Consider the following 144,179-nt stretch of genomic DNA (forward strand, 5'->3'; position numbering starts at 1 on the left):
GGCCTTCCCTGATGACCCTTCCAGAAACACAGCTCCCCACATACACCCACACCTACATCCACACACATTTGTCTTTCTCCCTCCTTTATTTTTTCCTTAATACATATTACTGTTTAATAGACCACATGTACTGTTTATGATCTGGCTGCCCTCATAGCTGAGAGCTGAGCTGGTGCAGGGATTGTTGTCTGTCCCCAGTGCCTATAACACTGTCCAGTTTACTGTACGTCCTCCATAAAGATGTCTCGGATGAATGCATGAATGTTAAGGATGCAAAATTAATAGTACCTTAAAAATGCCTGACACAGGCCTTTGTGATCCGACTCCACTTTATAAACCTGCCTCTAAAATTTACCACTAGTTTATATAGCAAATATACGGGTCCTTAGAATCCACACCTTTTGTTTCATCTTGATTTTCTTCTAAGTTCTCTGTTTTTTAACTTTTATTCCTATTATTATGTCCTCCTTCTACACTGCTTCAAAGACTTCATGAAATTAATATAAGTAAATGAAAGTAAGTAAGTAAATAGTGTTAGTGTTCTCCTAAACTCAAAATAGGTGATTAAAACCATCCCTGGTTCAGTACATTAGAGAATTGTAAACTTTTTAAGGAATAAAGATCTAATTTTTTGTGAACCCTATTTTTAAAAGTTAGCAAAAGGTAATAGTTTATTTTTCATTGAGGTAAACTTTATTGTGAAATAGTTTACATGAAAAATAAACTTTGGATCAGGACAGGGACATTTATTTTTAACATTTTGCCTCAATTCTCAGTATCACAGCGTATTTTTTCTAATGTCAGGTTATTCTTGGAACATATCGTTTGCTTTCGGGATATAATAAAACTCTTCTTGAAAATTATTTTCGATAAACTGATTCCTTCTTTTCCAAAGAACCCAGGAAGAGTTCTTTTAAAGACTACAGTGAATGATTACACTATCTAGTGAACAAACAGGTTTTTTTCTGCCTTCACACAATTCATAATTTCTCATTATGTATAGAATCCTCGAATTTGGGAGCAGGAGAACACACCCAGTAGGATCCTATGCGAACATTTAGCAACTACCGGAGGGAGGGAGAGTAGACTAGATTTTGGAAAGCCCTTACAGCCATACTTACCCCAAAGAGCCCTAAAATGATAAACATCTGCTCAATGATCAAAATGGGAAATAGTTGGTTTTGCTTCTAAAGGAAAGAATAAAATAGTACTTCTCAGGATATGTTTCACTTCCTAAGTACTTCTCTTATTTAGTGAATGGTTGAAAAAGACAATCAAATTAAATATATATATATATAGGTATATACCTTACCATATTTATGTGATTGATAAATTTACCTGGCTGAGGAAATAGTGTAATTGCCATAAAATAATCACAAACTTAACACTTTTGTAGATTTTTTTACATTTACTTTTGTATTGAAGTATAGTTGATTTACGTTTCAGATATACAGAAAAGTAATTCATTATATATATATGTGTATATATATATATATATATATATATACACACATATATATATATACACACACATATCTGTATATATTCTTTTTCAGATTCTTTTCCATTATAGGGTATTACAAGATACTTAATATATTTCCCTGTGCTATACAGAAGGTCCTTGTCATTTATCTATTATATATATAGTAGTGTGTATCTGTTAATCCCAAACTCCTAATTTATCCCTCCCCCCTCCAACTTTATTTTTTAGAACAGCTCTAGGTTTACAGAAAAATTAAGCAGATAGGACAGAGTTCCCATATACCCTGTCTCTCCTCTCTCGCAGTTCCCGTTAATAATATCTTGCATTAGTGTGGTACCTTTGATACAATGGATGAACCAATACTGAAACATTTTTATGAGCTAAACTCTGTAGTTTTCTTGTAATGCCTTTATCTGGTTTTATTATTAGGATAGTGCTGGCCTCATAGAATGAGTTAAGAAGTGTTTTTTTGTTTCTTTTTTCTGCAAGAGTATAGATAATTGGTATACATTTCTTGCCTAAATGTTGGTAGAATTCACCTGTGAACTTATCAAGGCCTGGTGCTTTCTGTTTTGAAAGCTTATTAATTTTTGATTCAATTTATTTAATATAAGCCTATGCAGACTGTGTGCTCCTCTTTAGATGACTTTTGTCACATTGTGTCTTTTTAGGGATTGGTCCATTTCATCTAGTTTATCAAGTGTGTGAGCATAGAGCTGTTTATAATATTCCTTTATTACCCTTTCAACATCCGTGGGATAAGTAGTGATGGCCTCGCTTTCATTTCTAATAATAGTAATTTGTACCTTTTTTTCTTCAGTTAGCCTAGCTAGAGATTTAGACATTTTATTGATCTTTTCAAATAAACAGCTGTTTCCTTTATTTTCTCTATTGTTCTGCTGTTTTCAATTTCATTGATTTCTACTCTAACTTTTTCTTTCTTCTGCTTACTTTGCATTTAATTTGCTCTTCTGTTTCTAGTCTCCTATAATGGGAAAATAGATTACTGATTTTAGATCTTTCTTTTCTAGTATATGTATTAAATACTATAAATTTCCTTCTATGCACTGTTTTCACTGCATCCTATAAGCTTGATAAGCAGTATTTTCATTTTCATTTTAGCTCAATATAAATTTTATTTTGAAAACTCTTCTTTGATCCCTTAGTTATTTAGAGGAGTGTCGTGTAATTTCCAATATTTGGGGATTTTCCAGCTATCTTTCTGTTATTTATTTCTAGTTTAATTCCATTGTGGTCTGAGAGCATACTTTGGGTGACACATATTCTTTTAAATGTGTTAAGATGTGTTGTACAGCCTAGAATGTGGCCTATTCTGGTTAACGTTTTATTTGAGCTTACTGAGCTTCTATGTGAGGTTAGTGTTTTATGTGTTGTCTCTTGTGATTGGATGAAATACACAACTGTCTTTTAGATCCAGATGATAATGGCGCTATTCAATTCAACTATATCCTCACTGATTTCATGCCTGCTGGATCTGTCCATTACCAATAGAGGGGTGCTGAAACTGCAAGTGTAATAGTGCATTTATGTCTCTTTCTCCCTGCAGTTTTATCTGGTTTTGCCTCATGTACTTTGATGCTCGGTTGTGAGGTTCGGACACAGGATTGTCGTGTCTTCCTGGTGAGTTGACCCTTTATCATTATGGATCCCTGAAAATTTCCTTGTTCTGAAGTCTTCTTTGTCTGAAATTAAAATGGCCATTCCAGCTTTCTTCTAATTAGTGTTAGCACTGTGTATCTTTCTCCGTTTTTAATCTGTGTTTTTATAATTAAAGTGGGTTTCTTGTAAGCAACATGTAATTGGGTCCTATATTTTATTCACTCTGTCAGTCTTTATCTTTTAATTGGTGTATTTAGATAATTCACATCTAAAGTGATTATTGATAGAGGTGGATTAATACGTACCATATACTTGTTTCTATTTGTTGCCCTTCTGCTTTGTTTTCTTTTTTTGTCTTCCCTCCCTTTTTCTGGTTTTCATCAGGGATTTATATGATTCTATTTTCTCTCCTCTCTTAGCCTATTAATTATACTTTTTAAAAGATTTTAAGGGTTGCCCTAGAATATGCAGTAAACATTTATAACTATTCTAAATCCACTTTCAAATAACACTGTACCTCTTCACAGGTAATGCAGGTTCTTTATAATAAACTATTCCCAGTTCCTCCCTCCCGTCCCTTATAACATTGCTGTCATTCATTTCACTTACCCATAAGCTATAATCACCCAACTTATGGTTGCTATTATTATTTTGAAGTTATCTATTAGATGAATTAAGAATAAAAAATAAGGTCTTATTTTTAATTTCATTTATTCCTTTTCTCATGTTCTTCCTTTCTTCATGTAGATCCAAGTTCCTGACTATATCATTTTTCTTCTCTATGAAGAACTTCTTTTAACGTTTCTTCCAAGGCAGGTCTACTCATGAAAAATCTCCTCAGTTTTTGTTGTCTGAGAAAGTCTATTTCCTCTCCACTTACAAAGGATAATTACACTGGATACAGAATTCTACATTGGTGGATTTTTCTTTCAGCACTATAAATACTTCATTCCACTCTTTTTGTTTGCATGGTTTCTGAAGAGAGAAGTCTGATGTAATTCTATTCTTGCTTTGCCATAGGTAAGGTATATTTTTTCTTCCACCTTCTTTCAATATTTTTTTTTTTGTCTGATATTCTGCAACTTGAATATGATACACCTACATGTAGATATTTTTGTATTTATCCTGTTTGGTGTTTTCTGAGCTTCTTGAGTCTCTGGTTTGGTACCTCCCATCAATTCTGGAAAATTCTCAGCCACTATTACTTCAAATAATTCTTCTCCTTCCTCTCTTTACTGTCTGGTATTCCCATTACTTATATTTTACACTTTTTTGTAATTTTTTCATAGTTCTCGAATATTGTTCCTTTTTCCAAAAAAAATCTTTTTTCTCTTTACACTTAAATTTGAGAAGTTTCTATTGACATATCTTCAAGCTCATGGGTTACTTCTCAGCTATGAAAAGCATTCTCCATTTTGCATTGTTTTTGTTTTCCAGCAGCTTCTTCTGATTCTTAGAGTTTTCATGTCTCTGCTTATATTACACATCTGTTCTTGCAAGTTGTAAACTTTCTCGAGTAGAGCTCTTATCATGTTAATTATTTTAAATACTTTAAATTCCCGGTCTGATCATTCCAAAACCTCTACCATATCAGAGTCTGGTTCTGATGCTTGCTTAATCTCTTCAGACTGTGTTTTTTCTTGCCTTTTAGCAGGCATTCTAATTCTTTACAAGCCACACATGATGTATCAGATAATAGGAGCTGAGGTAAGCAGGTCTTTAGTGTGAGGTTTTATGTTAACATGGCCAGGAGTCGGGCTGTGTTTACTGTTTGCTGTGTCAGAGGTTTCACTTTCCTTTAACATCCCTTGTTCTGTCTGCTCTCGTGTCTTTGGGTTTACTTAGAAACTCCTTTCTGAATGGTGTCTGTGTCCTGCAGCTCTCTCAGTTGTAATCCACTGTTACTGTACTGGAGAACTTTTAATACGATCGTAAGGTATTGGGAAGGAGAGGCATTCTATAATCTTATGATTAAATCTCCCTTTTTATCCGGCCGGAATCCCCAGGCTATGTCCTTCAGAATAGTTGTTCAGGCTTTTTCTTGTTGTGATGACAGGCATGACAACTTCCAGCACCTTCAAATGTCCAAGTGGGAACCAGCGGTTCTTTTTTCCCTCATGTGAGACAGGCTAGAAGAGGCACAAGTTATCTAATTGTTCTCCCTGGAGGTCAGATGGAGCTCTGATATTGAAGTTTCCCTTGCGGGCTAGCCTTTGTTTCAGGAAAAGGAAGCTTTGGGTATATTTCAGCATGAGTGCTTTTTCCCTCCCCTTGCCAGAGGCGAGAGAGAATTTTTCTCTGATCTTCACAGGAGAGCCTGTGGGGCTCCTGAAGGTAAAACTCCTGAAAGGGTGAGTGCTCCCCTGAGGCTGGGTCCTGCTCCCCCAGAGATTTCCATTCTCAATTAAGTCCACACTCCGTCTCCAGCTACTCAGATTCCTGCTTAAGTGTCCCCACCCATTACTGGCTCTTGTTCCTAGTCAGCTGGGATTGTCTGCATTCACCTATTTCTTCAGTCTTCAGGGAGGTGATTTGTCCTGAATTCTCTGGTAGATGTAAGTAGAATTGTTGATTTTCAGTTGGTTCAGCTTTTTTCTTGTTGTGATGGCAGCAGTGACAGTTTCTAAGATCTTCATACGTCAGAGTGGAAACCTGAAGTCCTAATAATAATATTTTATATCCATTATATCTTTTGACGACATGAAACGGTGCCAATGAAAAATTAGTCGATCCGAGAAAGAAATGGAAAATTTTATTCAAGCCAATTCTGAGGATTATAACTCAGAAAGAGCATCTCAGAAAGCTCTAAGAACTATTGTGCCCATTAGAAGTCAAGGCACAGTTATATAAGTTTCTTGAGACAGAGGGCTGTACATCAAATGACATGTTACTGGCAGTTTACATGATCCAGATCTAATCGGCATCGTGGGGGGTCCTGTGATCCCCTACAAGATCAGGAAGGAATGTTGTCTTTTAAGGAGTTGTCTTGTTAATGCTGGGAGAATGTTGCTCGTTGTGGTTGAGCAGGTATTCCTACAAATGGGGAAGGTCTGGTCGATGCATAAGGCAGATACACAATGCATAGTGCCGGGGAGAGGGGGCCAAAGGTCAGAGAAGGCTTTTTTATGTTTAAATTTTTCTTGTCTTGCCATTAAATACAAATTTTTATTTCACAAGTTACACAGATCTTATTATTGGCATTTAACCTACAAGAAAACTGAGGCTGAAGGAGATTAAATAACTTTCCCAAAGACAAAGGGCCAGTAGGTGAAGCTAATCCACATCTTCTAGACCCTGCCAAGACTCCTCCAACACAGACGTGTATGTTCAGTCATTAATGCACCTGAAACAGTGTGAAAGGAAAACTTCCGTGTAAGAGAGGATCGCCCACATTTCAGTTGTCTCTGTGGCCTGATTATAAAAAGCCCTGCCCTGGGATATTCTATAATAAATGTCCTCAAGCCTGGCTCAGACCCCAGCTCCCATTTAGATTTTAGGGGATTCACAACAGTGGGAGTCTCAGTTTCTCAGTATGAATCTGGAGCAAGAACTAACCACGTGATCATTCATTGAGGTCTCTTGCAATCACAAATGAAGCAGCACTAGGTTGTATTTAGGCTCCATATTTTTGGAAGAGAGAGTTTGTATATGTGTGTTATCTGTGGGTCTGTGGGTATGGATATGTGAAAGAGGAAGTTATGTCTTTACAACTTTTCTGAACTGCTAAATTAAGCCTCTCCCTTAAGTGAAAAGCCTTAGCTTCTTTAATTCTTTACATGATATGACACTTTACCTTCCCACCTGCTTAAATACACTATAGCTTATGAATGTGAATAATATTTAAAGCAGGACTTCCTTCCGGGATTTCCTTTGCCTTTGGATTGTCCTTATGTTTTCTCGTGGTAACTCCACAACCATTACCAACAGCTGAAATGTCTCAGTGTGCAATGTCACTTCCTCAGAGAGGCCTTCCTTGAACTCTTGGACAGGACAGAACCCAGTACTTCCTCTTTCTGAACCTACGTGTTCATATCTTTGTCCCTTGCTATTCTGGAATCTTCATGAGGGTGGATTCTGCATAAGTCACAGCTGCACCCCCAGGGCTGACAGTCTAGGATGGTGCTGTCCACTAGACCTTTCTGCAGGATAGAGATGTTCTATCATCTGCAAGTGATTGCTGAGCACTTGAGAAGTACAGGTGAACTACTGAATTTTTAATCCAAACTTAAATTTAAATAGCTGCTAGTGGCCACATATCAGACAGTGGAGGCCTAGAGCAACGTGTCTCAAAATCTAAATCAAGATGTCAGGAGTCTGCTTCTTGACCCATTCTCCAGGTAATTCTTACCAGCAGTAAAATGTCACAACTGTTGGTCTAGAATGGGATTCTCAATCCTGGCTGCATATTAGACTCACCTGGAGGAGGTGTTAAAAGAGAACGTGTCCCAGCCACGCCCCTAGAGATTCTATTTCAATTGGTCTGGTGTGGGGTGCAGGTATTAGTATTTAAAAAACGAAACAAGACAGAAACTCTCCCCTGGGGACTGTTACAGGCAGTCAGGCTTGAGCCTCTAGAAGATCTGTTCTCGGCCCTCAGAATAGACCAAATAAATATACAGATAAATGGTCTGGGGGAGTTTATAAAGGATTAGTGATTACAAGTGAAATCTGGTGATGTCGCAAGAGATAATTAGGGACATTAGTGGTTCAGATGAATTTCTTGACGTTCCATGAAAAAAAAAAAATTCAGCTTTAGATAATCTCTAACGACTGTGTGAAATTCCTTGTCCTTTTATCCATAAACGGTACAAATCATACCAAGCTCTGCGACATCTGGAGAGGGTGACACGCTCAGAGTTCCCTAAGCAATCATCTCTTAAGATACACAAAAGCCTCTCTAGTTTGCTGGTTGATTGACAGAGGGCCTGGTGACTTCACATGGAGTCACGTGACCGTCCGCTGCCCAGCATCTGGAAGAAGGTGTTTTCCAACCTGCCGCTCCGGGCAGGTCCCGGGTCTCCTTTGCTAAGCCCTCCCCCCTCCTCCCCCCCCGCCAGGTGCGTCGGTCACCGTCTCGGCGGTAAGGAACGGCGCCCGGACTAGCGCGGGGACGTGGGTGCCGGAGTCCCGCCCTCCCCTCCGGCAGGTGCACAGGTAAGGGTCCCGCAGGAAGTCCAGGCTGGCCGGGTGCCCGGCGCAGAGGCAATCAGGCGGGTGCAGGCTGGGCGCCGGCGTGGGGGAGGCGGCCGCGCGGGTGCAGAGCCCAGGGAATTTCAGCCCCGGCCCCGGGCGCGGCGAGGACCGCAACTCAAGGAAACCCGAGCAGCTTTGCAGGGGAGTGTCTGATAAATTTTCAAAACGTGCTCCTGATTCAAAAGAAAAAAAAAAAAAAAAAAAAAATCACGGCTCAGAATAAGTAGTTTCAAGCACTGCTAATTTTAGCCAAGACACCGGAGGAGCTTGCCAGGGGATTTGAGGAAATTAACACGAAACTAAAACCGAATCTTCGGTGAAGTGGAGCAAGGAATATTGATCAGCACATACTAAATGCTAACAAAAGGTCTCCAGAGAGAGCGGTTCACAGGAAAAAGCTTAAACTACTACGAGAGATTTAAGGGAGAAGTACTATTCAATGAAACAAAAGTACTAGAACAAAAATAAATGAATATAGTTTAACAATATATCAGCATATACTTAAACATGTGAAAACTACTTTAGTCTAAAGTATATTAAGTTAATTTAAATATTATTCAAAAGTAGTCTGAGCCTTGTTAACTCAACAGGTTTGCATTTTAAAAAACTGGGTCTAGAGTGTGCTGGAGTGATATTTTTTTCCTTTCCACAGAATTTCATTGATTTAGAATGAGGTAGATTCTTCCTTCAAGATAGTAAACATTGCCAACCCACAGTGAAATTAGATCACATGCTTTCTGAAATGTACCAGAGGGGCATGCAATAAACTTCATTTATCTGCAGGTAATAACTAAGTAACACTGGTTAATGTTCACTCAGCAGTCAAAATGCAGTGTATGCGCCGTGATTAGCACGCCAGATTATTCTTTCAAGGAAACCTGAGAGGTTTAGGGTTGTCAGTATTCTTCAGTAGACACATCGTTTTGCTCATGTTGCTATTTTTTTAAGGGTAGGCATTCTCTTCGCAATGTGCTTATAAAGGGAATTTTTCGCTTAGCTGATTTTAGTTAAAATGGAAACAAAATTAGTTTCTTAGCTGAACTTAATCATGTGTCCTCAGTCGTGTGATATCCTTCCTGGATACCTCCTGCTCCTCTGACCTATTGCAGCTCTGGTATTTTAGCAACAATCCACCAGCTTGACCCTTGAGCAAAACCCATGGAAGCCATTGATGGAAGCCACAGGGCTGAAACTTTCTTTGCATCTAATAGTAAGACTATTATTATTTTTATTGAAGTAGTGTTACTGTGTCAGTGTTTAAATGTCTTAGCATCTCTTCCTCAACTATGGTCCCATGGAGGATATTGTCTTAACAGCATTTTGTCTTATTTTAAGAAAACACACAAAATTTTAAATAGATATCTTTTTTGCTAAAATTTATTCATCAATTTGAAGTTATTCCTGTTTTGGGTTAAACTATGTTTAATAATACCAAAGAAGATATATTGTAGGTAGTTGTATATTTGATAATTCTCTGCAAAGAACACATAAGGAACAATACGTGAAAAAAAAAAATGAAACACCTTAAATGTAAAAATTTATCATTGTAAAATAAAATAATAAGGAAAGGTAATTTCAGATGTACTTTGTTCAATACATATCCACAAGAGGTTATCACTATAATATTAAATTTGGGGGAAAAAAACCACTGGATTATTTTAAATTCCATTCCAGAAGATTTATATAGAGAAGTGAATGAATCAAAAGGTCAATGTGCAAAATGATTTCAAAATGGTATTGTGGCATGACTCTGGTTACCTCCTGTGTTAAAAATGACTGTTATTTTTTTCTCATGTAGCTTGTACAACTAAAAAAGTGAATTATGTTCAACACCCTTTTCCAAATGTTATCTTATGAAAAATGTCTGGTTCTTAGCTATTTGGGTTTTGGTCCTTTAGGAAACTAGAACTTTTTAATAAGCTTAGCAGTGTTGCCCAGTAGAATTTTCTGCAATGATAGGCATGTTCTACATATAATCTGCTCTGTCCAGTATGGTAGCTGCTGATTATATGTGGCCATTGAGCACTTGAAATGTAGTTAACTTAGCTAAAGAACTGAGTTTTTTTCTTTTACTAAATTTTAATTGATTTTAATGAAAATTTAGTTACCCATATATGACCAGTGGCTACCGGATTGCACAGATATCTGACTAGCTGCTCGCCTTTGTTCTGCTAGCTGGTTGATAGTATTGCGCAAGACAGCTGCTGACCTTGTACTGTCGGGGAGTCCTGAAGGTATTTTTCAAGAGCCTTAATCTGGAAGGGATTTAAGAGATATGTTTTTTTCATTTCATTTATTGATGACATTTATTGCTTTGTTTTCATATTACGAGCAATACATGTTCACTGCAGACTACCAGAAGCACATAAAAGCATAACGTAAAAAATTTGCAATCTCCCATAATCGCCACCCTCCAGAGATAACTATTTTAGCATTTTGACACATTTCCTTCCAGTGTCTACCTATTTTTTTTTTCAATTGAGGTATAGTTGACCTACATCACTCTGTTATTTCCAGGTGCACAATACAGTGACTCGATATTTCTATGCATTACAAAATGATCCCTGTGATAAGTCTAGTTACCATCTGTCACCATACAAAGTTACTACAATATAATTAACAATTTTCCCCATACTGTACATTTCATCTTTATCCCTGGGACTCATTTATTTTGTAACTGGAAGTTTGTCCCTCTTAACTCCCTCACCTATTTCACTCACCCCCAGACCGTGTTCCCCTCTGGTGACCACCTATTTGTTCTCTGTATCTATGAGTCTGTTCTTTGTTATGTTTGTTCCTTTGTTTTGTTTTTCAGAGTCCACATATTAATGAAATTATACAGTATTTATTTTTCTCCATATGATTTATGTCACTTAGCATAGTACCTTCTAGGTCCATCCATGTTTTCACAAATGGCAAGATTTCCTTATTTTTATGGCTGAGTAGTATTCTATGTTGTGTGTGTGTGTGTATGTGTGTGTGTGTATGTATATATATATATATATATATATATATATATATATATATATATATATATATATCACATCTTCTTTATCCATTCATCTGTTGCTGGGCACTTAGGATGCTTCCATATCTTGACTGTTGTAAATAATGTAATGAATAGAGGTGTGCATATATCATTTTGAATCAGTGTTTCAGTTTTTCTTCAGAATGATACCAAGAAGTGGATTTTCTGGATGGTACGGCAGTTCTATCTTTAGTTTTTTTGAGAAACCTCCATACTGTTCTCCATAGTGGCTGCACCAATTTACATTCGCACCAACTGTGTAGGAGAGTTCCCTTTCTCCATACCCTCTCCAGCATTTGTGATTTGTAGACTTTTTGATGATGGCCGTTCTGACAGGTGTGAGGTGATATATCATTGTGGTTTGATTTGCATTTCTCTGATGATTAGTGCTGTTGAGAATCTTTCCATGTATCTGTTGGGCAAGGGTGTGTTTTTTGGAAAAATATCTATTCACATCCTCTGCCCATTTTTTAATTAGGTTATTTGTTTTTTGATATTGAGTTTTATGAGTCCTTTGTATATTTTGGATATTAACCTATTATGAGGTATATCATTTGCAAATATCTTCTCTGATTTAGTAGGCAGCCTTTTCATTTGATTGGTAGTTCCCATGCTGTGCAAAAGCTTCTAAGTTAGAGTAGTCCCATTTGTTTTTGTTTTTTAAAGATTATTTATTTATCTATTTATTTGTGGCTGCATTGGGTCTTCGTTGCTGTGCGCAGGCTTTCTCTTTTTGCGGCGAGCAGGGGCTATTCTTCGTTGTGGTGTGCAGGCTTCTCATTGAGGTGGTTTCTCTTGTTATGGAGCACGGGCTCTAGGTGCACAGGCTTCAGTAGTTGTGGCTCGTGGGTTCTAGAGCGCAGGCTCAGTAGTTGTGGCGCACGGGCTTAGTTGCTCCGCGGCATGTGGGATCTTCCCGGACCAGGGCTCGAACCTCTGTCCCCTATGTTAACAGGCGGATTCTTAACCACTGCACCACCAGGGAAGTCCACCATTTGTTTTTTAATTTTGCTTTTGTTTCCCTTGTCTGCAGAGACAGATTCAAAAAAATATTGCTGAGGCCAGTGTCAAAGAGTGAACAGCCTATGTTTTCTTCTAGGAATCTTATGGTTTCAGGCCTCACATTTAAGTCCTTAATCCATTTTGAGTTTGTTTTTGTACGTGGTGTGAGAAAGCAGTCCAGTTTGACTCTTTTTCATGGAGCTGTCCAGTTTACCCAACACCGTTTATCAAAGAGGCTTTTTCCCCATTGCATATTCTTGCTTCCTTTGTCATAGATTGATTGACCATATGTGTGTAGGTTTATTTCTGGGCTCTCTATTCTTTTCCATTGATCTATGTTTCTGTTTTTGTGCCAGTACCATATTGTTTTGACTACTGTAGCTTAGAAGTATGCAATCAGGGAGCATGGTAACTCAAGCTTTTTTCTTCTTTCTCAAGATTGTTTTGTCTATTTGGGGTCTTTTGAGTTTCCATACAAATTTTAGAATTATTTGTTCTAGTTCTGTGAAAAATGCCATTGCTGTTTTGATGGGAATTGCAGGAAACCTGTAGATTGCCTTGGGTAGTATGGTCATTTTAACGATATTAATTCTTTTGATCTATGAGCATGGTATAGTTTTCCACTTGTTTGTATCATCTTCAATTTCATCAGTGTCTTGTTTTCCAAGTTCAGGTCTTTTACCTCCTTGGTTAGATTTATTCCTAGATATTTTATTCTTTTTGATGCTATTGTAAATGGGATTGTCTTATTAATTTCTCTCTCTGATAGTTCATTCTTAGTGTACAGAAATACAACAGATTTTGTATATTAATTTTGTATCCTGCAACGTCACTGAATTCATTTACTAGTTCTAATGATTTTTTGATTCATTTTTAGGATTTTCTATATATAGTATCCTGGCATCTGCAAACAGTGACAGTTTTACTTCTTTCTTTCCTATTTGAATTCTTCTTATTTCTTTTTTTGTCCACATTGCCATGGCTAGGACTTCCAATACTGTGTTCAGTAAGAGTGATGAGAGTGGACATCCTTGTCTTGTTCCTGATCTTAGAGGAAATGCTTTCAGCTTTTCACCATTGCGTATGATTTTTGCTGTGGGTTTGTCATCTATGGCCTTTATTATGTTGAGGTAGGTTCCCTCTCTATCCACTTTGTTGAGAGTTTTTACCATAAATGGATATTAAATTTTGTCAGAAGTTTTTTCTGCATCTGTTGAGATGATTATATGGTTTTTATTTTTCAATTTGTTATGTGGTGTATCACACTGATTGATATGCAGATATTGAAATATCCCTGCATCCCTGGAATAAATCCTACTTGATCAGGGTATGTGATCCTTTTAACGTGTTGTTGAATTCGGTTTGCTAATATTTTGTTGAGTATTTTTGCATCTGTGTTCATCAGGGATGTTAGCCTCTAATTTTCTTTTTTTGTGGTGTCTTTGTCTGGTTTTGAAATCAAAGTGATGCTGACCTCGTAGAAAGAGTATAGAGCATTCCTTGTTCTGCAATTTTTTGGAATAGTTTGAGAAGGATAAGCATTAATTCTTTTTAAATGTTTGGTAGAATTCACCTGTGAAGCCATCTGGTCCTGGATTTTTGTTTGTTGGAATTTTTTTTTAACTGAGTAAATTTCATTTTCATAATTGGTCTGTTCATATTTTCTATTTCTTTTTGATTCAATCTTGGGATATTGTACATTTCTAGAAATTTGTCTATTTCTTCTAATTTGTTTATTTTATTGGTATATAATTGCTTGTAGTAATATCTTATGATCCTTTGTATTTCTGTGGTATCAGTTATAACTACTGTTTCATTTCTGATTAATTTATTTGGACCTTTTTTTCGTGATGAATCTGACTAAAGGTTTATCGATTTTGTTTATCTTTTCAAAGAACAAGCTCTTAGTTTCAGTGATCAAATCTTAGTTTGATTGTTTTTTTTTTTTAGTCTCTGTTTCATTTATTTCTGCTCTGATATTTATGATTTCTTTCCTTATACTAACTTGGGGTTTTGTTTTTTATTCTTTTTCTAGTTCCCTTAGGTTTAAGGTTAGGTTGTTTATTTGAGATTTTTCTTGTTTCCTGAGGTAAGTTTGTATTGCTATAAACTTCCCTTTTAGACCTGCTTTTGCTATATCCCATAGATTTTGGATCTGTGTGTTTTAATTTTCACTGGTCTCCAGGTATGTTTTGATTTCCTCTTAATTTCTTCAGTGACCTATTCGTTGTTTAGTAACATATTGTTTAGCTTCCAGGTGTTAGTGTTTTTTGCAATTTTTTACTTGTAGTTGATTTCTACAATCTCAGAGCATTGTGGTTGGAAAAGATACTTGATATGATTTTAGTTTTTTAAATTTAATGTGATTTATTTTGTGGCCCAGCATGTGATCTATCCTGGAGAATGCTCCATTGCACACTTGAAAAGAATGTGTATTCTGCTGCTTTTGGATGGAATGGTCTATAAACATCTCTCCATTTATCTATTTATCTAAATCCATCTTACCTAATGTGCCATTTAAAGCTTGTGTTTCCTCATTGATTTTCTGTCTGGATGATCTGCTGATTGATGTAAGTGGAGTGTTAAAGTCCCTTCCCATGTATTTAGGTGCTCCTGTGTTGGATGCATATGTATTTACACCCAATATCTTCTTGTTGTATTGACCCATTTATCAATCTGTAATGTCTGTCTTTGTCTCTTGTTACAGTCTTTATTTTAAAGCCTATTGTATCTGATTTGAGTATTGCTACTCCAGCTTTCTTTTGACCTCCATTTGCATGGAATTCCTTTTTCCATCCCCTCACATTCAGTCTGGGTGTGGCTTAAGATCAGAAGTGAGTTTTTAGTAGACAGCATATAGATGGGTCTTGTTTTTTTAATCCATTCAGCCACTCTGTGTCTTTTGATTGGAGCATTTAGTCCATTTACATTTAAAGTAATTGATGATTAGGTATGTACTTATTACCATTTTAAAAATTGTTTTGGGATTGTTTTTCAGTTCTTTTTTGCTCCTTTTTTTTTTCTTTTGCTCTCTTCCCTTGTGATTTGATGACTACCTTTAGTATTATGTTTAAATTCCTTTCTATTTTTTTTTGTGTGTGCATCTATTATAGATTTTTGGTTTGTGGTAACCATGAAATTTATATATAGCAACATATATATATATATATATATATATATATATATATATATATATGTGTGATTTTTTTAAGTTGATGATCTCTCAACTTTGAATACATTTTAATAACCCTGCATTTTAATCCCCACCAGATGTTTAATGTTTTTGACATCATCAAGCTTTTTCTGCATCTTTTGAGATGATCATATGGTTTTTATTCTTCAGTTTGTTAGTATGGTGTATCAGCTATTATTTTTTTAAATATGTTTTCTGCCCCTTTTCTCTCCTTCTCATTCCTACACCCCTTCATGTGAATGCTAGTATGTTTGATGTTGTGCCAGGGGTCTCTTAAGCTATCCTTATTTTTTTTAATTCTTTTTTCTGTTTGGCTTGGGTGATTCCCACTCTTTTGTCTTCCAGTTTGATGATCCCTTCCTCTATATCATCTAATCTACTGTTATTTTTTTCTAGTGTTTTTTTTTATTTCAGTTACTGTGTTCTTCACCTCTCTTTTGTTCTTCTTTGTATTTTCTAACTCATTGTTAAAATTCTCACTGTTTCATCCATTCTTTCCCCAAGTTCGTTGAGCATCTCTCTGATCATTACCTAAACTCTTTATTGGGTAAATTGCTTATCTTCACTTCACTTAGCATTTCTTGTGGAGTTTTATCTTGTTTTTTCATTTTGAAAATATTCCTTTGTCACCTCATTTTTCTGGTTCTTTGTTTTTGTTCTTCTCTGTATTAGATAGGCTGGTTATATCTTCTGATCTTGGAGAAGTGGCCTTAAGTAGTAGACATCCTATTCATCCCAGCAGCACACTCCCCCCTGGTCACCAGAGATGTATTCTCTAGGGGTGCTTCTTGTATGGGCTGCATGAGCCCTTTTGCTGTGTTAGGGCCAACTACTGTGGGTACACTGGTAGGTGTGCCTGGCCCTCAGCCCAGTTGATTGCCAGACCCTGCCTAGTGCAGAGGCTGCTGGCCACTGGTGGAAGGGACCAAGTCCCAGCATGGCTGGCTGTGGGGACCATGTTGTCCCAAGGCTGGTGCCCACTCACTGGTTGGTGAGGCCAGCTCCTGAGGCAGCTGGCTGAAGTGCACCAGGGGGTCATGTGTCTAGTGCCAGCCCAGTGTGGAAACAGAGACTCCACTCTTAAAGAGAGAATGCAAAATCTCACATGCTGTACTAGTGGTCTAGCACTAGTTCCATGACCCCCTAACGCAGAATCAAGTCCTGCAAGCCAGGGGTTCCTGGAGCTAGTCTTGGCCTGCTGATAGGCAGGACCAGGTTCTGAGCATACTGGGGACTAGTGGGGGGCTACCTATGGCTTCTGCTGGCTTGCTAGTGGGTTGGGCTAGTCTCTGCATTGCTGGCTGCTTAGCCTTGGGCATCACAGGACTGATGACAACTGGCCTTTGGGCGAGGCCAGATTCCAGTGCCAATAGGCTAGTGGGAGGACTTCAAAATGGTGCTTGCTAGCACCAGTGTCCTAGTGGCAGCATGAGCTCCTGAAAATGGCTGTTGCCAACATCTGTGACCCCAGGGTGAGAATTGCTTGCCTCCTGCCTCTCCAGGCAACTCTCTAAGATCAGCAAGGGGTCTGACCCAGGCTCCTTTCATATTACTGCCTCTGCCCTGGGTCTTGGAGCATGTGAGATTTTGTGTGCACCCTCTAAGAGCAGAGGCTCTGTTTCCTACAGCCCTCTGGTTTTCCCAAATGCAAGTCTCGCTGGCCTTCAAAGCTAGAAGTTCTGGGGACTCATCTCTGTGCAGGATCCCCGGTCTGGGGAGCCCAATGTGGGGCTTAGACCCCTTGCTCCTTGGGGAAATCTCTGCAATTGTGATTATCCTACTGTTTGTGGTCACCTACCCATGGGTGTGGGTCTCGACTCTACTGTGTCTTCACCCCTCCTCCCATCCCCTTGTGGTTCCTTCTTTATATCTTTAGTTGTAGAAGATCTTTTCTGCTAGCCTTCAGGTCATTTTCACCAATAGTTTCTTTGTAAATAGTTGTGATTTTGGAAGGAGGTGGGCTCTGGGTCTTCCTTCTCCACCATCTTGGCCACCTTCAAGAGATTGTTAAAGAGATCTTTAGGAGATTCTTCTATCTGTTCAGTTTTTTAAAAAGTCACAAATATAATTTCATGAACTATTTAAACTAATACACACCGAGGTGGTGCTACTGTTGAAGAAAAGGGCCTTTAGCTCTAGGGGATCCTGAGTATGTAGCAACAATACAATTAAATGTGCCCTTAAGCTCGTGTTAAATAGTAGAACAGCTTGTGCGCAGAAGGCACTGATAGTTCGCAAAGTCTTCACCCGTGCTCTGTCATTTACTTGTCACAACAACCAATTGAACTGAACAGGATCCTGGTACACAAATCTTCATTATACAATCTACATACACAGAAGAATTTCTTTACAATATCATACAAATTGTATCCAGGTCTTGGAAGAAGTTAGGTTTTCAAGCTCTGAAGACAAATTTTGCTTGTTTTTCTGTTTGTTTTGTAGGTCAGTGATCAAAAAATATTTGTTGACAAAACAAATGAAAAAATGAATGAATGAACATGGGGTGTGAATGTAATACATCATTTCATAATGTCCTAACTTTTTATCTGGAAGAAGGACTCTTACCATACTTTTCAAAAACTCAATAAGTATCATGTATTGATCACAGTTTGCTCACAGATTCACAACTTTTTAATTGTTTCATTTTTATTCCTTTCATTTCAGAAGCTCTTGAAAAGTACAACAAGTTGAAAGTGAACCAGCTTGCTCTCGGGCAGGACCAGAGCCATGAGCAATAACGGAACAGACCTCACCACTGGTTTCATCTCCTCTATTGCAGCCATCCTTTTGTTTGGCTCAAACTTTGTACCACTTAAAAAATATGAGACTGGCGATGGTAGTTATGTTTCCTTCATTGTTAGTCTTAAATTAATTTTAAATGTGAAGTTCACTTTTTCGGTCTTTTATAAATGATGGCTATAAAAATGAATTTTGCTGTACCTGAAGCCAAACGAATAGAGCTTAAAAAAAATCATCTGACAATGCCTATGCCACAGGTTATCTGACTGCTAGTCAGTATAGGATAACCTTAAGATTGTGTTTCATCATAAAGCCAGGATGGGGAAAGCTTTTTAGCCATGTCTGTTATGTTTAGAAAAGAAGGACGTTAGCTCTACTGATAACACTTGTTTTGCAAACACAAATTGCCAACACAATTGATATAATAGAAAACAATTTGCACATCACACGAAATTTGTGTTTGCCTATGAGCAATTTTGACTCTGACAAACATTAGGTGAACACAGAAAACTGCACCCAGATGAACAAAGATGCACAGTAATGCACAAAATATGCTCACACACACCCCTTCACACAACCACCAGGTCTGTTACACCACACCCATACACATCTGGTGTTCAAACCCTCATTCACCACCTTCCCAATAATTCACAAGCTACAACACTTCTGACATCCATTTGCATAAGCCAACTTCAGATCTTTGTTAAGGTAAAGTTCCATATTTATTGCAGCATTTGTGAATGTCTTAACCACTTAACCAGTGTAAAACTGCACTACCAGTTTTTTAGGCTCCTATCTTTTCTTAAAAAGTTGTTGATGAAGTTTCTGAGTGTTGTGTCCTTAGCCCCATTTTCCCCCTAAGCTCTGCAGGTTTTATCACATGACTTTACACAGTGCGGTGATGTTTAGGAACACACGTCGCATTATGGTAGAACTGACTGTAATGTGAATTTTAGGGAAGGAGAAGCAGTAGTTGTTTTTATCTACCTGCCTTTCCTGTTAAAGCCAGGAGGAGGAATTGGGGTTGTTATGGTGAAAGCCTGGTGGGAAGCATTGTGTTTTCACTCCAATTATGTCTTTTTTTTTTCAACTTTATCTCAGGCTTTTTTCTTATGTCTTTATACCACTAAGACAATAGAGTTACAAATCTTTTCCCTCCAGAGCCTTTCTTCTTCTTCCCTTTGGAGTTAGAACAGGAATGAAAAGTACTAAAAAAATAATAAAAAACATACTAAGGGGTAGAGGACCTGACTTTTGAGTGTTCTACAAGAACTGTGTGATCCCAGACAAACCTTATCTGCACTTTTGTTCTGTTTCTCATTTGTAAAATGAAGTTCCCTTTCATCTCTGTGTTCTTACTTTTTTTGTCTTAGAGGTTAACAACCTTTTTTTCTCTCCTCCACCGTGAGATTGAATAGAAATAGTCAAAATTTTCCAATAGAGTCAAAAGTGCTACCCTGAGTTATAACTACCTTAGTATTTTTTCCAATGTCGATGTTTTCTGTATCCTTTTAATCCCTAAACCCTCTTTCTAAGCCTCAGAAAAGTACAGATCCACCTCTATCACCATGTGACCTTCATATAACTGGCAGATGGTAGCCCAGAGCATAGGAAGGGGAGTAGCCCTGACCTAGAAGGCTAATTCTCAGGTCTGGAATGTCTGACTCATTGCAGACACTCAACTCCAAGTGCATGAGACCTACATATGGCCATAAAGGACTTTATGTTTATCCCAAAGTGGCGCATATGATCCCCAAAGGTTTAAATTACTATCATGCTATTGTGAAGTTCTTAATGCCATGTCTTTGGTGAGGAATGGCACTAAGTATAGCATCTGAATAAAAATATATGGTCTTGGTCTTGCCAACATTCTTTGGTAGAAAACTTTTGATCCCTGTTAAGCAGGAATGCACAGTGTAGAGCAAGTTTGGAGTCAAGTTAAGTTTAAATTCCAATTTTACAAACTGTTAGCTATTTGGACAAGTTGCTTCATCTCAGATTCATTTTCTCTCTTTGAATTAGCGTTAATTATGATGCATAGTAGTTACAAGAAATATAATAAACATGTAAAGTGCCTGGCATATAGGCATGCAATAAATTGTGACCATTACTGTAATAATTCATTGATATTCCTAAGCACTAATTTGATCAGTTTGAACCAATGACACCAATTTTTTTTTATTTCCAGGAATGTTTCTCCAGTGGGTACTTTGTGCTGCCATATGGTTGGTTGCCTTGGTGGTCAATCTGATATTACATTGCCCTAAGTTTTGGCCTTTTGCAATGGTTGGGGGCTGCATTTGGGCAACAGGTAATATTTGATATAATTTATTCTTTAATCATTTTGTGCTATGATCAAAATAAATCTGGTACATAATAGAAGGAAACTAAATGAACAGTTTAGTTTCTTTCATTTATATGCTCCATAAATATTTTTGGTACGTTTCCTGACTCTTTCCTTTTAATGATTTCTTTCTTAGTTCCTGGTAGATAATTGTGATAGTAAAATTATTACTATATATTATATATATAATTATATAAAATTATTATAGGAAAAATGTTTCTCTATCTGTTCAAGCATAACTCATATATAAGTTTAAGTGTTCTGGTCTTTCTTTCTTTCTTTCCCATTATGTTTGTCAGAAAATATTTATTAAACAGTCATTTCTACTACTATCACTTTTAGGACTTGTTCTTAAAAGTAGACAAACACAGACACGTTATCATTTCAAAAGCACCGGCAGAAAAACAAAAGCAAATAAAAATCTTCCCTCTGTTGCCTTCTCACTGTTGCCTGAAGTTATATAACTAGAATTTACACCTTTGCTTGGCCAATCAGGAATGGTTTTCTTCTATTAGTATAAATACACCCCAGGAGAGTTTTCTTTTCTTTAGCAAAGAGAATCCCAAGTATCAAGGCTCTCTAGAGGCCATTTGATTAAAAGCAAATAAATTTTTAAATGTTAAAAATGTATTGGGTAGCTACTTAATTTGAATCTCTACAGAATTAAGTGATTTAGTGAAGATGATGAGTTGGAGGACAAAAGAGTTAACTTTTAAATTTCCACTGGAGTTGTAATTACTATAGCTCACTTATACCTTAGTATGCTTATGGTTGCCATGTCTAATGGGAGAGGGTAACAGAGAAAGCAGCCATTCATCCTGCGGATCTTGACAACCGCCATAGTATCTACCTTCACCCAGCAGGTCCCACTGGGAGTCGGTGGGTTAGAGTCTAGTTTGAGAACTGCTGCAGACGGGGATGCTGTAGGTTACAGTAGCTGATTGGATGTGGGGAGCAGAGGAAAGGGAGGAGCCAATGGTGATGTAGGGATTTTATCATTAAGTGATTAGGAGAGTGATGGTGTCATTGACTTGGATGAGGAAAACAGGGAAAAGAACGTGTCTGAAAGGGAAAATAATGAGTTCATTTGGGACCTTTTGAGCTGAAAGTTCCTGGTGTTGGAAATTTCTTATTGGCACTAAGACTCTGGAGAAGGTCCAGGCTAGCACTGGGAGCATGTGACTCTAGCTGATAGCTGAAACCATGACACTAGTCAAGTACGCAAAGAAGCATACAGCAAGAGGTGGGGTGTGTTCTAGGGAAAATATTCAGAGGGCATCTAAATCCGGAAGGTGTGATGAGAAAGAGCAGCCAGAGAAAGAGAGAAACAGGAGGGAACTGGGAGATGGAGAGATCTTGGAAACCAAGAGAGGGAACCTTTCCAGAGGAGATTGACTGAGACCAGACAGCCAATCAAGAACTGGAAAGAGCAACCATGAATTTAGTCCAGAGCACGAAGCACTGGGTGCAGGAATCCAGAAGACAAGTTGGTGAGCACGGGAGAGCAAAGTCTGGGGCCGCACTGGCACAGGGACATCTGCCCGTGGTTGGCCCTGGTTCAAGTCGGAGGGGATGGTCACTACTGATTTTATCATTGACCGGCTTCTGCAAAAAGACACAAAACAGAGACCTACACTAAAGATGAAGAGCATTGGTGCAGTTAGGCAAGGAGCTAATTCAACATTTTCTCTGTAGGACTTTGCCCTAAGCCTGGCTCTTTTAGCAGTCATAATCATGAGTTTAAATGCCAAAACATGTGGCTGTTTTATTTTTAAAATGATGAATTATGCTTTACTAAGTTTGCCCAAATCCCATAAGCTTTTTTTTTCATTTTTATTAAATCTTTACTTTGTTTTATTTTTTTAAATTTGTATTGGGGTGTAGTTGATTTACAATGTTTAGTTTCTGCTGTACAGCAAAATGAATCAGTTATATGTATACATATAACCACTCTTTTTTAAGATTCTTTTCCCATATAGGTCATTACAGAGTATTGAGTAGAGTTCCCTGTGCTATACAGTATGTCCTTATTAGTTATCTATTTTATATATAGTAGTGTGTATGTGTCAATCCCAATCTTCCAATTTATCCCTCCACCCCCCTTACCCCCTGATAACCATATATTTATTTTCTACATATGTAACTCTATTTCTGTTTTGCAGATAAGTTTATTTGTAGCCTTCTTTTAGATTCCACATGTAAGCAATATCATATGATATTTGTCTTTGTCTGACTTACTTCACTTAGTATGATCATCTCTAGGCCCATCCACGTTGGTGCAAATGGCATTATTTCATTCCTTTTTATGGCAAAGTAATAGTCCATTGTATATATGTACCACATCTTCTTTATCCATTCCTTTGCTGATGGACATTTAGATTACTTCCATGGCTATTGTAAATGCAAATCAAAACTACAATGAGGTATCACCTCACACCGGTCAGAATGGCCATCATCAAAAAACCTGCAAACAATAAATGCTGGCGAAGATGTGGAGAAAAGGGAACCCTCCCATGAGCTTCAGTTGAAATTAAAATAAAAATTAATTCAATTGATATACATGTTTTCTGTATTGGAAATAACACCTTTCTTCTGTATATTTCATCTACAGGAAACATTGCAGTTGTCCCAATTATCAAAACCATTGGTTTGGGCCTTGGAATCTTAATCTGGGGATCATTTAATACCTTAATCGGCTGGGCAAGCTCAAGGTAACACAAAGCAAAGTGTTTCAACTATGATTCTCTGCACTCACACTCTGTGTAAGGCCAGTGCTAAGAATGGGACTAGCTGAGAGGAATAATGCTTGGTTCCTACCCTCACAGAGGTCACCACTGATAAGGCATACACATAACATATGCTACCTTGAATTACCATTTCCCTTAAGTTCTAAAGAAGTGATCTAACACTCTGATCAAGATAAAGTAAAGAATTGTCTCTAGGGAACAAAGTAGGGAGAGAGAAAGGACACTGATATTTATGCTCCCTTTCTATGTGTGGCAATTTGCTGGACATATTATATACATTATTCCCATCTCATTTTCACAACTATATGAGGTAAGTGCTATCTTATAAGAAAACTGACACACAAAGAAGATGAGGAACTTGCTGAAGTTCACAGAGCTACTCTGCCAGATTCAAACCCAGGCCTGCTGGTTCTAAAGCCCACATTCTTCCCTCCAGGGTCTGAGCCAATGTCAGCAAACCCTGGTCCAGCTTCCCAGCCATTTTTGTAAATAAAGTGATATTGGAACACAGCCAAACACATCCGTTTAAGGAGTGTCTGTGACTGCTTGTTCCCTATAATGGTAGAGGTGAGTAGTTGCAAGAGACCACCCAGCCCGCAAAGTCTAAAATATTTACCCTCCGGCCCTTTAAGGGAAAGTTTGCCAACCCCCAGCTCTAGAGCTGAGCTCTCCAGATAGGGTCACCGCAAGCCACATGTGGCCATGTGTATTTAAATTTAAATTAATTAAAATGTGATAAAGTTAAGCATCGAGTTCCTCGGCTGCACTGGCCACGTGTCAAGTGCTCCATCGCCGTATCTGGCGGAAGCTGCCCTGTTGTCCGGTGCAGCCTGGGAACAGCCTTATCATCTGAGAAGATCCTTTTGGACTGCACCACCCTCACTCAGCATTAAGATGAACATTCAAGTTGAGTTTGGGAAACTAAATAGAAAGGGGGCTTTTGCTCTAACCTAGCTTTCTGGGCTCCTCTTCCCGCTCAAAGCGCTACAACAACCTCAGTTATAACAAAGCCAACTGACTTCCAGTACATTCTTTCCTGTCCTTTCCTCATCCCCGCCCTGCTTTTTACAAGTGCTGTTTTCTTTTTCCTGTCCTTGCCTCCTTTCTCTGGCCCTGGGTGGTTCACAGTGATCATCGGTGATAATCACTACAACCTCAAGGCATGGGAAAAAAAAAAAAAAGAATTTAAAGGGATGCCAAAGAGCAGGGATCTTTAACCAAGCAGTTATTGAAGTCTATTTCAAGTATTATACAAAGTGGCAGTCAACTCATCAGCATTCGATTATCCACTTAATCTATTTTTTCTTCCTTCTTCCTTAGTCTTAATGAGAAAGGGACTTTTCTTTTAGACAAGTACTTTTACATATACTAGCTCATTTAACCTTAAGAAACCTGTACGTGAGGTATAATTATAGGTATAATTGTCCCAGCTTTAATCATGGGAAGTTGAGGCACAATAAAGATAGTTAACTTATCCAAGTCGCAGGTAGTAGGTAAGAGACCTAGGATTTCAATCCAGGAATCTGACCCCGAGTCCGTGGCCTTAAACACTGTGATGAACACATATTCAACAATATCTACTTTGATATGACTCTTTCAATTTCCAGGTTTGGCTGGTTTGGAATGGATGCAGAAGAGGTGTCAAAACCACTGCTCAATTACATCGGAGCTGGGCTGTCAGTAGTAAGGTACGTGGCCATTTCTTATGATTTAACTCTTCTTCCCAACATTCAGAACACTTGTTAAAGATCCTGATGTGTTTACATTGCTTGACACCCACGTCTCATCAGTCAACATGATTTTTTCTCAGATTCTTCATTTACATTGACAGGCATGGCTTCAGAGGACAGAAAGTATTGGCTCTGGGGTTAGGGGCCCCAGCCTCAGTGGTCAAAAGCTCTTGAGACCCTGGGAAACCTTTTAGCTGCTGTGAAGCTCATTTTCATTATCTGTAATATTCAGAAAAATCATAAGACATAGCTCATAAATGAGGATCAAATGGAATTAAAGTATTTTGTGAACTAGAAAATGCTATAAGTCAATGTTATTCTGGCTTCCTGATGCTCTGAAATAGCCACTGATTCTCTCTTATTACTCATGTATTCTTTGCCACTCACTTTCCACTTTCCTGTCACGTCACTCAGCTCTTCTCAACCCGCTCAGATAACCACTCTCTCACCTGTGACAACACACACTCATGTAAATACCTGTTTGGGGATGTCTAGTTATATTCACTGTATGAATGAGGATTAAAATGACTTTGAATCTCTGAATGGCAGTGTTCAGTCCATAAAACCATCACAGAATTAGGTCACCTTAGATTCGGTCCCTTTTCCTCTCTAGACTCCATCTGTATTTCCCATCAGCACCTCTCGTAATGGATAGTATTGCCTGCGAAGATTTTAGTACTTTTTTATTCTTCAGGGAAAGAACACTATATTTCCCTTCCTCCTGCGGTTGATGGCTTTTCTCCAGCCACATTCAGGAACAATCTCTTTGTCGTTGAAACATTGCCTTAGAGAGTTCTTCCAGGCCAATCGGAGAGGAAATAACATTGATTATTCTAAAATAGCAGATTCTTGACATTTTTGGTGAGAGGCAATTTTGTATATTTTGTACAATTCACATAGCATTCGAGCTTTGAAGAGCTCTCTCAAAAAACATTTCTTTACACCCCAAAATTGGAATGTAGAATGCCTTAGTCTTGACTTAATGATAATTTGAGGCCAATTTATCCAGTCCATCAGGCTTTGTTTTTCTCCATATTCCTTCTTCCTTTAGAAAGTGTACATTCTCTAAAATTACAAGTTATTCACGTTCTATCACTTCTACTTGTGTGACCTTGGGCAAATCACTTAACTTCTCTAAACCTTGGTTTCTTCATCTGGTGATAAGGTGGGGATAATAATTGCACCAGCCTCATAGGATATTTTGAGGATTAAATAAATATGTTCAGTGCTATGTACAGTGCTAGACACATGGCTAACGCTCTATATGGTGGGTAATTTTTTTTTTTTTTTTCTTTTTCTTTTTTTTTTTTTTTTTTTAAATGACTTATTTATTTATTTATGGCTGCGCTGGGTCCTCGCCCCCGCGCAAGGGCCCTCCCCAGTTGCGGCAAGTGGGGGCCACTCTTCATCGCGGTGCGCGGGCCTCTCACTATCGCGACCTCTCCTGTTGCAGAGCACAGGCTCCAGACGCGCAGGCTCAGTAGTTGTGGCTCACGGGCCTAGTTGCTCCGCGGCATGTGGGATCTTCCCAGACCAGGGCTCTTCCCAGACCAGGGCTCGAACCCGTGTCCCCTGCATTGGCAGGCAGACTCTCCACCACTGCGCCACCAGGGAAGCCCTATATGGTGGGTAATTTTAATTACAATAGTCACTCTTCTAATTAATAACTATTTCACGTTCGGTTACTGTTACCCCTTTGGGCCTACGTTGTCCATCTCAACAGTTAACTAGCCAGCGTGTCTGGGAGTCACCCGACTTAGTCTGGCTCTTGGTCTGAGGCAGGAAAATGCAGTGATCTCTTCTGTGCTGCATCCTGGCTCTCTTCTAAGTTTCTTTTGTTGACCTGAAACAAATAGACGGCCAGATTGTCCCCAGCAAAAATGGGTTTATTCAGCATCAGCAGAGAATTGCAGTTTGGGGTCTGCAACCACGGCGAGCCAGTACAAGTCCCTCACATCAAGGGAAGGAGAACGCTTTTATAGAGGACACAAGGAAGTTGGGAGGGTTATAGCAAACAAGGAGTCCATGGCTGTCGACTGGCTGAGGCCTGGCCAGGAAGGAAGAGGGGTCTTTCTCTTTCCTGTTGGGCTCTGCTATGATCACAGGGCATGTGAGCTCCCCATTCTGGTCTCTCGACTCGATTTAACTGAGGTTTCTGTTTGTTAATATTTTTTACCTTTTACTAAAAGGAATTTCTAGAACCTTTCCATTTTAACTCCGTTAAATCAGTTTGTTCTTAAGGGAATTCATTGAAATGACTTGGAGTTTCATAGCCACTATAAGGAAACTTGGAATCTGGTTACATTGGTTTAGGATGTTACTTTTCTTTTTAAAATGGAAACAATTGCTCCCATCCTCTGTACAGTCAATTGTAAAGCGTTGCTAAGGTCATGTCTAGCCTTACGTCTTCCCTACGTGTTATCCGGGGTAAGTATCAGTCAGTCTCCATATCCAAGACCACCCCAGGCGTCTTAAACAGCAGAGGGTTTAGCACAGGGAATTGTTGACAAAAAGTGTTATAAAGCCCAAAAGAGCAAAGGGAGAAGGTGGCATCACCCAGAGCTCCAGGGCACCCACCCCAGCTGGCACTGGGGGGAGAAATGTGTCTGCCCCGAGCTGCTGACACGCTTGCAGCCAGCCAAGGCAAGATGATGCCCGACTCCCCCCCCCGCCCACCGCTGGCAAAGCCGAGATGAAGCACAGTTTGGGCAAATGTAGTTGTCAGTCTTCTAGTTCCCATGGCTCAGGGTGGAAGTGGAGCGGATACCAAGAAACAAAGTGCAGGACACTCTCTTAGACACGCTTCAGTGAACATCCAGGAGTCGGAGTTCACAAGAAGACAGATTTCCTTTTCTATTAAAGAAAGGCTTTGAGGACTTCCCTGGTGGCGCAGTGGTTAAGAATCCGCCTGCCAATGCAGGGGACACGGGTTCAAGCCCTGGTCCGGGAAGATCCCACATGCCACGGAGCAACTAAGCCCGTGCACCACAACTACTGAGCCCGTGCGCCGCAACTACTGAAGCCTGTGCGCCTAGAGCCTGTGCTCTGCAACAAGAGAAGCCACCGCAATGAGAAGCCCACGCACCACAATGAAGAGTAGCCCCCACTCGCCGCAACTAGAGAAAGCCCGCGTGCAGCAATGAAGACCCAACGCAGCCAAAAATAAATAAATTAAAATTAAAAAAAAAAAAGGCTTTGAATTATCCTTGAATCTACTCTCCATTCTTTTCTCTACTTCCTTAACTTGCTTCCTCTGTAGAGTTGCGTTGTGAGGAAACCCAGATCTTTGGTTCTAGCGGTTAGCTTTCTTCAGAGCCACAGCCCTTACGTAGAACTGCAGACCAGGCTGAAAATCTCGACGTGCATGCCCCCCGGGTGCCTCCTACTCCATCTCAGGTGGGGCCACCTGTGGAAGGGGACCCTGCCAGGTCAGGCACAAGGTCAGCCCTGCACAAACCCTGGGCTGGTGGTTCCTTTCTATCTGCCTTCAACATTTCCCAATCAGAATTACTTTTCTTACTTTAGCCTTCCCTGAAAACTGGTCCCTCTTCCTGCGTTCCTTCTCTCCGTAGAAAGTATTAGCCACAGTCATTCAAATTCAGAACCTCAGGCATCTTAAATTTTTTTCCTTTGTACCTGACTCCAGATCAAATCCTGTAAAATTCTTTCTGAATTTTTCACAGGTTCCTCCTCTCCTTTCCCTCAGTCCCATACTACCTACCCACCTGTATACAGCTGTAAAAATCTCACATCTCATTTCCCTAGTTCCATTCTTTCCTGTTGCCAGTATGACTTGCTTGTATCTACTCTCAAATCAGGACATCACTCTTCTATTTAGGAACCCCTGAAGGCTCCCCACTGGATTCAGAATAAATCTGTCTCCTTAATCCAGCATGTCCTCCACAGTTAGAGATTCAACACTTCTTCCTAGCACAGTTTCGCCCTGGGTTGTCAGTTCACTGACCCAGAGTTACTTATCATACCTGACACTTCCCTCAGCCCCAAAAGCCCTTTCCTCTGCCTCCCTGAAATATCAGTTAAGATTTCCCATTCTGTATGATGTTTTCTTGATTTTCTTCTTCCTAATTATCAATAGAATGAGTCGCCCCTAAACTCCCATTGTATTTTGCACTTCTTCTATTACCCACATTCTCAGGGTCTGTGTTGTATTATTCAGACAACCCTCTCTATCCTTAAACTATGAGATCCTGAAGGACAAAGTCTGTTATTTTCTTTGTGCACCATTTCTCCCACCATCACTATCAGACTTCGCTGCACAGTGTTTGACATATAATAGATGCTTGTTGAAATCAGTTGTCAGTGTAAACACACACGTGAGTTTTACTAATAGTAATGTGTGCAGGGTTGCAAATCTAGGGAAATTGGAAAGGTTGAAAGTATAGAGAAGTACCCTTGCGTATAACATATTGATTTATTTTTAAAGTTTCCCATGCTTTTGAAAGCATTCACAGACTCGATCATGGAACTTTGTGTTTGACACACTGTACCAAGTTCTTCAAGTCTGTAGCCCAGAAGACCTTGTGATCTATTTGGCTTTATGTTCATATCCATAAGATACATCTCATTACCTTGTCCTAACTCAGCACCACCAGATCCCCTCTTGACCTAATTGAGCTGGATTCTTCTTTCTGGCTCACCCATTTTGTGTCTAGTACACAGGCTCAGACCACTGATTCCTTGGTCTTCATTCCTTCCTCGTGCTCAGCACCCCATCTCCCATCCAATTTGCAGTTAAACTTCTCAACTGACTAACACATTTTGAGATTTTATCTCAAAAATACCAAAAAGTGCCAAAAAGTACCCTGAGAATTTTGTAGCCATTATTATTTAATTCTCATCACAGTTCTGTAAAGTGAGTATATCTCCTTTTTTTATTTTATTTATTTATTTATTTTTATGTATTTAAAAAAATTTTTTGGCCACATTGGGTCTTCGTTGCTGCGCACGGGCTTTCTCTAGTTGCGGCAAGCAGGGGCTACTCTTCACTGTGGTGCGCGGGCTTCTCGTTGTGGTGGCTTCTCTTGTTGCAGAGCACGGGCTCTAGGCGTGTGGGCTTCAGTAGTTGTGGCTCGGGGGCTCAGTAGTTGTGGTGCACGGGCTTAGTTGCTCTGTGGCATGTGGGATCTTTCCAGACCAAGGCTTGAACCCGTGTCCCCTGCATTGGCGGGCAGATTCTCAACCACTGCGCCACCAGGGAAGTCCCTCCCCATTTTTTAGATGAAAAAAGTTGAGGGTCAGAGAGGTTAAGTGATTTGTTGGAGGGTCACACAGGTGTTTGAAGAAACACTCTAGGGCTTTTCTCTGTGTCCTTCAAGTATATTTCTAACATATCATCCTCTATTGAAAAACAGACGGGTCTATACAAAGTAGAGGGTTTTCATGGTAACTTTGAGAAGAAAATGCAGTTGCAGTGTCTAATGTTAGCTTTGCAAATTAACATATATATGAGCGTACACACATGTCTATTTAACAATTAAGATAGACACATATAATCAGGTTTTATGCATTCAATCTTACTGAGTGTCAGGTACTTCGAGGACCTTGAAGCAGATGGAAAATGTGGTTCCTGTCTTCTATTGAATTGGAAAGTCTTTAGAGAAAAAAGATTACATGGACCTGTGGCAGATGGTCTGGACCGTGTGATGACGATTCTCAGTGTTTTGGGAATTCAGAGAAGAGGAAGATAGGGGAGAACCGGCCCGGGGTGGGGCTCCCTTCTGACAGTCAGCACTTCACGTCTTCTCTAGTTTGGGTAAGAGGTGAGGACACGGTGTGTCCAGCTAAGGAAGGCTCACAAACAGGACACACAAGCTTGGAGCAGGGACTGGTCGGGGAAGGAAGTCCATGGGGGGATTATGTTGAGAAAGGTTGAATGGGGCATGAAGCAGAGAGCAGTAAAAATCAAAGTGAAACTTGAATTTCCTATGGAAGGGAATATGGAACCATTCAAGTTTATAAAGCAGCCAAGAGACTGAACTAAGGAAGTTCACTCAACATTTTTAATTTTTGTACAAAAGATAGCATATCTGGGTTCACTAGTCTGCACTCAGCTACCTATACTATTTCAGTCTCATGTGTGCTTTGAAAACTTATTATATTGCTTTAACTTTTGAACCATGTAAATGTTTTTAAAAAGGAATATCAAAAGTATACCAAAGTTGTTAGTTTCCTTAAGTTAATATTTTAACACATTTTAGCATTTTTGCGTGGTTCAAAAGTCAAGGTCAGTGAGGCATTTGTTACAAAGATACTGGACATGAATAGTCAGTGCCTTAGGAGAGAGAGGTATTAGGCTTAAGCGTGTGTTTTTAGCTCTTAAAATATACTCTGGAGGTCTTTCCATGTCAGAGCACAGAGGGCATCCTCATTCCTTTTTTATGGCTGTGCCATATTCCACTGGACGATCATGAGGGTCGGCTCACCTGAGTGTGGCCGTACTTGTGTTAGAGGTCCTGGAGCAGGACCGGTAGGATTATGAGTGGACACACCTGTGCCTTTGGTCCATGGCCCCAGGGTCTCCTCTGTAGGGGGTCGCACAGTTCTGCACTCACACCAGTGGTACTTACCTCCTCAAGTTTGTCCAATTGAGGATGTTAAGCTTTGGGGGGGGTTTGTCAATAGAACAGGTGAGATATATTATTTCAAGGTGTTTCCATTTGTGTTTTTTACCATGTGATTCCAGGGTTAAGCATGAATAAACAGAAAGATGGGGCCATTGACTAAAACAAGAAAATCAGGAGAAAGATCTGATTTGGGAGGGAAGCTTATGAGTCTAGCTTTTAAGCTGTTGTAATTAAGGACAAGGAGAGATGTCAAAGAGAACGGCAGCGCTGGAGAAATGGCAGGACCCCCGAAGAGGCAGTTTGGAAGTAATCATCGTATCATTAAGACTTAATTTAAGCTGTGTTTTCCCTTAAAATTCAGTGAACTTAATGTGAACCAGGGTTATGATAAATGTCACTAAAATTTATTTTCTTTGCAGTGCTTTCATATTTTTGTTCATCAAAAGCAAAATACCAAATAACACATATTCTGTGGACACCACACCATTAATAACAGAACATGTGAGTAGAGAATGAGAACCACCTTGATCTGAAACATATAATTAAGATAAAAGGAAAATGCACGGATTTGAACGCAGATAAGAGGGTAATGGGGTATTTTTTTAAATCAGAGCTATCTGAAATATTTTAGCATATTTATTATGGCTGGGTCTATGTAGCAATCCATATTTCCACAGTAAAGATGCTCAACAAACACAGAGGTCTACTTATTTTTATTAACGGTAGATCCCTACTAGGAGGTGTGCACACAAGCCCATATTCTGGAACAACTTAAGGATTTCCGCAGTACGGGAACGCTAAATACTGAAGAGGAACATGAAAGTGACTTTAGAAAGGGAGAGGAAGGAGGCTTTAAAGTAGGATTGGGGGAGGGCAAGGACCACAGATAAGACAAAGCCAGTGAAAGGGTAAATCAAGTCACACGAAAGTGGGAATTAGACTTGACTTTTTTCTATTTCTCTTTTCTGCGGTATCCCATTCCACTCAAGGGTGAAGACGGGAAATATGTAAGGAGTCACTGTTTTGACCCTGAAGAACATAAATTAGTCTGGAATAGCAAGTCTAGGTTAAACAGGGGCAACCTTTACAAGACAGCCCGCAGCACTAGCGCCAGTGGCTCCGTATACAGATGTGGTTCCAGGGCAAACGGCCACGGCTGTGAGCACAGACTCCGGCGCCTCGGATGCTGAGTGCACCTGCCCAGGGCCCAGTGCTGGCTGCCGCCCTTGAAATCCCACCTCCCACCCACACACTGAGGCGCTGCCTCTACTCCTTACTTCAGAATGAATCGTTTCTTCCCCTTCCTTCTTCCCCTATCAAAACTCTTATCAACTAAGGTGACAGAAACCTTAGTTAAATCGACACTAAAGTCAAATAATAAGTAGCTTAGGTGTAAGAGGAAAGAGATGTATTGATCCGTAGGCCTCTCTGATCAGGGAGATGTTTCAGAGAGAATGAAGGAGTGAGACGGGGAGAAGGTGTCTGGTGTTCCTTGCCCACTTTAGGGACCCAGATACCTCCTAACCAACTTCCCTGCACACAAAGGGGGAAGAAAGGAAAATAAATGCAACTTGGTAAAAGCTACAGAGTAAGCTAATGGCCTTAGATTTTTCCATCAAGATGGAAGTATGTAAGCAAACTGAAGTTTAAGGATACATAAAAAGTATTGGTTACGATGTTGCCATACATCACGGGCTGCTCGTGGGGTGAGACAGCATGATTGCCAAAGGAAAGCTTGATTTAGCACATAACGTAGAAGTCAAATGTACAATAGTTTCTCATCTCTTACGACAGCATTAGGAGTATGGCATCAAGGAAACTTCAGCTAAGAGACAAAGATGATTACATTCAATAGTAGAAATATTATGAATTTGCTTATAACTTTTCCTGACTTAGAATATTAGCTAATCTTAAAACAAGGCTGGAAATGTTTCGTTAACTAATTTAGTTTAAAAATCTGGATAAAAATATGCCTGTTGATCTTAGGTATTCCATAGTGGAAGAGTCTAAGTTCTAATTTCTTTACAAGTTATTAAAATTTGCAGGTAAAATGAAAGCATTAATAAGTTTTGTTAGCTTTGACAGGTGTATCAAAATAGCCATTTAATAAGCTGTGAAAAACATTTAAACAGAGAAGTTGCCCACTGCCAGACCATTCTGAGTGAAAGAAAAACAGAATCAGAAACATTTGAGTCTAGAGATGCCCACAGAATCAGAATGCAGGGTGACATGGTCATATTTTAAAGTGTGTTTGAGAGAGAAGAGAAAAACACTGAAAATCTTCTTGTCACCAGTGTGGTTATCAATTGAACGCTGTTTTCCTTTTGATTTTTGCCAATGTTTTCAACAGGTGATTAACAAAACTCAAGATCCCGATCCTGATTATTCCTGGGTGGATAAACTTTCTACAGTGCAAAACCGCTTAGTGTAAGAAGAGGTTCTCTTATTCTGTTTCATATTTGGTTAAAGCAAGAGTGAAGTAATATTCATCTGAGTTCAAGACGAAAATGGTAACACAAGCTTTGACTTCCTAGCTCCATGGTAGAGAGACTTTCAGGTCGCTTGCTGAATTTTAAGGTACAGAGGGCCTTGGTCTCAGTGCTCCAAGGAATTTCTAAGCCACTGCAGTGTCTCTGGCCAATAAATAGCTGACAAAAGCAATCTCATTTTGCAGGACTTTCGTGCCTAAAGTAAAGTTAAAAAAAAAAAAAGCAAAGTAAAGTAAAAACTATAGGCCACAGAGTATAATGGCCAGTATGCTCCCAGCAATCACAATCGAATTAGGTCCGCGTCTCCATTACATTACCCAGGATGCTCTCCACTGGAAATCCCTCCGCTTATGTGTCAGACAGTTTTATAATCCCAAGATATTGATTGTCAAATATAGTAGAATATTTTGTGTCCATGTAGGTCCTAGCACCCACCCCCAATTCTTTGTATCAAGACCAGGAGAGTTAAGCTCAATGACAGCCCTTATATTTTAGGGTTTTGGGGGCTGGCAAAGAAATATGAGAATGCTTATGTTTTATGTATGAAAATGTTGTATATTTTATATAAGAAATATGAATGTGTAATAGTATGTAGCTTGCATTTTTCAGTTGGGGGCTGTTTTAGATTTTCTGTGGTGACACCTCAAGGATAGAAGGCATGTCCTCTGTTAGTATATACAATGATCTCACAGTGGGAAAGAGGCAGTACTGGGCACATAATAGATGCTCAATAAATACTTGAAAAAATGGAATGAATGAAAGAATGAACTAACCCACACGCTTTGGAAGAAATAAATATGTTGTTATTTTTGCTTTGGAATAAAATAGATCTATCAAACAAAACATTTTTCACAAAGCATTGCCTTTGTTAAGGGAATATTTGTTAAGAAGAACGTTTTCAGTTGTCTCATTGGCCAGCCTAGTCTATTAGTCTGGTCTGCGTTTGGGACCCTCCTCCAGGACCACGTGGTCTAGGCCTCCCCAGGATGCAGGGGTTTCCATCATGAACAGAGCTCACTGGCCATGTGAGTGCCTACAGTCTCATATTCCTTAAAACACCACTAAAATAGACTTCTTTTTTTTTTTTTTTGGCCGCACCCCGCGGCATGTGGGATCTTAGTTCCCCAACCAGGGATCGAACCCATGCCCCCTACAGTGGAAGCGTGGAGTCGTAACCACTGGACCATCAGGGAAGTCCCTAAGCATTTGTTTTCGAGCTTGGAAAGGTATGGTTTTTGCCTAAAACTCTTTCCTGTTTCATGCCATTGTCCTTTGTATTAAGCCAAAGGGATTGTTCCAGAATATTAATCACCTCCCTTCCAAAACCACTGGAAACGCTTGCTTCATGCACATATGGCCCAAGTCTGAGGGATCAACGTGACCCTAGTGCTTAAGGCAAAACATTTTCTTCTTACAGAAAGTAATGTTTTACCTGAAATATTCAAATTATTTTGTTAGGGAATTCCCTGGCAGTCCAGGGTTAGGACTTGGTGCTTTCACTGCAGGGGGCCCGGGTTCAATCCCTGGTCCGGGAACTACGATCCCACAGGTCGTCAGCATGGCAAAAAAAAAATAAAGGTTTCTTAAATTATGTTATTAAATCAGCACTTCCCCTTGACCATGCCTAAGACCTAGGCGAGTCTGTGGATCTCAGTAGTTGTTTTGAACAAACGTGTGTTTGGTCCTTAGTCTATTCTAGTCGTTATTATTATCTGTGCTCTTGTCACAGAGGGTTTAAAAAAGAAGCATCGGGCCCGGTGTCAGTCCCCAAATACTGCATAATTTAATGAGAGAGCCAGGTTTACTTATGTCGCCTGTAGAGTATGATGGCAATATTCTCACCTATGTAATGACAGTTTATCGTGATAATCCATTGCAGCGTCTGTAAATCATGTCCTTCCACCATTAGACGGTGGAGGACTGAAGCTGCATCACAGCAAGGTGGCATCAGGTACCTTGACCCTGCCGGGCGCTCCTGGGACTTTTGCTTGTCACCCCACTTGAGATAGATGGGTGATTGCTACATAATGCCTTGTGATTTCCACTTTGAAGCATGCTTTTGATATGATTCCTTGTGTGCGTTTGGCAGAAACATTGCTTTGGGCCCAGATGAATAGTGATTTATTTGTTTTTAAGGGGCTGCAGTCTCGCGGTAATATCTGGAATACTCTATGGATCTACATTTGTTCCAATCATTTACATCAAGGACCACAGCAAGAGAAATGATAGCATATATGCAGGGGCAAGTCAGAACGGTGAGAGGAAAAAGTTATTTTACTTTATAAATAAACTCAATACCCATGTTTCTAGTTAAGACTATAAAAAGAATGGGACTGGGGTAGATATTGGTACATAGATTTGTCGATGAAAATTCAATGAACAGTCAAGTTCAGAAGCGAAAAAAGGGAATTTTATCTGAGCCAAACTGAGGATTATAACCCAGGAGACAGACCCTCAGAAAGCTCTGAGAACTGTTCCGCCTGTTAAAAGGCAAACGCACTGTCATATACTTTTTCGAGACAAAGGATCGTACATCAAAATGACATACTGGTATTTTACATAAAGTTCACCAAGGATACATAGTCCAGGTAAGCAGCTACAAACCTCTGTAGCAGGTCACCATGACCCGCTACAGAGCTGGGAAAGAACACTCTTCTTTTAAGAAGTTATTATACATTGGTAGCATCAGAAGCAAAAAAGAAATTGATCTTTACAGTCAAGCAAGCACTCCCATTTTGAGAAGCTCCAGTAAAAGTGTAATGCAGATGCACACCTCACATTAGGGAGGAAGGAAGCGCAGACAGACACAGAGGGAATTTTATGTTTAGATTTTCTCGTCGCGCCTTAAAATAAAATTTCATTTCATCAGATTGGATCTTACTTTGTCATTGCAAGTGGTGAGTTAGAAGGGCAAGGGAAACTAAAAAAAAAAAATAAAGGACTGTTTGAATATTTTCATGGAATCTTTAACATACAAATAGAATCAATTTTAGTCAGGATTCATTTCAGCTACTTGGATCTTAACACATGGTTCCTGGCTTTACTGCAAGATTTGGAGATTATTTTCCAGTTTGATGATCTCTAGGAAAATATGTATTCTTCTCCTCTTTAAAAAAAAAAACAAAAAAAACTGAAGTGTAGCACATAGTACTTTAAAATCAAATAAAGGTCAAAATATAGCCTGCTTAGTATATTATTTTTCAAGCACAGAGTAACGCATTGAAAGGCCCAATGTAATGCTGCCAAATTATCTCAGTTTCTAGCGCTAGAATTAATCTCTCAAGACGTCACTTCCACATAGTGTGCAACAGACTTCTGCAGGCTCTGAAGGAGGTGAGAGTGTCTAATTCAGGATCCTGTGATTATACTGAAACGTGGCTTACACCCACGAAACGATAAAAGAATGATGTCGTGGTTAAGACAGTTCTACATCCATGGCACAGGAAATGAATGTCATCTGTGATCAGATAAGGGAGACTTCTGGAGGGCAACTCATGAGGGAAAGATTGATGGAGAAGCTGGGATTTGAACTCTAAATGAGCAGATAGACTTTGAGTGACTACCATGATCTGTTTCTTCCTTTTTATATTCAGCCCCACGAACAGTACTCAAACTTTTATTAATTTCTGTCTTTTTTTAAAGATTTTATACAAATACCTTTTGTATTTTTATTCTTTTCATTTTAAAGGATCAAAACTAATAAAAATAGAATAACATAGGATAAATTAAGAGAGAAGGAAAAAAGAGTGACAAAATAAAACAGAGCCATGAATGAGTCGAAAAACTGTGCTACCCTTGTACACTTGCTAGTAATGAGTCATAATTTGGCTCTAAGATTCCTTACAGCCACAAAGGAAATCAGATCAGCCCCAGAATTCAGCAAACACAAGATAAAAACAACTAATTGTTCAGGAGTACAGTTGTTCTTGGTACTGGGACATAATAAACAAGGTCCTCAACAATCTCTTCCTGTAAATAGTACAATCAGTTCTTAGGGATCTTTCTTATGACAACTCAAATGTCGTCTGATAGAGATACACTTTATTCCAATTTATTCAAAAATAATTCAAGGGGGGAATATTTTTTTAATCTCACTTATTTAACAATCACATAAATAGTATATGCTCTGTGCTGGCCAGTGTTCTAGTTACAGTAATAACTCAAGTGACCCTCCTAGCAACCTTACTGGTTGGATACCATTATTATTCCGGTTTTACAATTGAGAATATTAAGACAGAGAGAGAGTAGGTAACTTACCCAAGTCTCCAAGTTAGCAAGTGGCGAATTGATGAGTCCCACCAGGTTGTCAGTGTTTTAATCGCTAGATTATGCTGCCTTTTCTGGTGGTCTTTGGGTGCATGTGTTGTTGTGATATGACTCAGAAGTAGGATTTAAGATTTTAGAAGAGACAAACCCTTTGACTTTCAAGATTTTCTGGCTAAACAGGGCCACTCATCTTTCTCCAAATTTAGTTGAGAGAAACAATGAGCCCAGTGTGACCTTCCCAGCCAAGAACCTGCATTACACCCATCTGTTTGGCCAAAGGACCCTCTGCTTTAAATAGTCAGTGGAGTTGGGTTTCTCAGATATTGGGCCACCATCTGTGTTATTAACTCCCCCCGTGTAGTTAGGTTTATAGAAAACAAATAAAATCCTCTTTGGAATAACTTCCTGAATATCCTTCTGTATAGCTGCCGGGGTAGCTGCCATCTGCAACATGGAAGCTGGTCTCCAGACTGATCAATACACCATATAAAATTAGCACTTCTAGAATTTTTTTACACACCATCCCCCAACTACAGTCTACTTGGAGATTTGCTACAATGGCTATAGCCATCAGTAATATTAGGTCTGATACCTGTTCTTAAAAAAGGAGATATTAATGTGATATTCACATAATGTTTGTTGTTTCTTATTTAGTTTTCCAAGATAATCATAAAAGCCAGTCTTTCAGATTTGATTATAGTAACTAACTTCTTACTATTTTAAATATGTTTGTTAAAATTCTATATAAATAACATGTAGATGATAAAATAGAATTAATGCTTCCTTTACATTTAAGGTTGATTTGAGTGAGTTGGTTTTATTCTTAGAACTCTAGATGTATTTGAAATAACTAAACTGATATGCTTGAGAGTTTTCTAACCTGTATTTCCAGATTTAGACTACGTTTTTGCACACTTCAGCGGCATCTTCCTCACAAGTACGGTCTACTTTCTGGCCTACTGTATAGCCATGAAAAATAATCCTAAACTATATCCCAAAGCAGTCTTGCCAGGTAAGAATATTAACGACAGAAGCTCTTCTTACTCCGTGAAAGTATCATGCCCTATTCATTTAGCTTGAATAATCGTCTTCTGGAAACCAAGCCATTCTCTGTGTGTGTCCGTTTTTGTGTGTCTGTGTGCATATGTGTTCATTCCCTCAGTGACTTTGGCCCAGTTCACCACCAAATATGAAGGATTTAGAAACCATGAAACTGGGTTTGAAATGCCAAGTCATTATTACAGAACCTAGAACTTGAACAATGAATCTAAGATTGTTTCCTGTGCTGAAACATCTTGTGTATTGAGAGTCAGACTTTAGTATTCCTTCTTCACCAACTAAGGATGTATATTAAAAGCCAGAGCCCTGGGGCTCTCTCTATATTTTTATCTATCATCTATCTATCTATCTATCTATCTATCTATCTATCTATCTATCTATCTATTTATTTATGGCTGTGTTGGGACTTTGATGCTGCCCTCGGGCTCTCTCTGTTTGCAGTGATCGGGGGCTACTCTTCGTTGGGTGCATGGGCTTCTCATTTTGGTGGCTTTTCTTGTTGCAGAGCACAGGTTCTAGGCACGTGGGCTTCAGTAGTTGTGGCTCGTGGGCTCAGTAGTTGTGGCGCACAGGCTTAGTTGCTCCGCAGCATGTGGGATCTTCCTGGACCAGGGATCAAACCCATGTCCCCTGCATTGGCAGGCGAATTCTTAACCACTGCACCACCAGGGAAGTCCTGTATATATTTTTAAAGTGTCAACAAATACGAATCTCCAGTCACTTGGGAAAATAAACATTTTCTCCAAAAATTTAGGGGAAATTATTTTAAAGTTTTAAAAAGTTATGTTAAATGCACATGCTTTTGGATTTAATCAGTTAGGCATTGGTTTAAAAAAAAAGTGTATATATAATGAAAAGTTATAATTTCTCATTTAAGAGTTTGCTATAATTCGATATGGAATATAGATCCACAAGTAAAATTTTTTAAAGAACAAAATAAAGCATATGTCAGAGATTCACTTTGAGTGCCTGACTCATTTAAGCCAAAGTGTGCCACTGTACCACTATACCGTTTTAGAAAATGGTAGAATATTTACTGAATGTCTAGCTAAAGCATCCTGAAAATTTTAACTGCTATTTTTATTCAAATTCCAGGAGGTTTTTCTTTTCCCCCCCTTACCTAAGCATCATCCTGAATTTCACATATTTTTTATATTGTCACTAGGGAAAACATTTTCTCCAAACAGTTAGGAGAAATTATTTTTGAGTTTAAAAATGGCATGTTAAATGTACATGCTTTTGAATTTAATCCACTAGGCATTGATGGTAATATATGTGTGTGTGTGTGCATATATATACATACACACACACATATATATAATGAGAAATTATATGTATTATAAATATAATGAGAAATTATAATTTCTCACTTATTTAAAAGTTTGCTATAATTCAATCTGGAATATAGGTCCACAAGTAAAGTTTTTTAAAGAACAAAATAAAACATATGTCAGAGATTCACTTTGAGTGCCTAATTCATTGAAGCCAAAGTGTGCCACTGTACCACTATACCATTTTAGAAAATGGTAGAATATTTACTGAATGCCTAGCTAAAGTATCAAACATTTTAGTTGATATTTTTATTCAGATTCTAGGAGTCTTTTTCCCCTTAGCTAAGCATCATGCTGAATTTCCCAGATTTTTATGGTCATGGTTTAGTGTAAATGGTGTTTGCAGAATATGTTCAGACCCAGTATCTTCCCTGGGCCCCCCTCCACTACCCAATCTTTACCTCAACTACTATTTTGGGTACTTGATTTCATGTCAATAAGGTAAAAGGTGATCTTTATACCTACAGCAGTCAAGAAAAGAGAAATCATTTGATTTCCAAAATGGTCCTAAAACATGACTAAAAATCCCATGTTGGCCGTCAGTGTTGATAGGAGTGTGTTGATCTGAGCACTTTAACATTCCTGCTCTACCTGGAGTGTGGATTTTTCAGGAGGGGAGGTGGTTGGTAAAAGTGTGGTGTCTGTGTGTTTCAGGATTCCTGTCTGGAGTACTCTGGGCCATTGCTACCTGCTGTTGGTTCATAGCGAACCACTCCCTCAGTGCTGTGGTCAGTTTTCCAATCATCACTGCTGTAAGTAGCTGAACTGCTTTTCCAAATTTTTGTTTTTCAAACGTAAATCTAATTTTTCTCAAGCATTCTTAGTGAATCACTGAAGCCTGTCATGGAGTTTGATTTTTCAGGAGTATAATTAGTATAACAGATTCATGTAGATAAACTGATACCCTCTAATCTCATGTCCTTGATCTGTAGGGGAATATTGCTAACCTCATTTTAGCAGGTTTGTTAATCTTTGATACCCTTGCAGTTTTTGTTTGGTCGTTTTACCTAATTTCGTTTGGGATACATTGTAATTTGCTATTGATAACAATATCCATCTGTATATAACAGTTTATAGATGTAAAAAATGCTTTTGTGTGTATTATCACACTTGAATCTCATGACAGCCTTGTGAGACAGAAAGTATTTCAGCCCTTGTTCATAGGGCTCGTCAATATTTTAAGGAAGGCTTTCAGAAAGTGCTGAAGCAAAGTATTGTCTCTGGATGGTGCCATTTATCATGCATTCATAATGCAGTTTGCTTCATCTGATTTTTTTAGGTGCCAATCATGTAGCGCATAGGTAGCAGAAAAACAAAAATGTTTCTTTTGACATAGGCAGGACAGGTATTTTCAGGCTTGTCCCCATTTTGAAGACGAGAAAATTGAGGCAATAGCTGACAGAGTCGTCTGAAAGAACATGGCTACGTGGATATCTCAGGACTTCTCAGGAGAGAGTTTCTTGTATGCAGGGCTACCTTTTGCCTTTAGTATAGAATCCAATTTAGAATGTTTCAGGTTCCTTATGGTACTAGGACCGAGACACACACACACACACACACACACACACACACACACACACACACACGAATTAATTGCTTTAACGTTGGGGTCTTATTTCTACTCTAGTATCTTAGATTGTTAAGTTGTTTACCTGCCTCCCTGCTTCCTAAATCATCATCATAAACAAAATTTGCCTAAAACATTTTAGCAGCACACCTGTGCAAGCCTACAAAACTGATATTTTTAAACACATTGTCTGGTCTAAAATACAATTGCATAAAAGTTTGAAACATCCTTAAATTTTAATTTAAATTCTGGGTTTTAAACAACATATTTTGACAGTTCTGTGTTCATAAAACTGTTGGCTTTATTTTTAATTTGAATTTAGTGGTACACTAAAGTGAACTATTTTAATAGGTTAGGGTTTTTTTAATTTAAAGGGCTCACATTTTGACATTCTTAATTTCTATTGAGGGAAAATGTTATCAAAATTGAGCAAGTTATAAGGAATATTTTTAAGTTTAAGTCCTCATCATTGGAATGGCAAAAGACCCACATTTTTTCACAGAAAGGGTTTGTTTCTCATTATTTCAAATATATTTAATGCTAGAAGTGACCATATAACAGGAAAATGTAATGGGCAACGGGATATATCACTTACCAGTGAAATGCTTAAAAGTAAATTTGTAGAGCAAAGTATACATTATGATATGCACCTCAACTAGGGATGCAAATGTTATTTGACAGTCATATCCCACTATATAAGGAGGAATGACACATTAAAATAGATGCAGTCATTAATTACATCAAATTTAAATGTTGTCACATGATAGTGATTTTGTCTTTCAATGAAGTTATATTCTTGAACAAATGTGGATTCTTCAAAACGAGTTTGAAGCAACTTCATGTATAAAATACACAGATAGAATTAAGTCACACAAGACAAACAAATACAAACACAAATAGAAAATGAAAACTATGATAAAAGTGAGAAAGTAAGCAAATAACACAGAGGGTAAATAGTTATGTGATTAAACATTGTTTTGCTTTTGCTTGCAAAAGGGGGTGAGACAATGTGATAACTAATTCTTTTTAACTGGTAACATTATTTCCTCAGAAAAGACAAGTTATTTTCTAACACTAATTTTTTTTTTGCTTTTGTTTTTTAAACACTAAATTCTTAATGGAATTTATCCTATGGGACCTTATACAGGGGACGTGGAACAATAATAAATAATATTCTTCACAAAAATTTTATAGTAGATAGAGATATGGTTTTCCTCCTACTGTTTCTTGTATTAAGTTATGGTAAAGACTTAGGACAAGACATTAAAGCCTAATTCAGTGGAAATAAATGGCTGAGGCAGGTGGGGTGTAGGCGAAGGGCCGGTGGAAGTGGTCACTGTGGCATTTGGAGACTCGCCCATCAGAAGGATGATTCTCAAACACTGTGATGAAATTAGGCGTCTCACCCACCAAGTGTGGCTTCCTCTGGCCCCTGAGGATTGTTTCCAGGAGGGACAGGTATTTCTGGGAGGTGAGGGCCTAGGTCTTTATTGCTACTGGGCTCTTGCTTGGTTTCACTGTCGTTAGTTCAAAGACAGCCTTATCTGTATGCAGAAAAGATTCGGCCCTGCCCTTCAGGATCTTACCTTCTTCTTTATTTTATTTTCATGGCAGAGCTAGATTGGTTTTAATTTTAACTTTTTTTGCTGGAAAATTTCAAAGACACCCATCACCCAGCTTTAACAATTATGAATACGGTCAGTCTTGTTTCATCAAGAGTACATTTTTCATATCCCAGCAGCATACCCTTCTTCCCTAGGACATGTATTTCCATTCTTAGGACCCATTGGTGACTAGACCGAGAGTTCCGTGAAAGCAGCACCTACATTGTTTATTGGCAAATGTCCAATTAAAAAGGAAAAAAGAAAAGGAAAAGAGAAAGAAAGAAGAAAAGCCCACGTAGCAGGACAGAGGGCTGGGTACCTCTGCTCCCAGTCTTCCTCAAGGAATTGAACGGCCGAATCAGCTTCTCAGGAAGGTGAAGCCTCTCCAGATGGCTCAAGCTCACCTTCTTTTCCAAGGCTGATTTATAAATGTGTAATTTGTACTCACTTACAATAGAAAAATACGCAATCCCAGTGCCAAAACAGTTGTGACTCTTTTTTAAGATGCCCTTCTTCGTTGACTGTCCTTTGCCAAACCAGGGTCCGTACACACTTTGACTTCTGCTTGGGTTACATCTAGCAAAGCACCGCTTCCAGTAACCACAGTGCTCCTTGCAATAACTCTGAGGCCATATCTAAACTCATATTTAGAAAGTCATCAGCCAAAAAGCTTCAGAGGTCAGTGGTACCTCTTGGTATTGTCTTCTCCCATGTACTCTGAAGGGAGTAAAGAGGATAAAATTTTGAGCGATTGGCATGATAGCATTAATATTTACACCCTATTCTATCATTTCCTCCCATCCTGCCCCAAGTCACTATGAAACTGCTAAAGGGCCCAGGTGCTTCTTGTTCGGTTTGGATTTTTGAGGCTTAGGACCATACGTCATTGGTAGAAGACAGTTCCTTTGACCTATTTCTCTGGCTCTTTTGATCTTGACTTTTCCAGATCCCAATAAACAGAGAGTAATGTGTTCCTATTGCTTTGCTCACCTGCCAGGAGTGAAGTCCAGCTTTGCTGAACCAGTCATGTAGACAGTTGGAGTGGTGGAGGGGAAAACAGGCTGGGATGGTTTATTTGAAACTCTTCCAGAGTGTGTGCAGGGTTTGAAAAGAATTGTCAAAATGCTGATACAGTACGCCTTCTACACAAAGACTGCAATTAATCTAAATTCCAACGTTTTCCTTTCTCAACGAAAAAAATTAATAAACTTTAATAGCTTAAAGTTTTCAGATTGCAGAATCATCCTGTTTCCATCTCATTTCTTCTCTTTTGTGCTATATTATCTCATTCCTGTCTTTGTCTCCTGCTGACTAACCCGTTGTTTATTTTTCCTTACACGGTTTTTCCATCTTCCCATAATACTATCTGTAGCATTCACTAGAGCATAATGTGAGACATAGCTGATTACTGTGCAGTAATATCAGCTAAAGAGAACTTTAAAGTACATGCTGCTCCCATATGCACATTATTTTTCAGGTCCAAAAGAACATACTAAAATTTCTTTAGTTATGATATTATCTAATGCCAAAGGAAGTTATAAGTTTATTCATACACTTTTTCCTCTTAAGCCCATTTCTAGAATCCTAAGGAAGTAGTTCACTAGAAAAAATAAACTACTTGCTTATTAAAATATTTTATTATAAATCACATTAAAGAAACACATTGTATGGCATAAAATATTATAACATCATCAAAATAATAAAAATGAAAACCATAAAGAAAAAAAAGGAAAGAAGTCTTCATTTTTTCACCTAATGCTACTTAGTTTAACTCAATGTTGAGCTCAGATTGAGATCATGAACAGTTTTTCCTGACAATATTGTTATATTGTTTTTACAATAGAAATTTATTTGAGGAAAGTGTCAGGTCAGCTCTCCACCTCACTGTATTTGTGTAGAGTACAGTCACAGAAAAATAACCAATTTAAATAAAGTTCTTATTTTTATTTAAGGGTCCAGGATTTATAGCTGCAATGTGGGGTGTCTTCATGTTTAAGGAAATACAGGTATGTACACGAAAGGTGTAGGTCCAGTTGAGAAGGGTATTTAATACTATGTGTTATTTTCTGAAAATTGCATGCAACACGAATTAATTTGACAGGTCAGATGTTCAAAGTGCTATTATCTCTAACTAGGAAAGAAAATATTAATGATATGACAATTATTATGAACATGTTTTTCTCCACCCCAACTTCAGGGAAAAATGCTTTAGTTGACTTTATTTTCCTGTAAGAGATTTTGGTTAAATAATCCAATAAAATATGGTAGAGGGGAAATTTTATCTAGTGTAAAATATGGTAGATAAACAAGATGAAAGATTTTTTATCCCAAAGATTAAAATATCCCTGAGGGGAATTTGGGAATAGATTTTCTGTTGACTCTCATGCCTCCCAAGGTCCTCCATATCCAACGACCAACTTTACAGGAAAACAGTGTGGTAGCAGGTGACAACTACCTCTTCCCTCTCGAGTGTAAATGGTGTTGACATTTTTTTTTTTTTAATTTATTGGGCTGTGTTGGGTCTTTGTTGCTGTGCACGGGCTTTCTCTAGTTGTGGCAAGCGGGGGCTACTCTTCGTGGTGGTGTGTGGGCTTCTCATTGTGGTGGCTTCTCTTGTTGTGGAGCACAGGCTCTAGGTGCACAGGCTTCAGTAGTTGTGGCACAGGGGCTCAGTAGTTATGGCACACGGGCTTAATTGCTCTGTGGCATGTGGGATCTTCCCGGACCAGGGCTTGAACCCATGTCCCCTGCATTGGCAGGCGGATTCCTAACCACTGCACCACCAGGGAAGCCCCCAATGGTGCGGACTTAAAACTGCATTTATTGGGGCTTCCCTGGTGGCGCAGTGGTTGAGAAACTGCCTGCCAATGCAGGGGACACGGGTTCGAGCCCTGGTCTGGGAAGATCCCACGTGCCGCGGAGCGACTGGGCCCGTGAGCCACACTACTGAGCCTGCGCGTCTGCAGCCTGTGCTCCGCAACAAGAGAGGCCATGATACTGAGAGGCCCGCGCACCGCGATGAAGAGTGGCCCCCGCTTGCCGCAACTATAGAAAGCCCTAGCACAGAAACGAAGACCCAACATAGCAATCAATCAATCAATCAATAAAATAAATCTTTAAAAAAAAAAACTGCATTTATCAAATAGTTCTAGGATGTTTGTGTGTATTCTCATTAAAAATTGTTTTAGGATTTTTCCCCTTTACCTTTATTTGTGGAAAAAGTCTTCAGTTGAGCAATCTATGTGAATAGTATTTTGTAATAGTTTTTACTAAAAAAATATATAAACTAGAGACACTGTCAAGGCATCATAGGTATAATACTTTTTGTCTTAATAAACAGCAAATAATTCCTATTTCTAAGAAGATCTGATGTTGCTCATCTCTGCGAGCCATAAAGTGAACATGTCACTGGATAATTCTTAAAATGATTATTCAGTTTTACATTTAAAACATCATTTTATTCATTCCAAATGAAATGTTTGACTTAGAAAGCCATAAGATGTTAATACAAGTAAGGTTTTCAGATTGAAGAAGTAATAAATTTGTTTAGAAGATATTTGGATCACGATCTTAATTTTTGTGTTTTTAAATTTACAAGACAATTTAAAACATTTATAGACCTATAAGTTACTTTTGTGCACATGTTTCTTACTTATTTTAGTTAGGGTTGCTTTCCACAGAAAGTAATTCTATGCCAAAGGCACACTGTAAATCTCTTTGCAAATATTTCATCTGCCTCGTGAAGGATAATGATTTCTATTTAAGAATTGGGTATTATCCAGCATAACACTCTGAAGCCTTAGAAAAGAACAAGTAAGTAACCATAGCTTATTTACAACTATAGATATAAATAAGCACAAACTAAGAATAGATTTATTATGAAGCATTTAAAAATTATTTTAGTCACTACCACAGTAATAACGATACTGAATTTAAAATCTTCTTCCCTAGATACAAGAACGCCCTTGAGAGAGAGAATCCCTAACCATTGGGCCTCATGTTAATTCTTCAGAGTCCTCTAAAAAGACACTAAGCACATTCAAAGAAATGTTCTTTTAAGACAACTTTTAAAAAAACAGCTCAGACCAAATAGAGGAGGAACTTTTAAAAATGATAAAACATGACCAAGTAGGGTTTAATTCAGGAATGCAAGGATGGTTCATAATATGCAAGTTAATTAATGTAATTTATTATACTATTAGATAAACAGAAAGAAACTCTGTGACAATATATATTCAAAAGGCATTTACTAAAATTAAAAACCAGTTTTTAATTAAGAAAACAACCTCTTACAATAGTAGAAACCTCTTACAAATAGGAGGAAGCTTTAGTTGATACAAGATGTCTATCAAAAAACAATAGCAAGTACGTAACTAAAGTGAAACATAAGAGTTCTCTGTCAATTCTATCTCAATAGAACTGAAACAATGAGAGTTTTCTGTAAGTTGGAAGTCATAGATTTTCCATCATTGCTATTATTCAGTATTTTCTGGAGATCCTAGCCAGTGTGATAAGATAAAATTAAGAAATAAGAGGACTAGGTATAGGAGAGAAAATTGTCATTTGCATATAACATTCTCTTCTTTAAAAATTTAAGAGTATCAGCTGAAAATCTTGAGACCCACTAAGATCATTTACTAAGGCACTGAAATATAGGATAAATATTAAATCAGTAACTTTCCAATATGCTACTAAGGACCAATTAAAAAGAGGAAAATAAATGCTATTAATACCTACAAAAATTATAAAAATAAAAGAAAATAATTAACAAGAAATGTGCTGGATTTATAAAATCTTTTCCTTTACTGCAGAAGTTTACTACAAAACATAAAAGACTATCAGAATAGATCGGAGACTCATATATCCCTGATGGAAGAGCTCACTATAGCTTAGGCAGCACCTCCAATTACATTCAGTGTAATTCGGATAAAATCCCATTGTGTTTGATCTGCAGATTTGAGAGTGAGTGCAAAAGTTTGGCCAAGTATGTAAGTAAAAATAGAGAGAGGGCAAAGCTGAAAGCACAGTGAGTTTTGCTGACCTTTTAACTCTAGTTTAAAAAGCCTTACAAATCTGTCTACAAACAGAACTTAAGGTGTGTCCAGCGATACTTATTCAATGCAGATACTGAGTTGCCTCTTGACAGCAACTTAAAAGGAAAGTTTTAAATACTTCCCATGCCAAGGAGTTTAAGAAAGAGTTAGCAACTAGACAGTGATACCAAAATCCTATTTGAATTTTAAAAATTATTTTTCTTAAAAAGAAGATAAAACCCTAGAGGAAAACAAAACCAAAACGTTTATCTTTATGACTCATAGGTCCTATCAGCTATGTCTTGAAGCCGTCCTAAAAGACACATATTTAAAAGTCTACAACCTGGAGCAATAAGGACTTAATCGGAGATCCAAGCACTTTTTGTGTGAAAGAGTTTACCGATTTTATTTCATTTTAATGACATCAGTGCTCTGGTTTGTCTGCTTTGCCCTTGAGACATTCTTTTATATCTGATATCTGTTCTTCTTTGGGAAGTTTGTTTTAGAATCTTATATTTAGCTATTTTAAACTAGACAGACATTATATTTTTAGCAACACATTTTAGTCAGTGTGTCCACAGTAATCCCAATGCAGGGGATTGTTACCACAGCAATTGACAGGTCCGTAGCAACACCCAGATAAAGAATGAGATGATTTGTCATTTTAGTAGCTGTCTCAGAAATCCAAGTTAAACACTTTTTTTGCTTTGGGAAGGAATGTTAGCATGATCTTTCTAAGAGTCAACATTCACCTTTGACAAAGGAAAACTATTTTGCTCAAATATAATCGTTCTTTTTATCTAGGACACTAGGCAGTTTGGACAGATTCTTAACCTTAAAAGGGAAAAAATTTTACCCCCTAAGAACATTGTTCTCTGTCTACATAGACAATAAAATAGAGGGCTTATGAAGTATTCACATTATTAGGTGGTACAGTGCTGATAAGTGAGGCCCCATATATTGTTTTGTCTTATTTCAGTGATTGCATCAATTGGCTAATTCACAAAGCACATTTGGAAATTGCCCTAGTGTATTGATTCTTTGAACAAATATTTATTGAGCGCCCACTCTGCACCAGTACTGGTATCTAGGCAAAGGCTGCAATCTTTAAGACTAAGAAAAAGATGTCAGGGACCCTTAACGCCCTCATGCAGGAGTGTGTGTGTGTGTGTGTGTGTGTGTGTGTGTGTAAATAGGCTGCCCTGTGCCTGGCAAGGATCTGTGCTGTCTTTCACTTGTAGAACTTGAATTAGAGTGACTTCTGGTAGAGTCGGTGCTGACAGTGAATCAGGTAATTCAACCAGCCCAACCCGACTTGCAAAGACCACTGTGGTCATCAAACAGACGCAAAATCACCCACTTTAACCCAACTGTTTATTAAGATGAAAAAAAAAGGGGATATACATTTTTGACTATATATTGTCATTAATCTTTAAAAAAGCTGGTAATAGTATCATATGATTTGACAATCAGGAGATCTCAGTGTAATTGAGATCCTATATTACTTGCCTCAGAGTATTGGAGCTATATTTAAGGAGCTATATAGACAGCCTGGCAATCATTCAGAAGGGAACATCCAGGACCGTGCGGGAGCTTGAAACCGGTCCATTTGAAAGATAGTCAAAGGAGCTAAAATATTGACCAGGGAAAAAGATGCTTCAGGGATAAAAGACATTTATTTTTCAATGTTTGAGGGTTTATCTTGTGGAAGAGAGATTAGAATTGATCTATCTGTACCCCTAGAGATGGAGCTTATGAGAAATACAATATTTCTACCGCGCACAGGACGGTATTTCTTTGTTAAGGTACAGATGGAGTGGCTGCGGTGGGAGGTGGTCCTCCGTGCTTCCATCTTTAAGACAACATAGCTGGGCGAGTAAACTCCATCTCTGTTTCTCCCTTGCCCTTTAGACTGGTCTCTTTCTCTCCATCTGCACTTCATCCTTTCTGCCCAGGAAGACTGCGATCACCTTCTCATTGGTCCCCTTGCATCCATTCTGGCCCCCTCCGATCTGTTCACCATCTGCAAAAGCGTGGGCTTTACAAAATGCAAATCCCGTCTTTTCGCCACACCCAGCTCTGGCCATTCCTCTGATGTTTTCCCACTGCTTGGAAAAATAAAACCAAAAGTAGAGCATGGCCTCTAAGATGCCTGTGTGCTCAGGCCCATAGCTTCCAACCTCATCGAGCTCCACCTAACTCACTGCTGTAGCCTGTTGGACCTTCCTTTAATCCTCTCGGACGTTCTCTTAATCCCTGGCGAGTACCATGTTTCTCTTGCAGCAGAGCTCTGCACACACATTCCTTCTACCCAGGATCTCTACCTGCTGCCCTCCTTCCCTGCTCAGTTCATTGACACTTAGAAGCTCAACTCAACCTCAAACCTCCCTCCTTAAGATTCCTTGGTAACACACAAACAGCCTTGGGTGTTTGCTTATTAGCCTCTCTCTGGCTTTTAACATGCCTTTCTGTAATGATTTTATTCATTCCTGTCTCCCATATTATGTGAGTAGCTGAATAGGGGCACGTTTCTTTTCACCATTTTAACCCCAGCAAGTGTGGATGCATAGTGGGCGTGCACGTGTGTTTACTGAATGGTTAAATGATGGAGGATCTCCGGGGTTTCCAGAGAGTCAGGGAGATCAGGCAGAGGGGTGGCGAAAAACATACAGGAGGTAGACCAGATGGTTAGTAAGGTCCGCAGCAATGTTGAGAGTCTGTGCTTTTTGCATATTTGGTTCAGGTTTTCTTAATGACAGTTATTCATTTTTATTACTTAGGGTCGACAAAACTACCTGCTGATGATACTTGCATTTTGCATCATCTTGGCTGGAGCCTTATGCACAGCTTTTTCTAAAATCTAACGACCACAAGGCCAGCAGATGGCAGCAGTGCTTGAGAACACGCGTCTCCTGGACACAGAGACTGTGCTGAGAACAGGGTTCACGTTCATATGGCAAATGGACCTCCATCCATCCCGGATTAGGGTAGATGATTTTTTTTCCCCACAAATGTGAGAATGAAGGAAAACACTTTCAGTCGAGCATAAAAATGAGAAATTCTTCTAATGAACTTATTTATGAAGCATTACATCTAAGGATGCTGCTTTAACCACAATATGTATTTACTGGTGCATAATCTAGAAAACAGTGTGGATTTCGTATGCAAAGAACTTGGTATATGTCCAAATTTCCAACATATGAACCTCATTAGTGAAGATAGGCATAAAAATGTTTGGGGGGGGGGAGGAGTGGGAAGAAGACTTATAGTGGCATTAGAATCCAAAGATATCTGGGGCCTTTGCGAGAAAAAGTAAATGTCAGAGTTGGTAACAGAATGTGAAAAGGGCCATTTCATTATTTTTAGCCCAGACTTATTTTTACCTCAGATTAATGTTGCCCACTTCTCCATCACCCACCTGACTTAGCTCAAAATGCCTTTTGATTATCTCCAGATAAAATCCATCCTCAGAGAACAAAAACTTCCACCATTGAGAATATGTGTGTAACACATATACATACATAAACAAGTACACACATGAATACACATGCATATATGTATGTACTGCTCCAAATTGGGGGGAGATTCTAGAATTGGTGAAGTGAGATTCTAGCTTATCGGAGTGAGAATTTTAAGGGACCAACACACTCCTTTAGATGTACAATTTAATTTTTTTTTCTGAAATATACTTTTCTAAAATCCCTCTTGTAACCGGTGGTTTTCTTCCTGTTTTAACTGGCGGTTTCCACTAGGTAAAAGAAAATCACAGAAAATGATAGTGTTCTTTAAGAAAACTGAAATGGAGTTGCTAGTATAATGTTTATCACAGTGGTTCCCAAACTCTCAAAATAATCGAATTAAAAAACCTGGAAGAGTGCAGTGTCAATTTCACCCACTCCCTCTCCTAGAAGCACTTTACTTTGCTGCTAGGACAGGCAGAAAGTGTGACTCCCAAGCTAATCTGTATGGGTTCAAATCCCGCCTCTGCTTCACCTTAACTGTGTGACTTTGGATAAAGGTCCTGCACCCCCTGTATCAGATTCCCCATCTGTAAACTGGAGATAATGGTAACATCCATCTCACATGGTTACTGGGAAGTTCAAATTAGTGAAAATCTGTAAAGTATTTTCATGAGTGTCTGGCGCTTGGCAAATATATAATTCTTTTTTTTTTAATTCATTTTTGGCTGCATTGGGTCTTCGTTGCTGCACGTGGGCTTTTCTCTAGCTGCGGCGAGCGGGGGCTACTCTTCATTGCAGTGCACAGGCCTCATTGCGGTGGCTTCTCTTGTTGCGGAGCACGGGCTCTAGGCACGCGGGCTCAGTAGTTGTGGCTCGCGGGCTCTAGAGCAGAGGCTCAGTAGTTGTGGTGCACGGGCTTAGTTGCTCTGCGGCATGTGGGATCTTCCCGGGCCAGGGCTCGAACCCGTGTCCCCTGCACTGGCAGGCGGATTCCTAACCACTGCGCCACCAGGGAAGTCCCTCTAATTCTTAGCTATTATAATATGTCCTGTTTGAGAAAGAAAGCCTGTGTTTGTAGATTGGAGAATACTTTGTAAGAGCTACTCCTCTCACCACCACCCACACTCAAACAACTCCTTATGCCTCTCTATTCAGTTCAATTTAAAAATGATACTGGAGTCCCTGTTTAATTGTTGAAGTGTGAATATAAATAAATATTTGATTGCAACATCTTCCAAAAATTCATTTTAATTTTAACCTAAAATGTTGATATCTTTGAATCAATTGACATGATACGAAGCTATTTTTCTTGTTTAAATATATTTAAAAATGTTATATTAATGGCATTGAATTATTCTTTAGCTGAGGTTGCCAGTTTGTATGCAAAATTTTAAATGTGAAGTAAAGCAATTGCAGAGGAAAAATGAAAAACAAATCTTATTACCACTCTACAGTTTCTGCTACCAGGTAGTGGCTATAATGTTAGTACAGTAGTGTGGGAGAGAACAAGCTTTTTCAAAATGCTTACCAAACAAACAACTTTTTATGTAGAGGTTAGTCTAAATGGGCAATTTCCAAATCTCCACTCCCTTCGCTTACCTTAGGAAGTTAATGCCCACGGTTCTTAAAGTTTGGGGGTTTCCTTTTTCCTTGTCTAATATGGTCAGATTCTTGTGTTTGCATTAATTTTGGCTTGGCTTTCTGTCTCTGTGTTCAGAGGGCAGTACCTTAGAAGGGCATAGCCCCCAATGAAGCTGGCATCCAGATTATGGTAATTTTCTACTATCAGAAGAAAAATGCCTGATTACCAAAAATCCCTAATGAGTTTTAAAGAATTAATAGTACAGACTTTCCCCTGAGGTACCAAACCTCCTTTTAGTCCTGTTACACTGATTTGTTTCTACTTATAGAGTTGCTACCTACTAGCCTTGTATGTATCAATATTGGGAGAGCTTCTGAAAAACACATTGAGTAAAAAAGGTGAGTTGTAGAGATGTGTGCATGGTATGATACCATTTAAATAAATTTTTAAAAATCAAAGTAATATGTACATTTTCTGTGAATTCATATGTATGCAACATATTAGAAAAACATAATAGTGAGAATAAAATGGTGACACTAGGTCAAGGTGACCTTGAGCATGACCTGTAATATTCTAATTTTTACAGCAATGAATTCATTTATGTGTTCTTTAATATGTGTTAAAGAATCAATGGCAGAAAATCTCAGAAGCATATGTCTAAATGTTAAAGTAATTAAAACTAGGTACTGTTTAAAATATCAAAGCAAGAATGCACACACAGGAACACACAAACTAAAAAGACAAAGATCAAGACAAAGCTGGGAAATTTTCCAGTGTGGGAGTCCCACCTCCTAAAGGTGGAAGCCAGAAACTCGCTTTCCTAGCCTCCCTGTGGTAGGATCTAAGGGTTTTTCTGACCATGGAGTCTCCAAGCCCAATTCCATGGTCCTGCTGGAGATTCTGTGAGCTACCTAATATAGTTGTTGCAGAAATTTGGCCTCATTAAACAACAACAACAAAAAAACTCGCAAATACCTTTCAGTCTATTTTAATCAACTTTAAGAGGTATAATTTGCATCCATAAAATTCTCCCATTTTAAGTGAACAGTGCTATAAGCTTCAGTGAATATACACTCTTGTAACCACCACTACACCCTAGATACAGAACATTTCCAGCAACCCAAAAAGTTCCCTTCTGCCTCTTTGTAGCTAACCGGTGATCTGTTTTCTGTCATTCTAGATTACTTTTGCCTATTCTAAAGTTTCATATAAATGGGATCATATACAGTGTACCCTTCATATCTGATTTCTTTCATCTTCTAGCCATTTTCAAACAATTTTTACTGATCTAAAACAATTATAATGCATTCTCAGTTATTCTCCCTAGTGGAAGAAAGCATATGTGTGTATTCAAAATAACAACTAAAGCAAAAATGATTAACATTTGGAATTGTCATATTTAAGCGTGTGATGTGTCACGTTCCAGAAAGTCACCATTTTAAATTAATAGTGTAGTTAAGAAGAATTCTTAGCTGCCCTTTGAGTCCATCCCCAGTCTATAATGTTCTCTTTTGAGGGGCTGTAAGATATTAAACTGCTTAAACTAGATGACCTCCATTTTTCTACATGTTGAAAAAAGAAATGCCTGTTCTTGGGTTTCTTACAATGACCTAATGGATTATAATCTCTGGGGCTGGAAAGTATGAATTTGCATTTTTTACAAGTACTCTTGGTGATTCTTATCACACTTGTGCTCTAAATTTTTTTCTATTTGTGACTTATACCTTGCTATCTAAAAGATTTCAAAGTACTAGGTTATTACAACATAAAAAAGAATATTGTCTTCCACTCCTAGAGGAAAGAGAGAAGATATAAAAGAATAGGTATGCACTTAATTTTATGAAGAATTTGAGGAGAAAAAAATGAAATGCTTGAAACCATTCTGTTTAAGTGGATTTTTTGGCAAAAAATAATAGTAATAATGACTGAACATCATATTATCTTTTTTGGCTCAAACCACTTAACTTCCACACATTGAATCATCTCTGCCTGGTGGCCAAGTCTATTTTCACTTCAGATTATGCAGACTGATTCTTTCCCCAGTATAAAATCTCTAACACAATTCATGTTGACAAGATCCCATGAAAACAAACAAAAATTCCAATTTCCAAATGGAGATTTTGCAACAAGATCTAGTGAAACAAATTTAAACACTTGAATACACTGTTTGGTAATACTGTCATGTGGAGATCTTTATGATGTGTCTGAGACTCTAGTAAAAACATGTTTATTATAAACACACAAAAGAACATGCAATTCTTAGGAGGTTTTCCTCTGGATCATACCTGATCTGACATTAATTCGAATTTCACTCACTTATATTGAAGTCAAATTAAGCTCTATAGAAGTAAACATGTGGAAGCACGTAAAAAACATGGTTCAGCCTTTTAAGAAATTTGTGCACAGTCTGAAAAAGGAAACTCGATAGATTCTCTCCACGTGTGTAACGCATCTTTCAGCTGAAACCTGACACAGAGCTGTTGAAATACAAAGGAGTAGGGTAAGCTGTCATTTACTTGACTGGTCACAGCATTATGAGCTTAGTGGTCAGTTCATTCACAATAAATTTTTTAAATACACAAAACATTTTAGTAAGTGATAAAATTCCATAAATTTTGAGGGAGAAAAACATGATAAGACTGTGTTCGAAATAGTGTTTCTATTTGGTTCAAAATATGATATAGTAAGAGAAAGAAGCTTTGGGGAAACTTTGAGGTTTACTTTTATTGAGGCAATTTGTGAAATTTGCTGGGTGACAGGCCATGGGTAAGAGGAGGTCGGTTTGTGTGGACTGAACTTATGCTTCTTCACGGCAGCTCCTAACAATGTCTGCTGTATGAGGCACGGAAGCCAGCAAAGAGCAAGGGGGAGTTGCCCTTGTCTGACTTGCAGACAGCTCTCCACTGGTTTTCAGTGTATAAACATCTACAGAGACGCTTCTTCATCTGTGTTACAGCCCCAGTGAAGAGTGGACACCCAGTAATGACCCCACTGACATGCTGGGGAAAGGCACCCAAGAGCAACTCTTTGAGGACTTCCGTGGTGGTCCATTGGTTAAGACTCTGCAAGGGGGAAGGGAGGGTGGGATGGACTGGGAGATTGGGATTGACGTATATGCACTACTATGTATAAAATAGATAACTAATGAGAACCTACTGTAGAGCACAGGGGACTCTACTCGGTACTCTGTGGTGACCTAAACGGGAAGGAAATCTAAATAAGAGGGGATATATGTATACATATAGCTGATTCACTTTGCTGTACGGCAGAAACTGACACAGCCATGTAAAGCAACTATACCCTATCCCGCCCCCCCAAAAAAAGACTCCATGCTTCCAGTGCAATCCCTGGTCGGGGAACTAAGACCTCACTGGAGGTCTAAAGCCCCATAGCCGAGTACTCACCCCAATGGGATTAGCATCTGAGATGCGACTGAAAGCAAATAGGAACAGCACATTTTAAAGAAAAGCAGGTTCAGAGGAAGCGTTACATTTTTGTTAGTAACAGGAAATATATCATACTTTGAAGACTATAGAGAAAATCACTGGATGGTGTTAGGGCCCCTACATATGACCAGCAGTGAAACTGTGGGCAGATCATCGGATTCTTCTGGATTTCATAGTTTTGCTTTTAAAGAAATACTTTTTATTGCGCAAGTAGTAAAGTTCAAGTTTGAGAAATTTAAAATTGTCAATCAGAAAAATTATCTGACCACAGTAACCACCGAGAGCACCAGGTATGATTGCTGGGTTAAGAGACTATAGCCTGATATACCGTGATAATAATGTACATGTCTGTGTTCCTAAGATATTCATTTCAATATGCCTGATAAATATGCATGGTAAAATTATTTAAGGCATTAAATAATTCATTGTCTACTTTTTAAGATTAAGTAGTGTAACAGATCGAGGAAAATATTCTTTCTTATTATTTCTGCATAAATTGCAACATATATAAATACCTAAATCCCAAGTATATAAGGAGTATTATCCAATACAATTTACTACTTACAGTTTAGAAAAGTGTAGAATTGGGACCTCTCCAAAAAAGAGCCATTCAACCTTAATAACTAGGGGAAATGTAGTCAGGTGAGTTAGTGAAAATGGGATATTCATACAAAGTGAGGCACTTGGTTGCTCTACCTTTAGTTATTTTGATGTATGCTAAATAACCATTCATTTAATTCATCTGTATAAATACATTTTCATATTTGACCACCAGGAGGCAGTATAGGCTTAGTTGTGATAGTCTTTATGTTAAAACATGTAAACTTTATTTTTTTAAGTTTGGGCTTCCTCACTCTTCCCTGTCCCCACCCCTGCCCTGCACCTCTCTTCGGAAATGACTATAATTTGCCATCAATGGATTTTAAAAATCTGAACTAGGAAAGAAAACTACTATCTGCCTTATGTCTTACATCTATCAGTCGAATCCCCAGTGTGACGTCCGCTTTTCAGTCTGCAAGTTTTCACGCCTCTTCAGCTTTATTATTTGGACTTTATCATTCGGTTTCCTAGAAGTTGAACACATCACAAAATAAACCCACACCCAGAGTTGTTCAAACAGAAGAGTGTGTCGCCTTAGAATATTCAGGACCTAGAAGAATTCTCGCAGCCCGCGCTGCCAACACTGTGAGTAAGGCTGAGCAAATACTGAGCTAGAAGCCTCATAATTCTCTGAGCCGGTGACAGAACCGTCGTTACTAAATCGTCAGGCTGAATTGCCTCAGGTTTCTCTAAGATGCTCTAATAATTCTTCAGCTTCACTGGACATTTTAGGTCACAGAGACCTGGGACTATTTGCCCTGCTATTTTTGAATAACTTTTTGCAACCAAGAGGCAGAAATGTTTTCCCAATAGGCTATTAAGAAATCCTACGCTGTATCTGGATGGATTCTAAATATGGATTCTTAAGGGTCTTCCCATCACTGGTAGACTGGCTTGCGGAAGGCGTGTTCTCAGTTCCTATTTCCTGGGTACAGAACGATGTCTTACTAAGGTGAACTGTTTGACGTAAATGGAGCAGCAAATGAGCCTGTTGTCTGTTTCAGCTCTGAAGTGCCTAGTGGAAAATTACCGTGAGACAAGTTCCACGGAGATAGGAAAGCTGGACATGTCTAAAATGCTCAAATCAGAAACGGAGATATTTTCCAGAATCTTCTTAATTTCTCTTCATTTACACAACAAAAGTCATTTAGAATCCTGTCTCTTCATTTACATCATCTTGTGATGCTTCCTATTGAGGACCTCGGGTCTGAAATTCCAAAATCACATTATAGGTGTTGTCTTAGTAATAAAACCTTCAGCTTTCACATGGAAATATGACATAGTTCTTAAATAGGTGGTAAGAAAATATATATAATTAACTCTCACAATATATTCCAGTAGGATTTTGTGCATTGTATTGGGGGCGGAGGGGTTGAATGACAACTTGGTATTTATTCCAGCACCATTTGTTGAAAAATTCTGCTTTTCTCTGGTGTTCTGAAATGTTTTCAATGAATGCCAAATTCCTATAGGTACTTGAATAAATCTGTGGGTCCTGTAATCATTTTTTGTGCTAGGACCACAGAGTTGTAATGTACTTTTTTTTTTAATGTAAGTTTCATTTATTTATTTATTTATTTATATTATTTTTGGCTGTGTTGCGTCTTTGTTGCTGCGCGCATGCTTTCTCTAGTTGCGGCGAGCAGGGGCTACTCTTCGTTGCGGTGCACGGGCTTCTCGTTGCAGTGGCTTCTCTTGTTGCGGAGCACAGGCTCTAGGCACGTGGGCTCAGTAGTTGTGGCTCGTGGGCTCAGTAGTTGTGGCTCGTGGGCTCTAGAGCACAGGCTCAGTAGTTGTGGCGCACGAGCTTAGTTGCTCCGCGGCATGTGGGATCTTCCAGGACCAGCAATGGAACCCGTGTCCCCTGCATTGGCAGGCGGATTCTTAACCACTGCGCCACCAGGGAAGTGCTGTAGTTACTGTCTTAATAACATATATTAAAATTCTTTAGCTTGTCCATTATTGTTGTTATTCTCTTTCAGGTTATTCCAGGCTATTCTTGCATGCTTACTTTTCTGGATGAATTTAGAATAAGTCTATCAAGTTCCAAGCAAATGCATATAACAACAATGAGACATCTGTTTGTATTTTGTTTGGATAGCATCTGAATTTGTAGATTTAATTCAAATATTGAATTATATTTTAATAACAATTCAAATAATTCAATATATAAATTTCAAATATTGAGTCTTCCTATTCAAGAGCATCTAATATCTTTGCACATTTTTAAAATATTTTGGTTGTGCTACTGCATGATTTTCTATCATTATTATTGTTTTGAAGTACCAGTTCTTGGTTTTATTTATCAATTCTACTACTTATCTTTCATATATCTGTTGTAAACATTTTAATCCTCTTTATTTTTAATCTGAGTTAAGTGGTTAATTCAATGTTTTATTCTATCTCTTTTAGTAAGTATAAGTTCCTAGGCCTATTAATTTTTCTATAAATATGGTTTTAGACAAGTCACATAATTTTTGATATCTAGAGTTTTTATTTTCATTTTCTACGGATTCTGTACTATCCATTTCAGTATCCTGCTTTACACAAGAATAATTAAGGCAGCACTTAAAAATGTCCAGGTGGTTAAAATTTTTAATTTTTATTTTTCTACTCTCTATTTTTCACATAATTAATGCAATCTATATTCTTTCTATTTATTAAAATATACTGAAGAATTTTTTGTTCACTAAGATAGGATCTTATTTCTATAAATGCTTAATGATGTTTGAAAATAAGATGTCATAACTGTTCTCAGACTATTAAATTCAGTGTATACCTATTAAATCAAGCTTATTTATTGTCTTTTCATAGCCTTTAAACAAATATTTGGGACCCCTTCTGTAGACAACTTAAAAGTATAAAAGAATATTAAAAAGGAAATCACACACCATCCCATAAAACTTAGATTATTATTATTAATAGTTTATTTTCAAGTGTTTCCTAAGGATATTTTATTTAATCATGCTATGAAGTATTAAATATTATTTTTCATTTATTTCTACATGAGTATTTCCTATGTTGTAAAAGAAGAACATTTTAATTAACATTAACATTTTAATGGATATACGGCATTCCAATATATCCAAGTCATAACTGACCTAACCCTCTCCCTGTTGTAAAACACTTGGGCTGTTTCCAACTGTTACTATAATTAATCCTGTTATGAGAACCTCTGTACTGGATCTTGGAAGTATCTCTATTTTCTTATATTAAAGTCCTGGAGAGTGAATTATAGGGCCAAAGAGTACAAACAATTTTAAGACTTTTAAAATGTATTGCCAAATTACTTTACAGATAAATTTTACAAAAATATACACCCACAAATTCTTGCTTCACTGCACATTTACCAGCATTGAACCTGAACACTATTTTAATCTTTCCAGTTGGATAATCAAACCTAAGCTCATTGTCATAATTTCCATTTTCAATGAGCCTGAATATTTCCTTATGTTTGTAGCCATTGACCTCTTCATAGGATTTATGTTGCCATAATCTTAATGTAATTGGTCCATAGGGACCTGTATTCAAAGTTCCCACCAACTTGCAAATGAACTTTCAGTGTGCATCTCATTTGTAAGTTAGAAGCTATTTATATTAGCTATAGGTTAGAATGGAACAAGAGAGCTGGCACACTACCAAACTCTACCAGAACTACCCAGAAGAACTTTCTGCAAAGTTGGAGACGCTTTATATTTGTACTGTCCATTATGGTAGCCACTAGCAACATGCGACCATTGAGCTCTTGAAATGTGGCTAATGTGACCAAGCAACTGAATTTTTTATTTCATTCCATTTCCAGTAATATAAATTTTAATTTTAATGGCCACAAAGAGCTAGTGGTTATCACATTTGACATCACAGCTCTCAGCCATTTGCCCATCTTAGGGAACGGGTCAGTCTAGGCTTTGTAATTGGCCTACTAAATCCATAAGCAAGAGGGAAAAAAATAAGATCACGGGGCAAACTACAGAGTGTGAGTCAAGCTCAGTAAATGTAGTATAGACTCAATATAGTTTTGTTGGCTTTTGAATTGAAGTGGCCATGTTAATCTAGCGTATTCAGGTACAGTAGTAATTAGTACTTCTTCAGTGCTTACCCATGTGCCGATCTGCGTCCCACTGCTTTTCACATATTAACACACAATCCTCACAGTAAGTCTTTAGCATAACTGCTCTCAGTTTCTCCATTCTACAGATTAAACAACTGAGGCACAAAGAGGCACTTGCCTAGGGGCATACAGCTAATAAGTGAGAGAGCCAGGATTCAAGCCCAGCTGGTCTGACTCCAGAATCCATGCTTTTATTTTATTTATTTTTTATTTATTTATCTATTTTTGGCTGCGTTGGGTCTTCGTTGCTGCGTGTGGGCTTCCTCTATTTGCAGCGAGCGGGGGCTACTCTTCGTTGTGGTGCGCGAGCTTCTCATTGCGGTGGCTTCTCTTGTTGCGGAGCACGGGCTCTAGGCGCATGGTCTTCAGTAGTTGTGGCTCGTGGGCTCTAGAGCACAGGCTCAGTAGTTGTGGCGCACGGGCTTAGTTGCTCCGCGGCATGTGGGATCCTCCCGGACCAGGGCTCGAACCTGTGTCCCCTGGATTGGCAGGTGGATTCTTAACCACTGCACCACCAGGGAAGTCCCCAGAATTCATGCTTTTAACCACTGCTTTATATTGCCTGTTGGTACATAATCACTATGGGTAAATAACACCTATTGTACTTAATGAAATCAAATATGCTATTGTCTGAATGTCTTTAATAATAATGCCTGTAATAGGGGGCAAACCTTGTATTTCACAATTTAGAGTCAACAGGCTTACAATCAAATCCCTTGCTAAAAACAAGAATTGTTTGTGAATGAAAAGGAACTCACTACCAGAAAGGCAGTCAGCACGTACAGGAACAGAACTGGCTATCAAATCATTCCCTAAAGTCTTCACAGAAAACAAATATAAAAGATTTCACAGCTTGGCCAAGAGGGAGGGGGGAGGGAGAGGGATGGAGTGGGAATTTGGGGTGGGTAGATGCAAACAAACTACTACATTTAGAATGGATAAATAAGGTCCTACTGTATAACACAGGGAACTATATTCAATATCCTGTAATAAATCATAATGGAAAAGAATATAAAAAAAGAATGTCTATACGTGTATAGCTGAGTCACTTTGCTGTACAGCAGAGATTGGCACAATGTTGTAAATCAACTACTTCAATTAAAAAAAATTTTTTAAATGGCCTTGTTTTGCGTCTACTGGGTGAAGCAAATAGAAGAAAATCTCCGTGTTACTCTGCTGCTCAGGAATTGCAAGATGCATGATTTACGAAAGTCGTGTTTGTTAAACGTTTAGAAGCTTTGCTCTCAGGGGATTGTTTCATTAAGGCTGTGTCCTTTCTCATGTGAAATGTCTGTTTAGTGCTGAGAATAATATATTGGCTGACTCTTTTAATCTATAGCTTTCCAAAGCACAAAATTAGTCTACACTAAATTAGCTCAACACGAAGCCAATCACAAAGGGATCAAAGTTCTCAAATGGGCATCAAACTTCTTTTGAGGGGAAAAATATTTTAAGACGTACACACTTTTTAAAACACGTACTTCCAAAAGTGGTACTGCCGACATTTAAAAACTTTTAAAGATTTGCAAAAGGAAACGTTCAAGTGTCCGGGGAAATTTAAATAACTGATGTGCAAGCAGCCTGTTCTGCTGTAATGAGTCACATATCCCTCCAGGGAGTAGCAGGGCTGCCTATGTTGTACGCTCTGCACACACCTGTGTTGGGCAGAACTTGAAGATGCTCGTGTGGTGGCTCCTAGTTGGTGGAACCGCTCGTGGATGAGAGACAACTAGCAATCCTTGTACAGACAATCCTTGGACCTGGCTGAGAAGGTGGCTTTGACGACTTACTACACCACTGCTCTCTGCCTCTGACGTGGAAAAGTTACAGCTGAGGTTGCTTGAGCTCTGGAAGCATCATTATTAAAATTAATACAGAGTGAGACAGGCTGGGACCTGGGACCCTTTGCTGCAGTGCTGCAATGCTTGCACCCAGACAAACCTCTCCTTGAGCAACAAAATACTGCGTTGGCCAATATGTTCATCTGGGTTTGGCCGACCCAATACAAAGAAGCTATGTATATGGGACTAAAAATAACTGTGTGCACGCACAGCTGGGACAAATTCTGGACAAAAGATGCAAAGAGACCAAAAAACCCAACTGCCGCTTCTGAAGAGCCTGGAGCAAAACCTGGGTGCTGGGAGCAAAAACAGGGAGCCGCACACGCCCCCTGAGCTCAGCACCACCCCTCCGGCCCGACCTCTGGACACACCCCTACCCCCACCCCATACAAGGAACAAGCTCGCCCCCCAACCCAGGAGCTGGCGAGCGCCCCATACAGCCCTGCCTCAATTTCTTGCCTGGTCTCTGATCAGTTTCGATTGACTGGGGGAGGCCAGGAACCCCGGTCGGTATCAAACACCCTGTGCAGTCATATTCAAGACTCTGATTTTCAGTATTATTCCAAACTCAGGTCTGGCTGCTTGCTGCTCCGAAATCAATACTGGAGAGAGGCAAATGCTGGTGGTCAGGAAAGTTGCCTTTAATCAGAATGCTGGCAATCTGGGGAGATGGTAGCCTCACTGTCTGCAAAAAAACTACGCTGAAGATTCTGCTCACCCGTGAAGGTTTTTAAAAGCAAAAAGGGAAGTGATCTCAGTGAATCCCTGAGACAGGGGGTCACGGCTGTCGCCGTCCCCCACTGTGTACAGGCTGTGGACTCCTTGTGAACTTTCTTGAGATGCTATCTTGTGCACATAGCTTGTTCACGAGATGACTGAAGGGGAGGCTGGGGAAGGGATCTGGTCCTCTATTAATTATTTATTCTCCATTTCTACTTCTTTGATCTACGGAAGCAACCAGCAAATTGGGCAAGGTGTTGTGTGATCAAAAGATTTTGAAAGGTGTGCTAGGGCCAGAGATGAGTAGAGCATGGGGGTGCCTCGTTTAAGGTTAGTGACAAGACCAAGGGGCCCCCTGCAGAGAGCTCTTTCCTGCCAAAAGCTGCTTACAATACCAGAGAGGCAAAAGTTTAAAACCCCATCCTGCCACCTACTAGTAGTGTAGTACTAGATCATTTGATTAACCTCCCTGAGCCTTGGTTTCTTCATCTATTACGAAGCCATATTATTGGCCAGAGTGCTGAGGACAATCTGTGTGACAGCAAAGTTCCAGAGGCTTGTCACACAAAGAGAGGATGAGCCCAGAGACAAAATGGCATCAGCAGTCATCAGACAAGGATGAACTCAGGAAAAGACCAGACCCCAAACTGGGTTAACAGGGTTGCAGGGACAAAGCAAACGCAGCAACAGCTAGGGTGAAGAAGTAATTTCAGGTGCACGCCAAAGCCACAGTAAAAGCAAGATGATGTACCTGTCAGAACTCAAAACAATTTTTTCTGATGGCCTCGTGCCATATTCCACATCCAGGATTGTTTAAAGAGGTCTGAGAACCGCTTCTGACAATCTGAAACTCAGTTTTCATAATGTAAAATGAAAATTTAAAATACCAACCCCGCCTGAGGACATGGGGAGGGGGAAAGGTAAGCTGGACGAAGTGAGAGAGTGGCATGGATATATATACACTACCAAATGTAAAATAGATAGCTAGTGGGAAGCAGCCGCATAACACAGGGAGATTAGCTTGGTGCTTTGTGACCACCTAGAGGGGTGGGATAGGGAGGGTGGGAGGGAGACGCAAGAGGGAGGAGATATGGGGATATATGTATATGTATAGCTGATTCACTTTGTTATAAAGCAGAAACTAACACACCATTGTAAAGCAATTACACTCCAATAAAGATGTTAAAAAAAATAAAATAAAAGTAGTGGAAAAAATAAAATAAAATACCAACCCCGCCTAGCACAGTTATTTGGAGGAACAAGGGATTAATGCAAATGAAAACATTATTATGCAAACTAACATCCTGTAACATTAAGTGCCCATTAGTGTGTTTTCACTGCCCTAATCAAGTCTCTTAGGAGAGAGATTTTACTTACCTCATTATCCTAGGAAATATAAATGTAACTAGTACTCAAATTAATAGTTATTCTAAGAGGATATCTTTGCTGCATCAATTAAACAGGATTAAGACATGAAATCTCTGCACTTGTTTATTATTTAGGATTTTTATGTATTCTCCTTTCTCTGATGGATATTTACTTTTGTCAGGGAGTGGGAAATTTCCCCTGGACCCCTCTTGAGTTCTTGTGGCTAGACTAATAAGAAAATTAACACAAGACAGATTAGCAGGTGAAAAAAAAAAAAAACAAGTATTAATTCATGCTCATGGAGGTCTCATAGAAATAGGACCTAAGAAGTGGCCAAAGCAGGCAGGTTTTATAATTTTTAGACAAAGAAACAATACATTTGTGAGGAATTGACAGGACAAAAAACTTAGGCTTTGGGCGCTCAATTAGTGAAGAATCTAAACAGTGTTTGGGCTTGGGGTAGTAAATTCAAAAAGAAATATGGTTTGTTTATATAGGTTTCTCCACCCAAATTCCCTGTCTCTGACAGTAAGGATGTCCTTCCACCTCTAGATGCAGGGAGATCACCTTTCACAGGGGAGGTTTATTTCCTGCTTTTCTGGGAGACAGAGAAGGGTCAATTTTCTTCTTGGATTGGTTGCTTCTCCAGCAACTTCTATTCAAAGTAATCCATATGCAATTGTGGCATATTTGGGGAAGGCCTGGCCTGAGCCCCAACTCTTTGTTTTTTAATATATAGTAACTGAGTTGTTCTTATACTAGATCAAGGGTCATCAATCATGCATGCCAAAGTTAGCCACAGGGAATAACGATTTGTTGTGACTTTAGGCTGCTTACTTCTTCTAGATACGTCAGCGCCACTTACGAAAGGGTGTGCAATGCAGTGACTGATACAAACAGACTAGCATTTTATTGATCAGTCCTCATTTTTTGATGAGTCTGGCTAAAATTTTATCAATTTTTTTATCTTCTCAAAGAACCAGCTTTTAGTTTTATTGATGTTTGCTTTGTTTTCTTTCTTTCTATTTCATTTATTTCTGCGCTGATCTTTATGATTTCTTTCTTTCTACTAACTTTGGGTTTTGTTTGTTCTTCTTTCTATTGTTCTTTTGGGTATAAGGTTAGATTGTTTATTTGAGATTCTTCTTGTTTCTTGAGGTACGATTGTATTGCTATAAACTTCCCTCTTAGAACTGCTTTTGCTGCATCCCATAGGTTTTGGATCATCATGTTTTTGTTGTCATTTTTCTCTAGGTATTTTTTTATTTCCTCTTTGATTTCTTCAGTGATCTCTTGGTTATTTAGTAACGTATTGTTTAGCCTCCATGTGTTTGTCTTTTTTACGTTTTTTTCCCTGTAATTCATTTCTAATCTCATAGCGTTGTGGTCAGAAAAGATGCTTGATATGATTTCAATTTTCTTAAATTTACTGAGGCTTGATTTGTGACCGAAGATGTGATCTATCCTGGAGAATGTTCCATGTGCACTTGAGAAGAAAGTGTAATCTGCTGTTTTTGGATGGAATGTCCTATAAATATCAATTAAATCTATCTGGTCTGTTGTGTCACTTAAAGCTTCTGTTTCCTTATTTATTTTCATTTTGGATGATCTGTCCATTGGTGTAAGTGAGGTGTTAAAGTCCCCCACTATTATTGTGTTACTGTTGATTTCCTCTTTTATAGCTGTTAGCAGTTGCCTTATGTATTGAGATACTCCTATGTTGGGTGCATATATATTTATAATTGTTATATCTTCTTCTTGGATTGATCCCTTGATCATTATGTAGTGTCCTTCCTTGTCTCTTGTAATATTCTTTATTTTAAAGTCTATTTTATCTGATATGAGTATAGCTACTCCAGCTTTCTTTTGATTTCCATTTGCATGCAATATCTTTTTCCATCCCCTCACTTTCAGTGTGTATGTGTCCCTAGGTCTGAAGTGGATCTCTTGTAGACAGCATATATATGAGTCTTGTTTTTGTATCCATTCAGCAAGCCTGTGTCTTTTGGTTGGAGCATTTAATCTATTCACGTTTAAGGTAATTATCGATATGTATGTTCCTATGACCATTTTCTTAATTGTTTTCGGTTTGTTTTTGTAGGTCCTTTTCTTCTCTTGTGTTCCCCACTTAGAGAAGTTCCTTTAGCACTTGTTGTAGAGCTGGTTTGGTGGTGCTGAATTCTCTTAGCTTTTGCTCTCCTGTAAAGCTCTTGATTTCTCTGTCGAATCTGAATGAGTTCCTTGCTGGGTGGAGTAATCTTGGTTGGAGGTTCTTCCCTTTCATCACTTTAAATATATCGTGCTACTCCCTTCTGGCTTGTAGAGTTTCTGCTGAGAAATCAGCTGTTAAACTTATGGGAGTTCCCTTGTATGTTGTCATTTTTCCCTTGTTGCTTTTAATAATTTTTCTTTGTCTTTAATTTTTGTCAGTTTGATTACTATGTGTCTTCTCATGTTTCTCCTTGGGTTTATCCTGTATGGGACTCTCTGCGCTTCCTGGACTTCGCTGCCTATTTCCTTTCCCATGTTAGGGATGTTTTCAGGTATAATCTCCTCAAATATTTTCTTGGGTCCTTTCTCCTCCTTCTGGGATCCCTAAAATGCAAATGTTGGTGCATTTAATGTTGTCCCAGAAGTCTCTTAGGCTGTCTTCATTTCTTTTCATTCTTTTTTCTTTATTCTGTTCTGCGGCATTGATTTCCACCATTCTGTCTTCCAGGTCACTTATCCATTCTTTTGCCTCAGTTATTCTGCTATTGATTCCTTCTGGTATATTTTTCATTTCAGTTATTGTATTCTTCATCTCTGTGTGTTTGTTCTTTAATTCTTCTAGGTCTTTGTTAAACATTTCTTGCATCTTCTCCATCTTTGCCTCCATTCTTTTTCTGAGGTCCTAGATCATCTTCACTGTCATTATTCTGAATTCTTTTTCTGTAAGGTTGCCTGTCTCCACTTCATCTAGTCATTTTTCTGAGGTTTTATCTTGTTCCTTCATCAGGTACATAGTCCTCTGCCTTTTCATTTTGTCTGTCTTTCTGTGAATGTGGTTTTCTTTCCACAGGCTGCAGGATTGTAGTTCTTCTTGCTGCTGCTGTCTGCTCTCTGTTGGAACCATAGGTTTCTATATATAATTTCTTTCCTCCTGTTCTGCAAACATTATACTGTATCAAAATTTGTTACACATAATCTCATCAATTCAGATCCTATTAATCCAGCCCCCCATATGGTATCTTCCATTTGTTAACTAGGTATTATTATCTTATTCAGGATTTCTATAGACTTCTGTTAGCTATATTTGGAATCCAAGGGAAGAAAGTTTATTAAACAGTTTCAAATGTTTGATAAAAATGAACAACTAATAAAAAGGCTAGGGTTTAATTTTTTAAACATTCAACAAATATTTATTGCAAGTTTACTTTTTACAGAGCCAGACAGTATTCTAGACTCTGGGTTCAAAATAAGTTTTGTCAGTTAGAAATGACCAAGTGGCCAAGCATTCAGTGAAGGAAGAAAGCCATTGCACGCTTGCATGGATGGGGAAGAACCCATCATTTCTTTGATGTATATCAGTGTGCCCCTCTGCCTATTTAATCTACCAACCCTTTGTAGGACACCTTTAGTGGAACAAGCCTGTTCTCAGGTTCTGTGTAAAAGACAACACAAAGAACACAGATTATCTGCCCAGAATTCAAATTTAGAGAGAAAAGATGAAGAGGGGAAAATATATATATGTGTGTGTGTGTATATATATATATATAATTATGGTAATATAATGGAGACCCAAGAACCGGAGCTTTTGAAAGAAAACATAAGGAAGAAAATATTAATTCTTACTGCCAGATCTGTTGTAATTTCTAGAAGAAGGGGAGGTGATTGGCCCCTTTAAGGATGCTTCCTCTATTTAAAGCTATAAAGATGGGCTAGGTTGATCTAGACAGAAGGGAAAGCTTTTTAAAAGAAAGTCTGAAAAGTACATATTTTTAGAAAAGAGAGTAAACTCATAGGGTCATGTCATAAAGAGGCCAGTCAAGCATTCTGCCCTGCTTTGCTATTCTTTAAGAACCTGTAAATTCAGAGACCCCTTCAGTCTCTGGAAGTGTAGAAGTCAAGCCATCTCTACAAAATAATATGAAATCATTTGTTTTCCTTTTTCACATAATTTCAGGTTGACACTCATCAGATACAATCATGAGGTCATAAAGGTTGAACCTTGGTGATCATAGTCATAATAAAAAAGTGAAATTTACTAGACATGAACTTGGAACTTATATCTGGCATAAAAATAATTTTTGTAAATAAGAGTTAAAGTAATGACATTTTGGTTTATTGTATGTAAACAACACATCCATTTCTAATCTGTATTAATATAACATTAACTGCAAGAATAATGTTTTGTAAGATTATTTTTTCCTTTGCTTACTAAAGTGTAAAATGATTTCTGATTTTGGTAGTTGCCATTCATAATAATCTATTTTAAGGAAATTCTATTGTGTGAAAGTTTAAAATCTCTAAGCATAGACAATGTTATATAAATATGTGAGCAGGTAAGTTGTAATTTAGACTCAGGATAGTTAGTTAGTATTTGAAAAACTCTAATCAGAGCCCACACACAAGAGATAACTTGTGCAAATGTTTCAGCCCTCTTGTTCTCCAATACTAAAGGGTTTGTTATGTAGCATAAGTAATATAAGATGTTTTTTCCTATTGGTAAAACAAATCGTGTTCAAGATGTGAATCAACTAGAAATACTATGCAGGTACCTCAGCTCTTGCAAGAAGTGAGAGTATTTAGCAAGGCTAAGACCCATTCCCTAGGCCTAAGGACTCTTCTAAATCTTCTACCGAATTAGACAGAGGCCGCCCTCTTGGGGCCCTGGCTGAACCCAAGCCCCCCGGTCAGTGGGGAAGTTCTTTCTGGCTCAGGTTCCTGCTGCCAATAAGGAAGGTGAGTTTGATGCAAGCAAGATAAGCTTTTATTCCATGGCCGGAGGATGAAGAGAGGGTTCATGCTCTAAAGGTGTCTTGTCCCTGATGACAAATGGGGACAAGCTTTTCACAGAAAAGGATGAAGGAGGTTATAGGGGGCAGAGGTCTTTTGTCGTCCCGATGGTGGAAATGGGTGGCGACTTCCCGGAATGAATGCCTCTTTCTGCCATGGTTTGGCCCCTTGGTGTCCGGGTCTGAAGCATGTGGAAACAACATGGCTCGGCTGGCAGAGATCTTAATATCATGAGATGGTAATGCTCTGCAGACCGACCTTTGTCCGAGTTTTGAAGCTCAGTCAGCTTACACTGGCGTCTTGCGGTTAAACCCCTTGTTCCCGTCTTGTAGACACAGCTAGAAGACACAGTTTTGGTTTTCTGCAAGTTTGCCCAGAGTGAGGTTTTTATTAGCAGTGGGGTGGGGGGGCTTCCTTGCCTAAGACAGGTGTACTTGTTCTATAGAGACAGTTGAGGCGTGGGTTAAGGACCCTCGGGTTGCTCCCCTGGGTGACAAATCTTTTGAATACCCATCCTTGAAAGATTATGACCGCAAATCTTTTGAATACCTATCCTGATGTGACTTGAGGTTTAGCTGAATGAAGATGTAAGCATCGTGTTCCCACTGTCTTAAATGAACCTTTCATTCGTGGTGCTGGCAGAATGCCCAGAATGACAGTAAGCTGGGGCTTCATCAGTCTTGCAGACTCTTTGCCCTTTTTCTGGCATCTTTGGTAATAATGTTTATATACGTGGCAAAACTTGGCCCGAGACAATAGAGGTTGTCATATCCCACCTATAAGCAAGATTGTGGACCACTGTAGCTCTCAATGACCATTAAATTCTGGAGGTCACCCATATCTGCCAAAATAATGTCATATGCTTCAATGACCAAATTGTCTTCAAGCAGTTTGTAATAAAAGATCTCCTATGAAAATCTTTTCAATAGCCCTATAAACAATATAATATTTGGAGACAAGTAATAATGTTTCAACAAAGCCTGCAGGGGCTGGACATTGAATGCTTACTGATGGTGGGCAAAATGCTGGAGGCCTGGGGATACCAAGGGGAGGGATAAGACCTCAAAGAACTTATGGTCCTTGGGGGGAAATTGATGCTTAATATATTTAATTATAAAATATAATGCCAATTATATTTAAGTATAATACAATTTGATGGGTATAAAGACAGAAATATACATATAGAACTGGGGTGGGAGATCCCCATTGATGGAGATTGGCAGGTTCTTAAGATAAAGAAAAACTTCCTGGATAAAATCATCCTTGATTTGGGTCTTCAAGGAAAACTAAGATTCACCAGTGAAAAGTTAAGCAGTAGAGGAAGGGTTTATAGTGGCAAAGGCACATAAAAGAAAAATACCATGTTGCATAATGCGGGACCACAAAGAGTTAAGTGTCCCAGGTAGGTGGTTATAAAATGAGGCAGAAGAGGTAACTAGGAGCATAGGGGTCTGGTCATGGATCTGTAAGTCATTTCTAGAAAGCTTAGAATTTAGTCAAAGGCTGCCAACTTTTTCAAATGTCAGCACCCCCTTTTAACATGGATGAATTTAGGGCCTCCACATGATGGTAACTGCTTTTCATATTCACATACATTAAAAATACACAATGTCAAACATTACCACAAGTTCACCACAACTGAGGAAATTATTATTTATATTACTAGTCATGACCTGCATCTACAAACTTTTGAAAAACAGTCATGTAATTATGTATGACATATTATTATTTTTGTTGAAGTATAGTTGATTTACAATAATTGTGTTAGTTTCAAGCAAAGTGATTCAGTTACATGTATTTTTTCATGCTATATTCCATTATAGGTTATCACAAGATATTGAATATAATTTCCTGTGCCTATGCAGTAAATCCTTGTTGTTTATCTATTTTATGTATAGTAGTGTGTATCTGTTAATCCCAAACTCCTGATTTGTCCCTCCTTCCCTCCCTCTCCCCTTTGGTAACCATAAGTTTGTTTTCTATGTCTATGACTCTGTTTCTGTTGTGTATGTAAACTGATTTGTATTATTTTCTAGATTCCACATACAAGTGATATCATATAGTATTTGTTTTTCTCTATCTGACTGACTTCACTAAGTATAATATTCTCTAGGTCCATCCATGTTGCTGCAAATGGCATTATTTCATTCTTTTTATGGCTGAGTAGTACTCCATTATATATACAGAACACATCTTGTTTACCCATATTCATTTGTCCATGGACACTTAAGTTGCTTTCATGTCTTGGTTATTGTAAATAGCACTGCTATTACAGCACTATTATTGGGGTGTATGTATCTTTTCAAATTAGAGTTTTTATTTTTTCCAGATATATACCCAGAAGCAGGATTGCTAAATCATATGGTAGCTCTATTTTTAAGTTTTTAAAGGAACCTCCATACTATTTTCTATAGTGGCTATTTTATCAGATTATAATCAAATTTTGCATCCAGCATAGATCTGCAAACATTAACCAAAATATCAAAATATCATCAAAGGTTTATAGGCTACAAACTGCGTACTCTACTCTAGTCCATGAAAAGTCAATGAAGCTTTCAAACCCTAGAGAGAGATGGTCAGAATTGCACGACAGAGCAAGACCCTGGACAAGGAGAGCAGAAGTGGGTAGGGGGTCAATTGTTCATTTGAGATTTCCTACATGAGGGCAGTGAAAACGTGAAATGCTCAAGAGTTAACTGATAGCATAGGAACGGTGAAGAAAGGGGAAGAGTCAAGGCTAAACACAGGAGTGACCGGTAAATGCTGATGACATCAGCAAGTAGGAGGAGACTTAGAATGGAAGGTGGTCAGTTCGTTCTGGACGTGCTGATTGGAGCTGCCATGAAGTAGGAAGATGCACGGCGGACAGCAGATAAACACCCCAAAGCTGGAGGAGTCCCCAGTGCAGAGTGATAGCCTCAAGCTTGTGAGGTCACACGGGGAGGTGCATAGAGTGAAAAGGAGGGATAACAGCATGAATTGTGGGAAAGGCCAAGATGTAAGGGGTCGGAAAGGGACAGGAGAGTGTGAATGAGACAGAGAAGGAATAGGGGCATCAAGGAAAGCCAGGAAAGTTTGGGACCCTTGAGTTCATGATGAGGAGAGAGTCTGAGTAGAAAGGAACAGTGTGGTTCCTGCAGGATCGTGTATCACCGTGGGCGGCCGCTACAAAGTAAGAAAATGAGACTGATGGAGCGAGAAGCAGCTCTAGAGACAACCTAGGCCAGGCAGAGCCCTCATTTTGCAGATAGGAAGTTGAAGTTCAGAGAGGTTTGGTGTCCGCCGTGGGTGAACTATAAACGGCAGATCTGGAATCAGGGTCAAGTCCTGTAACAGCAAGACCAGGACTCGCCAACTGGTACTGAAATCTGAGGGTATCAAGTGCCTGAGAGAAGTAGCCAGGTTGTTCTAAGATCAAAACTAAAGATGGTATAGTCCTTACGAAACCACTTTCATTTCTAGGGATTTTTTGGCCTGAGCATTTTGTCAGCTTCAGCTTACTGGCTTTGCCTAATTTGCAAATCTGTGAAACCTGCACTGGTGTTTTATCCCAACACAGAGACACTGTGTGTCCCTTGCATGGCTCCCTGCCAGGTCCAGGTCACAGTGACAGCAGAAGCCACTGCACAGGAAAGAAGAGACAGTGGTACTTATGAGACAACTAATGCATAATTGTAGCACCTGCCTAGCACCTAAGGCCTGGCCTGGCCTTCTCTCTCTACCCCCAAAGTGTGCGTGTGTGTGTACACGTACGCACGTGTGGGTGTCAACAGAGATATTTAGATACATGCAACACTTTTATATTAGGGAAATTCTTATGTTGAATAATCCTGTGGTAAATATAAACAATTTGGAAGGGGAATGCCAAGTTTGTTTCCATTTTTTACGGCAAAGCTAGTGGAGTGAATGTATTGCAGTCACTGTAAGTGTATACCTTTCACAGCTTTGACAGATATTTATGAGAATTAAACATCTTGATTCAAAAAGTTGGAATATCATAAGTTTCATAAAGTTGAAACATTTTAAGGTCTTCCTTTTTGAATGGTATTTGTGGACTTTTTTTTATGGAAAGTATATGAGGTTTTCTGGTTTTTTTTTTTTTGAGAGCACAAAATATTTTATTTAACAATTTGCATTTAGGAATCATAGCACCTCCCTCCTCAGAGGAAGCTTCTTGAGTCAAAAGTCGCTGGCAGTCAAATACAGAGAACGATGGGCAGGGCTGAGGAGGAAGCCGAGGGCGCCAGGTGGGTCTCGGCCCAGGAACTGCACCAAGCGCTGACCCTGGGACGCGAGCAACTGCCTGTCAACAGGTCAGCCTCTCCCAAAGGGACGAATCAGTGAAACATTCTGGAACTGAAATGATGGTTTCAAAGTCCCTTCTGGGTTTAATCTTATGAAATTCTATTCACAGTGGATTCTGGGAGGCCCTAATCCCTATGGCTGTTTAATGGGGAAATCTTAACAGAATCTAAATTTCACATAACATCTATATTTAAAATGTCTCCTTGCAGAAACTTCCTTAAAATTATTTTCTCAACTCCTGGACTAAGAATCATTTTATAAGCAAACACTATCATTTCCCTACAAAGTAGCTTTGCCTTCTCTCCCCGACAGCTGAGAGCTTTTTAGCAATATACCAATTTCATTTGGAACAATCTTGTGACTTGAACATTATTCTTTTGATCTTTTTTTATATTCACCAGCAGAAAAACAATGCAAGGGCATATCATTTATCTTTTGACTCTAGAGAATTTTATTCTGTCCAGTAAGTCATTCTGTAGCCTCAAGTCACCTAACTTTAAAAAAGGCAGACTGCTTCAGAGAAACCAGCTGATCTTCCTAAAGATGCACTATTCATGACCCCAGCTCTTCAACTAAGCTGCCTTGGATCTACGTGAAATAAACACAACCTGTTTCAAAATAAATTCCTGGCTACTGAACTGAGATACTGAAAGCACACCCCTCTCCTGCCAGGGCCGTCTCCTCGAGCGTAAGTGTGTAAACCAACCGGAGTGTCAGGAAGCACCTGGGCGTCTATGCTCTGCCCACAGTCTCCCTCACGGCAACTGCTAAGCGACGTACCTATCGGACTAGGGGACACGGGACACAAAGACAGCACAGACTCCAGCTTTTCTAAGTACAGAATCATACACATTTAGATGTTAAAGAAGGGAGTGTCTAATAAACACTGCAAAAAATGACAAAGAGCAAAAAGGACACTCGGAAAAGATGTTTACAGAAGCAAGAAGGAACCGCATTAAAATCTGCACACCTGGGGCTTCCCTGGTGGCTCAGTGGTTGAGAATCTGCCTGCCAATGCAGGGGACACGGGTTCAAGCCCTGGTCTGGGAAGATCCCACATGCCGTGGAGCAACTAGGCCCGTGAGCCACAACTACTGAGCCTGCGCATCTGGAGCCTGTGCTCCGCAACAAGAGAGGCCGCGATAGTGAGAGGCCCGCGCACCGCGATGAAGAGTGGCCCCCACTTGCCACAGCTAGAGAAAGCCCTTGCACAGAAACGAAGACCCAACACAGCCATAAATAAATAAATAAAGTAAAATGTGCAAGTCAACCTTTAAAAAAAAAAAAAAAAATCTGCACACCTACCCTAGACTACCCTAAACTTTCCGTACAATTTTGAGACTTACTGCAGTAACTGCTATTAAGACACCATGAGTCACAAAGAACAAGAAAGAATCGATTTTTTTTTTTTGCCCCTTGCTGTATCTTTGTAAGATAACAGCGCCTGGAACCCTAAGAAAAGGCAGGGGGGAATAAAAACTGCAGGGAGGCTGAAACTTGCAAAAGTATCAACCTAGGAACAACTGTCTGTGACTCAGTTTACTTCTTGCCGTATCCGGGGATGGGAAATACCTCTCTGGTTAACATCTGCATCATATGTATTTAAAACAACATCTTAATAAGCAACTCACAATCTCCAAACCAGTTAACGCTTTTCAGGTAAAGGGGCAACAACTGATTTTAAATGGCTGGGTCACGTCCAGAGGCTCTGCCGTAGTACTTCCATCACGCAAAGGGCAGGCCGGCTTACACATTCCTCTGCCCCTTGACATAAGACACAGCGCTGGACCTCGGCTGCAACCTCTCGGTCACCTCGATGAACACAGAGCTTCAGAACCTTGGAAGCCACGGGCACGCTGAGCTCCTACCGAGATTCCCTGTTCCTACTGCTTAAAAAGTTGCAGGTCTGGCTTTTCTTAAGGCCTTTGCAACACAACCCCACGCTGAGGCCACCCCGGTAGTGTCCACGCAGCCGAGCCGGCAGCCCGTGCAGGCGGGGGCCACGTGGGCCGGAGCCGGCAGGCAGCCAGGGGGTCCGCCCGGCCCGCCCGGCCCGCAGGCCCCCGCGACCCGCGCTCCCGGCCCCCGGGCACGGCAGCCGCCTCGGCACCTCCGGCTCCGAGTTTTGCTTTTGATCTCGAGTGCAATGGAAAGAAGTAGACTGGATACTGCGGATTCCAGGTGAAACGAGCCTTCCAGAAGAAAAGAAGTCAGTTCCTGTCCCACAGATTCTGAAAAACGCACGGAGCACAATTCACAAAAAAACAGGCCCCCCGGTAATTTGCAGGGAACAGAAACACAAGGCAAGGAGTGTAAGAGATGTCTTGCCTTCACTGGGAAACAGGGGTGTTACTGAGTGCAAGCTCCTACTGCTGGCTGCACGACAGGCCGGGAAATCCAGAGACAAGGCGTTGGGACAAGGAGTTGTGACTCTATTCCGAAAGCCCGCAGACCGAGAAGATGGTGGACTTGTGTCCCAAAGGACCATCTTCCCCGACTTAGAGTTCAGGACTCTTTTACATTGAAAGGGGAATCCTGGTTCCACCAGCCTCCGGAGGAGGTGTGTGAATTTCTTCCTTCCTGCGGCCATTCACCGGTGGGCCTGGTCAGGATGTCTCCTGGGAGCTAAACGAAGGTATTTACTTAATGCTCATGACCTGGGGAGCAGGGTTAGGGTTAGGATTAGGGCCCCCAGAGATGGGCCATTGTGTGTAACTGAAGCTTCCAGGCGCCATCCCTTTAGTGATGAACTTGTGATACAGCACAAAGTTTCCTCCCTATTGCAGAAGCCGCTAGGGTGAAGGGTTGTACTCTGTTACTTCGGCAGTGGTGGCCATGGTAGCGGTGCTGTGGTTTTCAGGGGAGGGGAGATCTCTCTGATTTACAGAGCAGTATTTACTGTGAAGTGATGGCACATGTTTTGCTAAAGTTTCTCATATTTTCTCACATAACCCCGATTGTTTAATTATATTTTAATATAGCTATTCAATGATAAAGCACACTATAATCAAGAGCTATGAAGCCATTATACAAACTTGCTACTTCCATTCCCCCAGGGTTTTTGAGGGGGGGAGGGGGCTTAGTGGAAAATAGTTTTAATTCAATAAAGGGGAAGAAAGATGTCAAAACACTTTACCAATTTACATGTGAATTTAGTTAGGTTTCACAAATGTATTGAAGATAATTTATTTCCATAGGTTGAAATTTTTAAGGTCTAAAATTATATTCAGCTCTCGGAGGAATCTGTGTTCATGGCAGACTCTAAAACCTCTTCCACACGGAGAAAAGGCAGTGGCTTTAAAAATTGACTAAAATACACAGATCAAACCAGATATCACAAGTAATACTGTTTTATTGTCACCATGTTACTGCAGCCTTGGCCTCAAATGAAATAAATTTCCAAACATAAATCACCTAGAGATCAGTGCTGTTCCTGAGCATTTCTCTGTGTTGGAGAGAAAGCACACGTGTGGACTGTTTACCCTGAGAAAGGCACTATATTGGTTCTCGTGGAATACAGCTACCCCTGCCCCTGTGGTTACAAGAGAAGTGACGGTGTGTCTCAGGAACTACGCGGTAATCTGAGCCCAAGCCGAGTCTGGCTGCTGCCGTCATACTGACGTTCCAGGTCAAATCCCTTCACTCACTTGTTTCGTTATCTTAAAAAAATTATAGTAGTGCATCACTGCAGCAAGAGCCCCAGTGTTATATGTATAACTCTAATTTCCTGACAGACGTACAAGTTCTTCTAATTGGTCCACTAGCAGAATTCTCCTAGCCTAGTGTCATGAGAGGTAATTTCCTTATGGGCTACTAAGAAGATGCCTTAGCAAGACTGAGGTTTATTTGAAACTTTAGAGAAAAAATTCTTCCCGAAGACACTTAACTGATACTTTTAAAAAATAGGATACTCCTTAGTATATTGGAAAAAGCAGATTAGGTCACTGAGGTGATATCTTTAGTATGAAACCATCTATAAAATTTTGTTAATAATTAAGCAATTTATTTCTCTTGAGGTATAAAGTCAAATGCATAAGCTAAAGACTATTCAGTTACATTTTCTCTAACGCAATGAATTAGAATAAACAATAGAATAGAATAAATAATTATCATTGCGATTTCCTAAGATAATAAAAACACAACAATTTTTTAGGAAAATTTTAATTTCTTTGAAAGAAGTTTAAATATTCCTGGAAAATAGAAACGTTGCCAATCTCAACATTCTTTTCAAGAAATTTTTATCTTTCCAGTTAACTGACCAGTCTAAATTATAACAAAAATCGTGGTAGTGACTCTGGCCCCTGCTAAGATATCATATGTTGAAAAATACAGTAATGTATTAGGAGGCATAGTGTACACTGGGGAATCTTTGAGAACCATCGATTTAGTAGCACTTGGCCTATAATTAAAAGGTCAAAAGTTGACCAAGTTTATTATTTATTTATGATTATCACAGTTTATAACTTGCATATATCTTATAATACTTTTTGTTAGGTATACAATAATGATTATTCATTATTATATATATCTGGATTAAAAGACAAACCTCAACACATACAGAGAATAACCACAACAAAATCCTGCCAATCTCTTTTTTACTTTGGAAAGTTTAGAAAACACAGACAAGGTCAGAGAGTAATGCAATACATATTCATCTACCCACACACAGAATTAGCAAAAGTTAATATTGTATAAAAATTTTTGTTCCAGATATTTGCATACACTTGTGTAAGAACAAGTTTTCCTTGCAGCTGGGCTGGGGCAGCACTCTGTTATCTCTGGGGATGCACGGAAGTCGGCCAGGACCCTCGGCCCGGGCAAGATTCAGTTTTCAAGCTGGTGATCTACACTGTGCTGTTTAAAATTCGAGACTCTTTGTTTTTAACTTTTTACTTTATATGGGAGTACAGTTGATGAACAAGGTTGTGTTAGTTTCAGGTGTGCAGCAAAGTGAGTCAGTTATACACATACATGTATCTGTTCTTTTTCAAACTTTTTCAAATTCTTTTCCCATTTAGGTTGTTACCTAATATTGAGCAGAGTTCCCTGTGCTATATAGTAGGTCCTTGTTGGTTATCCATTTTAAATATAGCAGTGTGTGCATTGTTAGATCTCATATAGATTATGAGATGATGAATATTCACTAAATTTACTGTGGTCATCATTTCATGATGTGTGTAAATCAAATCATCATGCTGTACGCCTTAAACTTATACAGTGCTGTATGTCAATTATATCTCAGTAAAACTGGAAGAACAGATAAAAATAAAATAAAATAAAATTTGAGACCCCCCTGGAGGTACAAACTTGCCTGCTTTGTTTAAGGCTGTATAGGTTGAGAGTTTTCACCTGGTTTAACCAGTTCCACAGCTTGGCTGTAGCTGCGTGGCCAGTGGTATACAAAAGCCCTCTCTGCAAACTTGATCCTGGGCTCCGCTAAAACTGAGAGCCCTTAATCTGAAGATGAAGTACATTGTGCAGTTGAGAAAGGACCCTGAGGGCCGTGTGGGGAAGCTTTCAGACCTCCCCATGGTTGCTGGCACTGTCTTCCTACTGTTGGGCCAGAGCTTGACCGTACCTCTGCCTGTTGCTGGTATAGAGAGATGCGATTCTTTTGGTACGTTTATTTTTATATCCAGGAGAGACAAGACAAGTTGTGGAGTAGGAGAAGCTTGAGCTCACCTCCTCTCCCGAGCACACCAAAGCACAACCAACTGCTGAACAACCGTTGATAAAAAAGATTGGAACCTACCAAAAAGATATTCTACTTCCAAAGACACAAAGAAGGAACCACAGTGAGATGGTAGGAGGGGTGCACTCGTGATATAATCAAATCCCATCCCCCCTGGGTGGGCGACCCGCTAACTGGGGAACAATTATATTGCAGAATTTTCCCACAGGAGTCAGGGCTCAGAGTCCCATGCCAGGCTCCCCAGCCTGGGGGTCTGGCATTGGAGGAGGAACCCCGGAGAATCTGCCTTTGAAGGCAGTGGGGCTCGACTGCAGGAGCTCTACAGGCCTGGGGGAAACAGACTCCACTCTTAGAGGGCGCTCACAAGGTCTCACAGGCACCAGGACCCAGGGCAAAAGCAGTGACCCCATAAGAGCCTGGGCCAGGCCTACCTGCTGGTCTTGGAGGGTCTCCGGGGAGGCGGGGGCCAGCTGAGGCCCATCCTGGGGACAAGGACACTGGTGGTGGAGGTACCAGGAAATATTCATCAGCGTGAGCTCCCCTGGAGGCCGCCATATTGGCACCGAGACCTGGTCCCACTCAACAGCCTGCAGCCTCCAGTGCTGGGACGCCTCAGGCCAAACGACCAAGAGGGCAGGAACTCAACCCCACCCACCAGCAGGCAGGCTGCCTAAAGTCTTCCTGAGCCCACACCCACCTCTAGACACTCCCCTTGACACGGCCCCGCCCACCAGGGGGACGAGACCCAGCTCCGTCCACCAGCGGGCAGGCACCAGTCTCTCCCGCCAGGAAACCTGCATAAGCCTCTAGACCAGCCTCACCCACCGGGGGGCAGACACCAGAAGCAAGAGGAACTATGACTCTGCAGCCTGCAAATGCAGATCAGAACCCACCCTGGGACCAGCTCGCCCCTGGGCCTTGGGTGATGAGCAGGGAGTGTCCTGATGGGGCACATAGGACACCCCCTACAGAACGCCACTTCTCCAAGGTCGAGAAAGGTAACTAAGCTACTACATACATAAAAATACAAATAGAAACTTAAACAAAATGAGATGGCGAAGGAATACGTTCCAGACAAAGGAATAAGGTAAAACCCCGGGAGGACAACTAAGTGACGTGTACGAAGCCAGTCTACCTAAGAAAGAGTTCAGAGTAATGATCGTAAAGATGATTCAAGAACTGGGGAAAAGAATGGATGCACAGAGTGAGAAGTTACAAGAAGTTTTTAGCAAAGAGTTAGAAAATACAGAGAACAACCAAACAGAGTTGAAGAATACAGTAATTGAAATAAAAAATACACTAGAAAGAATCAACAGCAGAATAAATGAGGCAGAAGAGCAGGTAAGTGAGCTGGAAGACAGAGTGGTGGAAATCCCTGCTGCAGAACAGAATAAAGAAAAAAGAATGGGGCTTCCCTGGTGGCGCAGTGGTTGAGAATCTGCCTGCTAATGCAGGGGACACGGGTTCGAGCCCTCATCTGGGAAGATCCCACGTGCCGTGGAGCAGCTGGGCCCCTGAGCCACAATTACTGAGCCTGTGCATCTGGAGCCTGTGCTCCGCAACAAGAGAGGCCACGACAGTGAGAGGCCCACGCACTGCGATGAAGAGTGGCCCCCGCTTGCCGCAACTAGAGAAAGCCCTCGCACAGAAACAAAGACCCAACACAGCCATAAAAAAAAAAAAAAAAATACTTAAAATATATTTAAAAAAAAAAAAAAGAATGAAAAGAAATGAGGACAGTCTCAGAGACCTCCAGGACAACGTAAAATGCACCAACATTCACATTATAGGCGTCCCAGAAGGAGAAGAGAGAGAGAAAGGGCCTGAGAAAATATTTGAAGAGACAATAGCTGAAAACTTCCCCAACATGGGAAAGGAAACAGTCACGCAAGTCCAGGAAACGCAGAGTCCCATACAAGATAAACCCAAGGAGGAACACGCCAAGACACATAGGAATCAAATTGACAAAAATTCAAGGTAAAGAGAAAATATTAAAAGCAATACAGGAAAAGCAACAAATAACATACAAGGGAATCCCCATAAAGTTATCAGCTGTTTTTTCAGCAGAAACTCTGCAGGCCAGAAGGGAGTGGCAGGATATATTTAAAGTGATGAAAGGGAAAAAACTTCAACCAAGAATACTCTACCCAGCAAGGCTCTTGTTCAGATTTGATGGAGAAATCAAAAGTTTTACAGACAAGAAAAAGCTAAAAGAATTCAGCACCACCAAACCAGCTCTACAAGAAATGCTAAAGGAACTTCTCTAGGTGGAAAAGAAAAGGCCACAACTAGAAATAAGAAAAGTACAAAATGGGAAAGCTCACTGGTAAAGGCAAACATACAGTAAAGGTAGGAAATCATCCTACCTAATATGATATCTAAACCAGGAATCATGAGGAGAGTGCAAATGCAGGGTATTGGAAATGCATTTGAAATTAAGAGGCAAGCAACTTAAAACAATCATATATATAGAGAGAGATTGATATACTTTATATCCAGGAAAACTGATCAACTCTCACTAATTCTAAAACATAGCTACAAATTATTTTGAGTATAAATACACAGTCATATCACCTGTAAAGAATAGCAATTTTCATTTGCTAGCCTTATTTCCTTTATTATTATTTTCTTTTCCACTGCAACCCTGAATAAAGTGGTGACAGCAGGTAATGTTGTCTTGTTCTTGCTACTAAAAGCCACCATTATTTATGATATTTGCTGTAACATTTCTGGTAGCTACTCTTATGAGATAAAGGAATTTTATTTTATACCTAATTTGTTTGAGGTTTTCTTTGTTCTTTTTAGTCACGACTAGTTTTTGTATTTTATCCATTCTTCGTCAGAAATAATGATATGATTTTCCTTTTTATATTTTTATTGTCGTAATTTATGTTAATTTTTCTATTGTTTAACCTTTTATTTTTTGGATAAACTCAATTTGGTTGTGAATATCTATCCTACACATACTGGTTTCTCCAATATCACTAGATCCAGTGTAGTAATATTTTAAGATTGTATGTTAATTATAGACAAATTTGGCTTGTGATTTTCCTTTTTTATACTGCACTTGGTAGTTGTCAAGGGGATGATGAAATATAGCCCATGTGCTTCTGGCTGCATCTGATGCTTTTATTGCCTAACCTCTGCTTCTCTGGATTCTGCCGTTGCCATGGGAACTGAGAAGCCTAGTCTGTAGCAGACCCCACCTGTCAGCTCTAATGGAGAGAGTTGCAGTGCGGACAGCATTTCTCACCCTCCCATGAAGCCCAACCCACCTTCAGGGAGATCTAGGGAGCCTGGTCACACCTGGGATGAAGGGAGAGAAAAACAGATTCGGGTCATGCATGCAAAGTCCAACCTTTCAATTTTATCCATTTAACATAGATATACCTATACAGAATATAATATTTGTATATATGAATTCTATATTTCTTTAATTTGAGCCATGCAATCTAAACCCATGTACAGGTGTACAATGAGAAATTTAAATGCTTAGTTATTTTTCCCAACAAACTATAAAATAACCCTCATCCGACAGTGGGATTTGCAAACTTTTGATGTTAATGGCTTTGCTCGCTTCCTGGCAGGGCAGTTCAGTACCCAATTTGTAATGGAGCCCGGAGGTTGAAAGTTACCTTTAAATACATGTACAAATAGTTGTCAAAAGTAATGTTATTAAAATACATGTATTATCCCTGAAGAAAAAAAGCAGAAGATCCATCACCACAGACCTTCTCAGTGATGCTGGTGTCCCCTCACCGGTGGGGCCTTCCTGACCTGGGGAACTGTGCCCTCCGGGTCTTCTGAGGAAGATGTTACCATTCCTCACGCTCTGAACGCTCCCCTTCCTCCTCATTCTGGCTCTTTACTTCTTTAGTGCAGCTCATAGATTTCCAGGCTTCTGGGTGCCGATCTAAAAGGTATTACAACTGGTCATGCCAGAGAGTCAACACCTTCAGGGTAGAGGTGAAGGCAGATGCTGAGGACAAACATTGTTTCTGCAGCTTCTGTCCTCAAACAGGAGGAAACAGGCCACTTCTGCAGAGGGTGCAAGGGGGTCTGTGGATTGACGGTTCTCAAGTGCATCTACTCAGACAGAACCATCTCATGTCCCAAGTGCCACCCTCCCCGAACAGAGCCCTGACCTTGGCACGGAGACTTCTCTGGGCTGAAAACTCAGCCTCCTGACATCTCTTCCAATTGTACTTTAAGTCCTGTGCCTAAATCACGGTTTACCAGGACTTCTGCTAGCAGAAAGTGAAAACCTCTTGAAATATTGTCAAAAAGGTTCTTTGGGCTTCCCTGGTGGCGCAGTGGTTAAGAATCCGGCTGCCAATGCAGGGGACACGGGTTCGAGCCCTGGTCCAGAAAGATCCCACATGCCGTGGAGCAATGAAGCCCGCGCGCCACAACTACTGAAGCCCGCGCGCCACAACTACTGAAGCCCGCGTGAGCCCGTGCTCCGCAACAAGAGAAGCCACCGCAATGAGAAGCCCATGCACCGCAACAAAGCTTAGCCCCCACTCACAACAACTAGAGAAAGCCCGTGCACAGCAACGAAGACCCAATACAGCCAAAAATAAATAAATACTTTTTTTTAAAAAAGCTTCTTTGAATGTCACACTAAACTTGAGGTTGTTAATTAATATATCCAAGTCTGCCATTTCTTCTTGTCAGTAAATAATTGGCAGTTAGCAGCAGACATCTAATTCCATCACCCTTATAGGTACTATTTCCCCCAACCCGTTCAAATGCTCAAGAAATTTCAATATCTAGTACATCCTCTTTCATCTGTAGCCCATCCCAATTCACCACAGGTGAAAGTCTTTGCAAATCTTATTGATACAGCAGTCTAGGGGCTATCAATATTTCATCCACCACCAATAATGGGATTCCCTTTTGCAATCCAGTTGAAATTAAGCAAATCCTATCTTTATGGTCTGTTTCATAGGCCCATGCATGGCACCACCCGTCTTAGATGTGATTCCCAAGAAGCAGAGCCTGACAAGAAGATAGTTGTTCAAGATTCACTGAGTGAGTATTCTCATGAAGAGAGGAAGGAAGACGGGGTGAGGAAGGGGAAAAAAGCTAAGCGGAATGTGGTTTCAGCCTGATCTCACAGGAAAGCTTGAGTGCACAAATCACCCTATAGGGTTGGTCACCCTTGAGGTAAGAAGACTGGCCTTTTGTGCCCCCTTGTCATTCAGACATCGGCTGCGGACTGCCCCTGGAGAGGGCGCAAAAGTTTCCAGGTGACATGGGTACCATCATCACAGGGCATTTCTTCAGAGAAGAGGGGAAGCCCTGAGCTGTCAGTAGCCAACACTCACAGCATCTGAGTCATGGGTGTGTTAGTCAAATAAAGAGAATCCGGGCACTGCAGCAAACACCGTGATTGTATTTCTAGGGTTGCCACCTATTCTACAATCAGGAGGTCACTTGCTTCAGAACTATCCTTTCACAGCTATAATCTGTCACCACAGTGAGAAAAAGACCACCCACAAGAAGCCACCACAAACAGAAAGTCCCTGTAACTTTGCTACCACTCTTGTCTCAAGATTCAAGCCAAGCTGCTACAACCTGCATCCCCAAAAAAGACACTCTCCACACTGCCTCTCAACATTGACAAAGAAGTATCTCATGGTCCCTGGGACTCTGCTAACACTCCAGCGAGGGGAAGAAAGTTCCACATCTCTGCTTGCCAACAGAAGCAGCAGAAACAGCCGATCCAGATCGCTTGTGGGCACGTGTGACTGACTGAGCTTAAATCAGGGCTGGAATCTAATTGCGTGGAGCCTGGTAAACATTGTTTAGCTTCTTCAGCCTCTTGGTTCTGGACGTCTCATCAAAAGGTGGGAGCAATGATGGTCAGCATCAATCCACAAATCCACCTTTGTCCACTCTTGTTATTCAGAATCTGTCTCCAGTATTTCAAGTTCCGAATAAGAACATCAGTACCAACAACAGGCTGGCACCAAAAATATAATAATTCAACTTATCCCCAGGAAACACGTCTCAATCTTTATATGGCAGAAAATGTCTTAATTTTGCCTTTACTCTCAGGTTAGAGTTTAGCTGTGTAGAATTCTAGGTGAACAACAATTTTTACATCAGAACATTGAAATTATTATTTCACTGATTTGTAGTATTGATTGCAGCCCCTGAGAAATCTGTTGTCCGTCTAATCATGCTTCCTTTATAAGTTAGCTGGCTTTTCTCTCCGGCAGAAGAAGTTTTTGTCTTCTTATTTGGTTCTGCAATTTCACTGTGGTTTTTCTAGATGTAATTTATTTTTCTCTTTCCTCTTGGATCTTGGTGTACTCCTTCAACCTGAGAGCTGTCTTCAGTTCTAGGAAGTTCTCAGCCATTATCTCTTCTAAGACCACCCTTTGTCCTATCTTCCTGTTCTTTTTTTCCTGGAATTTTATCTGCATATGCCTATGGCTCCTTTTATTTTCTCTTCTCTGAATCTTAGCATCTCTTTCATATTTTTCATCTCTTTATCTCTATGCTTAGCTTTTCTCTGTGCTTCCATCATTAATCTTTCAATGAACTTTTTCAATTCAATGATTACACTGTTCACACTTTTAGTTGCATTTTTAAAACTTCCGTTTCTGTAAATTTAACTATTCTTAACATTTTTTGGGGGGAGGGGTGTTTCCAAAATTACCTGTTCTTTCCTCTACGCCTAGTTTTGACCCCTTGGTCGCTCAGATGTTTTTATGTCTACAATATTTATGCATGTAAATGTTCCCATTTATTGCATTTTCTGAATCTTGTTAATGTCACTTGTTCCTGCTGGTTGTTTGTCATTTTTACTATATATGGGGGATGAGCTTACTTTCCAAAGTAGTTCAGTGTTAAATCTGCTTTGAAGCAACTTGAACCAGTACTTCTGCTTTCTAGTCTCTTATAAACATTTCCAATGTCATTAAAGGAAAAAACAAAACAGAAATGAAAACTTCAAACTATAGAGATAAAGGAGAATCATGTATGCAGCAGAAATTAACACAACATTATAAATCAACTATACTTCAATAAAAAAATTTTTAAAAAGGGGAAAAAAATAAAATAAAAGTTCTTTTTAGTTGAAAAAGAAGAAGTTCAGTGTTCTCTGTGTTGTGGGAGAATTTCTAGAGTAATTTTGAGTTTCTTCTTTCAAGGGTCTGGTGGGTTTCATAAGTCTAGGACCAGCTTTGTGCTAAAAAAGTTTGCACCACAGTGCCCTGAGTCCCGTGGGGAGTTCAGCTCCAGCCCTCTGCACAAAGCCACTTCTAGCCCCAATTCCCTTGGCTGGCCCTCATGCGTCAGCTAATTCACTGACCTGGGCTGGAATTCCCTCTTCATTATTTTACCTGATGGTTCTCCTTGCTTTGAAACTCAAGTATACACAAGGGTTTGGGGGTTTTGTTGTTGTCCTATTTATTTTTGTAATTTTTATATATGGAAACTTGCAAAGGATTTCCCATATCTGCTCAGTCTGTCCTAGCAATCAAAAGTATTCTCAATGACCAATGGTCTTCCATATCCTGGAAAAGGTAAAAAAGGCAGTGTCAGTATCCCGCTAGCAATTTGGTGATGCAGAATTGTTAGCAATAAAACCGTTTCTTGAGCTGATCTTAACTTCCTAGATAAGAGATGGATGGTCCCTGGAGGAGGAGAAGGAACCCCGTTGTACTTTATTTCCCCTTACTACACCCTCAGTTGTTACTGGTAAAATCTTACTTGGGTGGAAGAATAAAGTATCTGTCTATGCCAAATACATTTGCAGTTAAGATGCAGATGTTATATACCATCTTGTAGTAAGAAAAGTCATTTCTTTTTATTCTATAACCAAGGTCTTGGATAAACAAAACTTAGTGAGAACAGGCCCAGTTGCTGGATTTCCTGATAATCTGAAAACGTGTTTCTCACACAGAGAATCCTTTCAGCCCCTTGTCATGCTTCACGCTCCTCCTCAGCCCCCTCTCCATCCTCCCCCCTCAGCACAGGGGTGTCATCCTGCAAAGCTGCTGCATCTTCCGAGAGCCTCGTCTGCCCAGCCCCCCAAATGGCAGCAGATCAAGACAAGGCCAGCAGCCCCACTGCGTAATGAGCAAGGCTGCTGATTTCAGGGACCACTGACCTGCCTTGTGGAACTGCACCAAGGCTGCCCAAGACTCCTGCTGGCGTTGCTTAGGTTTCTGCAGCTGGGAAGTGCAGCCATCCCAGATGTGCACACACGCTTCTGTGATATAGAAACCCTCGGAAGCGGGCCTGGGGGAGCTCTCCCGCCACATGACATGAAGTGGGCATTACTATTTTTTCCCCCTTAAAAAGACGGAATAATCAATAAGTCTGGACCCTCCTCTGCCCAAGACCGCCTTCTACCTGCTCTCCACATGTGTGCAGCAAGTTAAATATTAAGGTTTTAAATTATAGAGGGTTTTATTCCTTCATTTTCTATACTGATTTGGTTTTTTTTTTTTAATTAATTTATTTACTTTTGGCTGTGTTGGGTCTTCGTTTCTGTGTGAGGGCTTTCTCTAGTTGTGGCAAGCGGGGGCCACTCTTCATCGCGGTGCGCGGGCCTCTCACTGTCGCGGCCTCTCTTGTTGCGGAGCACAGGCTCCAGACACGCAGGCTCAGTAGCTGTGGCTCACGGGCGTAGTTGCTCCGCGGCATGTGGGATCTTCCCAGACCAGGGCTCGAACCCGTGTCCCCTGCATTGGCAGGCGGATTCTTAACCACTGTGCCACCAGGGAAGCCCTATACTGATTTGATTTTGATACCATTCTTTAAATTATTTTTTGTAGATGTTAACTCACTATTTCTTCTTCAGTCTTCTAAAAATGCTAAGATCAAGTAAAATAGGATGGAGACTTTTTTTTCCAAAATTAGTTTCTTTGTTTTGACATCAACCAGCTACAGGTCCACGACAGGTGGGCTGACATCTAAAAATATGTTAGCAGATACACTTTATATAATACTAAATTAAGGAATCCACCACTAACACAAATGCCTTTGCAATTAAAATGAAACATTTGTTCTTGTTGTTGTTGTTCTTAATATCAACCAATATATAGAGAATTAAGTAATTTTTTAGAGGAACTAACATGCCCTGATTGAGAGCAAACTCCAGGATTTTTTCTTAGGAAACATTCTTCTATATTTTAAGATTAGGCTCGGAACTTAATCTCCTTCTCAGTCCTGGGAAACACACTAGAACTTGCAGTCGGGTGTTTTGGAGTGGGAATATGTGTTCTATTTGAAAACGCAATTTGAATATATGTCTTAACCATGCTATAACTCTGCTGTTTACTTTGGAGATTGTTTTTCCTAAGTGGATTTAACTTTAGCAGGACTCAACACTAAATTTCACCTCCTTGAAATGTGTTTGTGTGACTGACCAAGAAGTTCTCAATAGGTATCAGTCAGAAGCTGAATCTCCTACTTGATTATGGATTCAAGCTCGATGGTAAAGTTTAAGAAAGCATTGGACTGGGTTTGGCTACACTTAGCATATGTGACTCAGAGATGGTTCTAGATAGAGTCATAAAAATGTTCACATACCAAACACTATTCTAGGTTCTGGGGTCTGTGCTGTGGTCTCATATTTAGTCTCATGGAGGCTACCTTCCAGTCAGAGAGACAGAAAATAAACAAGAAAACAAAGGCACGCGTGTACACACACACACACACACACACACACACAAGAATGTCAAATAGTTCTAAGATCAACGGAGAAGATGAAACACGTAATGTGATGGTGAACAGACAGGTGGAAATAAGAGACTATTTGAAGTGGGTCATCAGGGAAGGACTTCCTGCAGAGGGGCTACTGTGCTAAGGCCTGCTGTTAAGAAGAGGCCAGCAGGAAAACCCGGCGGAAAAGCATCCAGGCAGAGAGAACCACAGGAGCAGAGACCCTGAGCAGAAACAAGCCAGGGAAGGCGAGGGGTAGAAAGGTGACCCGTGTGAATAAGTGTGTGAGGCAGGGAGGAGGTGGGTATAAGTGGAGATGGGACAGGTGAGCTGCAACAGAACTGTACGGGGCCTTGCACCTGTCCGTAAGCACTTTGAACCTGATTTTAAATGTGACAACATGGAGAGGGTGTGGAGAAAAGGGAACCCTCCTGCACCGTCGGTGGGAATGCAAGTTGGTGCAGCCACTGTGGAGAACAGTATGGAGGTTCCTCAGAAACTAAAAATAGAGCTACCATATGATCCAGCAATCCCACTCCTGGGCATATATCTGGAGGAAAACATGTTTTGAAAAGATACGTGCACCCCAATGTTCACTGCAGCACTATTTACAATAGCCAGGACATGTAAGCAACCTAAATGTCCATCGACAGAGGAATAGATAAAGATGTGGTACATATATACAATGGAGTATTACTCAGCCATAAAAAAGAATGAAATAATGCCATTTGCAGCAAGATGGATGGACCTAGAGATTATCATACTCAGTGAAGTAAGTCAGAGAGAGAAAGACAAATACCATGTGATATCACTTGTATGTGGAATCCAAAATATGACACGAACAAACCAATCTATGAAGAAAAGACAGAATCAGGGACAGAGAAAACAGACTGGTGGTTACCAAGAGGGAGAGGTGTGGGGAGGAGTGGAGTGGGAGTTTGGGGTCAGCAGATACAAACTAGTGTATAAAAGATGGATAAACAACAAGGTCCTACTGTACAGCACAGGCAACTATATTCAATATCCTTGGATCAACCATCATGGAAAAGAATATTTTAAAAAAAGAATGTATACATATGTATAACTGAATCACTTTGCTGTACAGCAGGAACTAACACCTTGTAAATCAACCATACTTCAATTAAATAAATAAATAAATATGACAGCAAGTCCTTTGGGGGTTTTAAGGAAGACGTTTCCGTGGTTGTATTTATAGGATCCCAATATACGTGAGAATCAACTGTAATATTTTTACACTTGTTATTTTCTTCAGAGCATTTATTATAACATTATTTAATTGCTGGTGGGTGTCTTTTTTTTAATACCTGCCTTCTCCCTGGAAGCCCCATGAGGGTAGGACAGAGGATGTTTTGCCTCCCACGGCATAGCCAGAAGCTGAGCGAGAGTCTACACATACGTCATGAGTGTTCGCCCAACATGGGCTGGTGGGTGAATGACTAGATGTCAGATGTCTATGTCCGATTCCTCTTAAGGTCACAGGACGCTGAAATCGCCCTCTCCACAATAACTACAAGACAGCTGCACCAGTGAGGGGATTCCAGGTACCATCCCAACGTTCTCAGCAGGAGTGCACACGCTGAGCCCAGAAAATACAGATTTTTATGTACTTTTCAATATCTGAAATCAGTGAACTTGTTTCTGATAAAACATAGAGAACGCAAAGAATAAAAAATATTCCCCACCCAGAAAGAAAATAAGACAGAGCTCAACAGATAGGATTTTAATAGCTATTGTTTTATGTGGTAGAAGCTCTGGAATGGTTTCTGTCAGTTCAGTGAATTGAACAGGCCAAAACTACATTTTTAAATAAAAGCACTGAAAGGGATTTTATGGCCATTTCCTTCCAGCAATTCTGCCCTGGATAGAACCATTACAGCCTGAAACTCTGAAACAGTAAACCCACAGTAGTTTTGTTCAAGGAGAGACTGAATCTTTCTGCTCGAAAGATACTTAGAATCATTTCAGAAAATCAAACCTGTGTATGCCTTCCTAGAAAGAGATCATTATAGTAACCATTTTTATAGCCGCTGCCAGCCTCTCTCCTCAAGTGGCTACATGCTGACTCCACCCAAACCTCCAATTCTCCTGTGTGTATGTCTGTGTATTTCAGCGTTGGGATGGAGTAAGCTTTTTCACTTCTTTATTTTTTAATTCCACCAGCCACCAAGTCATATTCAAAACTGCCAAGGGCGATCACTAGAAACAAATAACAGACAGGTCATAAGAATGTGCATGTCAGCATTTATCTTTTGTAATTTCAGGATATTGAAACATATAATTGTTTATAGTAGTCATAAGTTTGCTCCTTTTCGGCTGAACAGGTGATTTATAAACAAAGAGATGTATCAGAATCTCCCGAGAAGTATTTTTTGTTTAGTTTTGGTTTGTTTTCTTGTTTCAAAATACACATGCGCCTCTGTTCGAAGTTAAACCTCTGAAAGTAGGATCTGGGCATGTGCACTTCTTTCAGTTTTTGTTTTGATATCATTTTAAACCTATAAGAAGGCTACGAGAATAGTACAAAAAACTGCCACCTACTCTTTATTCAGAGTTCTGGCTGTCTTTTGCTGCATAACCAGTCCCCCAAAAGTTAGTTACTTAAAATAGCAGTGGTTTTTTAGATCGCAGATCTGCAACCTGGGCAGATCTCAGGGAGAAGCCTTATCTCTGCTCCAGGCAGGACCAGCTGCGGTACTGACCCAGCTGGACCAGCTCCGGGATGGGTCCTCCTTTGGCTGGCAGGTTGGTGCTGCCGTGAGCTCCGAGCCCGGCCAGCGCTGGGCTGTGGACCTCCGTCCCCTCCACGGTGCTCGCCACGTGGGCTTCCACACGACCTGCTTGAGCCACCTCCGAGTGTGGCGGCTGGTCTGAGACTGAGCCAGGCACAGCTGTACTGCCTTTTATTATCCACCCTGGAGAGCCATGTCGCATCATTTCTGCCACGGACATGCCCACCCAAATACAGAGGGGGAAAATAGACCCCTTATACTGGTAAAAGAATATAGGATGAGTGGTATTATTGTCAGCATTTTTGCAAAATGCAATGTTCCACACCTGGAATCAACAATTATTTACATTGTGCCCCATTTATTTTATCATTGTCCCTAACTATCTATATATTTATTTATCTGTCTCTACAGAGATATAGAATGTCTATATATACATAGACTACATATACTTAAGTGTGTATTTCCTAAAAACAAGAGCATTATCTTTTGTTACCAAAGTCAGGAAATTTAATATTGATCCATGACTGTTATCTAATCCACAGTCCACATTTAAATGTTATCAACCGTTCCCTCCCTTTCCTCTGTATCCATAAAGGATCTTATCAGGCATGTGTATTTCTTAAATCTCCAAAGGTGCGTCTGGTGGGCACTCTTAGTCTAGAATAACAGTGAATATTTGGAGACAGACCCAAGTGTAAATCCCAGCTTTGTCACCGACCAGGAGCATAACATTTGGCAAATTACTTTAGCTCCCTCTGTCTCAATTTCCTCTTTAATAAAATTGGGGAAATTGTTGGCTACACCACAGAATGGAGGGGAAATCTGCATGATGCCTGCTTCTCAGCAAGTCTTAGGTTTATCTCTTTCACTCGTTAAAACTACTAACTGATCACACAAAATGGGGTGCTGGAGGGGACAGGGACATACCACCTTTCAGCCTCCCTCACTTAACTCTAACCTCATAGGACAGCAGTTCAGCAAGAATTCAATCGTGCTTTTACCAAGGCTGCAGTCGCTTATGTGGGGTGTAAAGTTTGGAGTGTAATTCACCGATTTCCTCCCACGGGAGCCAATTAGCTTTTGTTCTGCGCGCTGATCTCAAACCCCACCAGCTTGCTTTCCTGCACAGACAACTAGAGAACTAAGCAAGAGCCTCTGAATGAATGAAGGGTAACGAAGTCATGCCTTCTTAGCGCTCACCAAACAGCAGCAGCCCCCAAGCAGGAAGGTGGTTTTTCATGGTTTATTAGATAAGTACTAAAAAGAAAGAGCAAGTACTACTTCCTGCCTGGGTCTCTCATTACTATTTAAATGTAAACTAAAGGAAGAAATTCTTATTGCTTATATTCTTCCTGTTAAATATGCCCTAGGATGGCCGCTATTATTGGCTCGGCTATTTACTCATAGCTCATCAGAGTTCTATGGGTTTGTCCTGCCAGAGATGTCATTTGAGGTGCCTTTATTAATTTTTACATGCCTTGATGATGTCATCACTAAATAACGCTTTTTACTATATATAAACATTTTAGTTAAAAGGTCCCTAAGCAACTTGATCCATTTTATCAAGAGCCATCAGACTTTGGAATGACTTATTTCTTTTTTTAACATCTTTATTGGAGTATAATTGCTTTACAATGGTGTGTTAGTTTCTGCTTTATAGCAAAGTGAATCAGCTATAGGTATACATATATCCCCATATCCCCTCCCTCTTGCGTCTCCCTCCCACCCTCCCTATCCCACCCCTCTAGGTGGTCACAAAGCACCGAGCTGATCTCCCTGTGCTATGCGGCTGCTTCCCACTAGCTATCTATTTTACATTTGGTAGTGTATATATGTCCATGACACTCTCTCACTTCATCCCAGCTTACCCTTTCCCCTCCCGGTGTCCTCAAGTCCATTCCCTACATCTGCCACTTTATTCCTGTCCTGCCCCTAGGTTCCTCAGAACCTTTTTTTTTTTTTTTTTAGATTCCATAGATATGTGTTAGCATATGGTATTTGTTTTTCTCTTTCTGACTTACTTCACTCTGTATGACAGTCTCTAAGTCCATCCACCTCAATACAAATAACTCGATTGCGTTTCCTTTTATGGCTGAGTAATATTCCATTGTATATATGTGCCACATCTTCTTTATCCTTTCATCTGTCACTGGACACTTAGGTTGCTTCCATGTCCTGGCTATTGTAAATAGAGCTGCAATGAACATTGTGGTACATGACTCTTTTTGAATTATCGTTTTCTCAGAGTATATGCCCTGTAGTGGGATTGCTGGGTCATATGGTAGTTCTATTTTTAGTTTATTAAGGAACCTTCATACTGTTCTCCATAGTGGCTGTATCAATTTACATTCCGACCAACAGTACAAGAGGGTTCCCTTTTCTCCACACCCTCTCCAACATTTATTGTTTGTAGACTTTTTGATGATGGCCATTCTGACCAGTGTAAGGTGATACCTCATCGTAGTTTTGATTTGCATTTCTCTAATGATTAGTGATGTTGAGCATCCTTTCATGTGTTTGCTGGCAATCTGTATCTCTCCTTCGGAGAAATGTCTATTTAGGTCTTCTGCCCATTTTTGGATTGGGTTGTTTGTTTTTTTGATATTGAGCTGCATGAGCTGCTTGTATATTTTGGAGATTAAGCCTTTGTCAGTTGCTTCGTTTGCAAATAAAATTTGCAAGGGAGGGGGATAAATTGGGAGATTGGGATTGACATATACACACTACTATACATAAAATAGAAAACTAATAAGAACCTGCTGTACAGCACAGGGAACTCTACTCAATGCTCTGTGGTGACCTAAATGGGAAGGAAATCTAAAAAAGAGAGGATATATGTATATGTATAGCTGATTCACTTTGTTGTACAGCAGAAACTAACACAACATTGTAAAGCAACTATACTCCAATAAAAATTAATTAAAAAAAAAACACAAAAAAACACATAACATTGAATGAAAGAAACCATACAGAAAAGAGTGCATATTAGGTGATTCATTAGTGTAAAGTTCAAGGCCATGTATAACTAATCCATGATGCAAGACATGTTTCCCCTGGAGGAGGGTAGTGACTTGGCCGGGGTGGAGGGGCTTTGAAGGGAGTTTCTGGGTATATATAGTGATACGTTTCTTGATCCTGGTGCCGTTCACAAGTTTGGTTCATTTCTGGCAATTCATCCATCTGCACACATGTAGGGTTGGTGTACTTTTCTCTCTTATGCTATCCTTCAATAAAAATTGTTTTTAACTTTATGGTGATTTCATTCAATTAAGAGTATTTTCTAAGTTTACTAACTAAGAAATAATGTGTGATTATTTGGATGGAAAAGTTTGTGTATTTCCACTGTGCATCAGATTTTACTTTTACTTTCTCTGAGACAAACTCACATATGGTACAGAGGAGTTATTGATGCAAATGCTTATGCCTGACAAAGCCTCCCCCATCACTCATTTCTTTTTTTGACTATTTTATTATATAGTAAATATTTGATTTTAAGTAAGAAAATGATATGTTCAAGATGGAAAGAATAACACTTTTTATAGCTTCTCTTTTCTGAGAAACCAGATGTCAGGCAGAATAAATTAAATAAAACTAAAATTATATTTATGGGTGGGGAGAATCTTAATTCCACTGTGATTATTGACTACATATTTGAATGCCCCCCTTTCTAAAGTATGTATCATTACATTTAAATTACTTACATACTTTTAGAACCACAAATGACATAAAATGCACTGAGAAATATTTTTAAAGTAAATTATGTGAGAGTGTATTCCTTAGTTCATAATACATTAAAAAAATGAGTCTTTTCTCTTTGAACCAAGGAAGCTATCTTTCAATCACATGTACATAAAATAAATCTCCATCACCACGAAGGGGTTCCCTTGAGCCCTCTCATGGTTAATTCCCTCCCCAAACCCCAAAACCCTGGTAACTAACTACTTATCTGCTTCCTATTACTACAGTAATGCCTTTTCCAAAATGTCATTAAGTGAAATCATAGAGTATGTAGTCTTCTGTGTCTGGCTTTTTTCACCGAGCTTAATATGTTTGAGATTCATACGTGTTGTTAAATGTATTCATAGTTTATCCCTTTTTATTGCTGAGCAGTGTTCCATTATATGGATTATCTCATTTGTTTATCCATTCACCAGTGGATAGACATTTGGGTATTATCCAGTTTGGAACTATTATGAATAGATAAATAAAGCTTCCATGAACGTTTACATATAAGTGTATGTGTGGACAAATATTTTCATATCACTTAAGTAAATACCTAGGAGTGAGCTTGTTGGGTCATACAGTAAATGTATTTTTAACTTTATAGGACACTGCCAAAATGTACTGCAAAGTGACTATGCTATTTTGCATTCCTATCAGCAACGTATGAGAGTTCCAATTTCCTCACATAGCTGCTAAAACTTGGAATTGCCAGGCTCTTTAATTTTGTCATTTTAGTGCGTGTATGGAATTCTCATTATGGTTTAAATTTGTACGGCTAATATTATTAGCATCTATTCATGTGTTTGTTTCCACTTCAATGTCTTCTTTGATAAAGTGTCTGTTCAAATCTCTTACCCAGTTTTTAAATTGGGCTTTTGACTTCTTGTTATTGGGTTGTAAAGTTGTTTATATATTCTGATAAAAGACATAAGTCTTCTATCAGATATATGTGTTGCAAATAAATTTTTTTTTCCTAGGCTGTAGTTTGACTTTTAATTTTCTTGACCTTGTCTTGACGTTTTCCCTTCTGGTGTCATGCTCCTTCATTCATTCATTCATTGCTCATTCAGCAAATGTGCGTTTGGTACCTATTATGCATCACAGTACAATCAAAATTTTTTTAAAAAAAGCTTTCTCCTTTTCCACGGGAAAATGACCCTGGGTTAACCATCTCACACTGTTTCCCTGGAAATGTGAAATGTCAGCTATGTCACTAGTCAACACAATTTATGGCAAAAATGATGCCTGGTTGGAAACAATATTAGCACGGGAGGACAGGAGTGGATTACAGACACCTGGTGGAAAGCCACAGCTTCCGGGCTTCCCTGAGGGCACTGCTCCGGAATGGGCATACTTTTTCTGAGCAGAGATTGCAAGGACGTGAGGTAGCAGTTTAGGTGGATATCTGTGGGAGAACTTTCCAGGCACAGAAAATAGCAAGGGCACTGGTCCTTAGCAGAAGTGTGCTTAGCGTGTGCGAGACACAGCAAGGAGCTGGTGTGGCAGAGAAGAGATGGAGCTGGGAGGCCGTCAAGGTCTGGGAGGGCAGATCTTATTTATAGGGCTTTGTAAGCCAGCTGAGTCCAAAGGAGGCATCGCAGGTTCTGAGAGGGGGCGGGACCAGGCTGCTGTATGAACAGACGTGAGACCCAGGGTGGAGGTGGGCGAACCAGTGAAGCTACTGCAGTGATCACATGGAAGGCAGTGTGGGAGCCACTAGGACACTGCCCTCCAAGGGGTGAAAAGTGGTCAGACTCCAGGTGTGTTTTGAAGACTGGGTTTTGTTTCCAGATTAACTTTTTCTTATGAGGAAAAAGAAAAATGAGTCAAGGTTGATTGTAAGGCTTGTGATTTAAGCATCCAGAGGGGTATGTTGCCACCAATTAAAACGGGGAAAATCGGAAGAGGAATTTTGGAAGGAAAATTAAGAGTCCCTGTTGCACATTTTAAAATGCCCATTAGACGTCTAACGAGAGATGCTGTACAGATGGTCAGATGGAAGAGATTCTGGAAAGTCTGAGAATAAAGGTATAAATTTCACAGTCATCAGGATATGGGTGGTATTTGAAACCAAAGCAGTCCAAGATCTGGGCCCAGATACTTATTAATTGTTAATTTAATCGAGCACAAAAATTTCAATGGATTTACACATTTTTCAGGTTTTAATTCTGCTTGAGAATTTCATAAATTTTCAGTAAAGCGGTATAAGCACAAACAGGCCTATAAAAATATGTGTAGAGCACACAGTCTTTGCTTTGCATGTGTGTTACTAAGAAAAAGACGACTCCAAAAATGCAGTGCTCCCATCAGGGCAGGGACCTTAGAAAATACTTTTTTCTCAATTTGCTTCAAAGGAAAAAAAAAAGCCTTCATTCTAGAATGCTTACATTCATGGCAGGATATGGTTCACATAAAAGTGGACTGTTATTCAACATGAAACATTCTAGACAATTTAATTTTTATTGTCTCCAACACCTGTTGTTAGGAAAGAGAAAATAAAATGTGCATAAATGTCACATGTGCAGGGTCACCGTGACCAGTGCCTTGATTTACATTCTCTATGAAAACAATCAGAGCAAAGATTGTTTAGAGCCAACATACCTAGACTCAAAACCAAAAGGTAAAAGTTGCCAGGCTACATAAAGAGAGAGCTTCCAGCTCTGCCTGGGAGATAGGAACCGAGGGTCCAGGAAGAGCAAAAAGTCTTACTTTTCATTGTATTCCCTTGTGCTTATCCTGCCTAGGTTCCTTTTTTAAGGAAATACAGCGTTTGATAAAGTATAAATCAACTTCAGTTAATTAAATCAAAATGAAGCCTAAGATGTTAATGGAACTGGAGATACTGATGTCATCAGCTCCTATGGAGCCAAAAAGTCCCGATGGCTTCTATCACCATTAAGTTTATGGCTTTAGGTTCTATCAACCGTATAAACATTTCCTTTTTCCCCTTTCTTTGGCCCCCGCAAAACAACTTTTAACTTCAGTGCTTTAGGTGCAGTCAATTTGTTTTCTTTTCCTCTTTTCTATTAGCCCCTGCAAGACAAGCTTCTAAGTGGATTGAGAATTCTAGCTGGATTGACAACCTTAAGGAACATAAACATTTGAGAGATTATGATTTCTTACCATATGTAGCTCAAAAAATAAATGACACTAAACAGCAAAAGTATTTATGGTTGGCTGCTGAACATCACGGGTTTGAATTGCTTGGGTCCACTTGTAGGGGGACATTTTTCCATAGTAAATACTACACTGACCCATGACTGGTTGAATCCATGGTACAAGGAGCCCAAGGTACCCAGGGTGACAGAAAGTTAAAATGTCGGGGGGTGGAGTCCCCCGGAACCCCACGGTGTTCAACGGTCAACTGTATTTTTTAAATGAAACAAAACATGCATGTGTGGGGAAAACTATCTGGCTTCCTTCTATGTCTCCAGATTATTCTTTGGGGGACACTTTGCAAAATGCTTTAAGCACCTACTCAACCCAGCACACAGACCAGTGCGGTTCTAACTGATACATCACGGAGTTGTTATCTGCATGTTATTAATGTCTCTCTCCTTTCTGCATCTTTTCCCTTTGCCTCTTCTCTAGTATTCTGTACACATCTGTACACATGTGTATTCTGTACATACACTCATGCGCCCAACCCTAGATAATAATTTGTGAGGAGGCTAACGGACAATTCGCATCACCCTGCTGTTTGACAACGACAATCTGACAAGCAAAAGGTACGGCACAGGGCATTGAAAGGTAAGGAAACGATTTCACCATGAGCGTAATATAACAGATCAGCCAGCTTATCTCCATAAAAGATTAGTTCAAATACTGAGTGATGATGTGTTTGAATTCATTTAGGGATCCTGCTGATATCTGGGGTAATTCATCATCCCCAAGTCCGATGACAAGCTATCTTGCTTCTCCTCCCCTGGGCTAGAACACCAAACATCTTGCCGTTAGAGTCCCTTTGTTTCTTCAACTTTTCAAGCTAATTATTTTAGAGTATCCTTGCTCACATCCTGTGTCTTTTGTCTGTAGAATCTTTTTGCTTCCTTCTGTTAAAATTGGATAATATGGGGTCTGCAGATGGAGATGCCACAGCAACATGTGACACTGCTACTTGGCTTTGCTGTTCTCTTCTAGGTATCCCACCCCACCCCTCTCCTGTCCCAGATGTTTGTGTTTAGATGTGTGATGGGAAGGGACTTTTTAAATTTTTAAGCTTATAAAATCTTTGTGACAGCCTGTTTCTCTGAGTCAGAATTAAACTGGGACCTGGTGTGACTCCCATGTCATTGGGCTTTCATGAGACAAAATCTTTTGGTCTTCCCACTGAAGAGTCTATATATTTCTTTAAGTTACTCAGGGACTCAGGGTCACAGCTACATATTCACTGGATTCTGGTTGTCATAATAGAATATATCTTTGATTCTTTTCTGCCATTTCTTGGCCAGTTTCGTGAAGCACCCAGAATAAGAGCGCCACCCAAGCTCTTTTGCCACCTCTGAAATCACTTGTTATTCTCCAAAATGAAAAAGGAATTTTTTTTACTTTCTGGAAAACATATATCTGGGTAAAGCTTTTAAAACTAGAACTGGATATTTTGTTAATTCAAAATCAAATTTGGTCTCCATCTTGTGGTGTCATAGCTAAAAAATCCAAGATCACAAGATCTCTTCCTAGAAATTTTACAGGTTTAGCTTTCATATTTAGGTCTATAACCCATTTTGAGCTAACGTCTGTATACCGTACCAGGTATGAATCAAAGTTCATTCATCTGCACACAGACGTCCCATTGTTCCAACACCATTTGTTGAAAAGACTTTTTTTTTCTCCATTGAATTTGCCTTGTTACCTTTGTCAACCCTCAAATAACTATTATATGTGAGTCCATTTCTGGACTCTTTATTAAGTTCCATTGATGATAGGTCTATTTCACACCATGACTACAGTGTCTTGATTCCTATAGATTTATAAGAGTTTTAAAGTCAGGTAGTTTATGTCTTTCAACTTTATTATTCTTTCCAACATGGTTTGATCTATTCTCTTCCTTTACATTTCAATATGAATTTTAGAATCAACCTGTCAATTTCTACAAAAAATGTCTCCTGGGGTTTTGATTGAAACTGCCTTGGATCTATTGATCATTTGGCGGGTGGGGGAAATTACATCTTAACAATATTGAATCTCTGATCCATGAACATGGTAAATCTCTCCGTTTATTCAGGTCTGTCTTAATTTTCATCAGCAGTGTTTTGTATTTCTAATGACAGTACAGTGCCTGGAACCCAATAGTAATTTTGTCATCTTTTGTTGAACTGAACGGAAATAAACCTATAATGAGAGAAATCAAGCCTTATCTTCAACTTTTAATAAAAGTATACAATGTATAATAGTCCTGCAAAAATTATCCTAATTATCAATACACGTTAACAAGAATGCCATTTAGAATGTTATAGAACTTCGTACTGATTAGATAACATCTGCTTAGACAAGCTTGGTAAATTCTCAAATCAATCTTGGTGTAGTTGCTAAATAGGTTAATATTTTAAATTCCCTTTTGAACCTGTTCCATTTCCCTTCTTAACTTCTCTTTCCCTGGAGGGGCTGGCATAGAGTTAGCCTTTCTTTATGTAAATCTCACTATTAATTCTCCTTTTGTGTATTCTGACAACCAATAGCCACACTCTCACCCATTCTTTGCCCTCTGCTCCCGCTTCATGAATAAATGACTCCGTAACTATTACCAGACCATCCTACTCAGCGTGCCGCAACGTTCACGAAGCATAGAACTGAACTGATTTCTCCCATGCTGCAATTCGCATTCAGTACCTGGAACAAACATTATAGGCCCTTATTTCCCTTCTCTTACTCCACAATTATACATGAAGCAGGTTTATACATATTTTAACTGATGCAGACCATCGTGCTTTTCTTTCCTTAAATAAATTCCATCTTGAAATGGATCACTGATTTCTTTCTTTCATCTGAATAGAAATTATACCATATAGCTTTAAATTTTTATTTTTTAGATGCCTTAGTTAGGGATAACAATATAATCTATAGGACCACATAATAAGAGAAATGGAAAAAAAAAAAACTTAAATCATTAAGTTATGGTACTACTACCTACTAGAAGGAAACAGAGGAATTTGAGAAAACTTATATAAAAAGGGTTTAATTTACTATAAAAACCTTAAGCTGTGAGTTCTGATTTAAGGATCAGAAGAAAAAAGGCTACCGGGTGGTTGTATGCCTCTTGTGACTTGCTGATGGGAGGAACTAAAGTTATAATTGAAGTGTATATATAGCCCTGAAGAACAGATCATCTGAAATAGTTATTTTAAAGAAATATGCTGTAGTAGATTTTAACCAAGTTTTCATAATAGAAAGTAGAAATAAACAGACCAGAATCTATTAAGCATATATTGAATGTTTGCTTTGAGTCTATTAAGTGGAAAACCAGCCTAATTTTATAGTTTCCTGTTTTTTGCATTTTAAAGATTTTGCCCTTAAATGTCGTTGTTTTCCTTCAGCTAGTTTGAGCTGTCTTGCTGGAGGGCTATTTTTATGAAATGGAACCTTGGACCAACAAGATAGGAATAGTCTTGGTTAGAGGAATTTACTCCCATCCAGGATGGGACACTTGTCATCTAGAGATAAAGGTAACATATTACAGGAGAGAAAGAAGAAATGTTTCAACACGTCTGTTGAAATCTATTTGACAGTGGATAGAGTCGACTCTAAAATGACATCATTTTCTATAATCCAAAGAGGCATCTAGTTTATCTGGAAGCCAGTAGTTTTCACTCCTGATCATCAGCGCCTCCGAGATTCCAAAACAACCTCAGGGTCAAGGCTTAGTTGTTCACCCGCAGGGGTCAAGATTGGTCTTTATCAACTAATCAACCAACTCAGGGAGGATGAGAAGATAATGCAATAGTTTATGTATCCTAAAAACGATGAGTAAATTATAGTTTTCTATGTTAAGGAAAAACTAAAACAGGGCACGATTTCTCAGGGCACGATCCACAAGTGCCTTCAACAGAAGTATCTGAGGGAACTCTAGAATCTGCTTTTGTATCAAGCTCCCCAACTAACTGTCATGCACATTAAAATTTGAGGATCATTGTTCTGAAGTTTCTCACTTGAACCACTAGCAAATAGGAAAAGTACACGATGCTTCTTGTAGAGTACACAGTACACAAGAAACAAGAAAGGAGTTAAAGGAGGAGAAGTCTGTGTGAGCTGCTATCAGAAGACATCAATGAAAATACAGAACTTAGGCTGAAACTTCAGAGAGAAGAAGAAGATGCTTCTTTTAGATTTTAGAAGCAGAATGATACAAGGCAAAGAGAGGCATGTGTAAGCCTGCAACGTGAAAAGTCTGAAAAGAGAATGGCCAGAATCTTATATGGCACATAGTCTGGGTGATAGGCGAGGTAAAATCATATAGATCATGTATGGCTTGAGGTAGTATTCATCTTCTTAAATATGATGATAATTTGATTAAAAAAAACAGATAAGGAATTAGATCTAGCAACGGTATAAATAATTATTTATATATATGTGAATAGTAATGGGAAAAAAAACCAGAGGTAAGGAGTTTGGCTAAGTAACTTCTTTAGAAAAGATGCACTGAAGGGAAGAGAGAGGTCCAGGCTTGGTGTGTGACAGGTCGTCTCAGTGTCCTGCTACAGAGATGGAGTAAGTGTGAGAGAATGTATTCTATCTCCACTGATTGTTCCTTATACCACAGAGTATAGCCAAGAATTGACTGGGTTTTTTTTTCATTTCAGTGGAAAAAAACATAAAAACAGAACAAAGTCTAAAGGGTCAATTTGTTTTATTATCCTTAATAAATAACTCCAAATATTTAGTAGCCAAAAGATTTCACAAACATTATTTTTCCAATAAACAAATCAGACTTGAGAAGAGCCTTTGTTGTTAAAGATGGAACCCAACTAAGACAGTAAAGATACCAATTTTCCAATCACTGCCATCTCACTGCCTATTAATGCACATTTTGAGTCACTGAATTGGCACCTAACACATAAAATAAAGATTAAGTCACTCTCTAGTAATCCAGATGTTAAAAATAAACACATTCTGAGAGATTTCCTTTGCTGCATTACATGCCAGTCTAAAGGACTTCTTGGCTTCATAAAATTGAGTCTGTCATCTATCTTTTCTTTTAAAGACCCTATGCAAATTCACTCTATTGTCAATGCAGAACAATCTCTTGCTATATTACATTTTTAGGACCTGATGTTGCATACGTTTTGGAAACCTTTCACCTGAAAAGGAATTCTAAGACCAAAACACTTAGAAAATGTTGAGAAATACCATGGAAAATCATTTTAATGACTTGAGGCCACGTTGGCAGGGGAAAGCAATCAATCTAAAGGGAAATCTATGCAAGGAAATGGATGAGACTGTTTCTGGTAATGTGTGTGTGAAGGAACACCACTTATCAGTAAGGTTTTTCTGACCCAATACTAGCATTATGCATGTAGCATGTGATGTCGACGCCTCTCCCCTCAGCCCCCATGAGTGCACCTGAAGCTGAGGTCCACACACCTGGGAAGCTAACTTCCTACCTCAAGGGTCTGTCTCTCTTCTATGTTTGAGGTTGATTTTTGACCATTACAGGACCAGGAAGTACTGGAGGCCTGAAGAGTTAAGATCACAAGGACCACCTTCAAACAACAGGGGATGAGATTTGGTGGGTAAATGTGCCAAACTTCCTATCCTCCAAAGGGACAGGCCAGGGGTGTTCCGTATAGTTTCTGAAAGCATTTCCCACAAGGCTGAACCCCAACTGCACACAGCAATAGCCTGCTCATTACACAGACTCTTCTGGCGTTTCTTCTTTCTCTCTCCCTCTTTCCCACTTCATTGGCTTGGATCTCCCCCAAAGGTTCATTTCTTGGGGGAAATCAAACTAAGAAATGTACTAATACAAAATGAGAGATGAGTCTAGAAGGTGTCTCCAAGAAACCCCACTGCTACACAGAATTAAATTAAATCAGATCTCCAAGGGTATCCAACACATAAGGCGTAATTTATTTCAACACTTCTTTAACATTCATAGGCTATATTATTAATTTAGGAAATTAAATTTTCATGTTTATTACGCATTTCCAAAAATTTATTAGTGGTCCTTAGGCATATATTTTGTAAGTGTTATAGTCATCAGACAGGACCTGGGTGTCAGCCCCTAATGAATATGGTCTGGAATATATTGGGGAAACTGCTTACCATTTTTAATAGCTAAAATGTCCATGCAGAAACACGTCAACAATAGCATGTTTAAAGGGCTTGACAAAAATCTTGCTAAATGGGGACTTAGCTGGTTGAAGAGACATGCTGATGAGATAACTAGGGCTTAGAGTACAAAAGTTAAGAAGATGAAAGGGAATGTAGAGAGATCTATCTTCTTAGTTTCTTTAAGATTCTGTATATGCTTCCTCAGTGCAAAAGCACTCAGGGTTAGGAGCTCTCTTGTTTCCCATCTTTATTTGATCTCTCTTCTAGGTTCACTGACCTAGTCTCTTTTTTCCGTCAGAGCAGATATTAGAAATGGGAACACTAACAGGATAGTTGTGAAGGCAGAAAGTTATCGAACACTGGTCTGCTCAAACCACCCTCATTCCCTCCTCTATCTTATCCCCAAATTTCCACCTTTCAAGCAACCTTTTCCCAACTTTTATTTATTTTTTATTAATATTAATTGGAGTATAGTTGCTTTACAATGTTGTGTTAGTTTCTGCTGTACAGCAAAGTGAATCAGTTATATGTATACATATATCCTCTCTTTGTTAGATTCTTTTCCCATATAGGTCATTACACAGTACTGAGTCAAGTTCCCTGTGCTATTCAGCAGGTTCTCATTAGTTATCTATTTTATACATAGTAGAGTGTATATGTCAATCCCAATATCCTAATTTATCCCACCACCCCCCCTTCCCCCCTTGGTAACTATAAGTTTGTTCTCTACGTCTGTGACTCAATTTCTGCTTTGCCAGTGAGTTCATCTGTACCATTTTTCTAGATAACACATCTAAGCTATATTATACGGTATTTGTTTTTCTCTTGAAACTGTTCTGGTATTGGGAAAGTAGCATTTCACATAAGCAACAAGCTGCTGAAGACTTGGCATATTTCGAAACTTCGATAATCCAAACCTAGTTTTTCCAAATTGAGAATTGGGGGGTGGGGGTGGATAATATCTACCTAAAATGAATACTTTACAACAAATGTGCTTTTTTGGTTTTTTTGCTTTAATGTCTCCTTTTAATTTAGCAATATTACCTCTAATATTTTTGTAGAGGTCTCCAAAAATATGCCTAACGTATAATGACAATTATGAGGAATTCTTCATAGTATTTCATCACTTCTAACTTCCTTTCCAAAGTTACTGATTTCAAAGCTTGTTTTTCAGCACTAAAAGAAGTACCAACACTTAAACAGTATTTGGATACCTTTTTATGTCATCTAAAAATATTTTCAATCGTGATAACAGTGAATGGTAAAATAACAGCAAAGCGATCACCACAACCCCTCAAACAAGTCCCCATTCCATGAACAATAGCTGGGTCCCCAAGATGCTGACCTAGGGATGGACATTTCTATTTATCAGCTGAAGTGGTGTCATGTGACAATAGTGTAAACAGTTTGCAGATCACTTGCCAGACCAGCCTTGAAATATTCTTTGTTTTTATGTGCTATACATAATACACATTATTTCACATTTTTCAAAAAGAGAGATTGCACTAATATTTTATGTTACTTGGTTGACAATTCCCATAAAATAAGATAGACATTGTGTTTAAATGAACTTTTCAGAAAAATTCTAAGTCACAAAATTGTCTGGGTTCAAGATTGATGGTAAATAAAAAGTTGGTCTCTAGTAATAAAACAATCCAAAATTTTTTATGAGTCTTATGACCACTAAGCATGAATTCTGATCTACAATATTAACATCGTAAGAACATGTAAGAAACAAAGTAAATAAATGAGAAGTTTAAAAAATAAGTCGTCTGGATAACCTGCACATAGGTAGAGTTGGAATTCTGTTCCTGCTGGCTTTGCCAGGAAGTTCTTTGTTAGAGATAATAATGCTCAGTAAAAAAGAGTAAGTAAATAAGGAGAATAAGGAAAAACAATTGCCTAATCACTTCTGGAGTCCTGGCAATAAGTATAATGAGATGCAAAAATATGTGAGTATTCTGTTATAATCATAACTTTAACTAAACAAAAAACATACTTTACTGGTACTAAAATTTCCTCTAAGTCAAAAAATTTTATATGTTTATTTTAGATGTAAGCTATAATATTTTAACAAGAAATCAACTTTATTCCCACATCTGATTAGCACAGCATGCTCTTTGAAATTTTGATAAATAATTTGGCAAAGGTAAAAGTAAATTTGGCTTCCATTGTAGTTGTATCAATTTTCTGAACAAAAAAAAATTATTCAGGAAACATTTTGACTCTACAAAGGATACATTTCTCTATAATTAGAGCCCCTTATCTTGCTTGGCTGAGCAAAGGTAAGAAAGAAACTGCTCTGCATGTATAAAGATAAGCTAAGTACACAGAAAATAAGAAGGTATATATGTATATGTATAGCTGATTCACTTTGTTATACAGCAGAAACTAACACAACATTGTAAAGCAATTACACTCCAATAAAGATGTTAAGAAAAAAAAGATCATTAAACTCAATTTTTACTTCTTCTTGTGAACTGTCATATCATTTGCCCATTTTTATATCTCTATTTGTCTTTCTCTTTCCTGTTTTTAGTATCTTCTTTAAATATTAGAAATACAAGATACAAATATTTTCTTCACAATGTGTGGTTTTTCTTTTATTTGTTTATGGTTATTTGCCATGCAATTGTTTCTAAGTAGTCAAATATATCAATCCTTCCTTAAATGAGAGAGTCATGAAGTTTTAGCTGTTTTCCCAACAATGGTAATAAAGTTTGGATAATTCATTTTCTTACCCAGACACTATTGCAAACAATGAATAATGTCTCAAAAAATGAATATAATTAAAAAACAGTTTGTGACACTAATGATATCACTATTCTACCTAAAGATCAAATTGAGAGCACAGTTTTGACTTTATTAGTACTTTCATTCAGCCACATTTTATGATATTCTCATCTGCACCAACCCCCTCATTTTACTAAGGACATAACTGAGACTCAGAGAAGTGGACTGGTTTACCAGCACTCACCCACTGAATTAGGGGAGGGGGTTCTTGGGTTGGAACCAGCGTTCCTAATTCTTCCCATACTGGCTTAACTTAGGGCTTCTTGGTTTCTATATTCATAAATCACCATGATAAGTATAAAGAGTTATGTTCTTTATACTTTACCTCTTAATGAACAAACCTGCCTTTTCATAACTTATTTCTTTTTTAGAAACCTAACCAGGAGTTATTTGGAGTTTTTCTTGCTTAATGGAGAAAAGGCCCAGGTGGGAACAGAAAGATGGCCTTTGCAGTCTCTTTGTTATACATCCTTCTTTCCACATGCTGTAAAGAAAAACTGCCAGGTAGATATCATTTTCCAGGTTTCTTACTCCAACTTTCCCAGTATGGTAGGCTGTGTTTTCCTGCCATTTCTCTCTCTCTAAACTAGATATTTAAAAGTAATGAATTTTCCTTGCAAAAACTGCCTGAGATAGTTTAAGTTTCTCATTTTGGTGGCTTTGTCTATAGGGCATCTGCATTCACAGTGAGGGAAAGTAAATCACTGATAGTAAGGTCTTTCTCACTGGAAAGTCTAAGGAAAGTAATCCAAAGCAAACCCAGTACCCACAAAATATGTTCATAATATCAAAGAAGAAATACAAAATTACCTGATGTACACAGAACTAGGATAATTTGACCAATACTCAAGAAGAAGAAAAATAGCAATTAACGTGACTAATCCTGAGATAACCGAGATGTTGGGAACACAAGACAATAAATTTAAAACATAAAAAACTCATCACAGAAATAGAAAATATGAAAAGAACAAAAAAATTAAACCAGAAATAAACAGCACCTAAAATTTTAAAAATAAAAAGTGTTAGATGGGCTTAGTAACATAATTTAGTTAACAGAAGAAAAATATATTAAATTTAAAGAGAGATCAATAGAAAGGAGAGAAATTTTTAAAAAGTTAAAAACATGAACCTGGCATCAGGTGTATATAATAATATCAAAATTATATGATGTATATAAATTTACAAGAAGCTCAATGAAATCCAAGCATAATAACTATGGAGAAAATCACACATAGACACATCATAGTCAAACTGCTGAAGACCAAAGATAACAAGAAAACTTTGAAGGCAGCCAGAAACAAAACAATCCATTAAATACTGGGAGAAAAGAAAGTTTTAGGCCAGGGATTACTCATCAGAAACCCTGGAGTCCAGAATATATTGGTACAATATTTAAAGTGAAAAATAAAATAAAAGTAATGAGTTTTCCTCTGTTCTACTAAAGTTGGCTCTTACCACACTGTTTAACCATATTATTATAACTTTTAATTCAGTCTAATCGCACAAATATTGCTTTCAATAATTAATATGAGCACTCTTTAGAATGTGTTAAAAACCAGAGAAGAGAAAAATTAATCAGTAAGAAGGAAGAATATTTATACTTTATCTTTAGCCGGCAATAAATTCAATCATCCATTTCCTACACACACACACACACACACATACACACACACACACACATCCTTACTTCTTCTTGATGACTGTTTACACTCACTTCTATGATTCTACTTTCTTTCTCTACTACATTTGTTCCAACTTCACTGTCTCTGATTTTACTTTTTATCATATTTTCTAATCCAAAATTGCCCAGATGGTTAAGAAACTCAAGATACCAAGTGCTCCATGGATTTCTTTACAAAGCAGTAAATATGCCATGTGTTTTAGTTAATAAAAAGAGCCAAAACTGCTTACCATGATCTTTTTTACTGCCTTGGTCATTAATATTTTAAAATATTTCTTATTCACCACTTTCATAAAAACAAATTATTCAAACAATGACTCATTATTGTACAATTTCCTTACCTAGCAATTACACTTTATTCTCTTTTTAATAATAAGAACTTAACTATGTATTTTGCTTAAAACATTTTTTATTCCATAACCAAGCAAAGCATGTTTTAGAAGAATTCATCAAATCTTCCACTGTATGGAAGAAGTATCATAAATTATAGTGTTATGTTTTTAAAAATGTAAATACAGTTCTCCATTGCTAATGGAAGTTTAATAGACTGATTCATCACAGACCAAATACATTACTGAGAGTAACTGAGGGACTTCCCTGGCGGTCCAGTGGTTAAGACTCCTTGTTCCCAATGCAGGGGGTATGGGTTTGATCCCTGGTCAGGGAAGATCCCGCATGATGCATGGCACAGCCAAAATATAAAATAAATTTCACAAGTGATTATGTGAAAATATTTTTTTTAAAAAGAGTAATTGAGACTAAAGTGATCAAAATCTTATTCAATCATAAGTATCACTGACCAACAGAAGCTAGTAAGAAGAGCAAAATACATCTATTGTTTTTCTCATAACTGAATATCTAGAGTTCAAAAAATGTCAACTAAATAACCCACTCCAATTAATATTTTAAATTGAAGAATTATAGATTAAAGTACAAATTCTAGACTATAATAAATAAAAACACATCCACGGTCAAGTAATTAATTTTACAACATCACAAGTCATTTTCACAAGTTACCAGACCTTTGGAATATTTTTGAGCCTGAAAGCCTTGCCTCTCCGTTCTTGTATAATGAGTCTCCCATGGCCAAGCTATTATCTTATCGTTTTCTCAACTCCATGTCTTTTAAAACTAAGAGAATCTGCCCAAAGCATCATACAAGTTTTCAAAGTATGTTTGGCCTAAAATATTCAACCACATGAATCAAAATTGACTATTTTACCAAAATTTTCCAGACAAGTATTGATACCTCAATTTTTGAGTTTACTTCGCTTCTGTAACATATACTTACTATATGCAAAATCTAACATGTGTTTTTTATGTAATGCAGGCACTTTTTAAAGCCATAGCTGGTGGAGTGAATTGAATTGTATTCCCCCAACAGATATGGCTGGGTCCTGACCCTGGTATCAGTGAATGTAACTGTACTTGGAAACAGGGTCTTTGCAACTTTAATGAAGCTAAGGGTCTCAAGATCTCAAGATGAGCTCATCCTGGATTTAGAGTGAGCCATAAATTCAATGACTGGTATCCTTATTAGAAAAATGAGAGAAGTTTGAGACACAGACTCACAGAGTAGAAGGTAATGTGAAGATGGAACAGAGATGCGTGGGATGAGCTAAGAGATACCAAAGATTGCCAGCAGCTTCCAGAAGCCAGGAGACAGGCGGAGAAGAGAACTGTGAGGGAATATACGTTTTTGTTGTTTTAAGCCACCAAATTTGTGGTAATTTGTTAGAGCAGCCTTAGGAAACTAATACAAATGGTTAAACAGTAAGACAAATAGTAGTTGCAAAAACTAGTTATTCATACGCGCAAGGTCTATAAGATACACCAGTTTCCAGTTTCTACCTGCAGTTTTACTTATACAAATTTACAAATCAATACTTGCAATACTATTTACAGTTTTGAAGCTGGGTGACTGACATAATCCTCCAAATTTTAGAGGCTACTTGGAAAATATCCTCTTTTCTTTTTATGGTAGCCTGCCTTACCTCTCAGATTGTTTCCTTTTGCTCTGTCTCCAAAAAAGAGTTTCACTCAGTTCTCCAAGGGCAAATTTGGAGAAGACATTTCCCCTGGTTCTCTAGTGAACGTCGTTGGCAATACAAAGAAAGAGATGTTTCTGATGCTGTCTGGGTGGAAGAGGAGCAGATACCTAGACAATTACTCTGTTCTCTCAGTCTCAGTTACAGAAGAAAGACCCTCGGTCCCTGGAAGAACAATATTCCTCAGAAACATACCTGAGTACTCTGGGTTGAATTCTCTGATAGTCTATGGCTATTTTTGGGCAGATAGTTATTCTCTCCTGAAGTGTAATATAGTCTGGGCAATATATTCTCATGAAAGAATAGTATAAATCATAGAATGTTCCCAATGCATCCATCTTAGAAGTCTTTCATTCATTTGTTCAGTAAACACTTATTTAGCCTCTGCTTTGACTCAGGCACTGCATTAGGTATAGTAAACACAAAACCATTCAAGAAATAACCTTTTCCTGGCCAACAGGCAAGTGAAATAAATGCTCAACACCACTAATCATCAGAGAAATGGAAATCAAAGCCATAATGAGATAGCACCTCACATGTGTCAGAATGTCTATCTTTAAAATGTCTACCAATAACAAATGTTGGTGAGGATGTGTAGAAAAGGGAACCCTCATACACTGTTGGTAGAAATGTAAATTGGGGCAGCCACTATGGAAAACAGTATGGAGGTTCCTCAAAAAAACTAAAAATAGCGCTACCATATGATCCAGCAATTCCATTCCTGGGTATTTACCTGAAGAAAATGAAAACTATAATTCAAAAAGATACATGCACCCCAATGTTTATAGCAGCAATATTTACAATAGCAAAGGTGTGAAAGCAAACTAAATGTCCATCAGCAGATGATTGGCTTAAGAAGATGTGGTATATATATACACCATGGAATATCACTCAACCATAAAAAAGAATGAAATTTTGCCATTTGCAGCAACATGGATGGACCTAGAGAGTATCATGCTAAGTGAAATAAGTCAGACAAAGACAAATACTCTATGTTATCACTTATATGTGGAATCTAAAAAAATTTTTTAAATGAACGTAAATAAGAAAACAGAAACAGACTCAGGTATAGAGGATAAACTAGTCATTACCAGTGGGGAGAGGGAAGAGGGGAGGGTCAAATAGGGGTATGGGATTAAGAGACACAAACTACTGTGTATAAAATAAATAAGCAACAAGGATATATTGCACAGCCCAGGGAAATACAGCCATTATTTTCTAATAACTTTAAATGGAGTATAAGCTATAAAAATATTGAATTACTATGTTGCGCACCTGAAACTAATATAACATTGTAAATCAATTATACTTCAATAAAATAAAATGACTCTGGAAAAGAAAATAAATGGGCCTTTCCCTCAAGTGGATAGAGGAATTGGAAAATAAGAAAATAAATTACAGTGTGGGATTAAAAAGAACCATTACAGAGATGTGGACAAAATGTTATGAAAACAAAACAAGAAAATGGAGCAATAAACTCTGCCTGAAAGCACTTAGAAAGAGATCACCGTCCAGACTTCCAGGAGGGACCCACGGAGGTGGCCACTCCCATGTGAGAGATGAAGATGGTGGAGGGAAAATAAGGACAAAGGCGAGGGGTGTGCAATGTTCCAGGATTCTCACGCACCTTGCAAAGGGGGGGCGTGTGTTCTCTGGCACTAACGGGAGAGTTAGCCTTATTCAAATTAATCCAGTCTGCATACTTGTCACGGTGAGGATTAAGCTGTTGGAATCTGAATCGGCAATGCCAAGAGGGAGAGAATCGGCTAGAAACAGCCACGTTGGAGGCTGTAGGTCTCCCTCTGGGTCTCGGTGGCCTCTCTGTAGAGGCCCTTGGTGCTGTCGACTGAGTATTCCCCAGGAAAGCCTGGGGCCACATACCCAGGACATGACACATGGCTTCACATTGTTGAAGAAGAAAATGTTCCAGAAGAGAAGCAGCTCTAGCCCAAACAGAGGGAAAAAACCAAGCCCATCACAAAAAAGAGAGATTCTAAATTAAAACGTTCACATTCCTTAACGCTGAATATATTGAATTTCGGTTGTCAGATCACCTTGGTTAACTATTGCTTATCCCTGCACTTACATGTTCCTGTGTGGAAGGAGCATAGAGGCATTTCTATAAAGGGATGGAACTAGGTTTTAAACAAACCTGCATGGACCCGCAGCTGTAAGTGAAGGGGTCTCTCTTCATAACCACACAAGAAGGTCATCTACTATTGTGGTGAGATGCTCAGCTACAAATGAAACTTGGCTCTTTATCGTTTCCCCTTCTCTGGCTGGAAGTGTGGCAGATAGCCCCCCAGAGGTGGGGAATTGGAGGTGGCTCCAATTCCAAGGGGAGCGTGGGCATTTTGGAATAATCACAGGCTGACGCCAAGAACAGGAGATGGCATTTGAGGCACAGAAGGTAGCCCCTTCAGAATGCAGGTGTTTCCGAAAATGAAAGCTTGAGAAAGAATATCTTTTAAGAAGGCGTTTAATAGTTCCATGCTACAGTAGGGAGTTTATTCAAACTTTTTAAACTTTTTAAAAGTTTTTACGAACAAAAGCTGCTTGTCTCCCAGTGATCCCTGAGAGCATGGGAAAGGGGGCTTGTTGGTGGATTCCTGAGAGGCTGGTGCTTCACTCAACCATGGACCAGTGCCCCAAGCATCTGGGACCCTGGGAGTTGGGTAGTTACAGAGCTGAGTGGTGAGAACTGGAATTAAAGATGTGTTGCTATAACTACATCAGGAGGGAAAGGGAGGGTGAACTCACCCAGCTGAATCTCCACCTACCAACACAGGAAGTCAAAGAGAAGTTCTTAAATTGAACAACAAAAATAACTGTTGGCATATATCATTGAGAACTATGGAAATAAACACCAGAGGAAACAGCTGAAGGAGTTGTGAATGGTTGTCTATGGACACCAGGAAAGAAGGGCAGAGACAGTGAAGCCAAGAGGCATCCTTTTAAAAATATAAACCTCTATTATAAATAATGAGCATTCATTCCTTTTGCAAAAATGTTTAACTTTAAAGACCCCAAAAGAAAACATACTGTATTATCTAAAGAAAATCCAGAACTGATGTTTGATTTGACTAATGATAATGAGGTACATTTTATATAAATCAGTGTGCTTTCATCCCTTTAAAAAAATCTAGTAATGTAATATTTTTTCTATAACTCTTCTCTAACTGGTAAGAAATCCACATACTCTCAGATTTATAACCAAGCACAGGAGGTTAACTGCTGAGGTACACTGGTCAGGGTTGATTAAGGATCTACCTCTCTTTTTTTTAGATTCCATATATATGTGTCAGCATACGGTATTTGTTTTTCTCTTTCGGACTTACTTCACTCTGTATGACAGATTCTAGGTCCATCCACCTCACTACAAATAACTCAATTTCGTTTCTTTTTATGGTTGAGTAATATTTCATCATATATATGTGCCACATCTTCTTTATCCATTCATCTGTCAATGGACACTTAGGTTGTTTCCATGTCCTGGCTATTGTAAATAGAGCTGAAATGAACATTGTGGTACATGTCTCTTTTTGAATTATGGTTTTCTCAGGATATATGCCCAGTAGTGGGATTGCTGGGTCATATGGTATCTAAAAAAAATAAAAAGGAAATTGTCCTGGGGCAGGACAGGAATAAAGATGCAGACATAGAGAATGGACTTGAGGACACAGGGAGGGGGAAGGGTAAGCTGGGACGAAGTCAGAGCGTAGCATTGACGTATATACACTACCAAATGTAAAATAGATAGCTAGTGGGAAGCAGCCACATAGCACAGGGAGATCAGCTTGGTGCTTTGTGACCACCTAGAGGGGTGGGATATGGAGGGTGGGGGGGAGATGCAAGAGGGAGGGGATATGGGGATATATGTATACATATAGCTGATTCACTTTGTTATACAGCAGAAACTAACACAGCATTGTAAAGCAATTATACTCCAGTAAAGATGTTAATGGTTCTGAAGAACCTAGGGGCAGACAAAACTATAATTTGAAAAGATACGTGCACTCCTATGTTCACAGCAGCACTATTTACAATAGCCAAGACACAGAAACAACCTAAATGTCCATTGACAGATGAATGGTTAAAGGAGATGTGGTACAGATATACAATGGAATATTACTCAGCCAAAAAAAAGAATGAAATAATGCCATTTGCAGCAACATGGATGGACCTAGAGATTGTCATACTAAGTGAAGTAAGTCAGACAGATAAAGACAAATATCATATGATATCACTTATACTTGGAATCCAAAATATGACACAAATGAACTTATCTATGAAACAGACTCACAGACTACCATCTATGGAAAAACCCAAACGAAATTGTTGGCCAACCCAATACATATATATGTGTGTGTGTGTGTGTGTGTGTGTGTGTGTGTAACTGAATCACTCTGGTGTATAGCAGAAATTAACACAACATTGTAAATCAACTATACTTCAATTAAAAAAACAAAACAACAGTGATACCTAAGCCCTATGCCTGATAAATTAAATTCAAATAACTGGGTGTAGGACCCAGGCTTTGGTATTGTTTAAATCCTCCCAGATGGTTCTAGAATGACCCTAAGTTTACTAACCACTACTGTAGACATTTGTTTCTGTGGTGGCTCTGGTGTCAGGTATGCAGTTTGGTGATTATGTCACAGAGGGCCCAGAAGAATATTTTCATCTCTGCCTGGTCCTTCGCTGTGCCAAGTTCTTGAAACATGCTACTGTAGACTGAATGTTTGTGTATCTCCAAAATTCATATCTGAAACTCAGTGTGATGGTATTAGGAGGTGAGGCATTTGTGAGGGGATTAGGTCATAAGGGTGGAGCCCTCATGAGTGGGATTAGTGCCCTTATAAAAGAGAGTCCAGAGAGCTCCCTCTTTCTACCCACCATGTGTGGATACAGTGAGAAGGCAGTCATCTCTGAACATCTATGACATCAAATCTGTTGATGCCTGTGTCTCAGGATTCCCAGCCTGCAGATCTGTGAAAAATAAATGCTTGTTGTTTAAGTCACCCAGTCTAAGGTATTTTGTTATATCAGTACAAACAGACTAACACAATGTCTACTCCAATAATGGAATCTATATTTATGCTTCTTTTATTACAAAGGCTATTGTTGCTACTTTTTTGTTTTTGTTTTCAGAATATCCAATGTTTGGCTGGCCCCAGTAAAACACACAGAATGGAGAGAAACAATAAATAATTAAGGAAAATAAAAATATACACCTGACATAGGCAGATAATAGGAAAAATAAAAAACCTCCCTCATTAAAACTTATGAAAATTGTCTCAGTTCCTTAATTTATTTTGCTTGCACCAGTCCCCAGACACCTCAGATCTAAAACCAGCTGCCTTGGGACCCACAGGCCCATAGTCAGCTCTGCTATGGGACTTAACCCCACCCATGAGTGGGCAGGCACCAGACCCAGGACACGCTGGTCCATGCAGCCAGCTGCACCAGCACTTGGCCCTGCCACCACTACCTACAGTAGTCCACACTGCCACAACAGAATAGAAGGGCCCACTCAACCCACATAGAGGGCACCCTTGGTAATATAGCTCTGGTGACCAGAGGGGTGTGCACTGCTGGGTCCCCTAGTATGTCTCCTACACAAGGCTATTTCTCCAAGATAGGGAATTATAACCAACCTACCTAATACATAAAAATGAACACAGAGAATTAGGCAAAATTATGCGACAAAGAATGTTCCAAATGAAGGAAGAAGATAAAACCCCGGAAGAAGAACTAAGTGAAGTAGAGATAAGCAATCTACACAATCAAGAGTTCAAAGTAATGATCATAAACTCAGGAGAGGAATCAATAAACACAGAGAGAATTTTAACAAGAGTTAGAAAATAGAAAGAAGAACCAAACAGAGCTGAAGATTACAGCAACGGAAATGTAAAAACACACTAGAAAGAGTCAACAGTAGATTTGATGATACAGAGGAACGGATCAGTGAACTGGAAGAGTAGTGGAAACCACTGATCTGAACGGAAAAAAAAAAAAAGGAATTTTTAAAAATGAGGACAGTTTAAGGGACCTCTGGGACAACATCAAGAGAGCTGTCATTCACATGATACGAGTCCCAGAGGAGAGGAGAGAAAAAGGCAGAAAACTTATTTGAAGCAATAATAGCTGCAAACTTCCCTAACTTGGGAAAGGAAACAGATATCCAGGTCCAGGAAACACAGAGAGTCCTGGTCAAGACAAACTCAAAGAGGCCCACACTGAGACATATTATGATTAAAATAGCAAAAAATAAAGATAGAGAGAAACTTAAAAGAAGCAAGAGAAAAACAACTAGTTAAGTACAAGGGAAAAACCATAAGACTGTCAGCTGACTTTTCAGCAGAAACTCTGCATGCCAGAGGGGAGTGGCATGATATATTTATAGTGATAAAAGGAAAAAAACTACAACCAAGATTTCTCAACCTCACGAGGATGTCATTCATATTTGAAGGAGAGACAAAGAGTTTAACAGACAAGTAACAGCTAAGAGTTCAGAGCCACTAAACCAGCCTTACAAGAAATGTTAAAGGGATTTTCTAAGTAGAAGAAAAGACCACAACTTAGAAATATGAAAATTACAAAAGGAAAAATCTTATTGGTAAAGGAAAATACACAGTAAAGGTAGTAGAACAATGACTTAAAAAGCTAGTAGTAAGAATAAAAGACAAAAATAGTAAAATCATCTATACCTGCAAAAATGGTTAAGAGAGACACACATCCCCCCCCAAAAAAAAAAGATGTAAAAGTTGACATCAAAAATATTAAGCATGGCGGGTGGTAAGATGCAATGTTGTTAGAATGCATTTGAACTTAAAATATCATCAACTTAAAATAAGCTATATATATGTATATAACATATATATTTGGCTAAATATAAACTTCAGGGTCACCACAAGCCAAAAATCTATAATAGATACACACACAAAAAGAGAAAGGAATGCAAACATAACACAGTAATAGTCACCAATCACAAAGGAAGAGAGCAAAAAGAAAGGAATAGACAGAAACTATGAAAAAAAAGGAAGAAATTAACTGAATGGCAATAAGTATATACCTGTAAATAATCACTTTAAATGTAAGTGGACTAAATGCTCCAATCAGAAGACACAGACTGGCTGAGTGGATACAAAACAAGACTTGTATATATGCTGTCTACAAGAGAGTTACTTCAAATCTAAAAACACACCCAGACTGAAAGTGAGGGGGTGTTAAAAGGCACTCTATGCAAATGGAGACAAGAAGAAGGCTGGAGTAACAAGACTACAATCAGACAAAATAGACTTTAAAACAAAGACTAAAAGAGAAAAAGAAGGACCTTAAATAATGATAAAAACATTGATCCTACAAGAAGATATAACAAGTGTAAATATATATGCACCCAAAATAGGACCACCTAAATACATAAAGCAAACATTAACAAAAATAAAGGGAAAAACTGACAGTAATACCATAACAGTAGGGGACTTTTAACACCCCACTTACAGACAGAAAATCAATTTAAAAACACTGACCTTAAATGACACATTAGTCAAATGGACTTCACAGATTTTATATATATATATATATACATTCCATCCAAAAGCAGCAAAATATACATTACTTTCAAGTGTACATGGAACATTCTCCAGGATAGATCACATGCTAGGCCAGAAAATATGTCTCAATAAATTTAAGAAGGTTGAAATCATATCAAGCATCTTTTCTCACCGCATTTCTATGAGACTAGAAATCAACTATAAGAAAAATAATGCAAAAAACACAAACACATGGAAGCTAAACAATATGCTACTAAACAACAAATGGTTCACTAAAAAAATAAAAAAGGAAATCAAAAAATATCTGGGGACAAATGAAAATGGAAATGCCATCTTCTAAAACCTATAGGATGCTGCAAAAGCAGTTCTAAGAGGGAAGTTTACAGTGATACACACCTACCTTAGTAAATAAGAAAATCTCAAATAAACAACCTAACCTTACACCTAAGGGAATTAGAAATAAAAAAACTAATAAAACCCAAATTTAGTAGGAGGAAAGAAATAATAAAGAGCCGAGCAGAAATAAATGAATAGAGACTTTAAAAAAATAGAAAAGATCAATGAAACTAAGAGTTGGTTCTTTGAAGAGATAAACAAAATTGATAAACCTTTAGCCAGACTCATTAAGAATAAAGAGAGAGGGCCCAAATATATAATCAGAAATGAAAAAAGAGATGTTACGACAGACACCACAGAAATACAAGGGATCATAAAGAAATTACTGTGAACCATTATATGACAATAAAATTGACAACCTAGAAGAAATGGATAAATTCCTAGAAATGTACACTCTCCCAAGACTGAATCAGAGAGAAATACAAAATATTAACAGACCAATTACCAGTAATGAAATTAACTCCATAAAAAAACTCCCAAGAAAATCCAAGACCAGATGGTTTCATAGATAAATTCTACAAAACATTTTAAAAAGAGTTAACATCTATCCTTTTCAAACTATTCCCAAAAAATTGCATAAGAAGCAATGATTCTGAACTCATTTTACAATTCATTTTACAAAGTTACTGATTCTGAACTTTGTCTGGTTTGGCATCATCCTGATACCAAACCAGACAAAGACACCACACAAAAAAAGAAAATTATAGGTCAATATCATTTATGAACATAGATGCACAAATTCTCAACCAAATATTACCTAACCAAATTCAACAATACATTAAAAGGATCATACACCATGATCAAGTGAGATTTATCCCCAGATGCAAAAATGGTTAATACCAGCAAATCGGTCAATGTGACACACCACATTAACAGACTGAAGAATAAAAATCGTATGATCATTTCTATAGATGTAGAAAAATCTTTTGACAAAAATGTAACATCCGTTTATGAAAAGAACTCTTAACAAATGGGTCTAGAGGGAACATACCTCAATATAATATAAGCCATACATGACAAACCTACAGCCAACATTATATTAAACAGTGCAATGCTGAAAGCATTTTCTCTAAGATCAGGAACAAGACAAGAATGCCCATTCTTACCACTTTATTCAACATACTATTGGAAATCCTAGCCAGAGTAATTAGACAAGAAAAAGAAATAAAAGGAATCCAAATTGGAATGGAAGAATTAAAACTCTCACTGTTTGCAGACGACATGATGCTATATATAGACAATCTAAAGTCTCTACCAAAAAACTATTAGAACTAATAAATGAATTCAGTAAAGTTGCAGAATACAAAAGTAATAAACAGAAATCTGTTGTGTTTCTATACACTAGCAGCAAACTATCTGAAAGAGAAATGAAGAAAACAATTCAATTTACAAGTGCATCAAAAAGAATCAAATATCTAGGAATAAATCTAATTAAGGAGGTAAAAGACCTGTACTTAGAAAATTATAAGACACTGATGAAAGAAATTGAATACGATACAAACAAATGGAAAGATACATCATGCTCATGAATTGGGAGAAATAATATTGTTAAAATGACCATACTACCCAAGGTAATCTACAGATTCAATGCAATCCATATCAAATACAAATGGCATTTTTCACAGAACTAGAACAAGTAATTCTAAAATTTGTACGCAGCCACAAAAGATCCTGACTAGCCAAAACAATCTTGAGAAAGAAGAACAAAGCTGAAGGTATCACAATCCCTGATTTCAAACTATACTACAAAGTTACACTAATCAAAACGCTATGGTGCTGGCAAAAAATCAGACATGTAGATCAATGGGACAGAATAGAGTCCAGAGATAGATCCACACTTATATGGTCTATTAATTTACAACAAATGGACAAGAATATACAATGGGGAAAAGACAGCTTCTTCAGTGAATGGTGTTGGGAAAACTGTATGGCTACATACAAAAAAAATCAAAGTGGACTACTTCCTCATACCATATACAAAAATTGATTAAAATTTAAATGTAAGGCCTGAAACCAAAAAACTCCTAGAAGAAAACATAAGCACTCTTTGACATCAATCTTAGCAATGATTTTTGATCTATCTCCTCAGGCAAGGGAAACAAAAGCAAAAATGAATAAGTGAGACCACATCAAACTAAAAAGCTTTAGCACAGCATTGGAAACTATCAACAAAATTAAAAGGCAGCCATTTAATGAGAGAATATATTTGAAAATCACATATCTGATAAGATGTTAATAACTGAAATGTACAAAAAATTCATCCAGCTCAACATCAGAAAAAAACCCAAAAAAACCTGAATAAAAAACGGGCAGAGGACCTGATCAGACAAAGAAGATATACAGATGGCCAGCAGAAATATTAAAAGATGCTTAACATCTCTAATCATCAGGGAAATACAAATTAAGACCACAATGAGATATCACTTCACACCTGTCAGAATGGCTACTATCAAAAAGACAACACGTAACAAGCATTGGTGATGTCCACTCTAGCCACTATTATTCAACATAGTTTGGGAAGTTTTAGCCACAGTGTCAGAGAAGAAAAAGAAATAAAAGAATCCAAATTGGAAAAGAAAAAGTAAAACTGTCACTGTTTGCAGATGACATGATACTATACATAGAAAATCCTAAAGAGGCCACCAGAAAACTACTAGTTCTCACCAATGAATCTGGTAAAGTTGTAAGATAAAAAATTAATGCACAGAAATCTCTTGCATTCCTACACACTAACAATGAAAACTCAGAAAGAGAAATTAAATGAAACTATCCCATTTACCATCATGACAAAAAGAATAAAATACCTAGGAATAAACCTACCTAAGGAGGCAAAAGACCTGTACTCAGAAAACTATAAAACACTGATGAAAGAAATCAAACATGACACAAACAGAGGGAGAGGTATACAATGTTCTTGGATTGGAAGAATCAATATTGTGAAAATGACCATACTACCCAAAGCAATCTACAGATTCAATGCAACCCCTATCAAATAACCAATGACATTTTTCATAGAACTAAAACAAAAAATTTTACAATTTGTATGGAAAGACATAAGATCCTGAATAGCTAAAGCAATCATGAGAAAGAAAAATGGAGCTGGAGGAATCAGGCTCCCTGACTTCAGACTATCCTATAAAGCTACAGTGATCAAGACAGTATGGTACTGGCACAAAAACAGAAATATAGATCCAAGGAACAGGATAGAAAGCCCAGAGATAAACCCATGAACTTATGGTCAACTAATTTATGACAAAGGAGGTAAGGATATACAATGGAGAAAAGACAGTCTCTTCAATAAGTGGTGTTGGGAAAACTGGACAGCTACATGTAAAAGAATGAAATTAGAACACTCCCTAACACTATATACAAAAATAAACTCAAAATGGATTAAAGACCTAAATGTAAGACTGGACACTATAAAACTCTTGGAGGAAAACATAGGAAAAACACTCTTTGACATAAATCACAGCAAGACCTTTTTTGACTCACCTTCTAGAGTAATGGAAATAAAAACAAAAATAAACAAATGGCACCTAATGAAACTTTAAAGCTTTTGCACAGCAAAGGAAATCATAAACAATATGAAAAGACAACCCTCAGAATGAGAGAAAATATTTGCAAATGAAGCAATGGGCACAGGATTAAGCTCCAAAATATACAAGCAGCTCATGCAGCTCAATATCAAAAAACCAAACAACCCTATCAAAAAATGGGTGGAAGACCTAAATAGACATTTCTCCAAAGAAGACATACAGATAGCCAAAAGGCACATGGAAAGCTGCTCAGCATCACTAATATTAGAGAAATACAAATCAAAACTACAATGAGATATCACCTCACACTGGTCAGAATGGTCATCATCAAAAAATCTAGAAACAATAAATGCTGGAGAGGGTGTGGAGAAAAGGGAACCCTCTTGCACTGTTGGTGGGAATGTAAATTGATACAGTCACTATGGAGAACAGTATGGAAGTTCCTTAAAAAACTAAAAATAGAACTACCATACAACCCAGCAATCCCAGTACTGGGCATATACCCTGAGAAATCCATAATTCAAAAAGAAACATGCACTCCAATGTTCATTGCAGCACTATTTAGAAAAGCCAAGATATGGAAGCAACCTAAATGTCCATTGACAGATGAATGGATAAAGAAGATGTGGTACATTTATACAATGGAATATTACTCAGCTATAAAAAGGAGCAAAACTGGGTCATTTGTAGAGATGTGGATGGACCTAGAATCTGTCATACAGAGTGAAGTAAGTCAGAAAGAGAAAAACAAATATTGTATATTGATGCATATATGTGGAATCTAGGAAAACAGTACAGATGAACCTATTTGCAGGGCAGGAATAGAGACGAAGATGTAGAGAACAGACATGTGGACACAGTGGGGGAAGGGGAGGGTGGGACGAATTGGGAGATTAGGATTGACATACATACACTACCATGTGCAAAACATCTAGCGGGAATGTGCTGTATAGCACAGGGAGCTCAGTTTGGTGCTCTGCGACGACCTAGATGGGTAGGATGGAGGGAGGTCCAAGAAGGAGAGGATATATGTACACATACAGCTGACTCACTTTGCCGTACAGCAGAAATTAACACAATATTGTAAAGCAACTATACTCCAATTAAGAAAAAGGTACTAGACAAGAAGCCCTGGGGTGTAAGAGTTAGTCTTAATATTTTTTATCTTTATACCAACCAGTAGGTCCTTGACCAGAGTAAATATTAAGATCTAATGATACAATGGAGAATAAAATAAACTCATGGGGAAGAAAAAAATTACAATTCCTCCTCCCTATTATTAGCTGACAATATCTTAGGGTCAAATACCTGTGAATATCCAGGCTTTAATTTTCATTTCCAGGGGGTTGGATCAGGGTTTCTCTGTTAAACTATCATGTCTCCAACATTAAAGTTTGAGCGCCTGGAAACGAGTGTCAAAAATGGAAAGATATACAGGTATGTTTCTCATATTTGACCTAAAAAACTATCCAATTTAAAATGTTTATTTTTGGCATGAGGCATTGAAGACTCTTTTACATTAAAAATTAAGGTAAGATCTTTGAAGAAGATACTATGAGACATATCTTTTTGGAATGTGGGTAGCTAACAGGAGGAACCAAGGAAGGTTTGGCTTGGGATATCTTTTTGAAAAGTTCTCTTTAGAATCACAATTGTAATGCACAAATAAAATTTTCTAATATTTTGCTGAGCAATTGCCTCAGATTTAACCACTGAAAGTAGGCAAAGCTTCCTAAAATGGGGGACTGGACCCTTTATAAGCTCTAAATAATAAGGTACTAGAAATATTTGTTGCATAAAGTAATAAATAAATGTTATAGCCATAATGTTTTTGAACCTATGTTTCAAGACTGATAACTTGCTCTGCATCTATGACTTGCAGTCCTGTTGACCCCTCTTATTACTCATCATCACTATCCAAATCTGCTCCTGCTTGGCCATGCCCAATTCTTCAGCCCATCTGGCCTCGCCTGGATTCACTTACTTTGTTTTGCAGCCTGGAAAACATGATAAATTATGTCAACTATTTCTGTACCAGCATGGTCAGTTCCTTACCCCAATTTTCCTTCCAGTTAACTTGCATTACCCGTCCCTTACTCTGGATTTAACCCAACATCTTCTCTCTCTTCACTCTGGCATCCAGGGTGAAGAACAAATATAAGCATCTGGATTGAAATAACAAATTGATGGTTTTCAGCCCCATCTGGGCTTCTTCTATAAACTGCCTCATTTCTTTTAAAGGGTATTTTGTTTTCAACCTACAGCTCTCAAAGATGGAAGTCTTGTTATTCATCCTGGTTTGTGCTTAGAACACATATATATTCTCTTAATTTTCTTTTTTTTTAAGAAAATTTTATCCTTTTGTAATTTTTAATTGAAGTATAGATGATTTATGATATTATATTACTTTCAGGTATACAACAGCAATTCAATATTTTTCTAGATTTTGCTCCATTTAAAGTTAAATAAAATCTTGGCTATTATCCATGCACTATACAATATATCCTTGTAGCTTATTTGTTTTATACATAGTAGTTTGTACCTCTCAAACATATACTCCGATCTCACTCCTCCCCTCTTCCCTCTTCCTACTGGTAACCACTAGTATGTTCTCTACATCTGTGAGTCTGTTTCTGTTTGGTTATATACATTTGTTTGTTTCATTTTTTTTGAATTTTATTTTATTTATTTTTATACAGCAGGTTCTTATTAGTCATCCATTTTATACACATCAATGTATACATGTCAATCCCAATCTCCCAATTCATCACACCACCACCACCCCACCACTTTCCCCCTTTGGTGTCCATACGTTTGTTCTCTACATCTGTGTCTCAGTTTCTGCCCTGCAAATCTAGATTCCATTTATAAGTGATAACATACAGTGTTTGTCTTGCTCTGTCTGACTAAGCTTAATGCCCTCCAAGCGCATCCACATTGTTGCAAGAGTCAAATTTTCATTCTTTTTTATGGCTGAGTAATATTCCATTGTATATATGTGCCACATCTTCTTTATCCATTTGTCTGTTGATGGACACTTAGGTTCTTTCCATTTCTTGACTATTGTAAATACTGCTGCTATGAGCATTGAGGTGCAGGTATCTATTCGAATTAGTGTTCTCTTTTTTGGCTATATACCCAGGAGTGGAATTGCCAGGTCATATAGTAGTTTTATTTTTAGTTTTCTGAGGAACCTCCATACTGTTCTCCATAATGGCTGCACCAATTTACATTCCCACCAACAGTGGAGGAGGGTCCCCTTTTCTCCACATCCTCACCAATGTTTGTTATTTGTGTTCTTTGTGATGATGGCCATTCTGACAGGTGTGAGGTGATATCTCACTGTGGTTTTGATTTGCATTTCCCTGATGATTAACAATGTTGAACATCTTTCCATGTGACTGTTGGCCATCTGTATGTCTTCTTTGGAAAAATGTCTATTCATGTCTTCTGCCCATTTTTTTAATCCAGTTGTTTGTTTGTTTGTTTGTTTATATTGAGTTGTGTGAGCTGTTTATATATTTTGGATATTAACCTTTTATCAGTCATACCATTTGCAAATATTTTCTGCCGTTCAATAGGTTGTTTCATTTTGTCAATGGTTTCCTTTGTTGTGCAAAAGCTTTTAAGTTGCATTAGGTACCATTTGTTTATTTTTGTTTTTATTTCCATTACTCTAGAAGGTGGGTCAAAAAAGATATTCCTATGATTTATGTCAAAGAGTGTTCTGCCAATGTTTTCCTCTAAGAGTTTTATAGTTTCCGGTCTTTTATTTAGGTCTTTAATCCATTTTGAATTTATTTTTGTGTATAGTGTTAGAGAGTGTTCTAATTTCATTCTTTTACATGTAGCTGTCCAGTTTTCCCAGCACCACTTATTGAAGAGACTGACTTTTCTCCATTGTATATCCTTGCCTCCTTTGTCATAGATTAGTTGACCATAGGTGTGCAGGTTTATCTCTGGGCTTTCTATCCTGTTCCTTGAATCTATATTTCTGTTTTTGTGCCAGTACCATCCTGTCTTTATTACTGTAGCTTTGAAGTATAGTCTAAAGTCAGGGAGCCTGATTCCTCCAGCTCCACGTTTTGTTTTGTTTTTTTTCCCTCAAGATTGCTTTGGCTGTTTGGGGTCTTTTGTGTCTCCATACAAATTTTAAGTTTTTTTTCTAGTTCTGTAAAAAATGCCATTGTTAATTTGATAGGAATTGCATTGAAACTGTAGAATGCTTTGGGTAGTTTAGTCATTTTCATAATATTGATTCTTCCAATCCAAGAACATTGTATATCTCTCCCTCTGTTTGTGTCATCTTTGATTTCCTTCATCGGTGTTTTATAGCTTTCTGAGTACAGGTCTTTTCCCTCCTTAGGTAGGTTTATTCCTAGGTATTTTATTCTTTTTGTTACAACAGTAAATGGGATTGCTTCTTTAATTTCTCTTTCTGAACTTTCATTGTTAGTGTATAGGAGTGGAAAGGATTTCTGTGCATTAATTTTATATCCTACAACTTTGCCAAATTCATTTATTAGCTCTAGTAGTTTTCTGGTGGCAGCTTTAGGATTTTCTATGTATAGTATCATGTCATCTGCAAACAGTGAGAGTTTTACTTCTTCTTTTCCAATTTGTATTCCTTTTATTTCTTTTTCTTCTCTGATTTCCGTGGCTAGGACTTCCAAAATTGTGTTGAATAAGAGTGGCAAGACTGGACATACTTGTCTTTTTCCTGATCTTAGAGGAAAAGCTTTCAGTTTTTCACCATTGAGAATGATGTTAGCTGTGGGTTTGTCATATATGGCCTTTATTATGTGGAGGTAGGTTCCCTCTGTGCCCACTTTCTGGAGAGTTTTTATCATAAATCGGTGCTGAATTTTGTCAAAAGCTTTTTCTGCATCTATTGAGATGATCATATGGTTTTTATTCTTCAATTTTTTAATATGGTATAGCACATTGATTGATTTGCATATATTGAAGAATCCATGCATCCCTGGGATAAATCCCACTCGATCATGGTGTATGATCCTTTTAATGTGTTGTTGGATTCTGTTTGCTAGTATTTTGTTGAGGATATTTGCATCTATATCCATCAGTGATATTGGTCTGTAATTTTCTTTTTTGTGATATCTTTGTCTGGTTTTGGTATCAGGGTGATGGTGGCCTCGTAGAATGAGTTGGGGGGTGTTCCTCCCTCTGCAATATTTTGGAAGAGTTTGAGAAGGATGGGTGTTAGCTCTTCTCTAAATGTTTGATAGAATTCACCTGTGAAGCCATCTGGTCCTGGACTTTTGTTTGTTGGAAGATTTTTAATCACAGTTTCAATTTCATTACTTGTGATTGGTCTGTTCATATTTTCTATTTCTTTCTGGTTCCATCTTGGAGGGTTCTACCTTTCTAAGAATTTGTCCATTTCTTCCAGGTTGTCCATTTTACTGGCATAGAGTTGCTTGTAGTATTCTCTCATGATCTTTTGTATTTCTGTGGTGTCCTTTGTAACTTCTTTTTCATTTCTAATTTTATTGATTTGAGTCCTCTCCCTTTTTTTCTTGATGAGTCTGGCTAAAAGTTTATCAATTCTGTTTATCTTCTCAAAGAACCAGCTTTTAGTTTTATTGATCTTTGTTATTGTTTTCTTTGTTTCTACTTCATTTATTTCTGCTCTGATCTTTATGATTTCTTTCCTTCTGCTAACTTTGGGTTTTGTTGTTGTTTTTTTTGTTGTTGTTGTTCTTTCTCTAGTTCCTTTAAGTGGAAAGTTAGATTGTTTGAGATTTTTCTTGTTTCTTGAGGTAGGATTTTATTGCTATAAACTTCTCTCTTAGAACTGCTTTTGTTGCATCCCAAAGGTTTTGGGTCGTCGTGTTTTCATTGTCATTTGTCTCTAGGTATTTTTTGATTTTCTCTTTGATTTCTTCAGTGATCTCTTAGTTATTTAGTAGCGTATTGTTTAGCCTCCATGAGTTTGTGTTTTTTACCTTTTTTTTCCAGTAATTGATTTCTAATCTCATAGTGTTGTGGTCAGAAAAGATGCTTGATACAATTTCAATTATCTTAAATTTACAAAGTCTTGATTTGTTACCCAAGATGTGATCTCTCCTAGAAAATGTTCCATGTGCACTTGAGAAGAAAGTGTATTCTTCCACTTTCAGTTGGAATGTCCTATAAATATCAATTAAATCTATTTGGTATATTGTGTCATTTAAAGCTTGTGTTTCCTTATTTATTTTCTGTCTGGATGATCTGTTGATTGGTGTGAGTGGGGTGTTAAAGCCCCCAGTATTATTGTGTTGATTTCCCCTTTTATGGCTGTTAGCATTTACCTTATCTATTGAGGTGCTCCTGTGTTGGGTCCATAAATATTTATAATTGTTATGTTTTTTTGGGGGGGATTGATCATTATCTAGTGTCCTTCCTTATCTTTTATAAGTCTTTATTTTAAAGTCTATTTTATCTCATATGAGTATTGCTACTCCAGCTTTCTTCTGATTTTCACTTGCATGGAATCTCTTTTTCCATCCCTTCACTTTCAGTCTGTATGTGTCCCTAGGTCTGAAGTGGGTTCCTTGTAGACAACATATATATGGGTCTTGTTTTTGTATCCATTCATCAGGTCTGTGTCTTTTGGTTGGAGCATTTAAACCATTCACATTTAGGGTAATTATCAATATGTATGTTCCTATTACCATTTTCTTAATTGTTTTGGCAACCACGGCTTGTGCCCGGCCCTGGAGCTCCTGTAGGCGGTGCCCTGCTGTCTGTGAGCGCAGGGCGCTAGAAGCTCCTATGGCCCGTCCGCCCTTCGCCTCGTGCACCCTGCAGCAATGGTCCCTTGCCTCTATGGCAGACCCACGCTTTTTCCCGGACTCCCTCCCGCCTCGCCGTGGCGCACTAGCCCCTTCAGGCTGTGTTCACGCCGCCAGCCCCAGTCCTCTCCCTGGGATCCGACCGCAGCCCGGGCCTCTGCTCCCAGCCCCGCCCGCCCCGGCGGGGGAGCAGACAAGCCCCTCGGGCCGGTGAGTGCTGCTCGGCGCCGCTCCTCCGTGCGGGAATCTCTCCGCTGTGCCCTCCGCACCCCTGTGGCTGCGCTCTCCTCCGTGGCTCCGAAGCTTCCCCCTCCGCCACCCGCAGTCTCCGCCCGCGAAGGGGCTCCTAGTGTGTGGACACCTTTCCTCCTTCACGGCTCCCTCCCACTGGTGCAGGTGCCGTCCCTATTCTTTTGTCTCTGTTTTTCCTTTTTTCTTTTGTCCTACCCAGGTACATGGGGAGTTTCTTGCCTTTTGGGAAGTCTGAGGTCTTCTGCCAGCGTTCAATAGGTGTTCTGTAGGAGTTGTTCCACGTGTAGATGTATTTCTGATGTATTTGTGGGGAGGAAGGAGATCTCCATGTCTCACTCCTCTGCCATCTTCCCCAAACTCCCCATCCCTTAAGACTTTGAACCAGTGATTTTTTTTTAAGCTGAAAGGCTTTATTCATTAGCATAAAGGGATGAAAAATATTGATAGAGTCAATTCACTAAGCATTTATGGTACATGAACAAGGCAAAAAGCATTATTCTAGGCACAGTAAGGAATAAAAGTCTAAATAAGACGCAGTCTCTTCAGGTATCTCACTAGCTAGTAGAGGACCTGACACAATGACCAACTGCCATAGAAGGTGAACCTTAATTGTCATATTGGGAGCAGATGCAGTGAGAGATTCTTCCATGTGAGATTTTTGCTGCAGAGATCATTATACCTAATGCTCTGATTTATGACTACATAAACCCACAGACAGATGGTACCCCACAGGTTTGAGGAGAACTCTTCCCCAATCTTCCCATAAACAGAGCAGTTCTCCAAATAGCTACCTTCCTTTTCACACCCTAACCATCAGTCAGACACCATCCACGAGCCTGATAATGTTTTCTTTTCCAGCAGACTGTGGGGCAAGCTGCACTTTTTAGGTGTTCCAAAGGATTGAGTCAGGATTAGCTGTCATTTCTGGAAGATGGCAAGACACCTGTTCTTTAAAAGAGGCTCTGCTCTTGAAATGGAAGCCTCAGATTTCAATGCCAACTGTCATATAGAGAAGTGAGATCAGGGAACTTATAAAACTCCCCATGCTTTCAAAGAATCAGAATGAAGTAAAAATAAATAAATAAAAGACTTTACTGGGTGGTTTTGAAGGACTAGCTTATAACTGAACTAGCTTATCACAGGACTAGCTTATATAATAGGGCAACTTTTTTTCTGCCTGCCATGCTGCCAGGCACCCAGTAATTTTTTTCCAGATACTATTAAATTCCCTCATTCTAAATCCACAAATGCCTATTTTTTTTAAAAGGGATGGCTCTTACAGATACTAACTGAATTATTTTGTGCTATAGCCTCTCTCTCTGTGAAAGTCTCAAAAACATTGACAACAAGCCTTTATGGATCAAATCTATTAAAATCCCTTGATTTTCATCTCTACTAAATCAAAGCTACTTTACTGAGCAGGTAGGTCTCTAATCCTGTCTTCTTATCTGCAGACACTAACCAAGAGTTGTTAAGTGGTGCTCAGGGGATGCAACTGTGAAGATCAAAGGACCACTTAGGGCTCATCTGTAAGCTGTTCTTTGAAGTTCCTCTCTGGACCTGATGTTTCTCTGACAGATTGGGTTAGATCACTGTCTTCACAGGTCATGTCCTTCTGCCACTTCAAACATTCGAGACAATAAAATCCCAAACCACTGGCCCTGTTTTTAATTTGAAGTCTATTAGCCTTTATTGTAAAGTAAGGCATGTTTATTATAGAAAAAGTGAAAAAAATGCAAATAAGCAAAAATAAAATACATTTTAAATATTTATAATTCCAACTACCCATAGCAATTATTGTTAACTCTTTGGTATATGTAGTTCCAGACTTTTCTGCACACCCAAAAAAAATTCTAACACTATGTCTGTTGTTTTGAATCGCAGTATTCTGACAACTTTCATCTAACAAATATACTTGTACAGCAGACTTTTTACAAATGGCTGCATAGTATTCCACTGTACAGATAGACATACATTAATGTATTTAGCTAATTACCAATATTTTTATAAATACAAATAGATATGTCCTTGTTTTCTTATTACAAACAGTATTTCAAGGTATGTATCTGGTGCTAAGCATTTGTACATCTCTTTAGTTACTTCCTTAAGAATATCTATATTTTAAAACACTAGATTTTTCCATATGTTTTCTTATTTTCTTAAACAAGAAAGAGTAAGACAAAGTGTCATAGAATCTTTGACATATTTGAATAGAGCTCTGTTTCATGATTAATGATTTATTTGCAGTTTTTAAGTCATATGTTCTCAAAAGGTCATTGAAATTATTTACAAGCAAATGTATATGCATGCACCAGAAAAGCATTAAAGGTGAAAGAGAGATGAGAAACCACACAGAGAAAGAAAAGAGTTAATTTTAGTATTCTTACAGCCAAGGTAAAAAGAATACATTACAGGTGAGGAAATTCTCATTGTCTGATAGAAAGAAGTGCATCAATTCAAGAGAGTCAAACATTTTGTCTGGTAATAGGGATAAAAATATGTATCCCATGGGTCTTTGTATAAAGATATTGACCAATGAAATTTTTTTCATCCAACATGTCTTATTCATAAAGCCAAGGGCACGATATTAAATTTATTTCAGGAAAAACATTTTTATAGGAAAAGCTAATCTAGTCCAAGTAGATGGCTTTTGATCTAACTTGCTACAAGGATAGAACCTAGAGGAACTTATCTTAATGGTGTCCTATATGGCTTCTTTCCAACATCTCTCATTTTAATCAGAAATTGAAAGGAGCTAAATAAGCTAGGGACTCCAGCACTGCCTGACAGCAGGATAAACGTCTACCTCAAATCTCTGAATTTGGTCAACAGCTTACATAACCACTATGCTGAGCCCCAGAGAGCAAGATGTAGGCGACTGGGCCTGCGAATATTTAAGGACAGCTATAATTGTCAACGAGCTGCCTTGACCACAGAGGAATTTCAAGATAGTTTGGGTAGAAGGAAGGTTGCCAACTCAGAGGTCACTAAATGTGTAACGGGGCCAGGCGTGAACAGTGGGAAACTGGAGATGCTTACCTAAAAGCATTCACATTCAAAGACAACAAGAGTGTGGCAGCCAAGCCCCTGGCAGATTTGGGGCTGTAGGAAGCCAGCTGGACAAAGACCCAGCTGGAGCAGCAATGCTTCCTGTTGAGCCAACAGAAAAGGAGTTCACTACAAAGTGTACAGCCAATTTGCTGAATAAAAATATTCCAAGTATTCGCTATTTGAGTATTGGACTTCATCAGCCAAGGAAACCTATTTTCGTTCTCTTATTGGTAGCAGGCAATCAGGAAGAAGGTCTCCTTCTAATCCATGATAGTACCTCCACATCCTCAGTATAGAGGTTTGTCTGCTTTTCTAACATTTGCTGTAACAAACGGATACGCATTCAATTAATGTAAATAGCAACAATAATCAGACTATTGATTTGTGTTAATAAGAAGAGAGAATAGAACATAGCTTTCTTTTATTTCCATTTGAAATGGATCAGAACACCATCTTATCCATCTTGGCTTTGGAGAGAGTAGCATGAAGAATTCTTAAGCCCTAGAAAGTTCGCTGTGCCATCTCGGCTTCCTTCGCTCCGTAGTTTAGCCATTTTTTGATGTAAACAGTCAGACTGAAAGACGCAATACTGAGGAACAGAATAAACTTGAGAGAGAAGCGATGACTTTTAACCTTACTCTAAGGTCAAAGCAAATATTTCTGGAAAAATAACCCATGGGGAAATCATCTTTGAATAGAGATTTTCTATGGCTCAGTTTCTCACAGAGTTGATTCCAGGCATTCCATTCTTTCCGCACTTAAGTTAACAAATGAATCCTTAAACATGTGACATTTTTAAAACTATAAGATTTTCTTTAAATTAGATTAAAATAAGTCCTAGTCAAGTTAGTATACACTGATGCTTCTATACTACCCTTTTAAAAAAGATTAAATTCACAAGAGAAGAAAAACACCTATCAACATAGAATTTTCCTTATCCTTACCTTTGCCTCTACCTCAATTTTTTTCAAGAGTCTATACCAACACCATTTAATCGTTTAGCTACTAGCCACATGATAGCATCTATATTTAAATTTAAATCAAAATTAATTAAAATTAAAAGTTCAACTCCTTAATCCTATAAGCCACATATCAAAAGCTCAATGGCCACGTGTGTACTGGGTACCATGTTGGATGGCACGTATTTAAAACATTTTCATCACAGAAAGTTCTTTTGGACATCCGTGGTCTAGATAACATAAAAAGCCATCAAAACCTTACTCGTAAAGAAAATTACATGGAAACTTGCTGGGGGAAACAATTTGCTTATAAATACACCTGCTGATTGAGGAGTCTCAATTTGTTGGAGTTTAATTACAAAATGACATTTTTCTTTCAACTATGCCCACCAGCAATCTTGGATCAAATTTGCCTCCCCAGCTGGGTGATTGCTACCTTAACAATGTCTTAATTCTAAAATGATTTTCAGTTGCTAAAACAATCTTTTTTCCAGTAATTAGGACTTGATGCTATTCATTTTCCTAAAAGTTAAATCTCACACGTGACTCAAAACTCTTGCCCTCTCTTACCGTCTTCCCCCACCCCACACAAGCTTTAGTCTTTGAAGCAGAGGAGGAGTATGATTTGTCCCTGAGGCACCTCCTTTTCTTCCTTCTTACAGATATTTGCTATTCTGATTTGAAAACAAAATGGAAATGGGAATGAGGGTGACAACATTTTTATGTGATTGTCTCTACAATGCTTTTTGGGAGGGTCCCTACTTTACTTCTAGTTTAGGCTGATTCCATCTGGTGATGGTGACCTCCCCATAAGTGATGTACATGTGAAGTTTCACCCTGGACCTCTCTGTGTCTGAAATACTCCCAGTCTCCCAAGAGTCCCTCCAAGGGGCAACTTGCCTTCTTCAACCTCACCATGACGTGTCTTCAAACATCAGGAGACACGGTCAAGCATCTCCCTCTTCTTTCCCAAAGTGAGGGAGGAGAACTGAAAAGAAAAGTGTTGGGGAGCAAAAATCTTTCCCCTACACACTTAGGTTAAGTACCTGGGGGCCTGCGAATTAACCTAACCAAAGACAGATTTAACAGCAGAAAAGGCACACAATTTTTATTAATATATATGTGCAGAGGAGTTCACAGAAAATCAAAGAGGTGATTAGACTTGGGGGTTATATATCGTTTTAACAAAGGAAAGAGAGATTGGGCTTTTAGGGACAACAAATTGTAGGGAAATGACTCGGAAATATATGGGGAGAACTAATGGAAAATAAGAGCTACAGCAAGTCCCCTACAAAAGAGCCTTCAAGTTGGGAACTTTCAAAGATGCGAACGTGGTTCGCACGTCCAGTCACGTAAGTTAGTTCACGTGTCTGGCATACGTTGTCACGTGCGTGCAGCCTCTACAAGTGGTTGTGCCTTTGTGTACTTTTCTGTACAGACTGTATAGAGTACAGTAGCACAGTATCTATTTCAAGATCAGGATGTCTGGAAGCAAGTGTAAAAGCAGCGGTGAAGTGGCTGGTACTGCTAAGAAGTGCCAGGAATTGGAGGCCCAGGGAGAGGATGAAGAGAGACAGGAGGAAGAAGAAGTAACTGAAGAACCGAAGAGATTCATGACGCAGGAAATGGCAAGGGGATTTTCTTTATTTGAGGAGGCACCGTTAGTTTCTTCAGGCACAGGACCTGAAGGTAGAATGGTACACAAATATTGCAGCAGCCGTTCAGAATGCAATCCAGTGTTATCACGTCATCTATGATGAGAGAAAAAGAGCTACTACCCAGACACCACTGGATCGTTTTTTCAAGAGGGTAGATAGAATTGAATCCAGCAAGGAACCGGAACCTGTGCCATCAACGTCAGGCGTGAGTGACATTGCAGCTTGCCCTCCGTCTCCTATTGCTGACCATCCTTCGGCTCTACCATCTCCCACCTCCTCTCCCCCCTCCAGCCAGTAACTCTTCTTGCCTGTTCACTCGATGCCAGCCCCAGATGCCAGCTGTTGTGCTGTATGTACTACTGTACTTTTCAAGGTGCTGTACTGTAAGATTTAAAATGTTCAGTTTATTTTTTGTGTTTGTTTGTTTTTATGTATTATTTGTGTGAAAAGTATTATAAACCTATTCCAGTACAGTACTATATAACCAATTGTGTTAGTTGGGTACCTAGGCTAACTTTGTTGGACTTAACGAATGCGCTCTCGGAATGAAACTGGCTCGTATGAAGGGGACTTCCTGTATTTTAGTAAGATTGTTTATGCAAACTCATCCTGGTGTCAACTTCTCATCTTCAGTGATGAGTTGCTCTTCTCACCCCAGTGTGTTGGGGGAGACGCCTTCCCCAAAGGGAAATTTGTGCCCTGCTTTTAGGCAGATAGGGAAAGGGCAGAGACGTCACCCCATGTTGGCTTTTTCTCAATTGTCTTCGGCTCAAAATAATCCTTATGACAAAGTAGCATGTTCTAGGGTGGCGTATTCTAATATCTTTAAAAAGCATCCATACTTTTAGCAACAGAATAACTCTGCAGATTCTGCAGCTAAGTAAATATCCAGAGGAAAATGTTTCAGTCTCCGCTTTTTTAAGACACCCCAATCTTCCTGAGGATTTTACTGAAGCTGACTCACTGGGTTCCATGGATGGAAAAGCGTCATTGTCTCCTCCTTCAAGGGCAGGGGAGGAAAGAACCTCCAGCCATAAATTGTGGAAGTCCTCCCTTCCTGGAATTCCAGGACGGCGTGAGGGAATGGAGGTGGGGAGGGCGTGGGTGGAAGAGAGATGGTGACCAGAGGTGGTGGCCGAAATAAAGGCCACTTAGTGATCCCTGGCAGCTATTAGGGGCTTAGGAATACTTAGCGCCTTGTGTCTTCAGCTTTGGGTTTCAGCCACAATTCCAAGACAACAAGAAAGTCAAACTCCACATCCTCTTACATAGGCAATAGATATTAAAATCAGCCTTAAGTTTATGCCTTTGATTTCCCATCCAGCCATAATGAAGAAGAGTTTTAGTCATGTGGAGGTATGTTCCAGGACAGTTTCCAAGTCAGAATAAGTAAAACCATTTGCCTTTTGATGCTTAATATTTTATAGTTTCAAATTTGCTGTTTGCAACCAACCCTAAGGGTGAAAGACTCTAACTCATCTGGGTGGAGAAAAAGTGTAACCAACCAGTTTCTCACGGTGAGAGGCCGTGAGATGGAGCCAGCCAGCAGCTGAGAGCCGGGCAGTCAGTTCACAGGAGACGAGGGCGCAGTGCCCGCAGTTCTACCTGGAAACTTGAGGATTACCCCTGCATAATAAATATTTATCAGTACATCTGAATGGATCAACGTTAATACAGTGGTTAGAAGCACGGGCTTCGGGGTCAAATGCCTGAGCTGTTACTTCATCTCGTGTTAACTCTGAACCTGAGTCAGCTGCAGAACTTTCTGAGTCTCTGTGACATCCTAAGATCATGTGTTTTGGGTAGCTATGGATCTTTATACTATCGTATATTACAAATATTAATATACGAGAGTATATTATACAAATGCAGGGCTTGCATTACGGTTAAACAGTTGTTATTAAAGTTCACAATACATTCTAACACAATCAGAATACATGAATTATTTTATATTTTTTTGAAACTATTTTTTCTTTTCTACATTTATACATTTGGTCTTGAGCACTTGCCCAATTATTTCCAGTGAAGGAAATTGCTGTGTCCAGGGGAACGTGTATTTTATTTATTTTTTAATTTTATTTTATTTTTTAAAATATCTTTATTGGAGGATAATTGCTTTACAATGGTGTGTTAGTTTCTGCTGTATAACAAAGTGAATCAGCTATACGTATACATATATCCCCATATCTCTTCCCTCTTGTGTCGCCCTCCCACCCTCCCTATCCCACCCCTCTAGGTGGTCACAAAGCACCGAGCTGATCTCCCTGTGCTATGCGGCTGCTTCCCACTAGCTAGCTATTTTACATTTGGTAGTGTATATATGTCCATGCCACTCTCTCACTTCGTCCCAGCTTACCCTGTCCCCTCCCCGTGTCCTCAAGTCCATTCTCTACATCTGCCTCTTTATTCCTGTCCTGCCCCTAGGTTCTTCAGAACCATTTTTTTTAGATTCCATATATATGTGTTAGCATACAGCATTTGTTTTTCTCTTTCTGACTTACTTCACTCTGTATGACAGACTCTAAGTCCATCTACCTCACTACAAATAACTCAATTTCGTTTCTTCTTATGGCTGAGTAATATTCCATTGTATATATGTGCCACATCTTCTTTATCCATTCATCTGTCAATGGACACTTAGGTTGCTTCCATGTCCTGAGTATTGTAAACATTGCTGCAATGAACATGACTCATTTTGAATTACGGTTTTCTCAGGGTATATGCCCAGTAATGGGATTGCTGGGTCGTATGGTAGTTCTATTCTTAGTTTTTTAAGGAACCTCCATACTGTTCTCCATAGTGGCTGCATCAACTTACATTCCCACCAAGAGTGCAAGAGGGTTCCTTTTCTCCACACCCTCTCCAGCATTTATTGTTTGTAGACTTTTTGATGATGGCCATTCTGACTGGTGTGAGGTGATACCTCATTGTAGTTTTGATTTGCATTTCTCTAATGATTAGTGATGTTGAGCATCCTTTCATGTGTTTGTTGGCTATCTGTATGTCTTCTTTGGAGAAACGTATGTTTAGGTCTTCTGCCCATTCTTGGATTAGGTTGTTTGTTTTTTTGATACTGAGCTGCATGAGCTGCTTGTATATTTTGGAGATTAATCCTTTGTCAGTTGCTTCGTTTGCAAATACTTTCTCTCATTCTGAGGGTGGTCTTTTCGTCTTGTTTATGGTTTCCTTTGCTGTGCAAAAGCTTTTAAGTTTCATTAGGTCCCATTTGTTTATTTTTGTTTTTATTTCCATTTCTCTAGGAGGTGGGTCAAAAAGGATCTTGCTGTGAAGCATCCATGAATTATTTTAAATGCTGTAGAAGGAGAAGGAGGAGGTGGAGGGGGAGACGGGGGAGGAGAAAACTTTCAAGAAAACATTTGACAGCATAACTTGTGATCAGTAAGTCTGTCGTTTGCCTCACACACTACCCATCCTCTGGATGGCACTCCTCTCCATTGCTGGATTGCACTTGGTAATGTGATTTTTTTGTTCAGGCACCACAACATTTTTGGTGCAGTATTCCTTTTTTTTAAAAGTCATATTACCATATGACATTTTTCCAGATTGCTTTGTCCATAAGAGCCACCGAGATCAATCGTTTTTTGAAATGCATACCTCTTTTTTATGCAAATGAGAAAATCGCAAGGATTCAGGTCACAAAATTTGACCTAAGAACACATTTAATACAATCAGGCCTCCATAGCTGTGGGTTCCTCACCCACAGATTCCGCCAATCACAGAACAAAAATACTTGAAAAATTTTAAAATTCCACAAAATTTCAAAAAGCAGGACTTGAATTTGCCACACGTGCTGGCAACTATTTACAGAGCATTTGCCTTGTATCTACAACTATTTCCATAGCATTTACATTGCATTAGGTATTATAAGTAATCTAGAGATGATTTAAAGTACACAAGAGGATGTGCATAGGTCATATGCAAATACTACACCATCTCATATAAGGGACTTGAGCATCTGTGGATTTCGGTAACTGAGTAGGGGGTGGTCCTGGACCACTCCCTGCCCCCCACCCCATGGATACTGAGGGGTGACTGTGCTAAGAAGAGCCTCCTGTATCTGTTTTTCTCCCCAACCCACTATTTGTAGCAGCACTAGAATAAAGGGCGATCTTTCCACTGAGAAAAAATCGGAAAGCAGAACAATCTTTTTAAAATTCAAGTAAAACATGAATTTATTTTTCAAATTCTTGTTAACTAACAAAATGCTATAATCAAATTAAGGTTAGTTTATATGAGAAGACAATGGTGGAAAACATAATATAGGCACCGCTGTGGACTGACTTGTATCCCCCCCAAATTTTACATGTTGAAACCCTAATCCCCAATGTGATGTTATTTAGCGATGGGACTTTTGGAAAATAATTAGATTTAGGTGAGGTCATGAGAATGCAGCCTTCGTGATGGAATTAATGTCTCTATAAGAAGAGATACCAGAGCGCTTTCTCTCTTTCAATCCCCACCATGTGAGGACACGGTGAGAAGGTGGCCATCCACAGCCAAGAAGAGGGTCCTCACCAGAAAATGACCACCCTGGCTCCCTGCCCTCAGACGTCCCGGTCGCAAGAACTGTGTGGTTTTTTTTTTTGTTTTTGTTTTTTGTTTTTTGGTTTTTTTAATTTTTATTTATTTATATTTATTTTCGGCTGTGTTGGGTCTTCGTTTCTGTGCGAGGGCTTTCTCTAGTTGTGGCAAGCGGGGGTCACTCCTCATCGCGGTGCACAGGCCTCTCACTATCGCGGCCTCTCTTGTTGCGGAGCACAGGCTCCAGACGCGCAGGCTCAGTAATTGTGGCTCACGGGCCTAGTTGCTCCGTGGCATGTGGGATCTTCCCAGACCAGGGCTCGAACCCGTGTCCCCTGCATTGTCAGGCAGATTCTCAACCGCTGCGCCACCAGGGAAGCCCGAACTGTGTGTTTTTAAGCTGCCCAGTCTGCAGTATTTTGTTACAGCAGCCCAGCTGACTGAGACGGCATTCCACATACTTTTAATATCAATGAAAGTTTTTTACTATGCTGAAATAAATGTGTGTATTGTTATAGAAATACAGATATATTATTTTGAGTGGAATCCCTGGACATTTAGAAACAAGGCACAAGAGGAAAAAAATATTATTCTAGAATAATTTGTGAATATCTAAGTAAAAAGAGATGGTCATGTTCCGTTGGCTCCCTGTCTGAGGGTCATGTGAGTCTAGTGCTGACCCAGCAAAACCTCCTGGAACCGAGCACACAGTGGGAGGACAGACAAATCCTCGGCTGAGATTCATTCAGAATCTACCTGCCGTACTGGTTGACAAACAAATTCAGTTCAAATATAAGAGGTTTAGACCTTCCTCACTACTGTGAAAGACTGAAATAAAGATATAGTGCCGAGTTTGGGATTGACATATACGCACTACTATATTTAAAGTAGATAACCAACAAGGACCTACTGTATAGCACAGGGAACACTGCTCAATATTCCGTAATAACCTAAATGGGAAAAGAATCTGAAAAAGAATAGATATATGTATATATATAACTGAATCACTTTGCTGTGCACCTGAAACTAACACAACATTGTAAATCAACTATAGTCCAATATAAAATAAAAATTTTAAAAAAATACAGTGCCAACACGATATAATTGAATAAGGGTAATTGGCTCTTCAATCAGTATATGTGAGATTCACGCTGACCCACTTCTGAAGACCTTGGGTTAATTCCTTAACTCCTCTGGAATTCAGTTTCCTCATCGGTAAAGATGAAAATGGTAATAACAGGCCTGCATCACTGAGTTGTGAGGATGCTAGGAAAGTGCCTGGACTACAGCAAACTCTCCACTGATGTTTAATGCCCTGACATGTCTGAATATTTAATTTGGTTCATAAACTAACATTCATCCAGAAAACTAAGCATAGACTCCAAAGACTCCAGAAAGCTTTAACAAATCTTTTTTTTTCTTTTCAGACCCTACTGAGAACTCAGTAGGCCTTTTACCAGTAAAAAATACATCCCCACTATGGAAACAGTAAGTTCCATGGCATCATAAGATATGGAGAATTTTCGTAGCATATATTTATTGATCCACAATTTTGGAGGAGAATTGAAGAAATTTAGAAAAAAATATGTTAATTGCGCATATGTGATTAGTTTTGTCAGAAGACAGATATAATTGAAACAACTATACTTTAATTTTGATACAAGTTTTACAAAATTATACATACCTTCCCAATGGTCATGAATCAGTTTTCATTATAGACTTAAAGTAATTTTTTAAAAATTCAGGCAAAGAAGCTTGGATTTAAGAAGTATTTATAAGTGGTGCTGGGAAAACTGGACAGGTACCTGTAAAAGTATGAAATTAGAACACTCTACAACACCATACACAAAAATAAACTCAAAATGGATTAAACACCTAAATATAAGGCCAGACACTATCAAACTCTTAGAGGAAAACATAGGCAGAACACTCTATGACATAAATCACAGCAAGATCCTTTTTGACCCACCTCCTAGAGAAATGGAAATAAAAACAAAAATAAACAAATGGGACCTAATGAAACTTAAAAGCTTTTGCACAGCAAAGGAAACCATAAACAAGACCAAAAGACAACCCTCAGAATGGGAGAAAATATTTGCAAATGAAGCAACTGACAAAGGATTAATCTCCAAAATTTACAAGCAGCTCATGCAGCTCAATAACAACAACAAAAAAACCCAATCCAAAAATGGGCAAAAGACCTAAATAGACATTTCTCCAAAGAAGATATACAGATGGCCAACAAACACATGAAAGAATGCTCAACATCATTAATCATTAGAGAAATGCAAATCAAAACTACAATGAGATACCATCTCACACCAGTCAGAATGACCATCATCAAAAAATCTAG

General features: G+C 38.8%; 1 protein-coding gene across 6 annotated transcripts; it reads left to right on the forward strand.

Annotated features, from left to right (window-relative positions):
- Positions 1 to 1,875: 1,875 nt before the first annotated feature.
- On the forward strand, positions 1,876 to 53,194 carry TMEM144 (transmembrane protein 144). Of its 6 annotated transcripts, none has more exons than XM_082461836.1 (13): positions 1,876 to 8,257; positions 9,420 to 9,506; positions 18,184 to 18,355; positions 20,447 to 20,569; positions 23,214 to 23,313; positions 24,957 to 25,037; positions 32,083 to 32,164; positions 34,014 to 34,090; positions 36,289 to 36,407; positions 39,311 to 39,430; positions 41,463 to 41,560; positions 45,932 to 45,985; positions 51,793 to 53,194. In XM_082461836.1, exons 3-13 carry the CDS (start codon positions 18,247 to 18,249, stop codon positions 51,874 to 51,876), a joined length of 1,047 nt encoding a protein of 348 aa, XP_082317962.1. In that variant the 5' UTR covers positions 1,876 to 8,257; positions 9,420 to 9,506; positions 18,184 to 18,246; the 3' UTR covers positions 51,877 to 53,194. The 6 variants fall into 6 exon arrangements, with proteins under 6 accessions (XP_082317962.1, XP_082317963.1, XP_082317964.1 ...); XM_082461837.1 differs by lacking the exon at positions 9,420 to 9,506 and having other exon boundaries at positions 1,876 to 4,123; positions 8,161 to 8,257; XM_082461838.1 differs by lacking the exon at positions 9,420 to 9,506 and having other exon boundaries at positions 1,876 to 3,124; positions 3,851 to 8,257.
- Positions 53,195 to 144,179: the final 90,985 nt, after the last annotated feature.

The sequence above is a fragment of the Balaenoptera physalus genome (assembly GCF_965194825.1).
Source record: "Balaenoptera physalus genome assembly, chromosome: 5".
Taxonomy (NCBI): domain Eukaryota; kingdom Metazoa; phylum Chordata; class Mammalia; order Artiodactyla; family Balaenopteridae; genus Balaenoptera; species Balaenoptera physalus.

What these genes read in the sequence shown, in the direction of transcription:
- TMEM144 (XM_082461836.1), top strand. Translation starts at nt 18,247, where the DNA reads ATGAGCAATAACGGAACAGACCTCACCACTGGTTTCATCTCCTCTATT. An exon ending in GCTGGGCTGTCAGTAGTAAG is followed by an intron (nt 25,038 to 32,082) that starts GTACGTGGCCAT and finishes TTTTCTTTGCAG; the next exon opens with TGCTTTCATATTTTTGTTCA. An exon ending in TGCAGGGGCAAGTCAGAACG is followed by an intron (nt 36,408 to 39,310) that starts GTGAGAGGAAAA and finishes CTGTATTTCCAG; the next exon opens with ATTTAGACTACGTTTTTGCA.